This window comes from Balaenoptera ricei, chromosome 4 (assembly GCF_028023285.1).
Source record: "Balaenoptera ricei isolate mBalRic1 chromosome 4, mBalRic1.hap2, whole genome shotgun sequence".
NCBI classification, from domain to species: domain Eukaryota; kingdom Metazoa; phylum Chordata; class Mammalia; order Artiodactyla; family Balaenopteridae; genus Balaenoptera; species Balaenoptera ricei.
The window spans coordinates 84,896,845-85,041,023 of NC_082642.1; positions in this window are offsets into that span (position 1 = coordinate 84,896,845).

A 144,179-nucleotide genomic window follows, 5' to 3' on the forward strand; every position below is an offset into this window, starting at 1 on the left:
GGTATGAAACTGTCCCCTAGGAAAGGGCACAAGTCTTTCAACTGCAATTTGAATGTTATCCACAGTTGAGCCAAAATTATATGGTGAAAATAATTACACATTTGCCTGACTAATACCATTCAGTATTTTAAAAATAATCTCTTTTACCAGCTGATGCTGAGCTCTGTGTTAAATCAGAGGCCCTATACTAAAAAAATGTGCTGTAGTGTGGGAAATATAGGGCTCCTCCAAAACGTCCCATTAAAAACAGTTAAGAGGCTATTAGCCTCTGCAGAAAAAAATAATGCAACTATTAATCTTCATGCTTAACTACTGACAGCTGAGAAAAATAAACGACTAAACCACAAGGATAGCTGTATAAAAAAAGGAAGGAAACCCTTTCTTCTGCAGTTTCGTACACAGATTGTACAGAATAATTTTAAGCATTTTGCTTACTTTTCTCCAAGTATTTTAGAATCATTGAAGATGAGAAGTAAAACGTAGAACTTTAACTCACTTTAGAACCCACTTACCTTAGAATCATTAATTTCAAACTGCCTATTTTACAAATGAGGTAACTGATATTCAGAAACGAGAGGTACTTCTTAAGGTCACGTAGCAAGCCGGTTGGTATGTCAGGATAAGAATCAGAATCAGCTCTGGTGTTATTCATAGGCTTATTTTCTCTGATTTCTCCTTGTTTCCTTAGAAAGTCTGTATTTTCTTCAGAAAGCTGATATCAGAATGTCATAGTTATATTTCAGTGAAGAAAGAGATGGTTATAAATCTTCCAAGGAAACAAATACTATCAAAAATACAGCTATTAGTTACTCCCTAGATGATAAATTTTATCTCATGAGATATCAAGAACATCAAGATCTTTCTTGAAAACCGATGAAGAGACACATGACACCTGACCCCTTTGTGAACTACATCCTCATTAGGGAGGTAATTGGAAGCCCCTCCGGCCCACCATTGTGCTACTACTTCTAATGGTCTAGGCCTGCATATGGCTGTTGCTTTATAATGGTTGTATAGAATTATGAGACGTCTCCTTGTGCCTGAGCTTGAAAAGAAAACTTCCTTTTTAAAAATATTTTCAAAGAAATAAGCTTTGGGTCAAAAATTAACTGGCATGTTAACCATATTAACAGTCACTGAAGAGAAACATGATGAAAAGAGCAGAAATGCAAATAAACAGTATTATCATTTTACAATTGCCTTTGTGCATCATGAATTAGAAAGAAAGATGATGAGTCAAATTTTATTTACAATAGGTGCTTTTCTCTTTCTCCTAGTTTTTTTTTTTAATAGAAAAGATTTATAGACAGACAGAAAAAAATGTTAATCTACAGCCACTAGTAGTTTATAGTATCTCCTATAAGACAACAGTTCATCAAATTTAGACAGTGTTTCCTAAGTGTACAAGATTCCTTTAGGTAATCATTTTATTTGATCCTTTCAACAAACCTATGAGGCAGATAAAGCAGAGATTTACTATTCCCATTATACAGGTGAGGTGACTAGTACAGAGAACAATAAATTGATTTGCTGTAAATAAATGGAGAAGCTGTGACTTTTGGCTGGACCTTCTTCCCCTGCTCATTTTACCATATCATATCGCCCCCTTCTCTTGGAGTTCCCTAGGATTTTAGATTTTAAACCTAAGGCTGTCAGAATCCCAGTGTGTTAGATCTCTGTTCCCAGTGCAGAGGACTTTCCTCGACAAAGCAGCAAGGTACAGATGAAATAGTGTTAGATGAGGAAATCCTGGTTTCAGTTCAAGTTTAACTGGAGAAAATCACCAAACCCTAGCGGTCACTGATCCTCTAAATGAATAACATCCATCAGGAGATTTCTGGCAAGTGTCACTAAGAGAGCTGGGTCACTTCTCACAGATTTTAATTATTGAGAGAAGACTAACAGACTCTTTTTTTAAAAAAAATTAATTTATTTTTATTATTTATTTTTGGCTGTGTTGGGTCTTCGTTTCTGTGCGAGGGCTTTCTCTAGTTGCGGCAAGCGGGGGCCACTCTTCATCGCGGTGCGCGGGCCTCTCACTATCGCGGCCTCTCTTGTTGCGGAGCACAGGCTCCAGACGCGCAGGCTCAGTAGTTGTGGCTCACGAGCCCAGTTGCTCCGCGGCATGTGGGATCTTCCCAGACCAGAGCTCGTACCCGTGTCCCCTGCATTGGCAGGCAGATTCTCAACCACTGCGCCACCAGGGAAGCCCCAGACTCTTAACAAGGTAGAGCGCAATAAGAGAGCTTAGCCAAATCCCCAATGAGGCTGGTGGATGCTACTCACTTTTCTGAAGGGAATATTCTAGGCCTTATGAGAGAGAGTGAAGACGATTTTTACCATGGGGACTGGAACCAGCAGAGCTGAGTGGACCTTTGTAATGTCGACAAAAGAAGGAGGCTGGAAAAGAAGGAGGCTGCAGGAGGCTGGAAATAAAATAGTTTATTTGGGGTCTTAGGAATTGCAATTTGAGAGACACAGCTTCAGGTAAAAATGAAAGAGTGTTCTGGGGAAGAGAAAGTCAGGAGCTTATAAAGGCAAAATTAGCCACAAGGTTGTTCATTGTTGCCTGATGAGAATTGTGATTGACTCTAATGCGAGTCAGGACATATTTGTCCTTAAGGAATCACAAGTTATTGGGGTATTGGGTAGGGGGTCTAATAAGTAGATACACTATCATAAGTTATTTTAGGGTAAAGGTCTAAGAAGTATCTTGAGTTTCTGGCAGACGTTCTGGATGACTTCATTAGGAGACTAAGTGGCCAAAAGCTCAGATTCTGTCCAGGCTGAGATGTGCATAAGCCACACTTTCTTCATGGCCTCCCAGCTCCATTTTAGAGAGCTCTCTGAGCAATACCAACTTCATTTTGATTTTTCTTTCATAATATCCAGGAGGATTTTCTATCTGAGGTATTTACAAGAGGAAGAATACAATATTTCCTTGTTCCATCAAAGGTTTACCATTGATTATGTTGCCATCATTGAAAAACGCTTATTTGATGATGTCTTTTGTGAAAATGTCCATCTTTTCCTCTGCCTGAGAAGGTAATAAATGGAATACTGTATCACTGAAGACTGAACTTGAGCAGATCAAAGTTTTAAGGGGTATATAAATACCTACATCTATACACACAGACACATTGAGCATGTACTATTAACTACCAGAGATTGCACATTTGTTAGGAGAAAAGATAGTATGTATCAGTAATGTGTAATTGTTAACATTCTAGTGTGCAATTCCTTGTTTTGTTTTATAACATAGACATTCTGTTCTAATTGTATGCATCTATGTGCTCTGGTAAGGCATAATGTATTTATTCTACTGGTTTAAGGCTAAATGTTTTGGTTTTTGAAAGCTGTGTGTGCTAAGAAAGCCCATTTAAGACAATAGTATCAAGTAAAATGAGCAAATCATTAAATTGAGAAGAAATAAATATTAATGTTCTATAGTCTTTAATGGCAGATAAGCAGTGGTCAAAGTGTTGACCATATTGATGATTCATTAAGTTCTAGAAAACTGAGTGCTAATCCAGTAGACATTGTCTATGAAATCTAATATGAAGGCTACTTTTTACATCTTATAGTTGAGGTACCAAAGAAGAAAATCTTCTATCTCGCTGAATAAGTAATTAGAAATTTAGACTTTATTTTCCCCTACCCCACCCTGCCAAATTGTAAGGGCCAAACAAGATGTGATTCAGAGGGAAACAAGCATAATTCCCATTTGGTTTCCTGGACAGCCATCCAAGCAAGCCCTCCTTGCTGCAGCTTTGAAGTATGACAAAGAAATAGCTGCCCCAGGTGGTATAGCAGCAAGATGCCTTCACACTGCAGGAGCATCTCATCAAGGAAAATCAGCTTGGTGAAAAATATTACTGAAGTGATTTGGAGTGATGGTATTTCAGAAGGGAATTGCTAAATAGAATTCAAAAGATTACCTAGGTTGACAGCTGTGACGAAGAGAGATTCTTTCCTCTGATAATATCCCCTCATCCTTCTCTTAGCCCTTCACTCCCATGTTTGTGAGTTAGAATACCAGTGTAGCTAATTTAATATATTATGTGGTAGTTAAACAAAATAGGATGCAACATTAATTTATATTTTCCCTTTTACCTGCAAACTTTGTGAATTAAAGATAATTTTTTTTTTGGTCTTGATGCTTTGGTTATCAAAAAGGAAATAATAATTTTAAATTTAGACTTCTATTAGTGAGAATAATTGTGAAACTTAAGTATATTTTTGTACATTTTCAAAGGAAAGAACATACTGCATGTAAACACAAAGTATTTTATTTGCATGTAAGAAGATTCTTATAATCACCCTAATCAAACTTATCATACTTACATGAACAGAATTTTCATATTCTTAAAGACCTAAAAAGGAGCAGTGTTAATGAATTTTTATTCAAGATATTTTGTTAGTAGTAAAATAAATATAATTAGTGACAATGTTTCTATAGCAGTTTTATTACATTGTAGAGTAGAATGTCATTGACATAAGAACTATTCAGAATGGATGACAGTTAAAACAATGTAAAATGAGAATTTGCAGTAATCTGTAGAGAGTATACTTCTGACTTCATAGGAACATGATTCAATAAGTGGAGGATTATATAATAATGAGAAAGTCCAGCCTCATTTCAATCAGGCATGCCTAATACCATTCTTTCTGTGATTGAAAGCTGGGCTTGTTTTATCTCCTATAACTTAACATTCTATATCTAAAGGTGGAAACCCCCAGACTGTAATTTACTAAAAGAAATGCTAATGATTTTTGATATGATTATTCAGAAATTTATGTATCTTACTCAATTGAAGCTGCTTACGGATGGGAATTATCAATCCATGTCCTCTCCTTGAATTGGAGGGATGACTGGTACATGGCCTGCGCCCAAATTTTTACTTTTCTTCCAAAATTCATTCAAGAAACTTTTTTAAACATCTATATCATGCCCCAATTCTTAAAACTCTATGATGAGGGATTCTATTATTTTGAGTTAAGCATCTCTTTACTCTCTGGAATTATTGAGTGGATGTGCTCTAGTTATTGACTGAGATTGATTTAAAGTATACACATAGATTTCAGCCCTATTCTTTTTTCAATATACACGTTCTTGGGAGTGTAATCCATTAGTTTTGCCCAGTGGCATTTTGAAATCCATGGTGATTTTAAAGGGATACGTATTTGTGAGTTAGAGTTGTTACTGCATTGGGAGCTGCATTGTCCATCTGATGTCTAAGTTAGTTGTGGTTAGAGGTGGTGTAACTAAAGGGATGATATGTAGAGAAAGTCTGCCTTGCCCTCTCGGATATGATTTTTTGGTGAGGTCATCATGGCCCAGAGTTTTATCTTTAATTTTGCAAATGCAGACGGTTGGTTTATAGGCTCCCTCAAAGGTTATCAACTTTTGGAGATTTATTCACACTAATCAAAATTATTTGAAACTGAGAAATCAAATATATGTGGTGAAATTAACTTTTTAGTGACTGGAAGATTCTTTTTCGGTTTTCAATGTACATGGGAAATAAAAAGACTCATTATAATATTAGTTTTTTGAGTGTTTGTTAGAGTGTTTGATTATGGATGACTTGAAGATAGTCCTAGTTTCAATAGATTGAATAGAATCAAACTTGTTCCAATATGGATACTTTTCTTATGTGTACACATTTTATTACTTGCACTTCTATATATTATTTCTTGTTTTGTTTTTGTTAAAAATGATTTGACATGACTTCTTACATGCAATGTGAAATGAGGTGAAATTTTAAGTGTTTCGTTCTAGTGCCTAAAGTTATTATAACTGCTTGAGAAGTATAAATAAATAAAACCTTTTTCCAACATGCATATGTGTATATGCAAATTTATGTGGAGATACACACACACACACACAAAGAGGTATTTGTCAAAACCACTGTGAAATACTCCAGTCCAATTAATCGGGGAGACATGCTATTCACCTTGCTTGCTTGTATGACTCTAGCTCATGGTATGTGTTCAGGGGCTAGACTGAAGTTCAGCTTCCAAGAGAACCTGATTCCCTTTCCCTGAATAATTCAGTGCCAGGTTGAATTATTTGTTTTTCTAAATGGTTAGGGATTGAGCTGTTACACCTGATATGGGATATATGGAAAAAAAACTCTACAACCTAAAAGGATGAGATGCATATAATACTAAAGAGAGATAGAACAAGAACATTTATTTGTAGATTTATATTACAAAACAAATAAATTTAACAATGCTTCTGGTTTTTGCTCTCAATATAATTCAATAAAACATAGAATCTATGAAACAAGTTCAAAGATGAGATAAAACAACAATATGAGACAACAGACTGAGTTGAAAAGGCAGCTGGCTGAGAGGCAGAAATAAAGAGAAAACTGCATGAGATAAGAAACACTGTGAAGAAACTGAAATTGCTGTTACAAAGGGGCTTAGTATCCCTGGTTTAAAATGTCCTCTAGCTAGGAGAAGCTAATAGAGTTTGCTCAACATTTTTTTCTGAAAATATTCATAAAGAAAAGCCTTTCACAGTATTGAAAACAAAGATTGATAGAAAACTAATCAAGGGAAAATTAACTAAGGGATTCTTCTACTGGAATTAAAAAAAAAAAAATTGCCACATAGGTTTTGCTCCAACCTGCTTTAGGACTTTTGCATTTTCTTTTTCTTCTTTTTGGAATAGTCTTCTTCTCACCCCATTTACTTTTAACAACCCAATGGGTTGACTCCTACTGATACTTCATATCTCTGTACAAATGTCACATGCTCAGAGAAACCTTTGCTGAAGACTAGATCAGATCTCTCTCATTTTATATTTCCTCTTGACAGTGGGCTAGCCCACTAAAATAAAAGATACTTAATGGGAACAGGACGTTCATCTTTCTTCACTGATCTATCCACAGAATCTGGAATAGTGGTTGGCACTTAAGAAGGCACTCAATGAATATTTGTTGACTAAATGAATTAATGATTAGATGGCAATCATCAGGGTCTATTATTGTTTTTGCATGTCTGGTTATTTGATAGTCTGTTTCCTTACTTGATCAATAAGCTCCACAGGACTAGGGACATATGCCTTGTATCTATCTTGATCACTGTTATATGTTGGCACTAAGCAAGAACACTTGGCACATGGCAGACAATTAAATATTTGTGGGATATTTACTGAGTATTGGACAAGCTTGTAGGCAGAGGCAGAAACATGAAAAGCACTGGTAGCACTGACCACTAGGAAGTACAGCTGCTCAAGAGTATAAGATAAACATGCTGTGAAGAAAAAGGAAGATAATACTACCAAAGAGCAGACCTATCCTGGCTGGAAGACCAGTGGGAACTTGGAGGCATACATTTTAATCTGTTCTCCGCTTGGGGGCTGTAAATGGCATTTAACAGCCACATCAACAAATAGAGAGTGAGATCAAAGCAGTCTACCATCCTCTTTTTAAAAATACCAAGTTTTTTTTTTTTTTATACAGATTCCATGTTGCCTGAGGATATGTAAAGGTTGTTTTGGAGGAGCCTATTGAAAATTGTTATGGAACAAGTGAAAGGAATATTCAGAATATTCCTCTGAAAATAGTTTAACAATATGGAGGTTTCTTAAAAAACTAAAAATAGAATTACCATATGATCCATCAATCCCACTACTGGGCATATACCCAGAGAAAACCATAATTCAAAAAGACACATGCACCCCAACGTTCATTGCAGCACTATTTACAATAGCCAGGTCATGGAAGCAACCTAAATGCCCATCGACTGACGAATAGATAAAGAAGATGTGGTACATATACACAATGGAATATTACTCAGCCATAAAAAAGGAACGAAATTGGGTCATTTGTTGAGACGTGGATGGATCTAGAGACTGTCATACAGAGTGAAGTAAGTCAGAAAGAGAAAAACAAATATTGTATATTAACGCATATATGTGGAGCCTAGAAAAATGGTACAGATGAACCAGTTTGCAGGGCAGAAATTGAGACACGGATGTAGAGAACAAACATATGGACACCAAGCAGGGAAATCGGCGGGGTGGTGGGGGTGGGGGTGTGATGAATTGGGCGATTGGAATTGACATGTATACACTGATGTGTATAAAATTGATGACTAATAAGAACCTGCTGTATAAAAAAATAAATAAAATAAAATCCAAAAATTAAAAAAAATTTTAAAAAGTAATTAAAAAAGAAGAGAGCAACCAAACCAATAAACAAATCCACCGATGTTATCAAGCGCTAAAAACTATACTAAGATAAACATAAAAATCACAAACAAGTTAGTCGCATACAGTAAACCCCAAGTCTACAGTTGCTCCCAAAGTCCACTGCCTCAATTTTGGGATGATTCGTTGTCTTTTCAGGTATTCCACAGATGCAGGGTACATCAAGTTGACTGTGGAGATTTAATCCGTTGCTCCTGAGACTGCTGGGAGAAATTTCCCTTTCTCTTCTTTGTTCGCACAGCTCCTGGGGTTCAGCTTTGGATTTGGCCCCACCTCTGCATGTAGGTCGCCTGAGGGCATCTGTTCCCCGCCCAGACAGGAGGGGGTTGGAGTAGTGGCTGATTAGGGGGCTCTGGCTCACTCAGGCCAGGGGGAGAGAGGCATACAGAATGCAGGGTGAGCCTGTAGCAGTAGAGGCTGGCGTGACATTGCAACAGGCTGGGGCATGACGTGTGTTCTCCCGGGGAAGTTTTCCCTGGATTACAGGACCCTGGCAGTGGCGGGCTGCACAGGTTCCCACAGTGGGGGAGGTGTGGATAGTGACTTGTGCTTGCACACAAGATTCTTGGTGGCTGCAGCAGCAGCCTTAGCGTTTCATGCCCTTCTCTGGTGTCTGTGTTTATAACCGCCATTCTCGCCTGTCTCTGAAGGTCGTTTAAGTGGCTCTCTGAATCCCCTCTCCTTGTGCACCCCAAAGTAATGGTCTCTTGCCTCTTAGGCAGTTCCAAACTTTTCCCTGGACTCCCTCCCAGCTAGCTGTGGTGCACTAGTCCCCTTCAGGCCGTGTTCACGCAGCCAACCCCAGTCCTCTCCTTGGGACCTTACCTCCGAAGCCTGAGCCTCAGCCCCCACCCACCCTGGCAGGTGAGCACACAAGCCTCTCAGGCTGGTGAGTGCTGTCAGCACCGATTCTCTGTGCAGGAATCTCTCCGCTTTGCCCTCTGCACCCCTGTTGCTGCTCTTTCCTCTGTGGCTACAAAGCTTCCCCCTCACCCACACCCCATCTCCGCCAGTGAAGGGTCTTCCTAGTGTGTGGAAACTTTTCCTCCTTCACAGCTCCCTCCCAGAGATGAAGATCCCATCCCTATTATTTTGTCTCTGTTTTTTCTTTTTTCTTTTGCCCTACCCATGTACGTGGGGATTTTCTTGCCTTTTGGGAAGTCTGAGGTCTTCTACCAGCGTTCAGTAGGTGTTCTGTAGGAGTTGTTCCATATGTAGATGTATTTTGATGTATCTGTGGGAGGAAGGTGATCTCCACCTCTTACTCCTCTGCCATATTGAAGCACCCCTCAGGAACATTCTTAATGAGAAGATTACTATTCTAGGCCAGTACTGTCCAAAATGGTAGACACTAGAGACATGTGACTACTGAGCACTTGGAAAGTGTCTATTCCATTTGAGATGTGCTGTAAGTAGAAAGTACACATTGGATTTCAAAGATTTAGTACAAAAGATAATGAAAAAAATCTTATTAATATTGGTATATTCATTAAATATTAAAATCCAACTGGGGTTAAATTCAATATTTTTTTAAAATTAATTTCAACTGTTTTTTTTTTCCTTTTGCTTTTTATAATATAGCTAATAAAGAATTTACATATGGGGCTTGAATTATATTTCTACCGGACAATATTTATTTAAAATGTAGAGTTATAGAAAATAACCAGACTGATGTATGTAGAGAGAAAAGAATAGAGAACCTAAAAGAGTGTAAGATACATATAGGACATGAAATAATTGTCAAAATGAATGCAATTGGAAATCCCAGAAGGGTAAGTAAGAGAGAGAAAAAAATGATGCAGAAACAATACTTGAATAGATAATGACCGAGTGTTTTCTAAAATTATTGAATGAAATTTATAGAATCAAGAGTTATGGTAAACCACTAGAGAGAAATAAATTACTTAGGCACATCATAGTAAGACTATTGATGACTAAAAATAAAGAGAAAAATCTTAAAAGCAGGTAGAAATAAAATACTTTAAAATGAGCCACAATAGACTGATGGCTCACTTCTCAACAGAAATAATGGAAGCTAGAAAACAATAGAAACACATCTTCAAAAATTGCTGTAACTGCCAACCAGAATTTTACATCAAGCAAAAATGTTCTTTAAAAAGGAGGGCTAAATAAAGACATTTCTAGCAAATGACTGCAAGCAAAATTGCATTAAAATGAATACTATAGAGAACATTTCAAGCAACAAAATATCACAGAAATGTAGAAAGTAATAAAGAACAACATAAATGCAAAAAATATGGACAAAACTAAATATTGACAGTTGAAAAAAACAATTACAGTAATATCTTATGTGATTTAAAGTAAATGCAAAATTAAAATGCATGACTATAGTAATATGAAAAAATGAAAGATGGTAAATAGAATTGAAAAGTGTGAAAAGTGCTAGCATTGTTTGCAAAGTGTATTGTAAACTAATACTAAATTTTGTCAGACCTTGATAAGTCAAGGATGAGATTGTTATCTCTTGGATAATTGCTAAAAGTACAGCAAACTAATGTATAATTAACCATCTAATCAAGCTAAAATGGGATAATAAAACATACATGATTAGTCCAACAGATGGCAAAAAGGAAAACACACAGAGGAACATGTAGGGTAAAAGAAAAAATAATAAGATGTTAGATATAAACTAACATAGATAAGTAAATGCATTAAATGTAAATGGAATACATACCTTAATTAAAAGACAAAGATTGTCAGATTAATTTTAAAAGTAGCCTCTGTATTTTTTCTTCTAAGAAGAAACAAAAAAGTTGAAATTGAAAAGACAGAAAAGATATACTTTAGGAACACCAAGCTCAAGGAATCTGGTGTAGCTATACTAACATACTACAATGCAGCCTTTAGCAAAAAAGCAACACCAGGAATAAACAGAATGTTTCCTAATGATAGAAAATTAAATATGCAAGGAAGATGTAAATTTTTTTAATTTTATGTACTTAAAGAGATAGCTTCTTAAAATGAACAAAAATAAAAGTTGAAATAGACATATCAACCATCACTGGAAGATTTTAAGACACCTAATTTCAGACAAAATATAAATCCTAAAGAAGGTACTGTATCATCATGCTATTTTCAGGTTTCAATCTGAAGAAACTGTTGAGTTTGACCACTTATTAAAGCTCTGGCAGGAATTTTACATGCAAAATCAAACCAATTATCTCCAGTTCAAAAAAAATTCTGCTTACTAAACTCCACTTCAGCTTTTCCAAAGTTTTCTTGAAAATTTACATATAGGTACAAGAAATGAAGAAACTAACATAATTTCCACAAATCAGATGCATGATGGCAGCTTCTTGGCAAAATTAACACAAAATATTTATGTAGTCAGAGCCTGAAAATTCTTACCAGTGCTTTAATAATATTTGGGTAGTGACTACCTTTAGATATATTTTTACTTTTTAGAAATAAATTGTGGTTTAGATTTTCTTCCTATTATTATATGGTTACTTCTATTATTTCATTTGCTGTGAATGCTTACATTGTATTGGCTGAGTTGAAATTAATGTTCTTCTCTTCCAAAATTCTTCCTCCTGCCTATTGTTCTACAAAGACTCTGAGTTTCCTTAGACAGGTATTGTATCTGAATCATCTCTGTTTCTTTATTGCTTAGCACAGTGCCTGAAAATGGCAGATATTCAGGAGCTGTTAGAAGAATAAATAAATTATATCTTGTGATGATTAACTGTGACATGATTCATTGCTTTGATATTATAGATGGTATCTTAGTAAATTACTTTGCAATAAATAGAAATTAAGAACGTAGACAAGGATATATCTATAGCAACATTAATGCCACATAACTTTTTCAAAGGCTTTGATCCACTGGCATTAGTGTTACAAAAGAATTTTGGTCAGTCTGTGGATTGTTGATGGTAAGATTAGATCTCAAATAATTATTTCTTATTGATAGTCTTTATTTTTCATTTATAGGCCTTTTAAGAAAGCACATTGATATCAAGAGGGAGAAAAATCCACAAATTCTAAAACTTTGGTCAAAACCAGAGAAATTGGCTGCTTTGACATAAATATTTTGAAGGCAATTATCTTAGTAGTAGCCTATTGTCATATACTAGACTCTTTTCAAGGAAAACATCATTTAATTTATTGTGGAATCCAAGAGGATCTTTGCAGATACCAACAGATGTTTAAGTGCTAACAGAAGAAACGTTTGGAATGTTTTTAGATGTAATTAACACAGGACATGTTATAACTAATTGTACCTTTAAAAATTGCTTGCAGCAGTTTTCTTTTTTATAAACAATTTGACCTTGAATAACACAATCTTTTCTATGTGTACTCTGTTGACGTTTAGCAAAATATAAAGCAAAAGAAGACAGTATGTCCTCTACAGCATTGTCCTTTATACTATAAAAATCAAGCAAACAAAGAAATGAAACAAAGCAAATAAAATAAATACTGTACTACCTGGTCAAATTAACTTGGGAAATACCCACTTCACCAAAGTTCATTGAATATGCAGGTTTATGATTATTCCATTACATTATATTTTAGGCTTTTAAAATTATATTGTAAATCCATAAGATATGATACTATGTTTATCATAATTTTTCTTTTATTCATTCAAGGTTCATTTAAGGATATTAACATATTCTTGTTTCATGTTTCCTGAACTCCTTAATTTTTAATTGTGTGTATGTGGGGTGGGAGGGAATGATGTGACTGTATAAAACATGATGGGGAAAATACACTGCAATGAAAAGAAATTTGGATTAAGTAGTAGGAGACCAGGAATTTGACCCTATTTCCTAGATTGTTGCTTTGTGAGCTTTGACACATTGTAGATTTTAATAATTCTATGTGCAAAAGGGAATGTTGGATAAAATTACAAAAACTTCTGTTTCAATTCTAATGGTCTCGGATTTATAATCCAAGAAGAATTTACCTCAGAGCCTTGACTTCTGTCCTGAGACATGGAAATAGCCTACCTCACCCATTAAATAAATTTGTCCAATAGTTTATTTAAATTCTAAGGTGGAGAATATTAATCTGAAGCTCCCTAGGATCTGCTTTTATGTTTTGCTTCTTGTAAGATTTAAATCCTAGTGCCCCTTTTCTAGTTCACACCCCACCCACTCACCAAAATACAGGTGAATTTAAGTGCTTTTAAAACAATCTAGATACATAATCTTCATAAGGGAAGCTAGAGTATCTATTTGTAGTAATTTCCCCACTCACTCATTATGTACAGTTAATTCAGAGAGAGTTGAAATAGAAAAGGTTCACAAAATATTCTTAAGTAGGTTCTGTTTCAATATTAGAAGACTGCATAATTTTAAATAAATAAACACTTGTTAAATGCTTAGAAGTGGCTCAGAGAATATGAGAAAGTAGGCCCTTTGCATTTTAGTATAAGTAGAAAGGACATGGCATATTTGGGGCCAGCAGAAATGGGCTCATGGCAGAGCTTCTTTCCTTAACTAGCTGTGTGATGTGATCTTGGATGAGTTTGTTTTCCTCTTTCCTCAATTCAAATTCTCTCATCTATATAAACTGAGAATAATAATGTCTTTCCTCCAAAGATTGTTGCAGGTATTAATTAAATAGCAAATGGGAAAGCCTTAGTAGTGCCTGGGACATAACAGTGGGTGTGGAATCCAAATCCCTCTCTCCTTATATAAGATGGGGACAAAACCCTTTTCCAATATAGTACTGTTCCAATTTTGGCTTTACAATAACAAATCTGTGCATTCTCAGTCCCCAGTTGGACTAAGTAACCCTAATGCAAACTGGAGGGTTATCTCTGTATCCACAGTAGCTTTAACAAACTCCCAAAACGTAAAAAAAAAAAAAATTCTGTAACATAATTTGAATCACTGTTCTGACTACCTTGTAAGAGTGGCAGATTAGACTGTGAGTGTAAAAACACTGTATAAATTCTACAATACAAGAGAGGGAAGGTCTAGTAATCATGATGAGGACCCAGTCCCTGCTCTCAAGATTACACCCTTAATGGGTGGGTGAAAGGAAGTGTAAGATAAATTAATCAGAGAAAACATATAGTAGTTAAGTTCTAAATTGATTCATATTCTTTATGGGAGAGCAGAAGAAATGCTTTCTTAAGATTAGGGAATAACTCCTAAAAGTGGACTTTGTAGGAACATTAGGAGAGAAATCTGAGATGAAGCTTTATCAAGCCACAAGGGAAATATATTCTTTTCTGGTCATTCCTCTTGTTTCCTTTAACCATTTTCCTCTGCCCTTCCCTTAAACATTTGTCTCCTTATAATCCTGAGACTCCTTTTCTCTTACCACTTTATGCTTTGGAGTGGTTCATACTCAGCTATTGCTATGGTTTCAGCCATTTAAATTCCAAATTAGTACCTTCAAGATGAATTTCTCTTTTGAATACCTGTCCTCTATATCCAAATACCTATGAGAGAGTTTCACAACAAAGTCTCATAAATACTTTAAACAACTCAAATTCAGTAAGTCACAAAGTGACCTAATTATCTCTCCCCCCACCCAAATCCGTATCTCTCTAATAGTCTATATTTCAGTGAATGGCATCACCATCCACCCAGTTTTGCAAGCTGGGAATACGGGCATCATTCTAGTATTCCCTATCAATTATTTCTCACCACCCAAATCCAGTTAGTCACTAAATCTGAATCCCCGCTCTCTCTCAATCGCTCTCCTCACATTCCATTGCCATTTACTGCACTTCTTCTTTTCATCATCTCTCACAAAGATCATGCAACAGCCTCCCAACTAGTTTCTCTAGTTCTATTTCTGCTGTTTCCAATGCGTTCTTCACTTTCTAGGTGACTTTTTATAAACTTCAAAACCAATTGTGATGAGATAAATATTAACAATTCATTCATGGCCCTAGTCTTTTAACAACCCAATAAAGAGTATTCAAGCTTAAACACCCAGAGAGTTTCCTTCTTCCATCCTCTATATTTAGAAATAAATGTTATCGATTTTTAAATTATCAATTATATTTTTAAATTATGAAGACATTCCAACAATAAAAGCCAACAATGCAAAGATGCCCCAAATTTTAGTATCATATCAAACGCCTAGGCAAAATAAAAGCCTAAAGGTTCAAAGTCTCTGGAAATTAAAGACATCAAAGTTTAAAATAATTAAAGTCCTGAAATACAATTATTTTGCCCTACTGAATTAAATGTCCAAAGAGATTTCAGTGCTCTTGAATACTTTATTCGACTCAGTCTCATCTAGAAGTGTTCTTGATGCCTTTTCCAAAAAAAGGTGAATTTTTTCCATTGGCGGCTACATTCAAGATGCCTCTCACTAGCTTCAGGGTCTCAAGGTTTGTGCTGGTTCAGTGCTTAGTCTCTGATGTGCCTAATTTTCCAGAAGTCCTGAGAATTAATGGGACACCCAATACTATCAGGGCATTAATTCAATGACTATTCCATTCAGGCAGTAAGGTCATTGGCAGCGCCATGGCTGGTTTATCAGGGAAAATTTGGTTCCTAGTGTTACCGACCAGGGTTCTTGGCCTCCTTAATCAATAGAAATTGATCAGAGGCCAGACAAGAAATTCAGGCAAGGCTTTACTGGGGCCCCTGCTGCAGCAGGGGGGAGTGAGAACAAGTAGCAGGTTCCCTGGCTTACTTGCTTGCTGAGGGGAGGGGCGAGCTGGTTCCTTATGTGGGTTGAGGGTAGGGGTGTGTCCAGGGGTTGGGCTGGAGGGGTGGCTTAGGAGGTTTTCCCACCCCTCTGGTGGTGTTCTGTTCAGGGAGCATGCTCAGTACACTGCTTTTGCTCCTGACCCCCCTGCTTTTACTCCCGGCTCTTCAGAAGTGGCAGTTGGGGTTTTTTGGTCTTTTTATATCTTGTCCATAATTTGCCCCCACTGTGCATGCATGCAGTTATTTTTAGTGTCTTGTAATTTCTTTGTATTTTGTTGCTTGAAGAGATGTTTGTCCAGGTGCAAGCACTGCAGCAAAGGATCCCAGGTCCCAGGTCCCAGCCTATCTCACTAGAACCCACTACCTGAGGAAGGAGAGTAGATGAAGAAATTTTGTTTTTAGCTCTATGGATGCTAGTTGACTTCAGTGGTCCAGCAAATGGAACCTGAAAACATAAATTCACCCAGGAGAAATTCACCTAGAGTGTTGATTTGGGAAGGCCATCCTGTAATACCACTACTTGGCCTTGCTCCTGGAAAAGATTCCTCCAGGTAATTATATTTAACAGTATACCAAACAAAAACAAAAACAAAAACAAACATGATTCTCAACAAAATAAAATTTTATTTTTGTCTTGTCTCTGGATAAGAATTCCAGCAAAGTCATGAGTTTTTTGCCAAGTGCTTGATAATAGACAATCCTACTGTCACCTTGAGACATAGACATCCTCACTTGTGTTAAGTATTCTCCCTTTTTCAGTTTAGGGCACTGCAGACTGCGGTGGGAAATCAGAGCACAGTAGGCTTCTCCCTTTTTTCTCTGTGCTCACCTCCTTCCCTACTCACTCCCTGCTCTTTAGCTTTCCCATCAAGATTAAAGTGGGGCAATGTTCATTGCAGCTCTGTTTACAATAGCCAGGACATGGAAGCAACTTAAGTGTCCATCAATAGATGAATGGACAAAGAAGATGTGGCACATATATACAATGGAATATTACTCAGCCACAAAAAGAAATGAAATTGAGTTATTTGTAGTGAGGTGGATGGACTTAGAGTCTGTCATACACAGTGAAGTAAGTCAGAAAGAGAAAAACAAATACCGCATGCTAACACATATATATGGAATCTAAAAAAAAAAAAAAAAGTCATTCTGAAGAACCTAGGGGCAGGATGTGAATAAAGACGCAGAAATAGAGAATGGACTTGAGGACACAGCGAGTGGGAAGGGTAAGCTGGGATGAAGTGGGAGAGTGGCATGGACATATATACACTACCAAATGTAAAATAGATAGCTAGTGGGAAGCAGCCGCATAGCACAGGGAGATCAGCTCGGTGCTTTGTGACCACCTAGAGGGGTGGGATGGGGAGGGTGGGAGGGAGGGAGATGCAAGAGGGAAGAGATATGGGAACATATTGTATATGTATAACTGATTCACTTTGTTATAAAGCAGAAGCTAACACACCATTGTAAGGCAATTATACTTCAATAAAGATGTTTAAAAAAATGATTAAAGTGGGGAAAAGGTGGAGGAGAGAGTTCTTACTTGAACTTGTGCTTTTATATTGCCAGCTCTGAGTTCTCTGGGTGTGCCAGATGTTTCAAGATGATTCTTTCTCTCCTGGAGCCTTTTAATGGCTTTCCACAGGTTTCCTGCTGGGCTCTTTTGCCTTCAATTCCTTGATGCTTCTTTCTTCACAGTAGTAGTTGCAGTAGTTCCATCTGAAACTGAGTACATCTGGGGGAATAATTTCAGTCACTTTCTTTTTAGATTTCCTAGACTCTCCAGCCAACTCATTGGACAGGACTCTAGGTAGCCTCCAAATCTGCATTTCTCACCCAACAACCTTAGGGTGTGAAGATCAATCCCTACACAGTCACACTCTCCTGTTCTGCCACCAAAGCATGCAGTTAGCCTTTCTCTTGCCCTCAAGATTTCCCAAAAGTATGTTACAGCCCACTCCATATTCTGTTTTAGCTTTCTCTGACTTAACTTAGGCACAAATCACCTGTCTCTATTAAGAGTTTAGGGACTCAAACTCCCTTCCTTCTGACAAGTGTCCACGCAGATTGTCAAATGGAAGATTGTCCTTAGGTACCAGGTTTCTGTGGAGAAAACCCACATCCAATAACTGTTCTGAGTTCCTTCTACCCCTGGTCCTCTTGTTACCAAGTCCATTCTCATACTGCTTGCCAAACGATAGGCCAATATAAATCGAGAGACAAGTTGTTGAGGCAAGGAATAACGACTTTATTTGGAAAGCCAGCAGACCAAGAAGATGGTGGACTACTGTCCTCAAAAAAATCTTACCCAAGTTAGAATTCAGGTTCCCTTTATACTAAAAGAGGAAGGGGTGTGGTTGGTAGTTGCAAACTTCTTGATGTCGGAATCCTTTGTTCTTGCAGCTGTTCATGTAGGTCAGGTCATGGTATTCCTGTAAACCTCCAACAAGACAAATGTTACTCTCTGTTCTGCAAATTTTTATCTCTGTATGAATGGCGGAGTGTTATACCTTTAAAGGTCAGAGCCTTGAGAATGGGCTATCCTGTATATTTCAGGCTATTGGCAACATTCTTAACTTGTAGCAAATGCAATAGAATACAAAGGTTAAAGTAAAAGAAACAGATCTAATATGGACTGATTTATTCTTTCCTGTTGCACACTTCACCTAGGCCATCTTCTAATTTACACTTGTCAGTAAGAGGCACACTTCACTTCTCTCTTCTTTCCTCTAGTTCCAGGCTTATCTGGAACATTCCTTTTAGGAGAAAAAAATATATATATCCTATGAGCAAGATTCTTCACTGTTACTTAGATGTTTATAGCTGAGGTGAGGGGTTGGTTCTTTGAAGTTTTATTTTTACTTTCCAGTGACTTAAAGAATAGAGAAAGCTCTTCAGGGAATAAGAGAGAAAGAAAAGAAGGGAATGTGCAGAGAAAAACTAGATTTATATTTTGAGTTATAACATTGTTACATATTCTTCCCTTCTAAACTTTGCATCTTTCCAAAGAAAGTTACTTTCTATCTAAGGGGCTTTTCCTTCCCAAGAATGCAGGAGTCAGGGTTTGCTGAATTATGTTTTAACAGGATAGTAATTTCTAAGTGACTCCTTGCAAGCCAATGTGCCACGTGGTTGACATACTGTCTCCTGGTTTCCCAGACAAATACAGAAACCATGATGCTTTTTTTTTTTATTAAAAAAATTTTTTCTGAAATATAGTTGATTTACAATGTTGTGTTAGTTTCAGGTGTACAGCAAAGTGACACATATATTCTTTTTTAGATTCTTTTCCATTATAGGTTATTACAAGATATTAAGTATAGTTCCCTGTGCTATACAGTAGAGCCTTGTTGATTATCTATTTTATATATAATAGTGTATATATTTTAATCCCAAACTCCTAATTTATCCCTCCCCTCCTTTCCCCTTTGATGTTCATAAGTTTGTTTTCTATGTCTGTGAGTCTATTTCTATTTTGTAAATAAGCTCATTTGTATCATTTTTTTAAGATTCCACATATAACCGAGATCATATGATATTTGTCTTTCTCTGTCTTACCTCACTTAGTATGATAATTTCTAGGTCCACCCATGTTGCTGCAAATAGCATTATTTCATTCTTTTTTATGGCTGCTTATGTTTAAACCTGGCTTCTCATGAAGGGGCACGGTTACCTCTTTTACCAGATGGAGTCCCATCCAAAAGAATTGGGATCATTCAACTCTCTGACTCCCACTTCACCTCTACTTCTTACACGTTATTTGTAACTTCCAAAACTTCATTTCATCTTCTTTTTCTTTTAATGGAAAATTCCAAACATACAAAATTTCATTGATTCTAAGGTACACATAATTTTTCAGCTCTTAGTATCTCTAAGGTTGGAATATATCTCAGTTGATGATGAGCTATAGTTTAATTCTTTTCTCTTCTTAAGTGGTGCATTGCCTAGCATCTAAGGTTTGATAACACACATTGCATAAAAGTGGAGAGAATAGACTAACATTCAATACTGATCCTCCAGGATCAAGAGGATCATTATTGTATATCTTCATCTTTTAATGGTATAGATTTTCTTTTATTTAGTCATTATTTTATACCTATGAAGTTTTTTTAAAATTTATTTTATTTATTTATTTATTTATGACTGCGTTGGGTCTTCGTTGCTGTGTGCGGGCTTTCTCTAGTTGCGGTGAGTGGGGGCTACTCTTTGTTACGGTGCGCAGGCTTCTCATTGTGGTGGCTTCTCTTGTTGCAGAGCACAGGCTCTAGGGCGCGTGGGCTTCAGTGGTTGTGGCTCGCAGCTTCTACATCGCAGGCTCAGTAGTTGTGGTGCATGGGTTTAGTTGCTCCACGGCAGGTGGGATCTTCCCTGACCAGGGATCGAAACTGTGTCCCCTGCATTGGCAGGCGGATTCTTAACCATGAGCCACCAGGGAAGTCCCTATCTTTATCTTTTAAACTATTTTTTTTTATTACTGTGAAATCTCTCTTTTTAATAATTATCTTAGTAATTTCACTGCATGTTAACCCTAAATACTATAGTTTCATCTTTAAAAATCTGAGTACATTTTCTTATGTAACAACAATATTATCATGCCATCAAAACTTAAAAATATACATTAACATATTCTAATACCAAATCCATTTTCAATTTTTCCCAGTTGCCTTTCTTTTTTTCTGTCATTGACATTTGAGGAAGCCACATCATTTGTCAGAAGGCCCAAATTCAATATTTGTCTGATTGCCTCCTTATGTTATAATTTAAATTATTTTTCTGTCCACTCTCTTTCCTATGAATTAGAAATTAGAGATAAAAACTTGATGATATTCAGGTCCAATCTTTTTGGCAAGTATACTTCAGAACTGGTACTGTATACTTTGTATTGTATCACATCAGGGGAACACCATGCCTGGTAGTACCACATTTACAGACCATCAATTTTAGAATTGATGCCTTTCCTTAGCAGTCCATTTTCTTTTTCAGTGAATGAAAATGACTCTCAAATCTTTCCAAATATGAGAGGCATGTTAATGTTCATCTCTTTCTTTGTTTGAGTCCTTCTCTTTCAAACTATTTGTTTTTCACAAGTCGTGGACATCCATCCACATAATTTATGAGTGACTATGTCTACAGAATGATAGCTCAGTATCAATGGACTTCCTCCTTAAATAGAAAGACTGATAAGGATTCCTTTGTAAGTGTGTGGGTTATGGTGTTGCATAGGATTCCGTTTTAGGTCCACATAAGTAAGCTAGAATATGCTAATATCAAAATGAGGCTGGGAGTGGAACACTTTAAAATATTTCCTCTAAGCTAGAGATGTTCTTTATTTTTCCCCTATACGAGGAGGAAGGAAGAAATGACTCTGATCTGAAAAATCTAGATAAATTAGCTCAATGCGTATAACCAGAAATTACATGGAAAGAAATTTATTTAATCTCTTCTGAAATTAAATAGGAAGTTGTTTGATTTCTGGAATTTACTGGGATTATAAGAACTTTTTAACTCCACATTTCTTTTCTTTTTTTTTTTTTAATTTTATTTATTTATTTATTTATGGCTGTGTTGGGTCTTCGTTTCTGTGCGAGGGCTTTCTCTAGTTGCGGCAAGTGGGGGCCACTCTTCTTCGCGGTGCGCGGGCCTCTCACCATTGCGGTCTCTCCTGTTGCGGAGCACAGGCTCCAGACGCGCAGGCTCAGCAACTGTTGCTCACAGGCCCAGTCGCTCCGCGACATGTGGGATCCTCCCAGACCAGGGCTCGAACCCGTGTCCCCTGCATTGGCAGGCAGACTCTCAACCACTGCGCCACCAGGGAAGCCCAACTCCACATTTCTATATTGATAATTAGAGAAAATATATTTCCAATCTTTAAAAACTAAGTGCCAATTTTTTTCTTTCATAGAAATATCTAATTCTGATTGCTTACTTGTTCTTGTATATATTTTAGTTGTTTGAGTTAGACAGGCACCCAGAAGAATTAAGCATCAAAATTCCATATACATGGTCCCCAAAGCTTTATAAACAGCAGCAAAAAAATAAAGTTTCTGAAGAACATAATGTTTTCCAAGGTAGGGGGAAGTAATAATGAAATTAGGCATGAAGATGCAAAATAGAGCAGTCAGGAGCTCTCTGAGGAACCCTTGTTTAAAATTTATTATCATTTTATTTTTTATTTTTTAAATTTTTTTAACATCTTTATTGGAGTATAATTGCTTTACAATGTTGTGTTAGTTTCTGCTGTATAACAAAGTGAATCAGCTATATGTATACGTATATCCCCATATCCCCTCCCTCTTGAGTATCTCTCCCACCCTCCCTATCCCACCCTGCTAGGTGGTCACAAAGCACTGAGCTGATCTCCCTGTGCAATGCAGCTGCTTCCTACTAGCTATCTATTTTACTTTTGGTAGTGTATATATGTCAATGCTACTCTCTCACTTCGTCCCAGCTTACCCTTCCCCTCCCCGTGTCCTCAGGTCCATTCTCTACGTCTGAGTCTTTATTCCTGTCCTGCCCCTAGGTTAATCAGAACCAGTTTTTTTTTAGATTCCATATATATATGTTAGCATATGGTATTTGTTTTTCTCTTTCTGACTTACTTCAGTCTGTATGACAGAATTTAGGTCCATCCAACTCACTACAAATAACTCAATTTCATTTTTTTTATGGCTGAGTAATATTCCATTGTATATATGTGCCACATCTTCTTTATCCATTCATCTGTCAATTGCTGGGTCATATGGTAGCTCTATTTTTAGTTTTTTAAGGAACCTCCATACTGTTCTCCATAGTGGCTGCATCAATTTACATTCCCACCAACAATGCGAGAGAGTTCCCTTTTCTCCACACCCTCTCCAGCATTTATTTGTAGACTTTTTGATGATGGCAATTCTGACTGGTGTGAGATGATACCTCATTGTAGTTTTGATTTGCATTTCTCTAATGATTAGTGATGTTGAGCATCCTTTCATGTGTTTGTTGGCCATCTGTATATCTTCTTTGGGGAAATGTCTATTTAGGTCTTCTGCCCGTTCTTGGTTTGGGTTGATTGTTTTTTTGATATTGAGCTGCATGAGCTGCTTGTATATTTTGGAGATTAATCCTTTGTCAGTTGCTTTCGTTGCAAATATTTTCTCTGATTCTGAGGGTTGTCTTTTCGTCTTATTTATGGTTTCCTTTGCTGTGCAAAAACCTTTAAATTTCATTAAGTCCTGTTTGTTTATTTTTGTTTTTAATTGCCATTTCTCTAGGAGGTGGGTCAAAAAGTAACTTGCTGTGATTTATGTCATACAGGGTTCTGCCTATGTTTTTCTCTAAGAGTTTTATAGTGTCTTGCCTTACATTTAGGTCTTTTATCCATTTTGAGTTTATTTTTGTGTATGGTGTTTAGGGAGCATTCTAATTTCATTATTTTACATGTAGCTGTCCTGTTTTTCCTACATCACTTATTGAAGAGGCTGTCTTTTCTCCATTGTATATTCTTGCCTCCTTTATCAAAGATAAGGTGATCATCTGTGCATGGGTTTATTTCTGGGCTTTCTATCCTGTTCCATTGATCTATATTTCTGTTCTTGTGCCATCCATACCATACTGTCTTGATTACTGTAGCTTTTTACTATAGTCTGAAGTCAGGGAGCCTGATTCCTCCAGCTCCGTTTTTCTTTCTCAAGATTGCTTTGGCTATTAGGGGTCTTTTGTGTTTCCATACAAATTGTGAAATTTTTTGTTCTAGTTCTGTGAAAAATGCCACTGGTAGTTTGATAAGGATTGCATTGAATCTGTAGATTGCTTTGGGTAGTATAGTCATTTTCACGATGTTGATTCTTCCAATCCAAGAACATGGTATATCTCTCCATCTGTTTGTATCATCTTTAATGTCTTTCTTCAGTGTCTTATAGTTTTCTGTATACAGGTCTTTTGTCTCCTTAGGTAGGTTTATTTCTAGGTATTTTATTGTTTTTTTTTGCAATGGTAAATGGTAGTGTTTCCTTAATTTCTCTTTCAGATTTTTCATCATTAGTGTATAGGAATGCAAGAGATTTGTGTGCATTAATTTTGTATCCTGTTACTTTACCAAATTCATTGATGAGCTCTAGTAGTTTTCTTGTAGCACCTTTAGGATTCTCCATGTATAGTATCATGTCATCTGCAAACAGTGACAGCTTTACTTCTTGTTTTCCGATTTGGATTCCTTTTATTTCTTTTTCTTCTCTGATTGCTGTGGCTAAAACTTCCTAATCTGTATTGAATAATAGCAGTGAGAGTGGGCAACCTTGTCTTGTTCCTGATCTTAGAGGAAATGGTTTCAGTTTTTCACTCTTGAGAGCTATTTTGGCTGTCAGTTTGTCATATATGGCCTTTATTATGTTGAGGTAAGTTCCTTCTATGCCTACTTTCTGGAGAGGTTTTTTTTTTTGTTTTTTTTTTAACTCTGGAGAGTTTTTGTCATAGATAGGTGTTGAGTTTTGTATGTTATTTGTGGCTTTTCTCTTGCTGTTTTTAATATTTTTTCTTTGTATTTAATTTTTGATAGTTTCATTAATGTGTTTCTTCTTGAATTTATCCTGTATGGTACTCTCTGTGCTTCCTGGACTTGGGTGGCTATTTCCTTTCCCATGTTAGGGAAGTTTTCAACTATAATCTTTTCAAATATTTTCTCAGACCCTTTCTCTTTCTCTTTTTCTTCTGGTACCCCCGTAATTTGAATGTTGGTGCATTTAATGTTGTCCCAGAAGTCTCTGAGACTGTCCTCGATTCTTTTCATTCTTTTTTTTTATTCTCTTCTGCAGTATTTATTTCCACTATTTTATCTTCCAGGTCACTTATCCATTCTGCCTCAGTTATTCTGCTATTGATTCTGTCTAGAGAATTTTTAATTTCATTTATTGTGTTGTTCATCATTGTTTGTTTGCATTTTAGTTCTTCTAGGGCCTTGTAAAACGTTTCTTGTATTTTCTCCATTCTATTTCCAACATTTTGGATCATCTTTACTATCATTACTCTGAATTCTTTTTCAGGTAGAGTACCTATTTCCTCTTCATTTGTTTGGTCTGGTGGGTTTTTACCTTGCTCCTTCATCTGCTGTGTATTTCTCTGTCTTCTCATTTTGCTTAACTTCCTGTGTTTGGGGTTGGCTTTTCGCGGGCTGCAGGTTCACAGTTCCCTTTGTTTTTGGTGTCTGCCCACAGTGAGTGAGGTTGGTTCAGTGCCTTGTGTAGGTTACCTGGCGGAGGGGACTGGTGCCTTTGTTCTGGTGGATGAGGCTGGATCTTTCCTTTCTGGTGGGCAAGACTGCATCTGGTGATGTGTTTTGGGGTGTCTGTGAACTTATGATTTTAGGCAGCCTCTCTCTTAATGGGTGGGGTTGTGTTCCTGTCCTGCTAGGTGTTTGGCATGGGGTATCCAGCACCGGAGCTTGCTGGTCGTTGAGTGGAGCTGGATCTTGGTGTTGAGATGGAGAACTCTGGGAGACCTCTCGCTGATTGATATTATGTGGGGCTGGGAGGTTTCTGGTGGACCAATGTCCTGAGCTCAGCTCTCCCACCTCAGAGGCTCAGGGCTGACACCTGGCCAGAGCACTAAGACCCTGTCAGCCACATGGCTCAGAAGTAAAGGGAGAAAAAAATCGAAAGAAAGAAAAAAAAAAAATTGAAATAAAGTTATTAAAATAAAAATATTATTAAAATTAAAAAAGTAATTAGAAAAAATAAAGCAAGAGAGCAACTACACCAATAAACAAATCCACCAGTGATAACAAGCTCTAAATACTAAACCAAGATAAACATAAAACCAGAAACAAATTAGACACAGAAAGCAAACCCCAAGTCTACAGTGGCTTCCAAAGTCCACCACCTCACTTTTGGGATGTTTCATTGTCTATTCAGGTATTCCACAGTTGCACCAAGTTGCATCAAGTTGCATCAAGTTGATTGTGGGGATTTAATCCGCTGCTTCTGAGGCTGCATGGAGAAATTTACCTTTCTCTTCTTTGTTCACACAACTCCTGGGGTTCAGCTTTGGATTTGGTCCCACCTCTGCATGTAGGTTGCCCTCTGGCATCTGTTCTTCACCCAGACAGGAGGGAGTTAAAGGAGCAGCTAATTAGGGGGCTCTGGCTCACTCAGGTCAGGGGATGAGAGGGGTATGGAATGCAGTGTGAGCCTGCGGCGGCAGAGGTTTATGTAACATTGCAACAGCCTGAGGCTCATCGTATGTTCTCCTGGGGAAGTTGTCCCTGGATCATGGGACCCTGGCAGTGGTGTGCTGCACAGGCTGAGGGGAGGTGTGGATAGTTACCTGTGCTTGCACACAGGCTTCTTGGTGGCTGCAGCAGCAGCCTTAGGGATTCACGCCCATCTCTGGTGTCCGCATTGATAGGCGCAGCTCACATCTGTCTCTGGAGCTCGTTTAGGTGGTGCTCTGCCTTCTGTGGGCAGACAGGGAAGGAATCCCCTCTCTTTGCACACCCTGAAACAATGGTCTCTTGCCAATTAGGCAGGTCCAGACTTTTTCCTGGACTCCCTCCCCACTAGCTGTGGCACACTAGCCTCCTTCAGGCTGTGTTCACACAGCCAACCCCAGTCCTCTCCTTGGGATTCGACTTTCAAAGCCTGAGCCTCAGCTCCCAGTTCCCACCCACCATGGAGGGTGAACAGACAAGCCTCTCAGGCTGGTGAGTGCTGGTCAGCACCGAACCTCTGTGTGGGAATCTCTCCGCTTTGCCTTCTGCACCCCTGTTGCTGCTCTCTCCTCCATGGCTCTGAAGCTTCCCCCCTGCCCACCCCCTGTCTCCACCAGTGAAGGGGCTTCCTAGTGTGTGGAAACTTTTCCTCCTTCACAGCTCCGTCCCAGAGGTGCAGGTCCTGTTCCTATTCTTTTGTCTCTGTTTTTCCTTTTTTTCTTTTTCCCTACCCAGGTATGTGGGGAGTTTCTTGCCTTTTGGGAAGTTTGAGGTCTTCCCTGCATTCAGTAGGCGTTCTGTAGGAGCTGTCCCACATGTAGATGTATTTTTGATGTATTTGTGGGGAGGAAGGTGATCTCCACATCTTACTTCTCCACTATCTTGAAGGTCCTCCTCATAATTTCCTTTTCATTACTGCTCTTTGTGTTCTATTGAGCACACTTTAGTGATTGCTACTAAATAATGCAATCAGTGAATTTAATATAATCTAAAAAACCTACACTCAAGTAATATATCTTTATTAAGATAATGTGAAAATTAAAGAAAGCAAAGAAAAAAATATATATTTACTTGAGCTAAATATAACCAATATTAATAGTTTGTTATATTTTCTAGTATGTTTCTAAACCCATAGCAGTTTTAAATACATGGTTATAATTACATTTTATGTTAAATATTGTAACATGCCCCTCACACTTAGAAACACTATAAGTAGTTTTCCACATGAAGCAGTATTTTTTTAATGCTTCGTAATATTCCAGCAGGTTTATTTGGCCATTCCCTATTGTTTAACTTAGCTTTATAAAAATCCCTCTGTTTCATATTTTTATAAATTCTGCTGAGACAATTTTGTTTACATTTTAAATTAAGTATGTTTGTTAAACATTTTAAATTAAGTATTAATTTCCATAAGATATTTTCTGAGAGGTATACTTTCTAGGTCAAAGTATATAAACATATTTAGGACTAAGAAGAACACAGTAAAATAACAATGTATGTAAATCCTCTTCCACAGGACCCTAATATATTTTTCATTGGTGTTTTGAAAAATAAAGTGCTAACATAATAAGTAATCAGGGTTGTTATATTGTTTCTATTTGCATTTTTGTGGTCACCAGTACGTATGCACATTTTCAGATTTGTTTAATTAGTATAATCTCTCTTGTGTTAATTAACTTTTAATGACTTAAGTGTTGTGGTCATAGTATTATTCTCAGTAATTTGTGTGAGGTTTTATAAGATTAACATGATAACCTTAATCATTTATAAATACAAGTAATTTTCCCATGTTTTTATTGCTGAATCATATTTTTAAATTATTAGAGTGACACATATTCAACTAAAAAACATACCTAACTAGTGTGATCTTTTGCTTGTGTTATTTCCTCTTAATTGGTCTTATTTCTTCTTTCCTCACTTCCTGTCTCACTTGGCATGGGTCTCTATTAATCTGCCAAGGGAATAATTTTAAAACATAAATCACATCATATCATTCCCTGATCAAAACCATCCAAAGACTTCCCACCCCAGAGGAAAATCCAAAGTCCTTTATATAATTCCTAAGTCCCTGTATGATGTCAGACATCTCCTATAACTCTTCTTTTCACTCAATCACTCAACCCCCACTGGCCTTCTTACCTTCCCTGGAACCTCCATGCATACTTCCACCTTGGGGCTTTGTATTAATATCTTTTAAAGTAATCAACCTGCCCAAATATTCATATGGCTCAATCTCTTTCTTTATTCAGATCTCCTCTTAAATGACAAATCCTCAGTTTTATCTATGATTGTATCTTCAAATCATTCTTCATCCCCTTTTTTTCTTAATAGTCATAGTACCTGTCAGTATTTCAAGACACACAAACACACACACACACACACACACACACACACACACACACACACACCACACACCTTTGTCTCCCTTACTAGAATAGAAGCTTCAGAAGGTGGGGCTTTTTTTCTTCCTCCCTCCCTCTCTCTCTCTTTCTCTCTCTCTTTCTCTATCTTTCTTTCTTTCTTTCTTTCTTTCTTTCTTTCTTTCTTTCTTTCTTTCTTTCTTTCTTTCTTTCATTTCTCTCTTTCTTTTTAATGCTGAAAACGTTGGACCTAGAATAATATCTATATCAAAGAACTAGAAGAAACTTAAAAATATAAGAAAGTAATGCAATCACAATCACTGTTAACATATGGGCATTATTTTGTCTTTAGAATTTATTATAGATATTTTAGAATTTATTATAGATATTTTAGAATTTATGATAAATTTTTGAATTTTACATTCAGAGTAAGTATATGGAAATATTTTATTCAAGTTTTTACTTGACTCTATTCTGTAAGCATTTTTTATGTCATTATGTAGTCTTCATAAGCATTTTAAAGGACTGAAGATTATTTCTCAATTATAACTTAATATCACACCAGGGTCACACTATTTTCATTAAATCTTAGCTTAAATATTTTATTAATCAATAGGGTCATCTTCTTTAAATTCATTAGTAAACTTTTGTCATTTTAAAGTAAATTTATGTTTTCTTTTTCTTTGAAAATTTACATTTTTGAAAGCCATTTATTTTTTTTTAATTATTAAAATTAAACTGTTTCTATAGTTCACTAAGTTTGCTCAAGTCCAATATATTGCTACAGTTCCTTTCTTTTTATTCCAAAAGCTCATTTCTACATTTCTCTTAACTGAGTTTTCCAGATATTTTCTAATATTACTTACATTAAAACAATACAACCTCTATATTTTTAAATGCTGCTGTTTTTCAGCTTAGTTTATTTAGTTTACTTTTTTCTTTGCCATTTGATTTATTCAGCTCAGCTAATTTATTTCCTCTCTTTTTTTCAAATAATGAGAGCATTTAGGTTTATAAACCTATCTTTGTTCAAATTCAATTAATTTTTGCCTGTTTGTCTTTATTTTTAAATATTGACTTAACAGTATATTAAAATTCCACCTTGATCCAATATTTATATAAGAGGATGCTTTTGAATATTCAAACAGGTGAAAATTTTTGAACTATTTAAATTTATTTATTGTCAAGTTCTATTCAATTTTAATTAGAAAATGTACTCTGAATAAATTCTCTTTTACTATTTTTTATGTAGTCATGGAGCTAAATCTGATCATTTTTTATAAGTTTCCTTTGGTATATTTATCTTTATTCTAGTACTTTTTTATTGTTTTTATTAATGCTAGTATGGTTATTTTTAATTTGTCTATTTCTTTACCATAAAATGAAGCTTTATATCTTTTTTGTTTTCCTCTTTAAATCATATATACAGATCTATTGCTTGTTTGTGTCTCCCTGACATATTCATTTTGGTTTTTGTTTTAACCTTACTATGTCATGTCATGTTGTTTTAAACCACATAGACAAATTATGGATTTTTTTAAAATACAAAATTTAAAAAAATGACTTTTCACAGAAAGGCATAATTAATGTCATATATTTTCTTGACTACTATGATTATTTTATATATATATATATACAGTTTTTTTCAGCATATAATTCAACTAAAGCTAATTTTCAAACCAGAAAAATAAGTGTGGTACCCATTTATCAAATATGAGGGAGAATATTTGTTTTACTAATCAGTTTTCTTGGGTGAAAATCTAAGGTTGTAATATCCAGAGTTAATATATATATGATTAAAATATGTATAATCTCATTGTTCCATCTATTGTGATCACAATTTCAATAGTTATTTAGACATATCCCTACACATTCAACTATTTCATTGGTCACAAATACCAGTTCCTTTCCATCTTATTTTTTCACACTTTTTGGTTTATTTATTTGGAGTCATATCTTGGTTATGGCTTATGTATTCAAATAATTTTTCAGTAATAATACACATTAGTGATATGCTTTTATAGACCCTGACTATATAAAAAATTATTCCTTTTAACTCTCTTTTAGCAACAACTTAGTTCAGAAGAGAATTCTGAGTTACAACCTCTTCCCCTTAAAACATTTCAGATATTACACTAGTAGTCTCTAATATTTAGGTTGTGGAAAAGAAGTCTAAGATTTGTTTTTCAAAATTTAATATGTTATTTTCCAGATTGCTCTATTTTTAAATACTTCTATTCGTATATCATTTAATTAAAAAATTGTATCCTCTTATTCTTTTCCTTTGAGTTTTGGATTATTTTCAGGATTACCATCTAATTACTTTTTTCTCTGCTGTGACATCATCTATTTCTTGCCTGCAATATGAATTTATATCAAACAATTCCATTTTGTTTTCCACAAGGTCTTTTATCACATAAATTTGACTGTTACCACAATCAAGATAAATATCAATTTTGAATATGATAACCAATACTTAATCTGTAATAATGAGCTATGTCTTTATATGAGTTATCAAACAACCTTCAGAAGCATTCCTTAATGTAGTTTCTCTTACCTCCTTTACAGATGAGGATAGAAAGAAAAATTCATTCATTCATTCTTTCAAAGTCATAATTAGTAATAATTGAATCAGGCATTCGATTTCTGATTTATTGTACTAAGTTCTTCACAACTGGGCTCTTCTAAAAGGTTCTTATGTATTTTGTAGGGAATTCAGTTCAGAGGAAGAATTTTCCTTTGATGTCTGTCATCCTCTACTACAGAAACTTTTAGAGGTCTAAAATATGTTTTCTTCTGTTTAGTCATTTGGCTATAAAGAAAACTCTTATCAGGTCTGGAAATAGAGAACAGCAAAATTGTCTGAATGTCACTTAGCTGCTTCATACTCCATTTTATGTCTGACAGAATAGCAATCTTATCTTTTAAGTTGAAGAGAAAGATGATGCAACGTTCTTAATACTTCCCATGTAATCAGGTCATGTTAGTTCCACTTTGTGAGATAAAGAATATTCTCATCATCTAGGCTGATGGTTCCCAAACCCAGAGTAGTGAAACGCACTAAGATGACCCATGATGATCCAAGGCCTCGTGTAATTCTTTCCCCTTGACTGTGGGTAGGATTCATGATTTGCTTCTAACTTGTTTTATATAATACATGGTAAGGTGATGGGAGGGATGCCACTCCTAAGATTATGTTTTGTTGTATTAAGATGCCATCTGAGCAAACTGGAAAAGAAATTCTTCTACTGGCCTTAATGGAATAGGTAACAATGTTATGAAATACCTGTGAAGAGAGCCACACATTGGGTAGTTTGTGAGCAACCACTAGGGACCTAAAGTGGCCTCCAGCTTCCACCCAGCAAAATGTTGGGTATCTCAGTAGGCAGCTGCATAGATATGGATTCTACCAACTATCTGAATGTACTTAGAAACAGATTCTTTCCTACTTGAGCCTTCAGATGAGAATACAGCACAGCCAGAAACTTGAGTACAGCCTTGTGAGACCCTGAGCAGAGAATCCAGCTAACCTGTGGCTGGACTCCTGACCCATATAAACTGTGAGATATTCCTGTGTTTATATGAGCTACTAAATTTATGGTAATTGGTTATACAGCAACAGAGAACTAATACACATGTTTATTTACATAATTAACCTGGAGGAGATGGTTAAAACCATATATTCTTGTACATTTTTTATTATTTTTAAACTTAATCATGATCCTGAGGTAGGAACACGCTTTAAAAACTCTTTTTTTCATGAAGCATGCTTGAGAACTATTCTCAGAATAGTATTTGAAAATCAGCGCTCTAGATACTACAAAGAAGAAAGTATCTTTTAGTGAAACACAAGTTGGAGTGCAGGGTCTGGGAAAATCTCAGGTATATTCATGTGAATGGCTTAAATCTGAACCTCTATCTATAGGGCAAATGCATCTAAAGGGATATCCTTTTCATTCAGTTCAGCTCTCTTGAGAAGCAGAAGCCAAGACAGGACTGGAAGTCTGAGAAATTTATTGAAGGAAATGCTTGCAAATCATAAAGGGAGCAGGAGCTGACAGTGAGAGGCTTCAGATAGTGATGCAGGTCTGACATTAGGGAGACAAAAAGGAGAAGAAAGCTGGGGCTCATCCTATACTCTCAGACCCCAGCCCAGTACTAATGATGTCTCAGCCTATGAGAATCCTCAAGTAAAAGTTGCTTATTCAGGTAGGAGGGGTCCAGCTACAAAGGCCAACATGTTATTATCTGGGAGTAACCTGAGTATGGCTTCCACGTTCCTGTCTAGGTAGATCCAGTCGTATAGCAGTGGGACTGTCAGTCAACTCTGATCCTTGGAGCAGTTTATCTTAAAAGAGTATCTGAGAGACACACCTCCAGGGCCACATTTTAAATTAAGTTCTGTCACCCCCTCCTTAGATGTGTATAGCCCAATTTACTTAAATTAGTTTTTCCTTTCGCTACAATCTGGCTGAGAAACATGCATCTTCTTTCCAGTGAAAGAATAAAATGAATGTTCTGTTCAAGGGCAATCACCCGAATATTCCAAACAGGCAGATGGCTTTATCAGCTTAGATCTTGGATGACTATACCATTCAGTAAGATTAGAACATTTGCATAAAAGAATTGACACACACTCATATTGATAAATCTGTGAAAATATTGTCCATCATTCAAGTTAGTTCACATCTATTAAAACAGGTTCCATCACCTCCTTCTTGCAGTTTTTTTTTTTTTTTTAATAAATTTATTTATTTTTGGCTGCGTTGAATCTTCGTTGCTGTGTGAGGGCTTTCTCTAGTTCTGATGAGTAGGGGCTACTCTTTGTTGTGGTACACGGGCTTCTCATTGCCGTGGCTTCTCTTGTTGTGGAGCACAGGCTGTAGCGAGCTGGGAAGAGTATTGCTTTCACCATTAAAGCAATACAAAATTCAGGGAAATCAAGTAAATAACTTTACTTGTACTTATCAGAAAATTGAGGTTGCAGTGTAATCAACTAGCCTAAAATCTAAGGAAAGAAAGGATTTTCAAAGAAGAGATGTGTCAAGGAAAACATTGCACTGGTCAAAGTTAAACAGGCAAGAAAGACTTTAATCAAGGCTATTGCAATAGGAGAGAGAGACCAGAGCTCAACTCCATAGAAGCAAAGGGCAAGAGGGTTTTTAAGTGCTGGGGTGAGCTAGTGGAAAAGTACAGAGTGTGGTGGGGGAAGTCATGGGCTATCTGTGTTTGCTAATTGACTTTATCTAAAGGAAGAATAAACTTCACATAGCTCCATGACAGGAAGTAGTTTTGCAACTTGGAGCAAAACATCCACTGAAGGTAGACTTGCTCCTACTCTCCCACAGAGACTGCGGGACAGGGGCACCATCTTTCTTGATGAATACATTGCAAAAGGAGCACTCCAGTTTCCTTGAGAAAGACAATCCTGAATTGTAAAACTGGCAAGAGGTTTTTAAAAAGATTTATATCTCCAAGGGGCAGAAGCAGTTTATAGTTACAAGTTTTCTAAAGTAAATGGTATAAGAAATGGGAGGTCAGGGACCTAGAGTAAGCAGGAAGCCTGTCTGAAGTTTAGTCACGCTGGTCGGATGGGATATAAGCACTGGTTTACCTGGGGCAGACACAGAGTGCTATAAAAACTAGGAAGAATTCAGATAAAATTTTCTGTAAATTGATGAAAGCCACGTAGAGTATGGTCTAGAATAAGACCATAGAGCCACGGATATAGCGGAAATTATCCCCCATTAGCAGGCTCTTCTTCACGGATCTCAACAGATGTTCATGAGAAAGACTGAGGGGAGGGCAGGAGACCACGGAGACCCTCCCTGTGGCCCAGGCCTGAGGCAGAGCAGCCACAGTGCTGTGGACAAGGCAGGAAACTGCCAGGATCCTCTGCCCTTTCTTCCCAGTGGAACAAAAACTTTAAGCCATTGGGGAAGGCAGAAAAACCTGTTTCTCTCAAGCTCAGAAGAAGACCCAGTGTAGCTGTAGGAAAAGATCAGGAAAATAACTGTCTACTTCTGGGGGAGGGGCAAACTACCATCCTGGCCCTGTATCATTGGAGATCCCCTCCTGCCAGGAAAGGGTCAGGGTCATTGAGATGGCCCCACCTCTGAGAGCTATTAAGTCAAACTTTATATTGTCTCTTCTGACCGTCTGTCAGAATGTCTGTCATATTTTAAGGATTTATTTATGTATGATTTTCATTTTCTTCCAAAAAACGGTCTAATATATGTGAAGAATCTGTACACAAGGGACACAATGTATCTTACTGGTATATTTGGGGGAAAAAAATAGCAAATGTTGTAGATAGGAGAGGTTTGCAAGTTAGTTCTCTTTCTTTTTCTGACCCTACTTCTGAGTAAGGGATGTGAAAAACAATGGCATAGAATCCTATTATGCCATTTTTGTTGAAATTTCTTAGTCCATGAAGCCACCCCTGCAGCATGGCCCCAGGATCATCATTGTGCTCTTGGCAATGATTGATATTGTTCAGCAGATGTTATTGCCCCATCACATAGCTTTGGTTTAATTTATTCTTACACAATTGCATTGCTCTTTATGTTTCTATGCTGTATATTATTACAACATAAAAAGGGGCTTTGTTAGTATGAGTGTACCATAGAGATCCAGCAAGAGTCTTCTAATCATTTTGGTTTAGAGATGTTCAAAAAGAATAAGTTGTGCCCTTGGGGCCTGGTAATTTAAAGACACCATTGTAAGCACTTTAGGGAGAATAATAATAATAATAACAACAACAACAATAATAACTAGAATAGCTAAAATGTTAATCCCCACCATATTTGCATTAGTTACAATGATATTCATTTTACAGATGAGATTTCTGAGACAGTACGTTTTAATAACTTATTCAAGATCACCCAATAACATGTTGGAATTGTTAAAATTCACATCCAGACTGATGTAAAAAGACCATGACCTTAAGCTTTTTTTTTTTTTTCAAAGCGTTGTTGGTCATATGACTAAAGAAGAATAATATAATTTTTTTGATTTGCTATTATGTTTCAGAATTCTGTGGAGTAATTTATTAAAAGGTGCATATTTCTAGGTCTCATACTTCCTCTCCCCTAGACCTTTGAAACCAGACTTTCTCAGGGTATACCTCTGGAGTGTGCATTTTTTTTAATTTAATTTTTTTTTAATTTTTTGGCCACGCTGTGTGGCATGTGGGATCTTAGTTCCCCTACCAGGGATGGAACCCGCACCCCCTAGAGTGGCAGCTTGGAGTCTTAACCACTGGACCGCCAGAGAAGTCCTTCATTTTTAACAAGTAATCCTAGATAATTCTTATGCACAGTAAATTTGAGAGCCCTACCACCTCCAGCTAACCTTCCAGCACTTCATTAATAAGCTTCTTGGACAGTAGATTTGGGGTAGCTTCTTAGGTGTTTTGCTGGTCCTTTGAGTATGGCAGCCAATTTTTGGAGCAGCATTTTACGTTTTCCCCATCTCCATGCTAAAATCAATTAAGTAGATAGTACAGGGAACTTCTCCAGCTGACTTGTTGCAAGCTTAGCCACAACTCATCAGTGTTGTGGCATCTGCCATCCTTGTCTGGCCTTGAATCATCTCACCTATTAGGAAGGTTTCCTACAGCAGGAAATCTTTAAGCAAATGTAAAACTAAAGCCCTGTACAGCCTAAGGGCAAACAAGGATTAAGATGGATGAAGGAAGAAGTGAAAAATAGAGAATTACTTTGATTTCCTAGAGAAAAATTTGATAGTTAAAAAAAAAGAAATAAAATATAATGCATATATTTACTTATTGATGACTGTGGTGGTCAATGTTTTAAGTATTGATTATAGAGTTTGCTCTTTGCTGGATGATATAGTTATAGAAGCTGCTAAATAAGAACTTGCACTAATAATTTTAATAATTCATGTTTGAATAGAATTTCATACTTTTATAAATATTTTAGCTTAGGTCATTTCATTTGACTCTCAAAAAATTCTTGGTAGGTAGGCTAATAGTATTTTTCACCATCTTAGCACACAGTTGGTGTTTATTGAATAAACTTTGAATACATTCAGAAATAACTAAACGTAATTAGGGATTAAATATTCTTACCCCATAGTCACACAGCCTTTAAATCATACAAGTACTATATCCATATCATTAGGTTTTTTATACTCTTCAAACTTGTCTACACTTCTTCCAATTCTTCCAAATATTACTCCATTAGACTCTTTCCTGACAATCCTATTTATCTCTGTACCCTTAGCTCTAACATAGTGCCAATTAATGAAAGAATACAACATATTATTCTTGTGCTTAGGAGTTTCCTATGTTTTATTGGAATCGTGTCTTCATAAAAAAATACATCAGAATACAGGGCAATGTATAAGTAAGCCACATAAGTAAATTCATCAATCATTTAAATATATTAAAAATTAAAGAGACAATTGAATAGTTGTAGTAGGCAGGATTTCTAAAATGAGACCCCAAATATGTCCCACTATAATCTCCAAAACCTATGAATATGGTGAGATATCACTCCCATGATTACGTTATGTTATGTGACCCTAAGACAGGGAGATTATCCAGGTGGGTCTGATTTAATCACATGAGGCATTAAAAGCAGAGCACCTTCTCCAGCTGATGACAGAAGGGGAAGCGAGAGAGAGTTGAAGCATGAGAAGGAGTTGATGTACCATTGATGGCCTGAAGTGGGCCACATGAAAAGTACAAGGAGTCTTAGTTGCTGAGAGGGCCCCAAGTTAGCCAGCAAAGAAATGCACACCCAGCCTGCTATTGCAAGGAAGTGTATCTGCTGAGAGGCTGAAATGAGCCTGGAAGCAGATTGTTTCTCAGAATTTCCAGATAAGGACCCAGGCTGGCCAACCCTGATTTTGGCCATGTGAGATCCTGACCATAGAACCCAGCGGAGCCTGCCCATACATCTGACCTACAAAACTGTGCCATAATAAATGGGTGCTGTTTTAAACCATCATATTTGTAGTAAATTACGGGAGTAGAAAACTATTCGATTTAATAGAAGTGGCTGAGGTTTTCAATAAAGGTTTATGGAACTTGTTTTTCTGAGAATGAAATAAGTGTTAATTTTAATAGTTTCCTATTCCTTCTGTAACAAACGACCACAAACTTTAAAGCAAAAAACAACACAAATTTATTACCTTAACAGTTCTGAAGTCAGAAGTCAAAAATCAGTCTCACCGAGCTAAAATCAGGCAGAGCTATTTCCTTTCCAAAAGCTCTAGAGGAGAATTCACTTCTTTGCCTTTTCTACTACTGAAAGAGGCTGCTGCATTCTTTGCCCTGTGGAACCTTCCTCCATCTTCAAAGCCAGCAATGGCCTTTTAAGTCTTTTTCACATTGTATCATTCTGACTGACATTTCTGTCTCCTGCTCGCACATTTAAGATCCCATGTGATACTACTGGGCCCACCTAGATAACAGAATAACCTCTCCATCTCAAGTCAGCGGATTAACAAAATTAATTCCATCTGCTAATTTAATTATTCTTTTCCATGTAACCTAACATATTCATAGGTTACAGGGATTAGAATGTGGACATATTTAGGAGGCCATTATTTTACCTACCAATAATATTTAGAAGAAAAAATGATATGCTGGTCTGGCAATGAATTGTGCAAAAACTACCCTTGGTAAATTATTAACTGTGCTTATTTTCACTTATGGGTGAGATGTTTATTTATAAGTAGATTTTTTTTTTTTTTGGAAAAAGAGATGTTTGAAAAGATAATGAGCCTTAGCAGTCCATGAAATATTTGAATGCTTACATGTACAAAGTTCTATCATGCTGTGAAATGTCCTCTTTATTGAGAATGGAGGTGGGGAAACTTATAATAATTTCTTAAACAGTATAAATCTTTAATGTTTGGAAAATACTTTTCCAGACATTATTCCATTTATTTATAAGGACATCTGTGAAACTTTTGCTGACTTTTCTGGTCTGCATTTCTCTCCTTTCTCAGAAGCAATTTAAAAATAGTCCTGTCATAACCTTCATAAGAGTATATTTTGATAACTCTTTTAATATTTGTCATTAAGTGCAGGGGCATCTCTATATCACCAATGCTTGGGTAGTACCTGGCACCTACCTGTGCTGGTATATGTTTACTGATAATGAATGCATCATGAAAAAATCATTATTCCATAGAGAAGGAATAAATAGGCTAGTAATGGTTGAGGTCAGCATTACAGAACATTTTCCTCTGATTCTGATCCTAATATCTAAACTGAATACATTTAATGATCAAGATTTAGCTAAAGTTTAAAAGCAAAATTTATCAAGTAATATGATCTCTTCTGTGATAACATTTGTATAAAAATCTAAATTTGTTCAACCATGATAATGCTTAGCTATATGATATATGTGTTATATGTTATGGCTTTGTATCTTATGTTAATTAATATTGTGCACAAATAAGTATCTATGCACGTGTGGATGAATAAATGTATGTCTTGATATGTTTAGTTTGTAAGGGCCGCATGTAAGTCCGTTTTAGCAAATACCACCAGAACTTCTAAGGTATAGACTTAAGAAATTCATTTTTTGCAGCAGCACAAAGGGAATGTTTTTAACATGAATTTTTCTGTTACATATTCATTAAGAATCTCTCCACATAATGACATGGAAGTCTCCTTTGCTTAAGTGTGTCTTTTCTCATTTTAATCAAACATCTTTATTATTACCTATGTGTCCCATATTCCTTCTTTCTGCTCCTACAAGCTCCTGGCAGTTCAGATTTCCATAGGTTTAGCTGTTTCATTCTTTTCACAATATCCAGGCACCAGAGTATGCTTCTGAATGCTCTTTTATCTCTTTTACATATATTTTTTTGCTCAGTAGGCACTTTAATGCCTTATGGTGACAAAAAATTAACGCCTTTCTATGATCTCATATACAAGTAATTTCTTAGCTTCTCTATCTTTTTAAAATTAACATGGAAACAGTGGTGTAAATGAACCAGAAGAAGGACCAGAAGAAAGAAGGTTTAGATCCTAGATGAATTTTTCTATTCACTAGTTATGTGACCTTGGGAAAACTCCATACCTCTCCAATTCTAAATTTTCATCTTTAATTTACATAGACTAGCTCCTACCTATGTTAGAGATATGTCAAAAATAAACAGGTATAGAGGATAATATAATAGGTACTAATTTACTTACTTAAAATATAAGAACTTAACAAATATTGGAGATTCTATACAATCTTCCCCAAACACATTCTCTCCCATTTATCCTCAGGGATAATCTTTAAAACTTATTTTGTGCAGATCATTCCGATATGTGCGTTTTTAATTTTTACTACATGTGTTTGAATACATTGTTTGTTCTGAACGTTGTTTTATTTATCTTAAATTTGTTATTACAATATGGAAGTAAGCATTTTTGTACATCTTATCTCCCTGTGAATATGTGCAAAAATTTTGACAGGGAATATCATTAGAAGTGAAATTCATGGGTTGTAGGGTATGCATGACTAGCTTTAGTCACATTTGCCAGATTGCTCTCCACATTTTTTGTGACAATTTATATTCCCACTACAATTTATGAGAACTCCCATTGTTCCACATGCTCACCAATACTTGGTTTGGAGTGTAAAATGATACCTCAATATTGTGTTTCACATTTTTAACATATTTACTGATGTATAATGACATATAATAAACTGCATATATTTAAAGGGTACAATCTGATAAGTTTTGACAAATATATATATTCCTTGCTCTAGGATTTCCTTATGCCTCTTTGTGAGCCCTTCCTCCTCATTTCCCTGCCCCCCACCACTGTCCCCAGGCACCCACTGATCTGTGTTATGCCACTTAAATTAGTTAGAATTTTCTAAAATTTTAAATAAATGGAATAACAGTGCATGCATTTGGAGGTGGGAGCGGTCTAGCTTCTTTCACTCAGTTTGATTATTTGGAGATTCACCCATGTTGTAATCTGAATAGTTCACTTTTTTAATTGTTGAAAGATAGCCCATTGCATGGGTGGACCACTGTTTGTTTGTGCATTCAACTATTGATGGACATTTGAATTGTTTCGAGGTTTTGGTCATTATAAATAAATTTGCGATAAACATTCATGTACACATCTTTGTTTGGATGCATACTTTCAGTTCACTTTATTTCTCTAGTTCATTTCTTAGGAGTTAAATGGCTGAATAATATGGTAGGTCTGTGTTTACTTTTGTTTTCTGAAGGGGTTTTACAATTTTACAACCTGAATGAGAGTTTTGAAGTTTCTGTATATATTCTGAACACAAGTTCTTTATCAATTATATGATTTGCAGATTATTTTCTCCCAGTCTTTCACTTGCTTTATCTTTCACTTAATAGTGACTTTCAGAGAGCAGCAGTTTTTACTTTTGATGAAATCAAATTCTTTAGTTTGCACTTTTATGGATCTTGCTCTTCATTTCACAGGTTAAATTTTTTTTTTTCCTAACAGAAAGTCACCAAGTTTTCCCAGATAATTTCTTTTAGTTATCTTACAATTTTAGAGTTTACATTTAGGTCTATGAATCGTTTTAGATTCATTTTGTGTATGATTTGGGAAATGGATCAAGGTTTTTTTTTTTGAATATAGACATTTAGTAGTTGTAGCAGTATCATTGAACAGACTCTTTTTTCTCCATTGAATTACCTTTGCACCTTTATGAAAATTAAGGTTCTATATATGTGAGTCTATCTATGGGCTTTCATTTTGGTTTAGTAGTCCTATTTGTCTATTTTTATACCAATAGCCAACTTTCTTTATTACTGTAACTTAATAATAAGCATTAAAATAAGGAAGTCACAGTGAAACTTCGTTCTTTTTCAAGGTTTTTTTGGGGGGGGGGGGCTATACTTAGGTCCATTGCATTTCTTCATCAATTTTAAAAAGAGCTTGTCAATTTATATATATAGTTTTAGAAAAGACTGCTAGTATTTTAATAGGGAATACATTGAATCTATAAATAAATTTTGGGAGAATTGATATTTAACAGTAGTAAATCTTTCAACTTATGACTGTGATTCATTTCTTCATTTATTTAGGTCTTTAATTTCTCTTAGCACTATTTTGTAGTTTTCCATGTACAGGTCTTTTACATATTTTACCAGATTCATTTTTTTAGTGTTTCATAATTTTTGTTATTGTAAATTGAATTTTTAAAATTTTGATTTTCAATTGTTGTAGTACTTAGAAAACAATTGATTCATATATACAGGATCTTACAGAACTCACTTATTAGTTTTAATAACTTTTTTATAAATTATATTGAATTCTACACAGACAACCATGCCTGTGAATAAAGGTTTTACTTCTTTTACAACCTAATTGTTTTTTAATTATTTTTCTCTGCCTTGTTATACTAGCCAGAATTTCCTTTACACTGTTGACTAGAAGAGTCTTGTATCTGATCTTAACGACAAAGTGTTCAGTGTTTCACCGTTTGGTCTGGTGTTAGCTGTAAGGTTTTTATAGATTCTTTTTTATCAAGTTGTGTTACTTACCTTCTGTGTCAGGGGTCCTAAAGACTACTCCCAGGACTGGTGATTGATTGGGTAGTCATTATACTGACTATTACAAATTATCACAATATAGGGTTACACAGAAAAATCAGCAAAGAGAAAAGGCACATATGGAAAAGTCTGAAGGAAACCAGACATGAGCTTCCAAGAGTCCTCTACCAGGAGACTTGCGAAGGACACATTTAGTACATTCAGCAACCAGTTGTGACAACACATACAAAGTGTTGCGTAATAAGGAAGTTTGCCTGAGCCTAGGTGCCCAGAGATTTTATTGGGGATCTGCCATATAGGCACATAATGTCCACGTGACAGACTGTAGTTATCGAAACTCCAGACCCTTAGAAGGAAAGTAAGTGTTCACATAAATCACACTGTTTGCACAAACTATCTAGACTAGCTAGTATAGTACGTTTCAAAGCTGTAAGCATTCAAAACACTCTTATCAGTTAGAACATTCCAAGAGCTCGATTCCCAGGAATTGGTCAAGGGCCATTCATGAAAATTGGGAAATGCAAGGCTTGAGCAACTCAGGCATGTTGAGTTAACTCTTTCCTACATACTTCTATTCCAAGTTTGCATAACGTTTTCCTCAGGAATGATGTTGGATTTTGTTAAACACTTTTTAAACACTTTTTTTCCATCTTTTGAGCGTATCATAAGTTTTTTCTTATTTAAGCTATGAATATGATTAAAAACATAGATCGGTTTTCAAATATTAAACAAACTTTGCCTTCTTGGCATAAAATCACTTGGTAGTTAGGTATTTTAGCTTATATGTGTTCTTGGATTCGATTTGCTAAAATTTTGTTTCAAATTTTTGGTCAAGTTGTTTGAAGAATTTTTTCCAATTTTCTGTATGGTTATTTATTTTCTGTCTATTTTTTCTATGAGTTATTGAGAGGGGTATTGAAATCTTCAACTATAATTGTGGATTTGTCTATTTCTCCTTGTTCTGTCAGTTGCTTCATTCATTTGGAAGCTCTGTTATAGATGTTCAGACTTATTCTCTTATCTTGATGAATTTGCTTATTTATTATTATTGAATAATTTTCTGTATTCCTGGTAATATAATTTTATATATAATCTAATTTTATATTAATATAGCCATCCCAGCTTTCTCTTGATTAGTGCTGGCATATCTTTTTCTAAATTTTTACTTCTTTATGTCTTTACACATGAAGTGTATTTCTTATAGGCAGCTTATAGTTGGGTTCTGCTTTTTCTTCCAATCTGACAATGTTTACTTTTTAGTTGGGATATTTAGTCCATTTGCATATAATGTGTTCATTCATATAGTTACGTTTAAATTGATAAACTGATACTTGTTTTCTCTTTCTGCCATATTTTTTTTTCCCATTTTTCTCATTTTCTGCCTTCTTTTCAATTATTTCTTTATAATTCTATTTTCCTTCCACTTTCTTATATATTCTGTGTCTTTTACATTAATGATTGTTTTGGGATTTATAGTTTACATCTTTAACTTATCACCCTCTAAGTTCAAGTGATATTATACCACTTCTGAGCAGTGCTCATTTTCGTGCTGTTAATTCCCCATTATTGAAGTAAGACCCACCTGTATACTTTACCTAATGTCTCATGTTTCATGTATTTTCTATTCTAGCTGGTGAGAGACAGCACTATTCACAGCTGTGTTGAATGTTGGGTATCATTTTCTCTAATCCTGTGGCTATTTCTTTCCTCAGCCTCAGATATTTCCCTTATATGCATGCACAGATCAGTTCTCAACTGAATGTATAAGGGGACTCTCTGCAGATATCTGGAAATCTCTGTGTGTGCAGCTTTCTCCTATTTAGGAAGTTCAGCCACACTGGTTTTCCTAGACTCTCAGGAAGTCTGCCAGACTCCTGGTATATTAGTTTCCTATTGCTACTGTAGCAAATCACCACAAAATGGTGGCTTAAACCAACAGAAATTTATGATCTTATAGTTCTTTAGATTAAAGGTCCAGCAAGAGTGTTACTGTGCTAAAACCAAGGATTCAGCAAGGCTGAGTTCCTTTCAGGATGCCCCAGGGGAGGATCCATCTCCTTGACTTCCAGATTCCTTGGATTACATCCCATTCTTCCATCTTTAAAGCCAACAAAATTGCATCTCTATCTCTCTAACCATTTTTTCTATAGTTATGTCTCCCTCTAACTCAGAACTGAACTGGGAAAGTTTCTTTGATTTTAAAGACTCATGTGATTAGATTTGGCTCATCCAGATAATCCAGGATTATCTCCCCATATTAAAGTTCTTAATGTCTACAAAGACCCTTTGCATGTAAGGTAACATATTCACAGATTCAGTGGATTAGGAAATGGACATCTTTGTAGGACCACTATTCTACTACTACACCTAGGTTTCTCCTCATTACAACAAGAGCTAGAAACTTTCTCAAGTCAGTAAACTGGACAGTTTGAGGAAGTAGCTCCTTTGGCTCCCATCTCTAAATATTCAATGTCCTTCATTGGCTTATGTTCGCAGTCTTTTACACTGTGATCTCATATATTTTGTCTGTTTTTTCACTTGTTGTATGAGAAGGTAAACCCAACCTTTGTTACTCCTTCTGGGCTAGAAGCAGAAGTCCTTCATACCTCACTGTTTTAAACTGAATTTTCTTGATTTCTCATAAACTTGGGCATCTTTTAGTTCTCTTTTTATTTTGTTTATTTGCTTGGCTAACTCAGATTTCCTTGTTTTTTAATTGCTTTTTTATTTACTCTTTTGATTTTTCTATTGAGAAGTTTTTCTTTTATCTTATTGTTTTATAGAAATTATCGATATGTTTTGAAGAATAAATTTTTATCAGTGTGTGCAATATACTTATTTTCTTCCGGTATGTGATTTATTGTAGTCTCACTTGTTTATGGAGAATTTTTATTCAGAGAAAGGTTTAATATTATTATAAACATATTTATCATGTTTTGAAGATTTGTGCTTGAGACATCTTTCCCTGTCATGCAGTTGCAGAGAAATTCTACCCCATACTTTTCCTAAAAAATTAAAGTTTTTTTTTTCTTTTGCATTAGGTCTTTAATCATCTGAAATTTATTTCTGTGTATGGTATGAAGTAGAGATTCCCATTATTTTTATATGAATAGCAAACTATACCATTTACTGACTAATCCATTCTTTTCATAATGATTTATGAATCTTGTTGCCATTCCCTTTAGTGTAGTCTTTTGGTGATGAATTCTTGCTTGTCTGAAAAATATCTTTGATATCACCTTCCTTTTTTGAAGGATTTTCCATCAAGTAAATAATTATAGTTTGGCAGGTATTTTCTTTTAGCCATTAAATTTATCATTCCACTGTCTTCCGATTTTCATTGTTATTGCTTAAAAACATTTGTAAAGTTCTGCAGTTCTTTTGATATCAACTTTCTTGTCTCTGGCTGCTTTAAGATTTTATTTTTGTGTTTAGTTTTCAGAAGTTTTACTGTGATATACCTAAGTGTGATTTTCACTGTATTTATCCTGCTAAGGTTCTACTAGTTGCATCTTAAGCTTAATATATTTTTTTTAATCAATTTTGAAAAATTCATGCCTTCTGGCCTAGTCTCTCTTTTTTTCTCTCTTAATCTTCAATTATATGAACCTCTTCCCCATATCTGATTTATCTTTGGATTTGTTTTGTATTTTGTATCATTTCTTTGTCTCTCCATGCTTCAGTTCAGATATTTCTACTGTATTATCTTCCACTTCCCAAATTATTTTATCAACTGGGCCTAATACATTAGTATGTCCCTGCTTGGAGCATTAAATCATTCTTTAAGTAATGCATTCATCAGAATTTCTGAATAATTCATTTTTTATACTTTTCACTCAACTCTCATGATTCACTCTCTTATTTATTAAATGTTAATTGTATATGAGTAATTTTAAAGTATAATTCTGATTTTTTTAAATTCTAAATTTCTTGTGCATTTCTTCTCATTGTTATTTTCTCTTGATTTTCAGTCAGTTCTTGTCTATGTACCTGATTAGTTTTGATAGAGTGCCAGAACATGTGGGTAAAAATTTTTAAATTAATGAGGCTCTGAATCATGTTATCTTCCTCCATGTGTAATTTACTTTTCTTTCTGGAAGACTATTTAAGCCATTCAGGAGTTGAATTGACTAATAGCTGGGCTTCAATTCCAGTTATCCATTATACAAAAGATAGTAAAATGTGCCCCACAAAAGTCAGAGTTGAAAGGCAATAAGTATTTGCAGGAAAGATATACCTATTTTGGGCCAAAGAATCAAGAGGTGGGCTCTGAAGAGGATCTGTATGAGTGGTTGGGAGTTTGACATATATAGCTTAGAGCCATAGATTGAGTAAGGGGAGAAGAGATAAGCGGTCAGAAAAGTGACTTTAAAAAAGCACTTTTGAGGTTAATCTAATGTATTCAAATTCATACAGAAACATAAGTTTTTTATTGTCATCCTCCTTTTTTCTGTAGATAAGCTGAAATCATCCTTGGAAACAGACACAGCTTGTCTTAATTAAGTGAGAAATAAGATGCAGTGGTTTTCTGATTGTTGTCTTTCTATACCGAATACTTTATATGTGTATAGTACTGCCATTCTTAATGTGAAGACCATTGCTACTATTCTGTGAGGCATTATCTCACAGAGTGAAAAATTTCTTTCCTTTCGACAGTGTACATGTGAATTTAAACATTAACTATTTTAATCATACCAAAGCTTCATCTCAAAAGCTGATATAATTTGGGTTTTTTGTTGTTGTTGTTGTTTAAAAGCAACCTAAATCCTCAGAACACATTAAAAAAAAAACAACATGAGGTAACTTTTCCTTCACAGCTTAGAATCTCATTTGTAAAACGGGAATTTAGTGATTCATGTATTTATTAATTCAACAAATATTAACAGAGTACTTTTATGCACCAGATATTTTTCTTGTAACATGATAGTACTTTCATCATAGGGATGTTCTGAGAAAAAAAAAAAAAAAAAAAAAAATATATATATATATATATATATATATATATATATATATATAGGACTTACCTCAAATGACTGGCATTAAAGGCTTAATAAATGTCCACAGTTATTTTATTGATAGCTGTTTTTGTATGTAGGGATTTGATGATTTATTTCTTAAAGTACAGTACATGGAAGATCAGTAAAGAGAAGTAATGATGTTTTCTGTGTTGATCTTGAAGAATTTAGGAATATTAATGTATCAAATCACAATACTTCTGTACCAAATGTTTACCACACATATGTGCACACACACACATTTTTTTCCTCACTCTGCTTCCCCCTCTCTTTTTTTTTTTTCTGAATGCCTAAGATGGCAAATATATCATGCACTTTGCCATAATAAATGATGCTTTTCAGGAAATATCTCTCACGTTCTGCTTAAATATGGAGAAGTATTTTATCAAAAGATATAATTATAGAGGTTTTATTTACTTAGATCTCTTGTTCTTTAGATGATACTCCCCATCTCAATTCCATGTTATCTACACTGTCTTATTATCCCAGATTAACTCCTGAGATATAAAGTTAATTAATGTCATGTCTAGAAGTTTATACTTAAGATATTTTGTCTACTTCATCCCCCCTTCTAAATTTCTCATTCTTATTTGCCCAAAATTATTACTTTTATTTCATTTATTGCTTTTCTTTCATTTCAGAGACATCTCTTTTATTTTTCCATACCAAGAACAGCTGGAATTTTTTCATACTGGCAAAAAATTTCAGACACTGCCGAGAAAAAGGCCTGGTGACACACTGGGAAGCCCTTCTAATCTTTTTCCCCTGGAAAACTAGGGTATCCTTAACACTAGGAAAGGCCTATTGTACTTTTTCTGCAATGGTCTCCTGACTATAACAGAAAATAAAAGTGTAAAATTTCATTAAAAATTCTCAATCCTTGACATAATTTATCTTATATCGCTCTACTTTTTATTCTAGAAGGTGCTGCATTTTTCAGTTTTACATTTGGATATCTGTGGCTCTGAGGTAATCAAGAACTTATGTAGATTTCAAGTAAAATATTTATTGATTTTCTACTACGTGGGAAATACTATGATATGTTCTGCAGGAGACATAGGGATATCCAGAGATGTTCTAGTCCTGTGGGAACTCAGAATCTCGTGAAAATGTGTTGGCTTATGATACTTTGTCTCTCACTATCAACCCTACCCTTCTATGCTTTCTTTGTGATGCTTGCACTAGGTTATGCAAGCCACATTTCTGTTTTGCCTGATGCCTCCCTGATAGTTCTGCTAACAACGAGTGCTAGAGAAAAATGAGAAGCTGTGTTCTCTAGCGTGCTATTTTCTGTTCTTGTCCCCATATGCCAGTATCATCTCTTTATTTTGGCAGTGGAGTTGATACCACTTTCCAGTTTTCTCTCTTCACTCCAGAACTGGTCTCATTGTGCTCCCTGAGAAATAACAGCAGTAGTCAGACTGTGCCCCTCTTCATGGGTCTGAGTGCCAGCTTCACGTTTTCTCCTCTGAGATGTTGAGATTCCAGCACAACTGGGCAACAACTTCTCGAAAGAGGGCTAGATCCCACCTCTAAAAGAGCCTCCTCCAAGTTATAGAGTGTCAAAAACACTTAACCTCTTCTCCTTCTTTAACCTCATTTGCCAGAATGGTAGCTTCTTCCAGAAAGAAATAGCTCTTTGTTATCTCAATGTTTCTGGTTTTGCCTTTTTAATCTTCTAATATTTGTGTAACCAACTATTTATATAGTCTTTTCTGTTAAAACAGTTGGCATATTTTACATTTTCTTGACTGGACCCTGAATGATAGAGAGCCATAGATACTCATATAAATGATTCTAATATAAGTAATCAATAGTAGGTGTTATATGATATGGATTATAACATATAATGTAAATAAAAGGAAGAAAGATGATTTCATGGCTACTTAATGATCCATGGAAGGCTTACAAGAAGACTAGCTTTTAATTGGGCTTGATGCATAGACAAGAAATTAATTAAGCAGGTATGAAGCTTGTAGCATCCATATAGAGGGACTTTCAGAACAAAACATATGATTCTTTAAAATTAGTATTTATTTACAACAACTATTTAAAACTGGTATTAAGTGCCCTAGTATGACTGGACTGTGAAGGTATAAGAGAATGTGAGAACTTACTAGATGAAAAGATTTTTAAAAGGTATTTTGGATAGCCTCCCATCAAGCCTCTTAGATAGCCTCTACCACCAGAGGGCAGACAGCAAAGGCAAGAAAAACTACAATCCTGCAGCCTGTGGAACAAAAACCACATTCACAGAAAGACAGACAAGATGAAAAGGCAGAGGGCTATAAACCAGATGAAGGAACAATATAAAACCCCAGAAAAACAACTAAATGAAGTGGAGGTACGCAACCTTCCAGAAAAAGAATTTAGAATAATTATAGTGAAGATGATCCAGGACCTCGGAATAATAATGGAGGCAAAGATTGAGAAGATGCAAGAAATGTTTAACAAAGACCTAGAAGAATTAAAGAACAAACAGAGATGAACAATACAATAACTGAAATGAAAACTACACTAGAAGGAACCAATAGCAGAATAACTGAGGCAGAAGAACGGATAAGTGACCTGGAAGACAGAATGGTGGAATTCACTGCTGTGCAACAGAATAAAGAAAAAAGAATGAAAAGAAATGAAGACAGCCTAAGAGACCTCTGGGACAACATTAAAGGCAACAACATTCACATTATAGGGGTCCCAGAAGGAGAAGAGAGAGAGAAAGTACCAGAGAAAATATTTGAAGAGATTATAGTCGAAAACTTCCCTAACATGGGAAAGGAAATAGCCACCCAAGTCCAGGAAGCACAGAGAGTCCCATACAGGATAAACCCAAGGAGAAACACGCCGAGACACATAGTAATCAAATTAGCAAAAATTAAAGACAAAGAAGAATTATTGAAAGCAGCAAGGGAAAAATGACAAATAATATACAAGGGAACTCCCATAAGGTTAACAGCTGATTTCTCAGCAGAAACTCTACAAGCCAGAAGGGAGTGGCATGATATACTTAAAGTGATGAAAGGGAAGAACCTACAACCAAGATTACTCTACCCAGCAAGGATCTCATTTAGATTTGATGGAGAAATCAAAAGCTTTACAGACAAGCAAAAGCTAAGAGAATTCAGCACCACCAAACCAGCTCTACAACAAATGCTAAAGGAACTTCTCTAAGTGGGAAACACAAGAGAAGAAAAGGACCTACAAAAACAAACCCAAAACAATTAAGAAAATGGTCATAGGAACATACATATCAATAATTACCTTAAACGTGAATGGATTAAATGCTCCAACCAAAAGACACAGGCTTGCTGAATGGATACAAAAACAATACCCATATATATGCTGTCTACAAGAGACCCACTTTAGACCTAGGGACACATACAGACTGAAAGTGAGGGGATGGAAAAAGATATTCCATACAAATGGAAATCAAAAGAAAGCTGGAGTAGCTATACTCATATCAGATAAAATAGACTTTAAAATAAAGAATGTTACAAGAGACAAAGAAGGACACTACATAATGATCAAGGGATCAATCCAAGAAGAAAATATAACAATTAGAAATATATATGCACCCAATATAGGAACACCTCAATACACATGGCAACTGCTAACAGCTATAAAACAGGAAATCGACAGTGACACAATAATAGTGGGGGACTTTAACACCTCACTTACACCAATGGACAGATCATCCAAAATGAAAATAAATAAGGAAACAGAAGCTTTAAATGACACAATAGACCAGATAGAGTTAATTGATATTTATAGGACATTCCATCCAAAAACAGCAGATTACACTTTCTTTTCAAGTGCGCATGGAACATTCCCCAGGATAGATCACATCTTGGGTCACAAATCAAGCCTCAGTAAATTTAAGAAAATTGAAATCATATCAAGCATCTTTTTTGACCACAACGCTATGAGATTAGAAATGAATTACAGGGAAAAAACCGTAAAAAACACAAACACGTGGAGGCTAAACAATACATTACTAAATAACCAAGAGATCACTGAAGAAATCAAAGAGGAAATAAAAAAATACCTAGAGACAAATGACAATGAAAACACGATGATCCAAAACCTATGGATGCAGCAAAGGTAGTTCTAAGAGGGAAGTTTCTAGCTATACAAGCCTACCTCAAGAAACAAGAAAAATCTCAAGTGAACAATCTAACCTTACACCTAAAGGGACTAGAGAAAGAAGAACAAACAAAACCCAAAGTTAGCAGAAGGGAAGAAATCATAAAGATCAGAGCAGAAATAAATGAAATAGAAACAAAGAAAACAATAGCAAAGATCAATAAAACTAAAAGCTGGTTCTTTGAGAAGATAAACAAAATTGATAAGCCATTAGCCAGACTCCTCAAGAAAAAGAGGGAGAGGACTCAAATCAATAAAATTAGAAATGAAAAAGGAGAAGTTACAACAGACACCGCGGAAATACAAAGCATCCTAAGAGACTACTACAAGCAACTCTATGCCAATAAAATGGACAACCTGGAAGAAATGGACAAATTCTTAGAAAGGTATAACCTTCCAAGACTGAACCAGGAAGAAACAGACAATATGAACAGACCAATCACAAGTAATGAAATTGAAACTGTGATTAACAATCTTCCAACAAACAAAAGTCCAGGACCAGATGGCTTCACAGGTGAATTCTATCAAACATTTAGAGAAGAGCTAACACCCATCCTTATCAAACTCTTCCAAAAAATTGCAGAGGAAGGAACACTCCCAAACTCATTCTATGAGGCCACCATCACCCTGATACCAAAACCAGACAAAGATACTACAAAAAAAAAAATTACAGACCAATATCACTGATGAATATCGATGCAAAAATCCTCAACAAAATACTTGCAAACAGAATCCAACAAGACATTAAAAGGATCATATACCACGATCAAGTGGGATTTATCCCAGGGAAACAAGGATTCTTCTATATATGCAAATCAATCAATGTGATACACCGTATTAACAAATTGAAGAATAAAAACCATATGATCATCTCAATAGATGCAGAAAAAGCTTTTGACAAAATTCAACACCCATTTATTATAAAAACTCTACAGAAAGTGGGCATAGAGGGAGCCTACCTCAACATAATAAAGGCCATATACGACAAACCCACAGCAAACATCATTCTCAATGGTGAAAAACTGAAAGCATTTCCTCTAAGATCAGGAACAAGACAAGGATGTCCACTCTCACCACTATTACTCAACATAGTTTTGGAAGTCCTAGGCATGGCAATCAGAGAAGAGAAAGAAATAAAAGGAATACAAATTGGAAAAAAAGTAAAACTGTCACTGTTTGCAGATGACATGATACTATACATAGAGAATCCTCAAGATGCCACCAGAAAACTACTAGAGCTAATCAATGAATTTGGTAAAGTTGCAGGATACAAAATTAATGCACAGAAATTTCTTGCATTCCTGTACACTATCAACGAAAGATCAGACAGGGAAATTAAGGAAATAATCCTATTCACCATTGCAACAAAAAGAATAAAATACCTAGGAATAAACCTACCTAAGGAGGTAAAACACCTGTATGCAGAAAAGTATAAGACACTGATGAAAGAAATTAAAGATGATACCAACAGATGGAGAGATATACCATGTTCTTGGATTGGAAGAATCAATATTGTGAAAATGACTCTACTACCCAAAGCAATCTACAGATTCAATGCAATCCCTATCAAATTACCAATGGCATTTTTTACGGAACTAGAACAAATCATCTTAAAATTTGTATGGGGACACAAAAGACCCCGCATAGCCAAAGTAGTCTTGAGGGAAAAAAACTGAGCTGAGGAATCAGACTCCCTGACTTCAGACTATACTACAAAGCTACAGTAATCAAGACAATATGGTACTGGCACAAAAACAGAAATATAGATCAATGGAACAAGATAGAAAGCTCAGAGATAAACCCACACACCTATGGTCAATTAATCTATGACAAAGGAGGCAAAGATATACAATGGAGAAAAGACAGTCTCTTCAATAAGTGGTGCTGGGAAAACTGGACAGCTACATGTGAAAGAATGAAATTAGAACACTCTCTAACACCATACACAAAAATAAACTCAAAATGGATTCAAGACCTAAATTTAAGACTGGACACTATAAAACTCTTAGAGGAAAACATAGGAAGAACACTCTTTGACATCAATCACAGCAAGATCTTTTTTGATCCACCTCCTAGAGTAATGGAAATAAAAACAAAAAAAAAAGAACAAATGGGACCTAATGAAACTTCAAAGCTTTTGCACAGCAAAGGAAACCATAAACAAGATGAAAAAACAACCCTCAGAATGGGAGAAAATATTTGCAAACGAATCAACAGACAAAGGATTAATCTCCAAAATATATAAACAGCTCATTCAGCTCAACATTAAAGAAACAAACAACCCAATCCAAAAATGGGCAGAAGACCTAAATAGACATTTCTCCAAAGAAGCCATACAGATGGCCAAGAAGCACATGAAAAGCTGCTCAACATCACTAATTATTAGAGAAATGCAAATCAAAACTACAATGAGGTATCACCTCACACCAGTTAGAATGGGCATCATCAGAAAATCTACAAACAACAAATGCTGGAGAGGGTGTGGAGAAAAGGGAACACTCTTGCACTGTTGGTGGGAATGTAAATTGATACAGCCACTATGGAGAACAATATGGAGGTTCCTTAAAAAACTAAAAATAGAATTACCATATGATTCAGCAATCCCACTACTGGGCATATACCCTGAGAAAACCATAATTCAAAAAGAGTCATGTACCACAATGTTCATTGCAGCTCTATTTACAATAGCCAGGACATGGAAGCAACCTAAGTGTTCATTGACAGTTGAATGGCTAAAGAAGATGTGGCACATATATACAATGGAATATTACTCAGCCATAAAAGGAAACAAAACTGAGTTATTTGGAGTGAGGTGGATGGACCTAGGGTCTGTCATACAGAGTGAAGTAAGTCAGAAAGAGAAAAACAAATACCATATGCTAACACATATATATGGAATCTAAAAAAAAAAAAAAAAAAAAAAAAAAATTTGTTCTGATGAACCTAGGGGCAGGACAGGAATAAAGATGCAGATGTAGAGAATGGACTTGAGGACACGGGGAGGGGGAAGGGTAAGCTGGGACGAAGTGAGAGAGTAGCATTGACATATATACACTACCAAATGTAAAATAGCTAGCTAGGTGGAAGCAGCTGCATCCCACTGGGAGATCAGCTCAGTGCTTTGTGACCACCTAGAGGGGTGGGATAGGGAGGGTGGGCGGGAGATGCAAGAGGGAGGGGATATGGGGATATATGTATGCATATAGCTGATTCACTTTGTTATACAGCAGAAACTAACACAACATTGTAAAGCAATTATACTCCAATAAAGATGTTAAAAAAAATTTTTTTAATAAAAAAAAAGTTATTTTGGTACCAACTTGTTGATCTTAATGTTAGGCTAAGGAATTTGGGCTAATTTTGTATTTAGTAGAAGGGCATCTGTGATTCTTGGAAAGAGTCACATATCCCAGGCTATAATTTAGAATGTTTCTCCAGGCAACGTTCATGGATTGAATACTGAAGAGTTAGACTTGTTTCTTTAAGAGAGTGTGACAGTAGTCCAGGGGATAGATGATGTCTTAAACTAGGTTAGTAGCAACAGAAGTTGTAACCTCAGTGTAAGCAGATCTGGTAGCATAAAAATAACAATACTAAACAAACCCACTGAACTTTTGAAATAAATGTGAATTAAAAACTTTTTGAAAAAGCATTTTATTACTGTAGAATAACAAAAGCAAAGATGGCATCTTTAATCAATATGTTTTATGAGACAGACTTTTTTTTTTGTTGGGAAATTCCAATTTCTGTTTTCTTTAACAGTTTTCTTTCCCTGGACAGTGAAAGTTGTCTTCATTTTTGTTTGTTTTCTTTAGTTTGAAGCTTCAGGCTAGTAATTTTGAACTCATAGTGGAATGTTTAAAGTAACACTAATCAAGATAAAAGTCACATTTTTAAGAGACAGCTGCTATAAGGACTCAGAATAGCAAAACAGAGTCTAAGGTGAGGTATTTTCTGCTTCCTCCACTGACTTGGTGTCTTGCCTTAAGCAAATAGTTTCATGCTTTATGCCCTGTGTATAAAGTTGCTATATTAATAACTATACTCTCGCCTTCATTTTTAGAACTAAGTAATGTCTGTAGGAATATCTCTACTCTCTAAAGGAAATATCTTTTTTTCTCCTTACTAAGTAAGGATTAAGCAGTAGATTTATAGTGTCTAATGTCGTTAAAGTAGGTTGATTTATGTTGGATCATCTTTGCACAAACTTCTCAAAAAGTGGAAAGAAAAATAAAACAAAACAAAATGCTTCTTTCACAAAAAATAAATATGACCCAGCACATTTACATTATTTTTAAGGCCTGCATGAATTTTGTCTTTGTTATATTTCTGTCATGAAGTGACAATTTTAAGATTTGAAAGAACCTAAAAGCATCTATAACTATCGATACCTTAGCATCTATCTTCCCTCGCTGCTGCATTCCTTCCAACTGGTCAACTAGATTTTGCTTGCAATCTTTTGCTTAAGAGGAGTGCAAGTTTTCTCCCAAGGCTTCTCTTTAACTTTGAAACACAAACAGAAGGTTGTTTGTAAAACAACTTATTCAACTCCTCTAAGTTTCCACTTTTTCTTGGTGGCTCTATCCTTTGCAGTCAAAAGAGCAAATGTAATTCGTCTCCTATATAAGGGCTTTCAAGTCTTTAAAAACACAATTTGCATGCTCCCTTCCATTTCACTCACCAGTAATTCACTATACACCTGGTATTGTTTCTTAACTCTTTGATAACTCTCTCTTTCACCAAAGGCTGTGTGATGGTCTCCATGAATCTCTTATTGTTAGTTATAAGATACAGGCATATTATAGAGAGGTCGTATCATTTATTTTGGCATGGAACATATCTTGAAAGCACTCTTGGCACAGAGTCATACAAGTTTATTGCATAGTAAAGAATACGCTAAATGGTAATTCACTTACCCAAATATGACCTTGATAAAACTCTTTGTTCTTTGCCATCAAGTTCCCAACTCTCATTGCCCTTCACTTCCTTTGTAATGGTGAAAATTTGAGATCTCCCTTTTTAGATCTCATTGCCTTTGCAGCATACATACACTGCATAGCTCCCATACCGATCGTCCCTCCAATTTTATGAAGCCTCATGTAGGTGTACTGCTTCCAGTTCTTTAGAGGTCTGTGCCCTCTTGTGGCCCTGGAGGTTATTCAGGATACTTGTGTACTCCTCTGTTATTGTGAAATATCACAAAATCTTACCACAAGAAGAAAAATTTAGGTTTCATAAAATATGAGAGAAAATCCTAGTACCTTTCTCTTACTGCAATCTTTTCTTCTCCCTGGTACCAACATTGGACTCACCCTTGTCCCTCCACCTGTACACACCCTCTACCCAAAAACAGATTATTGCTATTGAGAAAAACTGTACTTCTTGCCTATCCTGGAGGCAATTCATTTGAACATGACCCTGAGGCAAAGACAGTCTCATTGGTCCAAATCTTCAACCCCACTCCTTCCACAGTGGTTGGCCATTTGGCCACTGGTAATACTACATGTCCCAGCTTGCCTTGTAATTAGGTTGTGCTCTTGCAACTAACTCAGTGCTCTCTAATCAAATGAAGGTAGACATTATATGTACCACTTCCTGGCCTCAAGCATAACATCTCCCTCGAGTGTTTCTCCCTGCTCTTTCCCCCTCTCTTCAGCTAGATTGACAATAATGATGACTTGAGAAGGCTTAGAAGTCACATATTGAAGACAGCAAAACTTCAGTCAATTTGGGTCCTGAATGACTATGTAAAACGGCGTTTTCTTCTCCCTGACCCTGAACAGCCACTATGAACTATTACAAAAGAAGGGGGAGGCAGTTGTATTGTTTTGAAATCGTTATACTTCTCCTAAAGCATGTTTACTTCTAACAGCAATTCCAAATGGCATCCTGAGTGGTAGTTGTTCTGGGTCATACTTATTTCAATGCACATCACCCTAGGAAAACTACCAGAAATGTGAAGCTATAACATTTCATGGTTATCTAATTTGATCCTCATAACATGCTCAAGAAATAATTGTAGATTGTTGATCTGGAAGGAACCATCAAGTTTAGTGGGTTTTAAAAGTTTTAAGCTGCAGAATCCTTTCTTCAAATGGCAGTATGTTGAGTCCTATATAGAGAATGGATAAAGGTGAAACATTAATGGTTGAGACATTATAAGGGTGAGGAGTATAGTGGTCTCAAATGAATCAGCAAGGTTATTTCTTTTAATAATCGCCTCCCTCCCCCAGTTTCCTCTGAGGCCTTTCATAGACCTTCTAGGCCTGCAAAGAATACTGTTTATAACTCACTTACGGATGAGCTAACTGAAGCTGTTAGGTTCAGCTTTATGAGACAAACAATTGATTTTGTATCACACTTGAATTATTCTGCCTTTGTGATATTACCTATCCTTTACCTTCTACCTGGATGCCATTCTCTTAATCTCTTCTTTTTTGTAATCCTAACCATATATCAAAGTCCATATCTATAAAGCCTGTATTGGTTTTCTGTGATGCCATAACAAGTTACCACAAATTCAAAGGCTTAAAGCAATGCAAAATTTTAATCTCACAGTACTATAGGTCAGAAGTCTTGGATGGCTCAACTGAGTCCTCTGTTCCAAGTTTCACAAGGCCAAAATCAAGGTTTTGGCAGGGCTGTGTTCATCACTGGAGTCTCTGGGGAGGAATTCACTTCCAAGTTCATTCAGGTTGTTGGTAGAATTTATTTTCTTGAGGTGCTGATATTTGCTCCCAGAAGACACCCAGATTCATGATTTTCATGTACCCACTCCCAGCAATGGTGGGTTGAGTCCCTCACACTTTGAATCTCTTTGCCTTCCCTTCTGCTGCATCTCTCTAACTTCCTCTCCTGCCTTCACCTTGCAGAAATCTCTACTTTTAAGAGCACATGTGTTTACAATGGGCCCACCTGAATTACCCAAAATAATCTCCCCAATTTAATGTCAATTGATTTTTGCAACCTTAATTACATCTACAAAGTTCCTTATGTTCATATAATGTGACGTATTCACATATTCACAGGGCATGACTCAAGGGTTGGGGGAAAGAAGGCCATATGGCCAAAATTCTGCCTGCCACAAAGCCTTTCCTGAAAAACCATTCAGAGTGAGCTCATCTGCATTAGAAACTGCATATCTCTTCTTAGTACCTCTAGTAATGCACTTACCTTAATCCATGTATATTAAAGTTATTTATGTAATTGCCTTAATTTTCTTATTCAATCTTAAGACCCTTCTAATGGTGGTTAGTCATAATTTTATCCCTTTAGTGTCTAATATAGCTGGGGCCCTATGACAATTGGATGAACTGAATTGAATAACCCAAGTCACACAGTAAAAGCAGAAATGGGGCAGAACCAGAGCTAGAAGAGGACTCTCAGCCCAGTATTTTCTCTTTAATAATAAGCTGTCTCTCAAACTTCAGTGTGCCTTGCTCCTTTATTTCAAGCTTGTCTACATAAACACAATGTTTTGTCTGCATACACAAATGCTAAGCCCAGCACCATGGAGTTTCCTTTGATAGATAAGGAGTGACAGAATAGGAAACATGGCTATGTTAACCCCAACTCTCATCCCCTACTCAAGAATTGGGCATCATTTAAGACATGGATTTTTTTATTGCATTTTAGGGAAACATCATTTTTTTTTTTTCAGTAAAAGAAGATATAGGCTTCTGTAATGGCCTTTTAAAATCTTGGTTTATCTGTAATCAGGGCTGAGCAATCTGTTACTCTCTTCCATTAAATGCTTCAGTGAGCAGTCATGCTCAAGTCCCAACACACTCCACTGTGTTTCTTAGATACCACCTTAATTTACCAACCTGCCTGTAGCCTGAAGGCTTTTTCTCCTTTCCTTTTCAGCTGCTATCCTGCTGAGGTCCTATTTGTACATCCTAGAGGAGAATTTCTCATTTTGGTGGAGTGATTCTGCTCATATGTGTGGCTGACACTGTAAACTTTTCAAAATGTAACGAGTTGGCCTTCTGGGACTGAACAAAAGCAGTAGAGGGGCTGACAGACATAAAAACCATGGCTTTGCCATCTTTCTATGGTAGAAAGAGCCTATCGACTACCTTTCCATAGTAGCAACAGCAGCAGTGCGCTATCATAAGTCTTGAACTAGAATCAGAAGGTGGGAATTCAAGTACTGGCTCTGCAGTCCTCCTCCTTATTTACCTTTGGTAAATTACATACTTTCTCAGCCTCTGGTACTTTGTCACAGAGGGAAACATACATGCCTTACTTGTTTAGGTTTATTTTGAAAATGAAATGGATGTATTTTATGAGTTATAAAGAATGATGCAAATTACTACCAAGAGTAATAACCCAAACTATTTTAATGTACATGAATATATAAGCAGCAGCAGCATCCCTCTTTTTCCAGAGAAAACTGAAGAACAGGTAGACTCCAAGCAGCAGGTTAACCAAAGACTGAAGGTGAGAATTCAATAGGCCAAGATTCCCATTAGATTCATTAATTCCCCGTTGCTGCTGGAGCCAGACTGTTTCCCTGCAAAATTACTGCCAATAGAACACGATGTACATCTTAACTGTAATTTATCTGCATTTTCTCAGAATTAAGTGGGGAGCTTTTTTACTCACTTTTCCAAGAATATCTTAATTTTTAAAATGCCCTCATCTTGATCACATCTTAATATTTTAGCTCTCATCAGCCTTCACGTCTCCTGATTAGTCTGTTGATGAAATTCGCCTCTGCGTTTGTTCTGAGAATTTCTAGCATCTGCCACATCTTTATTTACTTATTCACTGATGGGAAAAAGACATTTTTGACAATATTGCCTTAATCTGTGACAGGTGTTAAACTAGAGCAGGACCACTGTAAAACTATTTTAAGAAACACATTTTTAAAAAATCTATAATGATCAGACTTATTTATATAGTAGTCTTATTTAAAGATAACTTATATTTTACAAACAAACAAACAGACAAGCAAAAACTACTTGAAAGGATTTCCTTCAAAATAATTCACTTGGCCAAGTGAGAAGCCTTTGAGAATACGACAAATAGAAAATGAGCTGGAGGTGAAACAAGATTGCTCAGGAATTGATAACTGATGAAGCTGGGTTTTCTGTCTACTTTTGTACATTTGAAATTTTCCATAATGGATGCTAAAGAAATCTATTTTATAATAAAAGTTAAAGGTACCCACACACAAAAAAAATTGATATTATTAGACGGTATAAATACTTGGTCTTAAGAATGCCTGTGCCTGTTTATCAACATGGAAATACTTTTAACAGTTTTAAATTGCATCCAGATGGAAGAACCACTTAATTTTTATAGAGTTAATAAATGATAAATATCTTGTATACAAGTAAAAACTTAAAGATTGGCAACTAGTCCTACATCGAGATCTTTCAGCTCAGAAATCATCTTGGTCTATGACTTACCTTTGTCCTGGTATCTGGATGTGAATATAATTTTCCTCTTCTACAATCCACTTTCATGAGCTTATTAGGTACTATTTGGAGACTTTGATGCTCAAAAAGTATCATATAATTTAAGCTACTAATGGATCAAGATGCCTTGGGATTGGTTTCTGGGCTTAGAATTTAATAACTTCTTATCTTTATTTTAAGACTACATTTCTTTTTGCATGTGTGGCAAAAAGAGTTCTAAAAATATATATATATATATTTTTTAACATCTTTATTGGAGTATAATTGCTTTACAATGGTGTGTTAGTTTCTGCTGTATAACAAATTGAATCAGCTACACATATACATATATCCCCATATCTCCTCCCTCTTGCGTCTCCTTCCCACCCTCCCTATCCCACCCCTCTAGGTGGTCACAAAGCACCGAGCTGATCTCCCTGTGCTATGCGGCTGCTTCCCACTAGCTATCTGTTTTACATTTGGTAGTGTATATAAGTCCATGCCACTCTCTCACTTCGTCCCAGCTTATTTAACCAGCTGCAATTTCTTTATTAAAGAAGATGCTGAGAATTTTGACCGGGGTTATTTTCATAGTCTCTCTTTCAGAGTCACATTGATCCATCTTTTTCTGTGTCCTTCCCTCTAACTTTCACATCAACACTTTTGCAAGGTGTTTGATGACAATCAACTGCTCTACATGAGCTGCAATAAATTCTCAAAAGAATAAGCAGAATTGGAAATATCACTCTTCAGGGTAAATATGAAATGTCAGTGCTTAACAGTCTTGACAGAGTACATAAAATGTCTTGGGAGACAGTGTCCACAGAAGGAAATCTCAATTTGATTATCATGTAATGTACTATACAAGGTTACAGCAAGATATTTTATATAACCATATCAGTGAAATACTGACCACCGCAAAGAGACACAGATTAAACTTTATCTAATTGGTATCAATATCAACTCTTTTACCTGAAGTTTTATTCAGAAAGAAAACATGTAAAAAAAGTCTAAAAGTTAATAATAAGAGATTTTATTTTATGTGAGAAATCTCACATATTTATTCTCTTCCTTTTCACACAAAAAACATAATGACCCTACTATATTATGGCAGGCAGATGATGGTCTGTTTTGTGTTAAGTTTTAAAATTTAATAAGAATAAAAATTATTCAGACTACTTGAGGCTGAGTCATCACATAATTCAAATGGTTTTTATACATTATAAATTCATGATTTGCACCACAAAGATCAAACACAACATTTAACACCTCAAAGAATGTGTACCTACAGGGAGCAGATCACTCAGTGACTTAACCCACCTACAGAAGCTGATTCTGGGACTGAAGTCAGGGTGTGCCTGGTGTCCAAGGAATATAAGTCTTCATCAAAATTCTGAGAACATTCAGCTCAAAAGGCTTCCCAGCAAGTGGTTTTCCATTACAGGTTCTCTGGCCACTGGGGACTCTTATTACTCAGAATAGGTCAGCGATCTTTAAAGGAAAGATACATACATGAGTTGCCAAGCTACCATATTTGAGGTAAAAAGGCAAAGTATCCTGGGACAGAAATGAAGAGAAGAAAAGTGAAGGAACTCTTGCTATGAAGCCAATGTTCTGGACCTTCATGGGACATTTATTTATTGATTCATTCATCCATTTAACAATTCAGAATGTAAACTAAAAGGAGAGGCAAAATTTCTGATTCTGATTGCATTTGGGTCAAACATAAAGGAAAAGAGCAGAGCTATAACTCAGAAAAGAATGAAGAAAAAAGAGGAGGAGGCAGGGAGAGAGAGTGGGAGAGAGAAAGAAAGATTTAAAAAACAGTAAATCTTTAGTGTCGTAAAGAAAGTATACTGAAAGTTAAAGAAAAATTACCCTTCTTTAACATAGGCAGTTGTACCCAGATTTTGTTATTTATCTCCTCAATGGAAATATAGCAGTTGCATCATCCACGAATTTAATTTATGAACTGCCTTTAGAGCTTACAGAAGATGCAACCACACCATGCTACAGGCTACAAAGATGTTTTCAAGCTATGTTTCCAGTTTTTTTTAAACTTTTAATAGGTTATCATAGTTAATTCATAATGTAGTAACTATTTTAAATAAATTGCACTAATCTACATTAATTACAGCCTTTCAGTTCCTGCAAATCTATTATTTGGATAGAAAATTATAAATTGTCTTGTGTGGCCTTAGGGGACAGAATGAGCTACAGTAGAATTCGGTTTAAAATGTGAATAGCCTTCTAAGACTTCAGTTATCTGACACAGTAATGAGCTACCTTGGAAGCTGTGAGATGGCTGCCGTCTGAGTTATTTATATAGACTGAAAAATTGCTTTGTAGACTATGCCATAGGCTTTCTGCAATATGTACAAGAGGTACCTTTCCTCTAACATCTTATCAATAATTTCATAGTTGTATAACATTCAGAAAAATATCACAACTCAACCACAATTATGATGTAAAATTTAACATTCCCCTCCCCCCCGTGCCCATGCCTTACCAGTTTATTACACAGCATAATGCTGTGAATGCAAAAAGTAGCCTTAGTCCCTTTAATCTTAAGCTTCCACCAGTACAACCCGATTTTGTGCTGATTTTGAAGATTTAAGGTCCTCAAAGGGGACTAAAGATATTTGATATTAATTGGAAGGCTGGTCATAGTCTAAGAATTTTTAATGCCTAAATAAATGTTAAAAAATCCAACTCATTCTGATTCACCTTCTCAGAAGCTATTTGGTACATGAGAATTTATATTTAAAATGACATATGACAAACCAATCTCCAAACTAGGTGCACTGATAACAAAATCTAAATCCACTGGCGAGTGTCCAAGAAGACATGTAAAATTATATACTGTGTCTTTAAACCAGGACCCAAGGCTCAGAATTGTCCTTGACTTCAAAACTATCTGAGTGAAAGGGATCAATATTCAATTTCACAAAGATAATGCAATACCTTGGAAGAAAAAAAAAACAAACAGGTTTATCAGAAACTTTGCAAAGTATAAGATATTGGGATATGGAATCAAACCTTGAAAAGTTAAGCAGCTAGAAAGATTTTTTGGAGACGGCTGCTGGATTGAAGACAACTTCACTGAGAAAACTGATCACCCTGAGCGCTGCCAGGTCATTTTGGGTTCCCTAGTCTCTCCCACAATACAGGAAGCACTGAATATCCAGCTGCAGAATGCTGACAGCCAGCCCACAAATGAATTGCCTCTTGAAATCACATAGGGCCATTCTTTATTATAGGAAGCCAAGTTCTTCCTTCTGTTATTCCAAACATAAAACTAAAGACAGGACAATGATTTGGCTGACATTTTAAAATAACTCTAAAACATTTCAAATAAAATGGGACATCTTTATTGTAATGTTAAATAAATGGTACGAGGTAGGGGATAATGCGTTTAAATAATTGTCAGATTTAAAGGGATGGGAAGATGTTTGCAGCAATCATCTTTGGTCAAGATTTACAGCAAGGAACCACAGCTTAAAAATCGGTCCCAGAATCTAGAATTTCAGGCTTAGAAAAGACTTAAGAGATTGGTTGGTGCAATGTTCCATCTAGTGCCACCTTCACCACACAAACCTGATGACAAATTCCAACCTGCAATGATGTAGAGCTTTATAAGCTCCAACGCAATAGTTTGACCTTTATACATCTTTTATTTTTATGCAGCTTTCATCAAATCTATCTTTCTGGAATATTTACCCACTGTTTACAACTTCAGAATTAAAAGCCCCATGTATTAAATCCAATACTTCTTCTACATGCTAGCCTTTCTAGTTTTTTTCTCCCAGTGCTAAGAATCCTGTGTATTCAGCTCTTCATCATGTATGTTGTACTTTTGTTTGCCTCTCGTCACCCTGGTAGATTTCCTCAGGGCCCTTTCTGGGCTGTTAGCAACCATCTGAAGGCTAGCCACAACTTAACAAAACTCTGACCAGTTCAGAGTAGAGTATGTTTTAGTCCCAGTATTCTAGATCTCAGAGTCCTATGGAAGTGGCCATACTCCACTTGACCATAAATTGGTGCAAGCAAATCCTTTTACCTTTTCTCCCCTTGCCACATAGCTAAGCTGCATTTCTCAGACTCCTCTGCAGTTAGGTAGGCATCTATGACTGAGATCTGGCCAATGGAGTGTATATAGAGGTCATATATTAACTTCTAGGTTTGGCCTATAACTACTAAAACTATTCTCATGGGATTCTCTGTGAATCCTCTCTCTCTCTTCTGTCCCTTGTTTCTTGGTTTAAGGGAAAGCACCCAGCAGAGCCCTCAGAGGCCCACTGGGATGGCAAAGATATAAAATGGAATGACTCTAAATCCCTGAATAAAGTTATGCAGAAGAGACTCCCCAGCTCACTTCCTACCCTCATTAGACTATTAAAGGAGTGAGAAATACACTTTTATTATGTTAAGCCACTGAGAATTTGAATATACTTGTGAAATTTGAACTCAGATGCTTCAATACAGAACCCAGATGTTAGTGCATCAACCAGGGAACAATTATGACAGTGCTTCAAGTGATGCACTAATTGACAAACTTTTTTTCTTCACCTCTCCTTGTTGAAGCTCTCAAGAGATGAGTAAATTACGCCTTAATCCCAAATGTTAAAAGAGTGGTGTCATCAACATTTTGGGTGTCATGACACACTTTCTAATACTAGAATTTGTGGCAGCACCCACCTGAAGATGCTAAAGACCCAAGTCAGCACCAAACAAGTCAACAGTTACTATGATACAATCACTATAAAAAAATAACAATGTCTCTCAGTGTCTACAAAAGCTCTTCCAGGAACCACACAATTCACTCATCTGCTCTTCCATATTGTGCCTCTGTTTAAATAAAACTCCGTATTACTCTCAGGCTCCCCTTTAAAATGTTCACATCTTTCACTAAAGTGATCTTTCTTTACTGTCAGAGTGCCAGCCTCCACTTGCGTTCCTTACTCATCAGTTGTAAGACACCTTGTGTGATAAAGCCTGCTAAGATCGATATTCTGTATGACAGATATTGTCAGTTATATTAAGCTGAAAAAATAAATTTTGCACATTGATCTAAATTTTATAGAACACTTGCGAAGGGCTTGCTGTACAATAATGTGCCACGGCATACCTGCTAAGAACTGAACTGTTGGGTATCTTTTTCTGGGTAATTTTTTCTAAGAATGAAAAAAAAATTATATTTTTTGTCTCTTTGTTGAATAGATTCTTTTTGCACTATGTTTGTAGTCATTTGAAGCATACCCTCTCTACATATAACCAATATGATGAATTTTGGCAATTACATATATGTATGTTTGTGTATATTTTATGTGTGTATGCACATGCACATTGCTCAGAGGAGACCAGTAGAATGGTTAGAATGCTGTAATTACTTTGTAAAAAATTATTTCAACTAACTTCAATGTTATTTGGATAAACTTATGGTCTGCCACACTCTTCCAGGAATGAAACAGTTAATTTCAGCCGGGCAAACAGCTCAGCCAGGCGCTGTGTCCCGTCCACCCCATTAGTAATGTCTCACAAGATTCCAGCAAGCTCAAGAATCACTCCAACTGTCTCGCATCCTGGAAATGTGTTCGACCTATTCAGGCAGTTGTCTGGCTTTGATGGATTGATACTAAAATTAAGGTCCTCAAAGATCTCCAATATTATATCACTTTACACTTGGCCACATCTCATCATGCATCTCTTTCCACCACTTAAATACCCATGCCCAAACCACATCAAACTACTCACTCTTCTCTTTAGGCTGTCTCTTTTCACCTCCATGCCTTGACATCTGCTGATGTCTGCTTATAATGCCTTCACCCACACTGCTTTATACAATTCTGTTGATTTTCCAGTGCCAGTAGAAATGCCTTCTCTTTTTTGAATTATTTCTTCCTCCATTAGAAATTTTTTTTTTTGCCCTCAGATTTCTTTATTGTATAGCTCTTTTTTTATTCCTTTTTAAACTTTTTATTTTATATTGGAGTACAGTTGATTAACAATGTTGTGTTAGTTTCAGATGTACAGCAAACTGATTCAGTTATACATATACATGTATCTATTCTTTTTTAAATTCTTTTCCTATTTAGGTTGTTACATAGTATTGAGCAGAGTTCCCTGTGCTATAAGTAGGTCCTTTTAAATATAGCAGTGTGTACATGTCAATCCTAAACTCCCTAACTATCCATAGCTCTTATAGCAGGACTTTTACAGTAGTTTTTCAAGTGCTGGGTTATCATTCCTACTGGATGGTAATCTACACAGGAGCACGAATCACATTTCGGTCTTCTTATATGGCCCAAAGGAGTTGTATATAAATGTGCTCTATATATGGACAATGAAGCAAGTGAATGTCTAGACAGTTGTGAGTGGGTCAAAATGTGTGTTTGGAGGAATTTTCAAATTGCATTTTAGGATTATTTTTAAATTTCAAGAAGAAAAATAATAATAATAACAAGCCTAAACTGACTTTTAAAAATGATTTGGATGACTTAGAAGGACTGAAAAAATTTGAATTTATTTTTTGACAGCAAGCTTCTTCCTTTAAAAATAAAGATGCACATGCATCTGTGTCAATAATCAATAAGATCTCAATCTTGAATTCCAAAATTATTAGAAAAATGTTTAAACTGAAATTATAGAAACTGTAAAATAATCTAACTATAACACTCTCTCTGGACGTTCATATGGATTATTTTTTTCACATCTGGTTTCTAATCAAACTTCACCTATATAAAATGGTAACTTCTCCCCTGCACACTTCCTAAACCCCATATTCTACTTTCTTTATCTCCATTGCATTGATTGTCACCACATGACATACATATTTACTTATATATTTGATTATTATTTATTTATTAGAATGGAAATTCTCTTGAGGAAAAGGAATACTCATTTTATTCATTTCTATATCCACATTATCTTGAAAACTGCCTGAAACATAGTAGCAGTCAGTATATTTATGTTGAATAACTTGTTGGATAAATTTAATCCCAGTTCTGGATCACTCTTTAGTTAATGTTTACATTATTCTCAAAAACAGAAATCCATCTAAATAATCATTGAAAGCATACAAAAGGCCCATCAGGCAACATTAAGCAGAAATATATTGTCTAGCATAAGCGTTTATAAATGTTGTGCCTTTAGACATATTACTTAGCTTTTGAAGTTTTAAGTTCCCCATCTACAATGAACATCAAAAGCCCTACCTTTAAGTTTCAGTATTGGAATGAAATGATGTAATACATGTAAAGCGCATAGCTCGGTGCCTGCTACATTGTAGGAGCTTCATAAAATTAGTTCACACCTCAACTTTCCCAACTGGAGATTGAGTCAAGTACATTGGGACAAATACAAACTGGAAACTCAGTACAAACACGTATCACTAAGTACCAACCATATATATGGTGGCTTTTTTTTTTTTTTTTTTTTTTTTTGCTGGAAAGAAAGAAATTAAGAGAGAGAGAGAAAATATAAAATGAAAAAGATATGTTATATTAATCCAAGAACCTTATAATGTAGTAGGGAAATGGACACATGATTTACACTAACTTCAACCATCCTAAAAATATAGCATAGTATGGGAGAAAGTACTGGCTTTGGAGTCATAAGACATTACTTTGAATCCCAGTTTCATTAATTACCTGTTGGATCATTCTGAGTAATATTTTTTACTTCTCTGAATTTATTTTATCAACTGTAAAATTTAATTGTTAATAATATTGCAGCTGACAAAGTTGGGAATATTAAATGAAGATGAGTTGTTGGAGAGTTTTTAGTAAATTGCAAAACTCTCATAAATAAGGTGCAGTATATTTACAAGAAACATTGGGCATCCTTTTCACGGTACTCTCATTGCATTTCCTGCACTGTATATAAGCACTTATCTCACATGATCACACATTTGTATAAGTCTCATCAGTGAAGCGAGAGTTCCTTGAGGGCAGAAATTGTTTTATTCATTTCAGTTTTATGATGCCTATTTAATAAATAAATGTTGAAGGAAGGAAGAAAATGTAAGAAAAATGAATAAATGATTGTAATAAAGGTATAAGCATAATGGAGGGGATAATAAATGTCAACTTGCATGGAGGAATAGAAATAGAGAAGACTTCTCAGGAGTGGCATATTGAATTGAGTTTTGAAACTTGAATTGGATTTTGACAGGCAGAGGATAAAAGAACATTACCGGTGGGGTAAAGTTTCTTCATCTGGGTTTAAATGATAGGATTCTAGGGACTCATAAACTAATTATATAATTTTATGTGTTTATGCATTTGTTCCCAAGGTTATGGACCATAGTTTTCTTCATACTCTCAAAGGTGTCAGTGTCACAATAAAAATTTAAGAATGACTGAGTTTGAGATAAGAAGATGAGTAAAAACAAAAAGTGGGATAACCAGAGCATAATTAGGGAGTAAAAATTTGTTTGTTATAATCCGATTTTGCTTACTCTATACTTTAAAATCTAAAAACTCTGGAGTTTAATTTTTCTTCTGAAAAATAAGTAATAGAATTTTCTTATACTTCCAAACTCAATACAAACTAGCTTTATAAATGCCAATGCCTGATCTGTTATTAAATACAGCTTAAGTACAGTCCAGAGGGAAGGAGGATAAAAACCCAGTCACTCATTCAAAACTGTCCATGTATTGATTCACAGCAACTCTTTGAAGTTTTCTTTATTCTCTGATTCTCACTTCTTCTTCCTTTTTTTTTTTTTTTAATACAGCAAGTTCTTATTAGCTCACTTATTCTTAAACAGCAGGATTTCAGTCTTCGATTGTTTCCAACTGAGTCCTGGCCTCCTTCCCTATATTGGAGAACAGCTGGTTGCCTACAGTAATCCCAGCAGTAAATGCCAAGCTAAAGATGAGCTACAGAACACCATGTTTGCAGAAAAAGCTAGATCCTCATTTTAACAGAGTCAAAATTTTTCCTGCTGCTGAAGATGGCAGTGATTACTATGCTAATTGCAATTTAGAATGGCTTTGCTTTATATTCTTTGTTTTGTTTTCCTTACAGTCAAACACCATTTAGATTTCTCCTTTATGAAATCTATTAAATCACTCAGAAATTATATAATCTACCACAAATCTTATAAAGAGGACATGCTGTCTAGTGGGAAAAGCCTCTTTCACATAAGGGTCTCTCCAAGGAGTGGTCTGCTGAGTCATCTGGTAGACCCATTTTACTCCTTATATAAACAACTTGGGCTAAGTATCAGTAGTATCAGGGCTTGCATTTTTAGTTATAGTTTCATAAATTGGAAAGTCCAATTTACTTGATTAGCTAATTAAGTGGAACACTTCACTTTTAGCCTCATATACACTCCACCCATAAAAACATGTCTTATTAACTTCTTTCTGCTGAGTTAAGTATAGGGATAGACAAAAGGGAAGAAATAATAAATGTGGTATTGATAACCCTGCACATTTGTATAGCAGTTTGCAGTTTACAAAGTACTTTCACAGAATGTGACATACTAGAAAGTGGATAGAATGTGGATTCAGAGAAAGTTATATTTTATTAGTGGATCTAGAATTTACTAGTAAAGTTGCAAAATCACTTATTCGTAAGCTTCAGTGTTATTGGCTTTTTAAAGAGGATCCATCTGCCTCTTCCATCTATCAGCCTTGTAGGGAGAATTGACTGGAATTAAATAAGACATGGAAAGTGAAAGCATTGATAAACTCTGAGTACTCTATTGAGGTTAAGCATCAACATCAACACCATCATCATCATCATATTTCTTTGAAGCTATATAAGAGACTATAATTTCTCATTAAATAAAGATGGAAGTTAAAATCACTGCATATTTATTTTATGATAAGTAGATATTAAATATGCAACTAAATTTTTTATGCATTTTATTTTAAAGAGGCAATATTAAGAGAAAGTAAGAAAAAGAATCATCAGTAAGATTAGTGCCTTGAAAAAATAAATTAGCTCAATGTGGGAAAAATAAAAACTTACCTTAAGAGTGCAAATATTGTACAAGAGTCAAGACTTGAGTTGCAGGAGAAGTAAGACAGGAGAAGTAAGACAGAGAACTAGAAAGAGAGCAGAGAAATAATTTTTACTGCACAAATATCTCTTGATGAGATCAGAGAAAAAGGTTTGGAAAAAGCCCTATCTCTACCTGTCAAAATTTGTAAGGGATAAAATTAATAACCTTTATTATTTAGAGATTCTTATAGTCTAAGCTTGAATTAAATACTTCAAAATGATAGAGATTGGGAACAAATAAAGAGTAGAAAATGGTTGATTTATAAGACTATGAAAGAATTTTATATTGTTGAAAAAAATATCCAAAATTTGGAAATAAGGCAAAATATGATTGCATGTCTTTTCATTGTGATACTAGAGCATTGTCTAACAGGCCTTCATAGGAATTTTTTTTTAACTATCCTAAGGGCTTTTCCCTTTGATTAGAGCCCAGATTCTAAAAAGTAACCTACTAATTTTTATTTATTTTTTAATCGGTAGAGATACAAATGAGTTCTGCTCTGTAGAAAAGATAATTCCATATATTTTATTGCCCCATAGGACTCTAACTTAGCAAAATTATTCCAGTATGAATTTCCCAAGAGACTATATAAATCTCTGTTCCTCAAATGTTCTTTGAACCTTGCTATTAATTCTTCTATTCATGCATTAAACAATTGGTGACATGCATTACTCTAAATTTCTACATAACATTTTAAAGTTTAAAAAAATGACACTTTCACGTTTTGTTTTACTTTTGTACTTAACATTATCTGCATACCTTTCACAAACTTCAAGAACATGACAACAAATTTGGTAAGTCTATATGATTTTATTAGAACTTGACCTGTACTTTGCATTTATATAGCATTATTTTACCAATTTTTCAACCTAATCTCATTGACTTGATTGTTGATAAGTGGTAGAATTATTCTCACATTTAGCTGAATGAAGTGATGCAGAAAAGTTTTTGAATTTGGATGATATTAAATTTTAAACATCACAAAAGATGTTTAAACATCAGAAGAGAAATAAGAATTTTTGACAATATGGTGACCTTATGAAATCTACAGGCTCCTTTCTTAAACCAAACTCAGGACGTATTAACGGTTTAAAAGCAGTTGAGTATAAATTAATCTAATAAACTAATTTTTAAAATCAGTAGAGATACCCTTGAATTAAAAGAAAGTTGGTTCTAACAAACAAAAGTCCAGGACCAGATGGCTTCACAGGCGAATTCTAGCAAACATTTAGAGAAGAGCTAACACCTATCCTTCTCAAACTCTTCCAAAAAACTGCAGAGGAAGGAACACTCCCAAACTCATTCTATGAGGCCACCATCACGCTGATACCAAAATAAGACAAAGATATCACAAAAAAAGAAAATGACAGACCAATATCACTGATGAATATGGATGCAAATGTCCTCAACAAAATAGTAGCACACAGAATCCAACAACACATTAAAAGGATCATTCACCATGATCAAGTGGGATTTATCCCAGGGATGCAAGGATTCTTTCACTATGCAAATCAATCAATGTGATACACCATATTAACAAATTGAAGAATAAAAACAATATGATCATCTCAATAGATGCAGAAAAAGCTTTTGACAAAATTCAACACCCATTTATGATAAAAACTCTACAGAAAGTGAGCATAGAGGGAGGCTACCTCAACATAATACAGGCCGTATACGACAAATCCACAGCAAACATCATTCTCAATGGTGAAAAACTGAAAGCATTTCCTCTAAGATCAGGAATAAGACAAGGATGTCCACTTCCACCACTATTATCCAACATAGTTTTGGAAGTCCTAGCCATGGCAATCAGAGAAGAAAAAGAAATAAAAGGAATACAAACTGGAAAAGAAGTAAAACCGTCACTGTTTGCAGATGACATGATACTATACATAGAGAATCCTAAAGATGCCACCAGAAAACTAATAGAGCTAATCAATGAATTTGGTAAAGTTGCAGGATACAAAATTAATTCACAGAAATCTCTTGAATTCCTATACACTAACAACAAAAGATCAGACAGGGAAATTAAGGAAATAATTCCATTCACCATTGCAACAAAAAGAATAAAATACCTAGGAATAGACCTACCTAAAGAGGTAAAAGACCTGTACTCAGAAAACTATAAGACACTGATGAAAGAATCAAAGATGACACAAACTGATGGAGAGATATACCATGTTCTTGGATTGGAAGAATCAATATTGTGAAAATGAATATGCTACCCAAAGCAATCTACAGATTCAATGCAATCCCTATCAAATTACCAATGGCATTTTTTACAGAACTAGAACAAAAAATTAAAATTTGTATGGAGACACAAAAAATCCCGAATAGCCAAATCAATCTTGAGGGGAAAAATGGAACTGGAGGAATCGTACTCCCTGACTTCAGAGTATACTACAAAGCTACAGTAATCAAGACAGTATGGCACTGGCACTACAACAGAAATATAGATCAATGGAACAGGGTAGAAAGCCCAAAGATAAACCACGCACCTACGGTAACCTAATCTATGCCAAAGGAGACAAGGATATACAATGGAGAAAAGACAGCCTCTTCAATAAGTGGTGCTGGAAAAACTGGACAGCTACATGTAAAAGAATGAAATTAGAACACTCCCTAAAACCATACAAAAAAATAAACTCAAAGTGAATTAAAGACCTAAATGTAAGACCAGATACTATAAAATTCTTAGAGGAAAACATAGGAAGGATACTCTTTGACATACACCACAGCAAGATCTTCTTTGACCCAACTCCTAGAGTAATGGAAATAAAAACAAAAATAAACAAATGGGACCTAATGAAACTTCAAAGCTTTTGTACAGCAAAGGAAACTATAAACAAGACAAAAAGACAGCCCTCAGAATGGGGGAAAATGTTTGCAAACGAGTCAACAGACAAAGGATTAATCTCCAAAATATACAAAAAGCTCATGCAGCTCAATATTAAAAAAACAAACAACCCAATCCAAAAATGGGCAGAAGACCTAAATAGACATTTCTCCAAAGAAGACATACAGATGGCCAAGAGGCACATGAAAAGCTGCTCAACATCACTAATTATTAGAGAAATGCAAATCAAAACTACAGTGAGGTATCACCTCACACCAATTAGAATGGGCATCATCAGAAAATTTACAAACAACCAATGTTGGGAAGGGTGTGCAGAAAAGGGAACCCTCTTGCACTGTTGGTTGGAATGTAACTTGATACAGCCACTATGGAGAACAGCATGGAGGTTCCTTAAAAAACTAAAAATCTGACTAGCATATGACCCAGCAATCCCACTACTGGGCATATACCCAGAGGAAGCCATAATTCAAGAAGACACATGCACCCCAGTGTTCATTGCAGCACCATTTACAATAGCCAGGACATGGAAACAACCTAAATGCCCCTTGACAGACGAATGGATAAAGAAGATGTGGTACATATACACAATGGAATATTAGCCATAAAAGGGAAGGAAATTGGTTCATTTGTAGAGATGTGGATGGAAATAGACACTGTCATACAGAGTGAAGTAAGTCAGAAAGAGAAAAACAAACATCGTATATTAACACATAGATGTGGAATCTAGAAAAATGGTACAGATGAACTGGTTTGCAGGGCAGAAATAGAGACACAGATGTAGAGAACAAACATATGAACACCTAGGGGGGAAAGTGGGGGGGGGGTGGTGGGATGAATTGGGAGATTGGGATTGACATGTATACACTAATATGTATAAAACAGATAACTAATAAGAACCTGCTGTATTAAAAAAATAAGTAAAATAAAATTCAAAAACAAAAAGTTGGTTCTAAGTCAGTGCTGGAGGTATGCTTGGTAGAAGTCTGATGTGGTTATAAAGGTGTCAGGCGGGAAGGATCAAAGAAAAGTGAAAGCAAGCTAGGGTACTTGTTTTCTGGAGACAGTGGAGAGGTGGAAATAGATATTGATAAATGTTTTAATTAAGGTTCTCCTGAGATATAGAACTAATTCTCTAGTATTTCAATGTCAGTCTCTCTCTGTCACCACTAAGAGAGAGTGGTGAGAGAGAGGTGGGAGGAATGAGAAATTGTTTAGAAAGTAAAGTTAGAGGTAAAAGTATAAACCTAATAAAAGAAAATATAGGCAAATATCCTCATTACCTTAATATGAGAGAGAAAACATCTTAAAATCCCAAAAGTATAAACCATAAGACAAAAAAGGAGAGAATATGATATCAAAATTAAGAGTGTTTGTCATTATAGGACACCATTGATGGTGGAAATTTAAAAAGGCACAACCACTTCGGAAGACAGTTTGGCAGTTTCTTACAAGCCAAGAATAGTTTCAACCTATGATCCAGCAACCACCCTCCAAGGTATTTACTCAAATGAGGTGACAACTTATGTCCACACAAAAACCTGCACGAGTCTTTACTCGTAATTTTCAAAAACTAGAAGCAACTAAGATGTTCTTCAAAACGTGAATGGATAAACAAACTGGTACATCCATACAATAGAATATTATTCCACGATTTAAAAAAAAATGATTTGTCAAGCTAAGAAAAGATATGGAGGGACTTTAAGTGCATATTGAGTCCATCTCCAAGCTAAAATTTTATGTGTTATCTTTCAGTCTTGACCATAAGCAATTACAAAGCCTTTATCTGGCAGGCCTCATAAGAGAAAGCTGCCCTCCTCATATCGGACTTAATACACAGTCTGAAGGGAGTTGTAGTCAAGTACTCAGTGCCTTCCCACCTCCACCCTAGCTGGTCTGCTGTATGCATATATGCATTCCTAGCCTAAATGCCTTAACTTGGAGACCTTCTTATACAGAGCCCTCTCCTGTGGCCTTTCTCAGATGCCTCTGACATGATCATCTTCTTGGAGGGCCGTGGGGCATTTGTCAGCATTCTGACTTCGTATTCAGTACTTTTCCATTCCTAGCCTTTGCCTTCTCCTCTCCTCCCCATTAAATCTAAAAAACAGCAGGAGCATTTTGTTCAGGGCTCCCTTGGTGGATTCTCCCATCTGCACTAATGTATCTGACTTTCCTCTGGCACAATTCCATGGGAAAAATTTAACATTGAAGGAATTGGTGCTTTATCCTGGTTAGCCTCTTACTTATCCATTGTAATAAATTATTAAAGGCATGATTAAATGATTAAAGTAACAGTACTTTCATTTTGGCTCTTTGCCTTAACTGACCACCTTAACACCTGGCAGCTCAACTTTCTCCAGCTCAGCTCAACTCAGCTCTTGACACATATTGCCTAGTAAAATGATATGTACATACTGTACTATACTGAAAAGGCTATGTACATTCTGTACAATTCCAATTATATGACATTCTGGAAAAGACAAAACTATAGAGACAGTAATATATCAGTGGTTTTCATGTGATAAGGTGAATAGGTAGAGCTCAGGGGATTTTTAGGGCAGTGAAACTCTTCTATATAATACTGTAATGATGGATACATAACATTATGTATTTGGCAAAACCACAGAAGTGTATAACACAGAATGGACCTTAATGTAAACTATGGACTTTAGTTAATAATAATGTATCAATATTGGTTCATCAATTGAAACAAATGTACCACACAAATGCAAGATGTTCATAAGAGGGTAAACTGTGAGGGGGGTTGGTGGGTAGGGGAAGAATAGTTATATGGGAACTCTCTTTACTATCTCTTCAATTTTCTATTAAACCTAAAACTGCTCTAAAAATGTTTATTAATTTAAAAAATTATGCCCACTTGGAGAATTTTCCATTAGAGCTGTCATTGAGGGACATCCTGGTGAGACTATATAGTGCTAGATATGCTGCCAGGCCTAGATTTCTTCTTCTTGAGTCATTGGTCACAAGGGATCCCCCTTGAGACCATCAATGCTGGTTCAGAGAGAAGGGATATGGGGCATGAGCTTGGGCCATTATCATCTCTGACATGTTTTTTCACAAAACTTACTTATGCTTTTAGAACTTTCTCAAGCCTGTCTCCATTTGATGATGGAATGCTACTTTGCACACTAAACTTTATGACTCAGTAGGTCAGAAAATACTGAATTTGTAATGAGCATCCCAGGTCACATGGTAACATGTGGGCCTATGTTCAAGCATTCTGTCTCTAGTAAGCACTATAGTAAGCCAAAAGCTGTTTTTCAAAAGGAGAATAGTTATCTGTAGAGGACTATATAGCTTTTCTCCAAAATTCTGAGGTCTGTACGATGATGCATTTATAAATGCCGTGAAATAATCCATACCTCATTCATATTTGCCACAGACAGCCCAAGACCATCAGATTTGAAGGGTCACATGGCCCAAGTGTCAGAGCAACTTGCATGGCAGCCTGGACCTAGTGCAGATATTTCTCTGGTTCCAAACCCTACTCAAAACTGGCAGCTTTTTGGATTAATTATTTTATCAAAGTATAAGCAACATGCCCAAATGAGATATATTCTAACCCCAAATTCAAAAAAGGTCATTAGATGTTGTACCTTTTTTCTTAGTTGCCAGATGCAGGAACTTATCTTTTACCTGGGAAGGGACATCTCAACCTGTCTTAGATCACTAATTTTCTACAAATTTCATCAACAAGGAACGCTGCTAAATTTTTTTGGAATTTATTTCCAAGTGGCCAATTGATCTCCTAGAGGATTTATATCATATTAGAGGCTCAATATTGGTCTCTATCATTAACAATTTGACTGTTCAGAAGCAGATGTAGCTAGATGTGCCTTGAAAGTAGGAGTCCGTGCTGTTGGACCCATGTGTAGCTTCTGTTCTGCCACTGTGACCAGTCCATTTATTTGACCATCAATCATTGCCAGTTCTGGGGTGGCTAATGACAAATGTTGGATAACATCAACTGGGCAAGTCACTTTATCCACTTGATTGTTCAGTGACTCTTATGATGGCTGTTAGGAGGTGGTATGAAAATTTAACTCTTTATGCTTACTCTCTTGAGTCCATCCACATGCCTCTACCCCTGACTTCCTTGTCACTGATTATCCAGTCCTTTTCCTTCCAGCTCTTTAACAGATGACTAGGCCCTTGACCACTGCCATGAACCTATGTATATTCTCACTTCAAGCTGCTTTTCCTCCTGTACAAAGTAGAAGGTGCACCACTTGCAGCTCTGCCCCTTGGGAGCCACCATCCATTTCTGGCTTGCGCCCAGGTCCTGAGCTAAGCCATCTTGAAACTGTGTTTGAGTGCTTTCCTCCTCCTTTAGCTGCTCCTACCACATAGCTACTGATTTTGTGCAAGTCCTGCTGCTATTTATGGTTTGGTCATAACTATTTTCATTCAAGGTTTCCGTGGGATATTCTGACTCCTAGATTGTTAATGATGATGTCATGGATTTTTTTACTCTTAGTATAGTATCTGTACTTCTTGACTTTCAAGAGAAATTTAGCAAGTGTAAATACTACAGAGATAGTATAATCGCATTTTTACTTTGCCAGAATCCATAAAAAAATAAGGAGGTGAAAACGATTGGTGCTCAATTGGTTTATAGTTATATTGAAAGCAACTGTAGTATAAGTGATGGTTTTATAAGGCTAGAATAATTTTAGAAATGCTTATATCTCCTATGAATATTATGGAACTTTAGTGTCTATTTTTCTATTGAAAATGTGTAACATGTAGACAGTACCTAATACTTCTTCCTAACCACTTAAGTGATCAAATACTAATGACTATCAAATGAAAATTTTTCATTTAGTACTTTAGATAAGAGGGAAATTTATTGCTGAAATTTTCAGCTTACCAATTTTATAGTATAGGCACTTTGAGAAAGCTTACATTTATCTAATATCATTTTATAAAACAATGGCATGTTAAATGAAATTCAGAAAGCAAATAGAAAGATGTTACTTTCCAAATGTCAATATTTCACTTAGCTCTGTCACTGACTTTTTTAAATCAAAAAAAGATATGCAGGTTCATTTGAAATTTCATAAGAACTCTTTATCGTGTTTTTATAAGATGAATATTACAGATATTTCACCAGGAGTCATTTATTTTTGAATCATGTCGCTTAGAACAAGTTTCATGGAAATCCTTCTATTCATTCATATACTCATTCATACATTCATTCAGTATAATTTATACAAGTGAAAAGGTAATGTGACAGCAGAAGCAAGGAGAGTATAGTTTCCTTTTTCAAGGAGTTCAGTTTAGGAGTGAAGTCATATAAGCAATAAACAATCGAAAGCAATGTGTTAACTACTCTGCTGCAAGTACTCCATTGAGAAATACTATATTAACTAATTCTCTTAATTTACCTCCTACTCCTTTTCCACTAACTCATTAGTTCTGACATACTAACCTCCAAGCTAGCCCTTGAACAAATTAAGCATGCTCTCACCTCAGGGACTTTGCACAAGCATTTGGACATAAACACTTGAAAGTTAGAAAGAAGTATGGGCTGATGATAGAGATTTGGCAGAAAGGGAAGATATTGAATAAGTAAGGTGTTATGTAGAGAAATTAGTGTATACTATATAGAATTAAAGTAAGGCTATGGCAAAACTATACTTAAGGATCCTAAGAATAAAATCAAAAGGAGTCAGTGAAGAAAACTAAGAAAAAGATATCTAAGAATCTGAAGGCTGACTAGGAGAATGTGTTGGAAGTAAAGGAAAAAGAACTGATGGTCAAATACAAAATGTAAATGCTAGAAAGCCAGTAATGAAAAGTATCAAGTTTATTTGGCAAGAAGGAAATTATAAATGACTTTCAGGCAAAATTACAATGGAGCAGCAGAGGTGGAGACCATTTTGCAGTGAGTGACGAATGAATAGTATAGGAGGAAATGAAAACAGAGCATCAGATTTTCCTTTTAGAGGCCTGGCTCTGAACAGAGAGAGAAAAACAAGGCAGTAGCAAATGCTGATTTTCCATGATAGTAATGAGTTTAAGCTTCAGGGACTATCATTTGCTTGGGTCCCATGAGTTCAGGGCATTGCTGAGAGGTATGGAATATTCTGTGCCAGTAGCAAAATGGAACATTTCCATGTACACACTTCTGGTAAATTCCCCAAAATATCTCAGAATAAAAGGCCTGAGTATTCTAGTCCTTGTTCATTTGTAGAAATTTATGTTTTCCATAATAAACATATACTTGCACCTAATCCAGTATTTATAATTTTCTGGGTTTTTTTTTCCTTAAAGAAGCACAAACTGTAATAAGTTTCCAAACTCACAAAATCTAGGTCCATCTAGCACTGGTAAATAACAGGAAAGAGTTTTCCTGGGGGGAATGTTTTTTTAGCATGGTAGAAATGTGACCATATTTGCTGAATTAAAAAGAACTAGATGCACCCCAGTGTTCATAGCAGCATTATTTACAATTGCCAAGACATGGAAACAACATGTGTCCATCAACAGATGAATGGGTAAAGGAGCTGTGGTATATGTATGCAATGGAATACTACTCAGCCATAAAAAAGAATAAAATTTTGCCATTTGCAGCAACATGGATGGATGTGGAGGGCATTATGCTAAGTGAAACACATCAGACAGAGAAATATAAATACTATATGATATTGCTTATATACGGAATCTAAAAAAATGCAACAAACTAGTGAATATAACAAAAAAGAAGCAGACTCACAGATATAGAGAACAAACTAGTGGTTATGGGGGGTGGAGGGCATAGAGCAATATAGGGATGGTGAGTAGAAGGTACAAACTATTGGGTGTAAGATAGGCTCAAGGATGTATTGTACAACACAGGGAATATAACCAATATTTTATAATAACTGTAAATGGAAAGTAACCTTTAACAATTTTATAAAAATAAAAAAAAATAAAAAAACTATTTCCAAATGTCACCATTATAAGATTACATATTCAATATGAGTTTTTAAAAAAGAACTAGAAAGTTGGAAATTGTTGGAGACTCAAAAGAAGAGGAAGTGGCAGGGTTTGGATATTTAAGAAGCAAGAAATGGAACATAGAAAAAAAATAATGATTCATGTTTGACAACAGGAAAGATACCATTTCCTCTAGACAAAGATTCTTTGCTTCACTAAACTTTAGTTAAGCTCCTTAACCCTCTCCTAAACCCATCTGTGCAATTACTTGAAAAATACAGTTTTAGCAAGAACCCTGCTAGGTAAGTTTAACCAGAACCTTCCATCTTCAATATCTGATCACACATTATATCTGATGGGGTTTCTTATTCTCTACCATATCCCAGTGATGTCTAGTCACCCTGGCCTGTCTTTAGCAAAGAATCCTATCAGATAAGTTTAGATAGAATCTTGCTTCCCCTGATGTTTCCTCTTGGTAATTTTCCAACCACTGACTCCCAACCTGCTCCTTGGTTACAAATTGCCCCTTGCCCATGTTGTATTTGGAGTTGAGTCCAATCTCTCTCCCCCTTGGTAAAGTCCCATTGCAGTGGTCCCTATACCTATCATGAGGGGCCTGAATGAAGTCTGTCTTACCATCTTTAATAAGTGTCATTGACTATTTCTTTAATATTCTAAATCTCATTAGAAGGAGACAAGGAATTTTTAGGGAAAGGTAAGATAGTAATGAAGTGAGAGTAAGTAGGGAGAAGAGAGTTAAAAAAGAATGTAAACTGAGGAAATTAGAGCTAAAATATGTCTTAAAGATCATTCAATCGTCTTTTCATATTTTTAGAAAATGAAACTTAAACTCAGAACTAGACCTAGTAAACCAAGACCACTGTTAACAACACATGCCCTAGAGTTACCATCTAACAATAAAAAAAAGAAATTATATTTGTAGACATAGACATAATAGAATTCAGGGTGTATTATCATTAAGAGCTAAGACCCAGAAAGGCATTACTGGAAAATATCTTTGTTAGGATTAAGATTAGGATTAGGATTACTGTGGCACTCACTTCATTTTTTCCCCAAGTGCTTATAGCTTTTTAATTAATCAGACATCATTTCAACAATAGTTTGAAGATGATTTCTGTTATTCAGAGATGTACAGAAGAACTGTCCCTATACAGGCTGATGAAACTCTCTGCACTCATGGTGTAGTGGAGGGAACAATGGATTTAAAGGCAGGTATCCACCTTGGAGTCCTGGATCAGCTACATACCTCTGTGTGCAGTGAATGTTAAGTCTTTTTCTAAATATTTCCACATTTTAGATGTTAAATATTTATACCCACCAAACGACTATATTTACCTCAAACAATATTAACCAATCATTTATTACTTACACTGTGTGAAAAATTAGTGACAGCTTTTAAATAAAAATTTAAAACATCCAGAAAAAAAGAAACAAGCCACTTAAAAACACATCAAAAAATCCTATGGCAGGGATGTGTGCAGACATTACCGGTAGTAAGAGTCAAAAGACCTAAACTCTATATCTAACACCTCATGCCAAGTGAGCTTTGCCAAATCAAGAAAACATTTTGAGCTTTTATTTCCTCATTTTAAGTGTTTAATAATAACTGCCTGGCTTAACCCATAATAACCAAAAATGAAATTAAACAAGTATGCGTAGTTGCATTAGAAATTTGATTGTTGGGACTTCCCTGATGGCCCAGTGGTTAAGAATCCGCCTGCCAATGCAGGGGACACTGGTTCAAGCCCTGGTCTGGGAAGATCCCACATGCCACGGAGCAACTAAGCCTGTGCACCACAACTACTGAGACTGTACTCTAGAGCCCACAAGCCACAACTACTGAGCCTGTGTGCCACAACTCCTAAGCCCATGTGCCTAGAGCCTGTGCTCTGCAACAAGAGAAGCCACCGCAATGAGAAGCCCACACACCGCAATGACCTCAGACTTCCCCAAAGCCGTGTAGCTGACAGGGTCTAGGTACTCCAGAAGGGTGTCACGCTTGAGCCTCTGAAGTGGGACATTCGAGTTCAGGACACTGGACCACCAGAGACCTCCCGGCACCACATAATATCAATTGGCGAGAGCTCTCCCAGAGATCTCCGTCTCAATGCTAAGACCCAACTCCACTCAATGACAAGCAAGCTCCAGTGCTGGACATCCCATGCCAAACAACTAGCAAGACAGGAACACAACCCCACCCATTAGCAGACAGGCTGCTTAAAATCATAATAAGTTCACAGACACCCCAAAAAAATAACACCAGACATGGTCCTGCTCACCAGAAAGACAAGATCCAGCCTCATCCACCAGAACACAGCATCAGTCCCCTCCACCAGGAAGCCTAAACAACCCAATGAACCAATCTTACCCACTGGGGGCAGACACCAAAAACAACGGGAATTAGGAACCTGCAGCCTGTGAAAAGGAGACCCTAAACACAGTAAGTTAAGAAAATGTGAAGACAGAGAAATATGCAGCAGATGAAAAAGCAACATAAAAACCCACCAGACACTGAGACACATATTAATCAAACTATCAAAAATTAAATACAAAGAAAAAATATTAAAAGCAACAAGGGAAAACAACAAATAACATACAAGGGAATCCCCATAAGGTTAACAGCTGATCTTTCAGCAGAAACTCTGCAAGCCAGAAGGCAGTGGCAAGACATATTAAAGTGATGAGAGGGAAAAAACTACAACCAAGATTACTCTACCCAGCAAGGATCTCATTCAGGTTCGACGGAGATATTAAAACCTTTACAGGCAAGCAAAAGCTAAGAGAATTCAGCACCACTAAACCAGTTTTACTACAAATGGTAAAGGAACATCCCTAGGTAGGAAACACAAGAGAAGGAAAAGACCTACAATAACGAACCCAAAACAATTAAGGAAATGGTAATAGGAACATACATATCAATAATTACCTTAAATGTAAATGGATTAAATGCTGCAACCAAAAGACATAGACAGGCTGAATGGATACAAAAACAAGACCTGTATACATGCTGCCTACAAGAGACCCAATTGAGACCTAGGGACACATACAGACTGAAAGTGAGGGGATGGAAAAAGATATTCCAAGCAAATGGAAATCAAAAGAAAGCTGGAGTAGCAATTCTCATATCAGACAAAATAGACTTTAAAATAAAGACTATCACAAGACACAAAGAAGGACACTACATAATGATCAAGGGATCAATCCAAGAAGAAGATATAACGAGTGTAAATATTTATGCAACCAACACAGGAGCACCTCAATACATAAGGAAAATGCTAACAGACATAAAAGGGGAAATCAAAAGTAACACAATCATAGCAGGGGACTTTAACACCTCACTTTCACCAAAGGACAGATCATCCAAAATAAAAATAAATATGGAAACACAAGCTTTAAATGACACATTAAACAAGATGGACTTAATAATATTTATAGGACATTCCGTCCAAAAACAACAGAATACACTTTCCTCTCAAGTGCCCATGGAACAGTCTCCGGGATAGATTATATCTTGGGTCACAAATCAAGCCTTGGCAAATTTAAGAAAATTGAAATTGTATCAAGTATCTTTTCTGACTGCAATGCTATGAGACTAGATATCAATTACAGGGAAAAAAACTGGAAAAAATACAAACACATGAAGGATAAACAATATCCTACTAAATAATTAAGAGATCATGGAATAAATCAAAAAGGAAATTTAAAAAACCTAGAAACAAATGGCAATGAAAGCATGATGACCCAAAACCAATGGAATGCAGCAAAAGCAGTTCTAAGAGGGAAGTTTATAGCAATACAAACCTACCTCAAGAAACAAGAAGCATCTCAAATAAACAGCCTAACCTTACACCTAAAGCAATTAGAGAAAGAAGAACAAAAAAATACGCCAGGGTTAGCAGAAGGAAAGAAATAGTAAATATCAGATCAGAAAAAAATGAAAAAGAAATGAAGGAAACAGTAGCAAAGATCAATAAAAGTAAAAGCTGGTTCTCTGAGAAGATAAACAAAATTGATAAACCATTAGCCAGACTCATCAAGAAAAAAAGGGAGCACACTCAAATCAACAGAATTAGAAATGAAAAAGGAGAAGTAACAACTGACACTGCAGATATACAAAGGATCATGAGAGATTACTACAAGCAACTATACGCCAATAAAATGGGCAACCTGGAAGAAATGGAAAAATTCTTTAAAAAGCACAACCTTCAGGGACTGAACCAGGAAGAAATAGAAAATATAAACAGACCAATCTCAAGCACTGAAATTGAACCTGATTAAAAATATTCCAACAAACAAAAGCCCAGGACCAGATGGCTTCACAGGTGAATTCTATCAAACATTTAGAGAAGAGCTAACACATATCTTTCTCAAACTCTTCCAAAATATAGCAGAGGAAGGAACACTCCCAACTCATTCTCCAAGGCCACCATCACCCTGATACCAAAACTAGACAAAGATGTCACAAAAAGAGAAAACTACAGACCAATATCACTGATGAACATAGATGGAAAAATCCACAACAAAATACTAGCAAACAGAATCTAACAGCACATTAAAATGGTCATACACCATGATCAAGTGGGGTTTATCCCAGAAAGGCAAGGATTCTTCAATATACGCAAATCAATCAATGTGATACACCATAGTAACAAATTGAAGGAGAAAAACCATATGATCATCTCAATAGATGCAGAAAAATCCTTCGACAAATTCAACACCCACTTATGGTAAAAACTCTCCAGAAAGTAGGCATAGAGGGAATTTACCTCAACATAATAAAGGCCATATATGACAAACTCACAGCCAACATCATTCTCAATAGTGAAAAGCTGAAATCATTTCCACTAAGATCAGGAACAAGACAAGGTTGCCCACTCTCACCACTATTATTCAACATAGTTTTGGAAGTTTTAGACACAGCAATCAAAGAAGAAAAAGAAATAAAAGGAACCCAAACTGGAAAAAGAAGAAAAACTCTCACTGTTTGCAGATGACACGGTACTATAGATAGAGATTCTTAAAGGTGCTACAAGAAAACTACTAGAGCTAATCAATGAATTTGGTAAAGTAGCAGAATACAAAATTAATGCCAGAAATCTCTTGCATTCCTACACACTAATGATGAAAACTCTGAAAGAGAAATTAAGGAAACACTCCCATTTACCACTGCAACAAAAAGAATAAAATACCGAGGAATAAACCTACCTAGGGAGACAAAAGACCTGTACACAGAAAACTATAAGACACTGATGAAAGAAATTAAAGACGATACAAACAGATGGAGAGATATAGCATGTTCTTGGATTGGAAGAATCAACATTGTGAAAATGACTATACTACCCAAAGCAATCTACAGATTCAATGCAATCCCTATCAAATTACCAATGGCATTTTTCACAGAACTAGAACAAAAAAATTCACAATTTATGTGGAAACATGGAAGACCCCGAATAGCTAAAGCAATCTTGAGAAAGAAAAACGGAGCTGGAGGAATGAGGCGCTCTGATTTCAGACTATACTACAAAGCTGCAGTAATCCAGACAGTATGGTACTGGCACAAAAACAGAAATATAGATCAATGGAACAGGACAGAAAGCCCAGAGGTAAACCCATGCACATATGGTCACCTTATCTTTGGTAAAGGAGGCAAAATATACAGTGGAGAAGACAGCCTCTTCAATAAATGGTGCAGGGAAAACTGGACAGCTACATGTAAAAGAATGAAATTAGAACTCTCTCTAACACCATACACAAAAATAAACTCAAAATGGATTAAAGACCTAAATGTGAGGCCAGACACTATAAAACTCTTAGAGGAAAACATAGGCAGAACACTCTATGACATAAATCACAGCAAGATCCTTTTTGGCCCACCTCCTAGAGAAATGGAAATAAAAACAAAAATAAATAAAAGGGACCTAATGAAACTTAAAAGCTTTTGCACAGCAAAGGAAACCATAAACAAGACGAAAAGACAACCCTCAAAATGGGAGAAAATATTTGCAAATGAAGCAACTGACAAAGGATTAATCTCCAAAATTTACAAGCAGCTCATGCAGCTCAATATCAAAAAAACAAACGACCCAATTCAAAAATGGCCAGAAGACCTAAATAGATATTTCTCCAAAGAAAATATACAGATTGCCAACAAACACATGAAAGGATGCTCAACATAACTAATCATTAGAGAACTGCAAATCAAAACTACAATGAGGTATCACCTCACACCAGTCAGAATGGCCATCATCAAAATATCTACAAACAATTAAATGCTGTAGAGGGTGTGGAGAAAAGGGAACCCTCCTACACTGTTGGTGGTAATGTAAATTGATACAACCACTATGGAGAACAGTATGGAGGTTCCTTAAAAAACTAAAAATAGAACTACCATATGACCCAGCAATCTCACTTCTGGGCATATAGCCTGAGAAAACCATAATTCAAAAAGAGTCATGTACCACAATGTTCATTGCAGCTCTATTTACAATAGCCAGGATATGGATGCAACCTAAGTGTCCATCGACAGATGAATGGATAAAGAAGATGTGGCACATATATACAATGGAATATTACTCAGCCATAAAAAGAAACGAAATTGAGTTATTTGTAGTGAGGTGGATGGACCTAGAGACTGTCATACATAGTGAAGTAAGTCAGAAAGAGGAAAATAAATACCATATGCTAACAAATATATATGGAATCTAAAAAATTAAAAATGGTTCTGAAGAACCTAGGGGCTGGACAGGAATACAGACACAGATGTAGAGAGTGGACTTATGGACACGGAGAGGGGGAAGGGTAACCTGGGACGAAGTGAGAGAGTGACATTGACATATATACACTACCAAATATAAAATAGATAGCTAGTGGGAAGCAGCCACGAAGCACAGGGAGATCAGCTTGGTGTTTTGTGACCACCCAGAGGGGTGGGATAGGAGGGTGGGAGGGAAACGCAAGCGGGAGGGGATATGGGGATGTAAGTATACGTATAGCTGATTCACTTTGTTATACAGCAGAAACTAACACAACAATATAAATCAATTATACTCCAATAAGAATGTTAAAAAAAAGAAGACATCAGCCAAACAGATAATATTAAAAAAAAACAATAGAAAATTCCATTTTAATTTGAGTTTGAATCATGGTATTGCCCCCAAGAAGTTGTTAGTATCTTTAAAAATCAGGTATTCTAAAGTTTACATCTTTCAGCTATGCACATGGGCTTAATTTATCCCCTTTAAAATAGCCTAAATAATTTTAAAAATTATTAGAGTAGGAAAATTCTTACTACAAACTAAAATTGCTAAATTTTGTTTATAACAGCACTGTTTGTAATAGACTGAAGTGGAAACAATTCAAATGTTCTTCAGTATTAGGATACCATACAAGAATGAAAAAAAAATGAAGTTCTTCTACAAGTAACAGCACAGATTAATGTCATCATTGTATTGAGTAAAGAAAGGCAGATACATGAGTACAAATGGTATGATTCTATTTATATACTTCTCAATAGCAGGTAGAAATAATGTTAATTTGAAAATACGGTTTAAAAAATTGAATAGGAAATATGACTTTTTTGTCGTATAAACTAAAATATTCTTTAACTTATCTATTCAATGCATGTTCAGAGTACTTTTTATGAAGTGTTATGAGAGAAGAAAAGATTAATTTTATAGAAATCATTTTTAAAGGAAATATTTTATTGGAGCTTAACATAAATGCAGAAAAATACATAAATTATTTGATGGGTTTTTATGAGCTTTACAGACCCATGTGACCACCAACCAGATCAAGAAGCAGAATATTGCTTGGATCCCAGTAGCCACCTTATGCTCCCTCCTGGTTACATCCTCCTCAAAGAGGAACTGACTTCTCATTTCTGTCTCCATAGAATCTCTGTATCTCTAGTTATCTAAAACTCATTTTTTTTAACATGATGGTTTTAGATCTTATCACAAGTTTTTTCCTCATCTGTTAAGATGATCATATGATTTTCTGTCTTTTGAAAGGAAATATAATGATTCATACTGAAAATTTAGCATTCTTTGGAATATTTTGTAGTAAAGTACTACTTTTATATACACTGCTGAATACTATTTTATATTATTTTGCAAATAATTTGTTTTTGTATTTATGTTCAAGAGAAATTAGCCTAAGTTTTTCTTGTTTGTTTGTTTGTTTTTCTCCCCTGCAAAGCCCTTGTCAGGTTTTAGTACCAAGGTTATGCTGACCTCTTAAAATAAAATGGGAAGTGTGATCAGTCTTTTTCTATTGTTTAGATGTAATTTTTTTATTATTTATGTATTTCTTCCTTAAATATTTAGAAAAATTTGTCAATGAATCCATATGTGGTTGAGATTTTCTTTTTGGAAAAAATTTAAAATATATAATAAATTCAATGACTAGCCAGATTTTCTATCTTTACTTATTTCAGTTATGGTATAGTAATTGCTTCATTAAGATTAATCTATTTATTTACTTATATAATTATTTTTACTTTGATTTATAATGAAATATTCAGTTACAATTTAACAATCTTCCTTTGGCAATTTCATTTTTTCTGGTTATATGCTCTTTATTTCTTAGTAAGTTGTCATGCTCTCTTTCCTTCTTATTTCCTTATGGTGTCTTTGTATTGATGCTGTACCAGATTTTCCTCCTCAAGAATGGGTTATATTTTTTGGATCAGGTGTTTGCATGAGGTTTCCATAAGTAGTAACAGGGCCAGGACAGTCATTTGACAAATATGGCTCCTATGTATTTTAATTTTGTACAGATCTACCTTGTCTGCTTCTGTGACATATACATAATCAATCAACAGAATCTAATTGCCATATACAGGACACTCCACCAGTAGCTGCAGAATATGTGTTCTTTTCAAATGTGCATTGACCATTCACAAAGACGGACCATATAGACAAATCTTAACAAATGTACAAGAATAGAAGTCATTCAAAGTGTGTTCTTGGACCAAAAAGGAATTAAACCAGAAATCAATAACATAAAGATACTTGGGAAACCCTCAAATATTTGGATTAAATAGCACACTTATAAATACTCCATCAATCAAAGGAGAAGCTTAAGAGAAAATAGTTTGTACCAAATGAAAATAACAATACAACAAATCAAAATTCCTTGAATACAGCTAAAGCAGTGCTTGAAGGAAAAAACATAGCATTCAATGTTTATATTATTAAAGAAGAAATACCTAAAAAGAGAAATCTAAGATTCAATCTTAAGAAACTAGAAAAAGAGGAACAAATTAAACCTGACGCAAGCATAAGGAAGAAAAATATAAATATTACAGCAGATATCAATGAAATTAAAAAGAAAAACCAGTAAGTAAGATCAATGAAACCAAAAGCTAGTTCTTTGAAACAATTAATAAAACTGTAGTTAGGTTGACCAAGAAAAAAATAGATACAAATAATCAGTTTCACAATGAATGAGTAGATATCACTACTGATCTCACAGATATTAAAAGGAAAATATGGGGCTTCCCTGGTGGCGCAGTGGTTGAGAATCTGCCTGCCGATGCAGGGGACACAGATTCGAGCCCTGGTCTGGAAAGATCCTACATGCCATGGAGCAACTAGGCCTGTGAGCCACAACTACTGAGCCTGCGCGTCTGGAGCCTGTGCTCCGCAACAAGAGAGGCCGCGATAGTGAGAGGCCCATGCACCGCGATGAAGAGTGGCCCCTGCTTGCCGCAACTGGAGAAAGCCCTCGCACAAAAACGAAGACCCAACACAGCCAAAAATAAATAAATAAATAAATAAATAAATAAATAAATAATTTTTTAAAAAAAGGAAAATATGGAAATGATATAAACAACTTTTACTCATAAATTCTAAAATATATGAATTTAACCAATTCCTTGAAATTCACAAACTACCAATATTCATGCAAAAAAATTCTGGATTATCCTATATTTATTTTAAAAATTGAACATATAGTTTGAAATATTCTATAAAAGAAAGTACCAAGCCAAGATGGTTTCAATGGCAAAATAACACCAAATAATTAATGAAGCAATAATACTAATTCTACATAATCATTTCAAGAAAATAGAAGGATTTTTATTTATTTTTTTGTTTTTGGCTGTGTTGGGTCTTCATTGACATGCCCGGGCTGTCTCTAGTTGCGGCGAGTGGGGCCTACTGTTTGTTTCGTTGCATAGGCTTCTCACTGTGGTGGCTTCTCTTGTTGCAGAGCACAGGCTCTAGGTGCACGTGCTTCAGTAGTTGTGGCCCACGGGCTCTAGAGTGCAGGCTCAGTAGTTTTGGTGCACGGGCTTAGTTGCTCCGCGGCACGTGGGATCTTTCCAGACCAAGGCTTCAACCTGTGTCCCCTGCATTGGCAGCCGGATTCTTACCCACTGTGCCACCAGGGAGGCCCAGAAGGATTTTTAAATGATTGATGTGTCATTAAGAAAAAGGAAAGACAGATAAAATGGCAAAAATTTCAACAGAGAGTTGGAATTTATGAAAAGCAACCAATGCACATTTTAGAAGAGAAAAATATAAAATCTAAAAATTGATAATTCAATGAATATATGAATGATTTGTTTTCTAGAACAAAACCTCACATATTTTAGAGGTAGGTAACTTAGATCTTCTAACACATATTATGCACTAAGTCCAGATTAACTTTAAAAATTGATCGATATTTTAAAAAGTAGACTGAAAGAATTCACATGGCTTGAAATAGAACATGGTAGAATTATTAAACTTGATGACAGGTAAATGAAAGCTCAAAGTAAAAATGAAAAAATAAGCATGCAAAACTTATATATGACACTTCAAAATGTGCACATATATATAACTGGAATCTCAGAAGGAGACAAAAAAGAGAAGGAATAGGACAGGAATATTTGATGAAATAATAGTCAAGAATTCTCAAAATCTGATGAAATTCCTTAGGCCACAGATTCAAGAAGATCAGAAACCCCACACAGTATAAAGTCAAATAAAACCACACCTAGGTACGTCAGAAAATTAGAAACAATGTAAAATGTTAATATATCAGGAGAAAAATAAGAAAAAAAGATTAAAAGTTATGACTGATTATTCAACAGAAACCAGAAGAAAATTAACTTTTTAAAAGTACCAAAAATATGTCAACCTAGAATTTTATATTTAGCAAGACATTTTCAATATTAAAAGTGAAATAAAAGTGCCTTTACACACATATACACACACCCACACACACACAGTTCGGTCACCAAAGGATCTACACTATGAGAAATATTAAAAGGAGCCTGAAGAAAAATAATCCCAGATTGAACCATGGAGCTGAGGAAAAGATTGAAGGTTAGAAATGTTAAAATAGTGATACGTGGAATTCTGAACAAACATACAAGCAAAATATATGAACACAAGAACACAAAGTTCACAAAGGTGATAAAAGTATGAAAATACAGTATTCTTATTATGGTGAGGAAATGATAAAGTACAGATTTAAAGCAGACAGTAATAATGAAGAATGCATATAGTAATTTCTAGAGTAACCCCTAAAGGAACAAGAAAATACAGTATAATTTAAAAGCAAATTCAGAATGAAAAATGGAAGAGTAAAAATGGTTTATAAATTCAAAATATGAGAAAGAAGGAATGACGGAATAGAGAACAGATCACTTTGCTGTACAGTGGAAACTAACACAACATTGTAAAGAAACTATACCCCAATAAAAATTAAAATAAATAAATAAATATAAATTTTTTTAAAGAAAAGAACAGATAGCTCAATCATGAGCTTAAATCCAATTACATTGGTGATTACATTAATTGGAAATTATTTATACACTTCAAACAAAAAACAAAGAATATAAAATTCTACAGATGTTTAAAAGAGAACTATATGCTGTTTTTAAGAGACATACTTCAAATGTAAGAACAGAGAAAAGTTGTTAGTAATGGAAAAAGATATACCAACTGAGAGAAAGCTGGTAAAGCTATATTAAAATCAGAGAAAATTTAAATAAATAAATAGTTTAAGGAAATAAAACATAAAGAGGGATATTTCATGAAGATAAAGGGTAAATTCAAAAGGAAGATATAATAATTCTAAATTTGTATGTATTGAATAACATCTTCAAAATATTTTGAACAGAACTAAGACCAAATTTTGACAGAACTGCAAGGAGGGATGGACAAATCAACGACCTAGTTAGAAATTTTTCACATACATCTCAGAACAGTTGGAGATTTTAACGAAACTGCATAATTTACAGGTCAAGGGGCAAAATTCAATGAAGATATAGAAATACAAATCAACTAATTTGACCTGTTTGACATGTATGGTAAAATTCATCCACGAACTACTGAATACAATTGTTTGCAAATATATATAAGCCATTTGTCAAAACAAGCCATATTCTGGACCTTAGACTAAGTCTAAAAGAAAGTAAGAAGAGTATCTTTATGACCTTGGGATGAACAAAATTTTTTTCTAAATAAGATACAAAAAGAAATAAACATTTAAGAAAAGATCAATAAGTTGAATTTTATTAACTTTGCATTAAGTGAGTAAAAGACAACACAGAGATGGGAAGAATATATTTTTAATACATATATCCAACAAAAGACTCATTCAGAATGTACAAAGAATTCCAACTAATCAGTAAAGAAAGGATAAACAACCCAATAAAAATAGGCAAAAACAAAACAAAAAAATAAATAAATGGGGCAATTTTTTTTTAATGAGGCACTTTACAAAATAGAATACCTAAATAGGTCAACTCTAAAGTCTTCAGGAAAATGAAAATTAAAACTACAGGAAGGTACCGTGAGAATGGCTCTGATGAAAAAGACAGAAAATATAAAAAGTGCTAACACAAACAGGATTGTGTTAGATTGCTGGCTTGAATGTAAATTTGTAAAACTACTCAAAAAAAAGCTGTTTGGCAGTATTTACTAAAATTAATAATATGTATACCTTGGAACACATCAAACTGAAGAGGAATAAGTGCTTATGTCCACCAAAAGACATGTGCATGCATAGCAAAATATTATTCACAGCAGCCCCAAATTAGATAGACACAAACATGCATCACTGGTAGAATAGATAAATACACAATGGTATATTCATACAATGAAATCTACAGAGCAATGGAAAATAATGAACTACTCTTATATGCAATAGCATGAATACATCTCCTAGACGTAACCTTGAGCAAAAGAAGCCAGACACAAAATATTAAGATGATAATATATATGAGCTCATTTCTATAAAATTTGAAAACAGGCAAAATTAACCGATGACCTAACAATGGAGGTCACCATAGTGATTATCTTTGGATATCAACTGGAATTAAGCATGAGGTACATTCAGGGGTGTTGGTTATTTATCATGATTTGCACATAAATAATTTATTGAGCTTAATATATTTGCATTTTACTAAATATGTCATATAACATAACAAATATATATTAGAGAAAAGGCAATCACAAATGTGTAATATCTTGCGAACAAAACTCAATTGTTATGTTTTATATTGAGTAGTCCTTTGTATTTCACAATCCTTTCCCAAACATTACCTAAATTAAATCCCCTCGGTAAACCTGTGAGTTTAACAAACTGTATTTCTCAATCTTTTTTTTTTTTTTTTTTTTTTTTTAAGGGTGAAGCTAGGCAGGGCTAAATGGAGGGGAGTAGGGTGAAACTTTACATTTGGGAGGAAAAAAAACAGCATCGTTTCTGAGTGATGGAATGGTCTTACACATCAGTAACCAGAACAAGAACTGAAGTCATATCTTTTGACCCTAAAGCCTAAATATTTGTCTCTATGCCAAGGTGTTTCCCAAATCTTAATCATAGAACAGAAAATCCTGGGTCCTGTGTTAGCCTGCAAATTCTCATAAAACTTTTCCAATGTTTTTCAAGTCCTTATCATTTGCTTGATAACTCTGAACCAGTCATTTTCTTTCTCTGGTTCATCATCAATAAAACAAAAGTAAAGGTAATTTCTTGTTGATCTCAGATGAAAGTTAATATTATAATAGTGTGAATACATTCTGCATAATATTTAAATCCAAGGACTCTCCCAATATGAATTTTCAAAAAGATTATTTTTTAGATCTTTGTACAAAAATCAACCTATTCCTCCAATCTATGTTAATAAGATTATGTTTAAAATTAAATAGCACAAATATGTAACTTTCTTATTCATTCCTGAAATAGACTTTTAAACTTTTTTTTCAACTAATTGAATTCTTGGTTGCTTAAAACTTGCGGTAGCAATATGTTTGGAGGTTTCATTTTGTTTGCCTTAATTGCTTTGAGATTAAGATTACCACTGTGATAGAGTGTGAGACGAACCTCAACTTCTCTAACAGAAGTGTAAGTGGAGCAGGAGAGAATGTATCTAAAGTTTGATCTTTCTACTTACTGCCAACTTCTGATGAACGTAAGGAAATCCTTTTATCAGTATATTTAATTTCTTCTTCTTAATAGGACCATATCAGGCAAAGCGATATGTAGGTATCATGAGGCTCAACTTGATTTTTACCCTGTCAGAAATGTTTATCCATACATATTCATGTTTCTCTCTCATCTAGACCTTCTAATGTCTGGTGTCATATTTAAAAAGTGGATGACTTGACTCACCATCATCATCTAGTATTTCTTAAGAGAATTTCCTAAGAGAATTTTTCATCACTGATTATTCATTAAGTTTTTCTGTGTCCTCATTTTAGTCTGCTAAGTATTCAGATGTTCTTATTCTTTGTATGCCAAGGACCTTCTGGTAGGCAGAATAATGAATGACTCAACTCCACTAAAAAGATGTTCATATCCTAAAATCCTGAACCTGTGAACATGTTAATTTAGGTGGCAAAAGAGACTTTGCAAATGTGGTTACATTAAGGACTTTAAAATAGTGAGATGATCCTGGTTTAGCTGAGTGAACCCAATCTAATCACATAGATCCTTAAAATCAGAGAATCTTTTCTGGCTGAGATCAGAGTTAGAAGGAGATGTGATTATGAAAGAATGGTCAGAAAGATACAACACTGATGGCTTTGAAGATGGATTAAGGGGGCCATGAGCCAAGGAATATGGGTGTCTTCTAGAAGCTGGAGGGACAAGGGAAAGGAGTCTCCTCTAGAATCACCAGAAAAGAATGAAGCCCTGCCAATATTTTGGTTTTGGCCCAGTGAGGACACTGTCAAACTTCTGACCTATACAACTGTAAAGTAATAAATTTGTGTTGTTTTTTAGTCCCTAAATTTGTGATAATTTGTTGCAATAGCTATAGCAAACTAAAAGAGACCTTTTTGACAGTGTGGTGAAGCTTTTCAATACCTTCTTATAATATTTTAAAATATGTAACATAAAATAAAAAGATGTACAAAGGAAACCAACTATATGGAAAACCAGCTACCAATATTTTGAAAAGCACATTTGTGATAAAGTGATACATACACACATGTATATAGTATATATACATATATAGTATACATATATGTATATCCAAATATACATAATCATGTATATATCCATATATGTATCTATATGTATATACATATATACTATACATATATACATATATTTAGGTTTTTAATAAGATCTAGTAGTGAGTTTAATAACTATCATTATTTTGAAGTGCTAATAAGCACAAATGATATTTTCAGTATCCAAAGCACTAGTAATGCAGTATGAAACTATATGTGATTTCTATTAGTCATGTTATAGATATGTTAATTTTACCATGATGAGTTAACTATATTCCCGATTGAGGAAAATTCTATATTTCAATTAGAAGTTAATGAAAATAAAGATTTTTTTTTTTATCACACCCAAGTTTTTTGGCCCTCTGACTTTTATTCCTGGATCCCTTGCTAAGAACACCTGTTTTGTTGCTAGGGATCAAGAAATAAATCTTAAGTTTAAACTTTAGCAGTTTAGAAAACAGAAATATGACCTTGATGAAATGTGATAAGGGCTATATAAGATAGTTTGTTTAAAGAATTCCAGGAACACAAATGAGAGTGACAGTCATTCTTACCAAGAGCTCTGAGCAGGTTCTTGAAGGATAGGTATGTTGGCTACTGCTTTGCTCAAGTCCTTCCTCCTAGAGTCACTGAAATCCTCAACCCTACTCAATTCTTTAGTCAAAAATTTGAGAGAACAGAAGGAGTCTCAGAAGCCTTAGTTTTATTAGGCTACAAGGCATTATATCTGATCATCTCCATCCAATCAAGATTGTTCTGAGTATGGAATAGGTTGTAATTTTAAGACTCAGTCCAACTCTCATTCAAGCCTATTCCTTACAGATAGATCTTGCTGGACTTTTGACCCAGAAAATGGAAGTTCTCTTCTCCTAATTCCTGAAAGAGTGCAGGAGCTTTACAGTCATTACATTCAGAAATTTTGAGTTTACTTCTTTGCTCCCTTACCCCACGTAGCTTAAGGTTTGTCAAATCTCTTGAGGGAAATTTCAGTCTAGGATTTATCCTTCCTCTAACGATCTTTGTCTCTAAGTAACGAAAGCTACAGAAGGACTGTTTAGAAATTCTTCTCTCCCCATTCTCCTGCATGCAGCCCCAAAACTCAGTAAATGTCTCATGGCCAGAACTTGCCGCATATTCGGAGCTCCCCCAGTTTCCAGTGCGTCACAGCATCCCAACATGACCTGTAAAAGCTTGACTGTTTTCTCCTTCACCCAGTCAAGTTCTTCTGCCGGGACCAAACCCTATCCTTATCCTTTAGCTGGAATCAGAATATGAGCACAGAGAAGAAAACACCTGAGGTTTATCCATCTCAGAAGGGCTCTTTTTGTGTGTGAAATTTTAGTACATCTAGCCCTTGCTCCTAAAATTTTCCAGTCCTCTAAAACTATAATCCTTGTGATTATTCACCAGTTTCTGGTTTCACAGTGAGAGTGTTGGTCTGCCATGACCTATGACATCCTAGGCAAAAGGGAAGGTCTCCCTGCTATGTACTCTCTTTAAGTGTGTCTTTGTTTTCATGCTCGACTTTGCCTACTTATACATCTAAAGCCTTTGGAAGCATTTTTTTAAAGTAAGCTTTACATAATACTAGGCGACAGCTCCCTAATGAACACAGTGCTGAATTAGGTGACCCTGGTAGCTCCTGAAAGCAAGTCCTATCCTCAAGTAGGTTATCATTGCAGATGCCTATGAGGATATTTTTATGTTTATATGAGGCCGTCAGTGGGACTCCTTTTCTAGAACATTTTTGGCCACATCTGGCACATTATTTATGTAGATTGCATATAGTCTGTTCTTGGACAATGTATATCTACTAATTTGATATTTATTCATTAATATCTTTTCCAATTTAGAGACCATTCATTTGTCAGCTGCTTTAATGCACTAAAAAACTTCAGTCGTTTTATTTATTTGATTTATTTCGTTCTTATCAACTTTATTTCTGGCTATGGTTTAGTTACTTTCTCAGCTTAAGTGTATTTATATGACTCTTCTCATCTCAAAGTAAAATTTAATAAAGCTGTTGGAGTCAAGTTATTGAATTCTCTGAAGTCTATCTGCTCTACTGTTTTATATGATAGTATCCTGTTTTGATAAGAGTTTCTATTAGATGCTCAGTGTTTTTATTTGAATTATTCTATAAAAGGGATAATTCTCTACATTAGAGATCCCTTTAAATGATAAGTAGTCAGCACTTGATAATGCCTATTTTTTAGCATTTGAAGTCATTGGAGTGACAGAAAAAATATTTAATTTTAATACACTTGGATTCTGTCACATTATCAAGGGATACAATTTTGTCTTTGCCTACAAAGGGTTTTGGTGGGTAGAATTGGAACTTAGTAATAAAGGTTGGTTAACATGCATGCTAATTAATTTTCAGATCATTTGAGGCAAGATCAATTGAAGTTCGTATAGGGGCTATACAGAGAACCTAAATTAATGACAAGACCAGATAAAATGTCAGAAAGGTAGCAATGATTGTTGGGGACCTTGGAAAACTGTTGCATTTATGATCTCTTTTATTGAAACTAGACTTTCAGTAAATTGTGTCTGTCTAGAAATATAGATCCAATATTAAAGATCTTCAGGTTTTTCTAAAGAAGTCATATTTTTGTGTGATATCTCCTGATTATTTTTAAGAAATGGGGTCAATTAACACACACACACACACACACACACACAAACACACATAAACACATACAACCCATGGTACTCTTCTGGTTTAAAACAGTTACCTGTATTAAATTTGACTTTACTTAATCAAAACAAGCAGATCTGGTATAATTGAAAATTTGTTCTGCTATGTGTACATTTATAATTAAGCAGAATTTTGCTTTCCAAAGACCCAAAATATTACAATTCTGAGTGAGTTTTTTGTTTTAATCACAAATTTTTGTCATATTATAACTGATTTAACTTCCTAAGACCCTCATATTTTCAATCCAATCCTACTCATTCATCCTGTCCATATTTATTGAATAAACTCTATGTGAAAGCACTGGTTTACACCACAAGGATACATTATAAACATAGAAGACATGCCCTACCATTAATATTATTTACATGTGAGTTTTATCATTAAAATACACTCTACATATGCTACATAATTAAAGTAGCTTTTTTCCCTTGAAACATTTTTTCAACAAGAAAAGGCCACACTTTACTCTCCCATAAACTCTACAATGTAAGGAAAATTTAGAGAATTAGCTTTGGGATGCAATGACTGGGGAGGACTTCTTAAAATTTCAAAGTAACATACCATAAAATAAAAATGTAATAAAATTGTTTACATAATAAATAATGATTTCTAGTTCAACTAAGGACACCAGAGAGAAAATTAGTATAGAGATGACAGAATGAGAGAAAATATTTTTGATGTCCAAATGTGACTAAGAAGTCCTGCAAATATGCAAGAAAAGCAATACAACTTCTGTGGGGGAAATCTCAAAGGATAAAAATCAGCAGCTTATAGGTAAGGAAACACAAAAACTAAAAAGCATGAGAAAAGATGTTCAAAATCAATAGTAACCAGAAAACATGCAGATTAAAACTACAATGAAAAAGCAGTTTTCCCTATTAGACTGATGAAAACTAGAACACTGGGTAATATCAATGTTCGATATTATAATACAAAAATACTTTTCACGGCTTTATCTGTGATGGTGCTGCAGGGAATGGAGACCTAAGGCAATCTTTGTATCTATCATTCAGGGACCAGAGAGGTAAAACATGGTGGATATCCTCCATGAGGCATTACACAGCAGCTAAGAGCAAAAGTTAGATATATACATAGCATAGCAAATAATTATTAGAAACAAAAAGCTTGAAAAAAGTTTAATAACAGGATTATATATAACACCACTTAACATATTCTTTTTGAGAACAAAAACAAAGAAAAATTATTTAAATTGGACATAATTGCCTATAGAATAGAGTGCATCATGTTATAGAGATAAAGAGAATAAATGGATAAAGTACTGTAAAGGCCAATGATGAAAAGTTATCATAAACTGAATAGTACAATTGACTCAACCCCCTTAGTTGCAATCTCCTCAAAAAGAAAAGAAATCTAGTCTGTTCTATCCTTCCTAAGTCACAAGAAAAATTCTAAATCTTCCACATAATTGTCTTAACAGTTTTTGCTCTTCTCTTCTGGTTATACAACTATGATTGCTTCAACTCCCATTGCTACTCCCATGGCATAGTTTCTAGACTCTTTAATCTTCTGGAAAATCTTTCCTCTGCTCACACAATTTTTTAACATCTCACTTGTGCTTTGGCATCCAGAACTGTATATAATTTCTAAATGTGGTTTGACCAGTTGCAATCTTCTCATCTTGACATTTTACATTTATTGAAGCAAGAGTCCTTAATTTTTTTCTTACTGTTTACTTAACCCTTTTATGTTTTTTTCTTTTATTATTACTTATTTTATATATTCTAACTTCTTCAGTGCAAATAATTTCTTTCCTTCTATTTGTTTTTCCACACTTCCCTTCTTTTGTTCCTGTGACAAAGCCTGTGCTAAGTTCTGGAGCTTTAGAAATATCCAAGTTGCAGTCTCAGCCCTGAATGTACTGCAGAGGGTGTTTCCCTGCAGGAATATAAGAATCAGGCTCATTTGGCCTTAATTGCCTAATCTAGTTTCTTATGTTTACTAAGGAGTTAGAGCAGTATCATTTCTCACCCCCACTGCTATTTTCAGTTAGCCATTATTCTTTTTCAAATCTCTCTGTAATCAATAGACCTCTCTGAAGGGCCATTCTTCTTGATATAAAAACAAATGCTTCTCTACTCCTCTTGAAAATGCTAAGATTTATCTCTAGAAAGTCATCTGCCAATATTATTTTAATGTGTTAGAGAGGTCTTTTAAATCAGAAACTATTGGATTTCTTATTCCACGTATTTTATTTGTTAAGGAAAGCAATTCCATAAAGAGGTGAAAAAAAAGCAGAAGATACGTTACAATTTTGTGCATTGCTTAATTCAGGTCCAAAATCATAGATGCAGTGGCAGGAAAGTACTTCACATCGTTCACAGGTAGTATTAATGGATATGATGGATAAAACCATTCTTTTTTTATGTGATCAACCATAGTTTGCACATATTTTTCCCCAAAAGCCAATTTTGTGTACATGTACAGGCAGGCATAAACAAAAGCTTCTCTCACGTGTAAATTTATCTGGACATGAATAGACATATTTGGACTGCTTTGGTTTCCCATCCAACTTTCCTAAACTTATCTACACTGGAATTCAGCTTTATCTCTTTCACTCCATTCTCCAAGAAAACAGTACTATCTTTTTATTTAAGATAAATTTTAAACAATTTCCTGAATGCCAACCTCTCTTGATACTGCAGGGTTCCTGTTCCAGATAGTCTCTCCTTCATCTCTTTACCTCCAAGCCCTTTCTCTCCTTTGGCTGTTTTCCTCTGACCATACCAATCCTAAAATTTTCCCTTCCTCAGCCAAAAAATAAAAATAACCTTTTTTGAACCTGCATCCTCCTCCCCATGTAGTCATCTTCTTTGTTCTCTTTCTCTTGCCAGCCATGCCTACACTTTGAATTTCTAGTAATTCCCCCCCCTGCCCCCGGGCCCAACAGTCCACAGCCTACTTGGTGCTTTACCAAAACTACTCCATTGAAACAAATAGCTTTCATTATGTCAACAGAGTTATCAGAGTCATCCCAGGTGCTAAATCCAATGAACACTCTATAATCCTTGTCCATATTGGCTGTACTGGACTCGATTGACCAATTTTTCCCTCCTAAAACTTATTGTTCCATTGGGTTCAATAACATCCTTTCTTTCTCAATTTCCTTCTTAACTATTCCCTCTAAGCCTCTGCCATCAAGTTTCCTTACTCTGCATATCCCTGGTATCCTTCAGAGTTACTTTCCATCTTCTATGCTTTTCTCACTTCTCCTCCACTTCATAGTTTTAATTAGGATCTATGTGTAAATGACTTTTAAATCTGTAAGTTTAGCCCTGACATTCCTCCAAGCTCTATACATATGTACTTTAACTGCCTACGGGATACTCCTTTCTCAATACCCCAAAGACGTATCCATTTCAGAATGTTCAAATTATCAATATACTTCCTGTCCTTATTCTAAAGCTCATTTCCCACCATAATTCCCATGTGAAATATCGGTACCGCCTAGTACTCCAAACTCAAAACCTGGAAATTATTATTTACTATTTACTCTTTTAACCCCTTACCTCCATATTAAAACACTTAGTCATTCTTGTCAATTGTATTTCCCCAATTTTTAAAAATGTATTTCTTCTCACCATTTTTACTGCCACTTCCTTAGTTCACAATATCTTATTGCTCTAGAAATGTGTCTATATCTCCAATTCCGCTTGTTTTAACATATTGCAATTTTGTGTTTAAGTGCCTTTAATGCTTTACCTTGGCCCTTTTGAACTATCTTAAAAGATGAGTTTCTCAAGTCCCTGGAGAACTTCCTCCCAGGTCTTGTGTAACATCCCAAATATTGCTAAGGTCTTGTGCTTATTGCCAGAATATTCTCCTTTTTATGATACAAATAACAAATCATAATTTGAAGTACATGTCGAGTTGCATGTTACACAAAGACCTATAGGATATAAATATTATATGTAATTACAAGATTTTTAAAATCTTATTTCCAGACCTGCTAAATTCACAATTCTAATTACCACTGCATTAATATTTGGGTAATTTGTTTATATTCAGCTTGTGCTGTTCTTTTTTAGGTATAATTAAAGAATGGTTTGGCATCTTAATTGCTTTCTACTTAAGAAGCAGGTCTCCCTGACCATGTCTCTGGGTACATTTTGACATTGCTTTCACAAAGCGTGTAGCAATAGAGTGATAGGGGAGCTGCCACACTTTATAGAAGATGAAACTTCTCCTGGCTTCTGAGCTGTATATTCTTGGAAATCTACAGATAGCTAACCATGGTGATGAGCATAACGTAACATGTGGGGAATAAATAGACATCATGAATAATAATAAAAAAAAAAACCCAGAGATTGGTTTTTCTGGGGTCTGGGAGTGGTGCTAGTCTGTGCTCCTGGCTGTTGTTCTGACACAGACAATCCCATATTATCATTTATTCAGAAAAATACCATCCATGGCAGGAAGAAACTTAAAAGAACTAATTACAGTTGTAAGGCCACATTCTATAGACAAATTAGCACATCACGTGGCTGTATATTTTACATCAAATACCAGATGGGGTAATGTGAAAAGCCTTTCAGTTTGAGGAAATGGCAGAAGTCTTAAGAGTTAGAAACTGTCACTTTAAGTGGCCTTTCTTTAAAAGAAATCTTAATAGCAACAACAACAAAAAAGGAGGAAACATGAATATAAGCAAGCAAAATCTCATGAGATCTCTGGGTAGAAAATCTTAACATGCAGTGAAAAAAGAAAGATGAGAAGACCCCTGGTTTATTCCAACATAGTTATATAGCACAATGAGGTTTCAACTATAAAAGTAATAATAATATGAATTGGCAATTATATATGTTATATAAAACACTTTTATTTTTTCTCATCATCCTCATAGCAAACCTGTAGATAATGCCGATATTAGTTATACATGGACTCGAAGGGAGAAACAGAGCCTCAGAGAGATAGAGTACCTTGGTCAAAGTCGAACAGCTTGTGAGTTAAAGAACTACAACTTGATTTCAGACCTTCTGACTCCAAATTCCATGCCCTTGTTCTTTCTTTTGAGTGACAGAGCCTGAGTAACAGTTCTCCTCTAGGCTTTGCACTCTAAGAGAAAATTTAGCCTCATAAATATTTCTCACTCCAAGGAATAGCAAAGGTCAGCTTATTCAGTGTGTTCTCTTGATCTGACCTGTCAGCATATTGCCTGAGTGCTTCCAAATCTCAGGAAGCCTGACCATAAATAAATAACATTCTAAACAAGGCTTACCCAAGGATGCCTTCTCTGGAACTCTAATGATGCTGATGCACCAGTTATGGAAGACACTCCTGCTGCATTGAAATGGTGTCCTTCTTTATGATTATTAAGATAGATCTACATAACTGATGTCTCATGGCACCGGTGATGAACAGATTAGATGCTGCTCTAAAAAATTCACAGCAACTATTTCTTTTTCTTTTTTTTTTTAGATAAGCTGCTTATTTAATGTCTCTTTAATTTTTGGTTGGATGACATTATGGATGAACCATATTGAATTTGATCCTTCTTTCAGGTGTTCTTTATTTTATCGGACTTCAGACGCTGTAAAATTAGTCAGTGGCAAATATTACTCTGTTTTTACCAGGGTGTATGGCCCTGGAGGGCAAGAAAAGAAACTCCCAAATCAAGATGGGCCTTCTAGAGTGTTGAATTTATTATACTAAATAGTTACAACCTATTGGTTATTTTTGTTCCAATTTCTCTGATTCCTTTCCCCCATTTCAAGTGCTACCCTGCAGGTAGAATTCACTGGCATTGCTGCCTTCCTCATGAACACTCCCATATTGTCCCTGCTATGTGTTATCATTCTTTGCTCTACCCAGCCACCCCACCAAAATACACACTATGCAAATTCTCTGTACAAGAGAATATGATTATTATTACTTGAGTCTGTCTTTTCCTCTACTACATTGACTGACTTATTTATACCTTCTCTGGTAACCAGTCCAGTATCATGCAGATTGTTGATCCTCAAAAAGTGTCTACCCTGTGTGTGAATATGAGAAATGATGTCATACTTCTAGGATTTATGACTATTGCTTGAATCTCAACTAGCCTGATTGATATCTCTGTTTTTAGTGATGAGATTTATGAGGGGTTAATTAGTCCTTTCTTGAGGTAGCAGGATTGTTTTCCACTCGGTTCTTATCCCGGGCACATCCATTAGAGGGGCAAGAAAAGAAAGACAAGAAAGAGGCAAAAAGGATACAAATGAACTTATTTACAAAACAGAATAGACTCAAAGACACAGAAAGCAAATTTATGGTTACCAAGGGGGAAAGGGGGGGGAGGGATAAATTAAGAGTTTGGAATTAACAGATACACACTACTATATATAAAATAGACAAACAGCAAGGACCTACTGTATAGCACAGGGAACTATATGCAATATCTTGTAATAACCTATAATGGAAAAGAATCTGAGAAGATTCTTTTGTATATAACTGAATCACTTTGCTGTACAGCTGAAACTAACATTGTAAATCAACTATACTTCAGTAAAACTTTTTAAAAAAGAATAAGAGGCACAAGTATTTGACCAGTGATGGAAACACAAATTCATATTCTGCAACCATATTGTCTGCCACCTACCGTGTCAGCTTGCAAGTCTGTGATTTGTACATGCCATTAACTCTTGGAAGAAAGGTTTTTTCCCTTTTCTATCCAGTAATTTTTTTATTTTAAGACAGCTCATATGTTATGTCCTATGCAAAGTCCTCCCTAATTCCCAAGAATTGGAGAGTTATACTATTTTTAGTGCTGTCAGAGCACTCTGGCGGTATGTTTATTATAAAATTGTTTTATACTTTTTGGTTTGCATGCATGCCTGTGTGTCCCCCTTAGACTATGAGTTCCTCTGGGTCTTATATTCTTTCTGTCTATAATGCCAGTCTCTTCCATTGGACTTAACACATAGTTAATACTCAGTAACTACTTAATGAATTGGTTATTTTTAATAACAGAAATTATCACCTTTATACACAAAGCACCTTACTAGGCACTAATAGAAAATTAAAAATGACTCAAACAACACCAAATTCTGTAAAAAGCTTTCATTAGGGGTACAAGGGATACAAGGATGGAAAGAATAATTGGAACAGGAACCTGAGCTGTGCCTCAAAATATGACAATTTCCATGAACAGAGAGGAAGTGAGGAGAGGGGTGGCAGAGACAAGACCATTCCAGAATGAGCAAAAAGCAGGTTACCATAGGAAGCTTTCCTGAAGTGAATTAAAGGTAAACTCTATTAGATGTAAATAAAACTGCACGATGTTAAAAGAAACAATGCACAAAGGATTAAAGCAGATTAAAACTAGCGACTACCCTCTGAGAGCCCAAATGTGTTTAGTGCAGTTTGAAATTAACTTAATGTACAAAAATTTAAATAAGTTGTCAAGGAAAAGAGAATAGCGTTGGGCTGGCATGCTTTAGCCTCTCTCATTTAAAACAGCAAGTAGCTGGGCATAAAATCACCCTTTAGCATGAATTTATGTTATTAATTGTACCCATGATTCAAAGTCATGATTAGAGCTTAAACTGAATGTCTGCAGTGGAAATTATGATGCACACTTGACTTCATGCTTTAAACACTGTGTAGGGTAGGCACCTCTGTGAAGGACAGGGTGAAACCTCCCTCTTCCTTTACTATTTAAACTAAATTTAAGTTCTTCAAAATGGGATGATAAACACTTTTCTGGTTTTCTGGAGAAGTATAAGTTCTTGCCATGGCCAGGAAGCATCAGAGGATGTAGGTGACTGACACATGGAAGTACCAAAAAATGATTGGCACCCTGTTTAGCAGTGACCTAGTGGAGAAACTGCAGAGAAGGTCCTGGAATATACAGAAAGGCACAGTAGAAATTTAAAACATTCTGCATATGGAGACTATGTGAGGTAGAAAAGCAGGAGTCAGAGAGTGACTGCAGTGAGTGGTGGACCTAGAAAAGATTGAGACATTGGATGAAAACAGCAGCAAAGGCAAGTGGAGGAGGGGCAACTAGAAACTGTTCTACTGTGGCGGGGGGGGCCTTTCGAGAAGCCAGTCTCAACTGCTGTGTTCAAGTACACTTGGGGTGTGCCAAAATTTGTTACCAATACAATACCAAACTTATTAAGTTTGTTTTGTAAATAAAGTAGATATATGCTTATTCATAAAATAACATCACACTCAAAAATTTGCCTTCTAGTAGGGTTTCTAGGATGGAGGAAAGGCTGCAGAGTTATATCTGGAATACTGCTTTTATCTGTATCTGTTGTTCTCAGCATGAGGTATCCAGACCAGCAGCATCATTTGTTACCAACCAGGGTCCTTGGACTTCTTAATCAATAGAAATTGATAAGAGGCCAGACAAAGAATTCAGGCAAGGCTTTACTGGGACTCATTCTGTAGCACAAGGGAGAAACAGGTGTCCTTGCTCCCTCCCTGAGGCGAGGTGAGCTGGTCCCTTAAATGCAGTGAGGGTAGGGGCAGACCGTGGGCTGGGCAGGCGGGTGGCTTAGGTGGTCTGCCCACCCGCTTGGACGTGCTGTGTGCAGGGATCATGTGCAGTACCCTGCTTTTGCTCCCAGCACCCCAGAAGTAGCAGCTGGGTTTTGGCCTTTTCATATCTTGTTCATAATTTGCCCCAACTGTGCCTGCATGCAGTTATTTTTAGTTCCTTATAGTTTCTTTGTATTCTGTCCTCTAGGAGACGTTTGTCCAAGTATAAGCAGGGCAGTAAAGGGTCCCAGGTCCCAGCCTGTCTCACCATCACCTGGGAATTTGTTAAAAATGCAAAGTCTCAGGCAGGTGTTATGAATCAGAAATTTTAGGAGTGGGGAATCAACAATCTAGGCTCTAATAAACCCTCCTGGTGATCCGGATGCACTAAAATGTTTGAGAACTGCTGATTTATGTCTGTAGTGGTTGCCTGTTGCAGATGTACTTTTAACATTGACATACCTACAAAGCAAAGTGTGTTTCTGAATTCGTGTGCCAAATTTAAACATGTAACACTATTAGTTTTATTTCTCTGAAAAACTGACTAATGCTTCTTAAAACTCTGGATAAATCCATGTAGATACCATCTTCTTTTCGTGTGTATAATTGAAATTCACTGTTGTTTTCCTTGATGAAGTGAACCACTGGAGAACAAGAGGAGAGACATAGCAATCATGATTTTCCTGTACAACTATCACACTGAACACAAGAAGAACGATTTGCCTTTAATAAACCTAATGGAATTAGAGGCCCAGATTTTATGAGTGGGCACCTTAGCTAGTTCCAGAGATCCAGCACTTAGATGTGCAGAGAAAGACATGACTAAGAAAAGGGGGTTATGCTTTTTTAATGAGAAACTTCCAATGAAAAGTTTTTTTTTGTTTGTTTGTTTGTTTGTTTTTTACAAGAGATAAATAGACTGACACCAAGCATTGTACATGGATGACCACAACAAAAGCAACAATGATTGCAATTACCAAACATGAAACACACTCATACTATGTCATAATATTGACATTCAGTCCAGTAATCCTCCACTGCAACAGCTCCTTTACTTTGCAGTGGAAATTGATTTGTATATCCTTTGCCTCTGAGTCCTTGTGGGATTTTTTTTTTTTAATTCAGACAGAAAGTCACAAAAATTATACTCATCCTCATCAGTTCACTCAGTCCCATGTAATTAATTTTTTTTTCATCTTGATCTTTTGTTAGCACTTTTATGAGTTCATCAGTTTTTCATTAGAGTTCTGAAAATGCTTATTCATTCAGTTCAGCAGTACAGTCAGTTACCAGAAACCTGTACTTGTCAGAGTCTTTTCCATGAATTTCTTGAAGATGAAACCCTTTTATAGGAACATATTTGCAAAAGCATCAGAGTACACCCAGAACTGTCTGTAAATGACAAAAGACTTAAAAATGACCACGGTTAAAGATTTGATGAAAGTTCATAATAATGCAGTTGACAAGAAAATTAGTTATTTCTGAGATATACATTTTAAAGTAATAACTAGGATTATTACATATAACATTATACCAGAACATATAAGATTTTTAGAAATTTCATGTAATGTCTGAAACATTTATATTAACGTATTTCCATACATATTTCCATACACATACAAATAAAAGATTTTTAGAAATTTCATGTAATGTCTGAAACATTTATAAGTTTTTTAAAAACCTTCTGATTAAAAAAAAAAAGTCTCCAGTAAACCTGAGACTAACTTCAATTATAAAACCAACTTTTTCCTTTATCCAAGCAACCACATAAAGCCAAAGTCTGTTGAAAAACCGAAAAATATTATGGCTTAAAAAATTGAGCATGCAAGCATTGCTCTGTTTGTGTAAGCTGTAACACAGGATAGCAAACACACTTAAAATGCCATAAAGGTTTCCTGTGGGTGCACTGTGCTAATTGCAGTCAAAGCCTAAATGAATCTAGTCCCCAAGAGTTCCATATAACTGGAAAACCTGCAGTGTATCACTGCAATTAGAAAATGGTTATTTTAAACTTTGCCTATTGAAACCCTCCTGAACTTGTGCATGTAAATCCCATTAAAGTTCATAGATGCTGCGCATACAATCAGTGAGAGACACGCAGCCCCCTAATGCTTTCTCTAATGAACTCAGACTCAGCAGATAGGAGCTAATAATTACACAGCACAGAATCTGTATTAGATTGCTTGCTCAGTTTATGACTGTCTGGTAACAGTGTGACACAGTGTACACCTTCTGTTGGAGATGAGAGCAGGAATATTTCTGCAGATTGAAATTTAAACATGGAGCTAAATTCCTAGTCTATTTGTAGTCAAAGGATATGAATAGATAATTCTTCCAAAGGAAAAACATAAGGTAAGTCAGTAAAGTAAAATGAAATAAAATGTTAAAAATGTAATAGATGCCTTTTAATTATAGAAAAAAGTGTGATAAAATCAAATATAGTTAAGGCTACAGGAATACCACGGTATTTTTTCTTTTCCTATGTAAATTTGATAGAAATTTGGCTTTCTTTATGAGGAAAGTTCTGACAATATTACATTAAAAACTGCAAAGTATTTTATATCTTTCATCTAGAAATTCACTATCAGTAAATTATCCTAAATAAATAATTCAAAAAAATTTAAAAATAAATGGATAAATGTATGCATTGTGCTGACATTTTGGCTATATCTTCTTAATGCAGCTAGATCACTTTCTATTCTATACTTTTATCGAGGTGTAATAGAGAAAAGTGGAAAGATAAGGAGTATAAAAAGCAATTAATTTTTCATAAACTGAACACACATATTTAATCAGCACCCATAGTAAGACACACAACATTACAAGCACCTGAGAAGCTCCCCTCATTGCACAAGATTAACAACGGTCTTGACCTCCAACACACATAGATTTCCAGTTATTCATAACCTGACAAAAATTTTGTATTATTTCCTTTTTAAAACTAATTCATTTTGGCAGTTATGTAGTGGTATCGCATTTTGGCTTTAATTTGCGTTTCTTTTATGGCCAAATATTGACCATCTTTTCATTTGGCTATCTTCTTTTGTAAAATGCCTTTCAAGTTTTTGCTTATCATTTTCCTATTGGCTTGCCTATCATTTTACCATTGTTTTGTTTTATATATTCTAGACACAAGGCCTTTGTGAGAGATATATGTTTTGCAAATATTTCTCACTCTATTTATTCTTTTTTCATTATCTTAAAGTTGTCTTTTAATGAATATATGCCCTTAATTTGTCTAATTAATCTTTTTTTGTCTACCAATTTTTGTGTTCCTATTTATGAAAACATATCTCAATTCATTAATAAATTCACCTGTGTTTTCTTCTAAAAATCTTTATTTTTATATTTTTATGTTATATTTATACCTGTAATTTATCTCTGATAAGTTAGTATTTGTATATGGCTTGGAGTACCCCATTGTCCCAGAACTGGTTACTGAAAAGAATCACCTTTCCCCACTACACTGTACTTGAAGTGTATTTGAACACTACACTACACTGTAGTGTTACCTTTGTCATAACTTGGATGACCATATATGTATGTTCAGGACTCTATTTTTTGCCTATTTATCTATCCTTGTACCAGTACATTACTACTAGTATAGCTTTGTAATAATTATTGATATCCATTAATGTAAATATTCCAAATTTGTTTGTCTTTAAAATTGCTGTTTGTGTTTCCACATAAATTTAGAATCAGCTTTTAATCATCCTCCACTAAAACTAACTTTTGGGAGTTCGGGTTTCTGATTGACACTGAATTTTTAATCTATACATCAATTTATTTTAAATTGACAGTTTTATATACATTGTGTCTTTCAATCCATGAACATGGTATTTCATTACATTTCTTTAGGTTTTCTTTTATTTTTGCTGATAACATTTTGTAGTTTTCTGGTAAAAGTCTTGCATATCCTTTGTTAAGTATATTCCTGAGTATTTTTATCTATTGAAAATAGTATTCATTAAAAAAAATTTTTTTAATGTTGCCACTGTATTTCAACAGAATTAACTTTTAATTTATTTTTATTTATTTATTTTTGGCTGTATAGGGTCTTCGTTTCTGTGTGAGGGCTTTCTCTAGTTGTGGCAAGCGGGGGCCACTCTTCATCGCGGTGTGTGGGCCTCTCACTATCGTGGCCTCTCTTGTTGCGGAGCACAGGCTCCAGACGTGCAGGCTCAGTAGTTGTGGCTTATGGGCCCAGTTGCTCCGTGGCATGTGGGATCTTCCCAGACCAGGGTTTGAACCAATATCCCCTGCATTAGCAGGCAGATTCTCAACCACTGCGCCACCAGGGAAGCCCCCTCAACAGAATTAACTTTAATGGACTTTGTGTCCACCAATTTTACTACATTTGTTTATCAATTCTTAGTTTGTAGAGTGTTTAGAATTTCTTACGTACAAAATAATATTTTTTTATGTCATCCATAAATAACAGCAGTTTTTTTCTCATTTTCCATGTATATGCCTTTTGTTTCCTTTTCTAATTGTAGTCACTAGGATCTCCAGTAAACTGTTGAAAAGTAGTGCTTATAGCTGGCATTATTGCCTTATGGGAAGTTTTCAATAATTCATCATTGATATGATGCCTGCTGTATGATATTTTTAAGATTCCCTTTATCAGATCAATGTAATTACCTTTTAGTTTTAATTTCTATTTTTTTTTTTGTTTTAATTTCTTAAAATTATTTGTCATGATTACATAAAGTTGACTTTGACTAATACATATAGAAGTTTAGAGAATGCAATGTGTAGTGTAAACTCTCCTTTGAATTATAGGTTTCCAGGTGTATAGAAAATAAAAGAAAAACTAAAGTGAACAAAATGTATGAATTTATGACATTATAAACATAAGACATTTTCTTACACTCCATTATCAATATCTTAGCAATCTAGCAAATAAATGTTCTTATTTATTTCTGTAGAGATCATTTTAATAACTGTACTTGTGCCAAAGTGTTATTTATTAATAATTTTTCTAATTTTTATTACTGAAAGAGTTTAGGTATTTTTTTCCAATGTGTTTTAGTTTTATCAGCATTTAAATGAGGGTCCTCATTGACTATGTTTTTCCATAGAGTAAAATGGCAAAATTTATTTTTCCTATAAGTGTAGTAAATCTATTTAAAGAAGGTAAGGGAAGATCGATCCATGCAAGACATTCAGTCAGATTTTTGGAGTCATGGAAGCAAACTTTTGCATTATAGACTTTTTTTAAAGTTGATTTAAATAAGCAGACAATATTTGTATCACAGATGTAATCTATATTAATTATTGCCATGAGATTTAAGATTTTTCTCTAAAGTAATTCAAAACTTAGAGTTCATCAGCACATAAGCTTGCTGTATTCATTCCTTTTTGTGTACATTATAATCCATAATCCAAAGTAAATGACTTGAATTTCAATGAAATTCCTGATGATTTTCAAATACCCTGATGATTTTCAAAATTACCTTGGACTCATGCCAGCCTGAAAATGATTATTAAGTAACAGACTTTCCTGCTCAGTATCACTAAGAGTAAAAAGGATCATTTGTTGATAGATTTTTCGTAAAGAAAAAGCTAGATCTTTATCTTGTTTAGAATCCTTTATATTTTCTAATTTTATAGATGAAGTAACAGGTACCAGAGGGACCAACTGACCTCTGCAAGGTCACAAAATTGTAACATCTTCATTTAATTTATCAAAGTGATAGCACTGAGATTTGTTTCCAAACTATGAGAATCCTGGTGTTTCAAGATATATAACAGTGTGAATGTTTGTTACAATCCCAGACTCAGGACTTGAACTGTAGTTATTGCTACTACTGAAGCAATGCATACATATACATGTATACACACAGATATGTATTCAATTAAAATCATGTGGGAGATGGGACAAAGAGAAGAAGGATATGTGGAGAGAAATGATGGATATTAAACATATTGAAATAAATTGTAGTATCTAAACATCTAAGCCTCATTTCTATTCTAATTCAAAGACAAAATTACAAAAGTATCTTCCTAGTTTATAGTCTTCTCTTAATTAGCTTTTACAAGATTCCTGTACACCTCTGTGCTAACAGAAGAATATTCACTCTGTAACAGCCTGAATTTTACTTATGTAGATTTCAAAGATGTACTGTCTTAATTGGAAAAAACAAAAAAAAATCTTGAAATCTTAATTATTCAGGATCAAAGTGAAATGTTTTGTGGAGAAGAATGAGATTTGATGGGATATAAGATAATCAACAGATCAAAGATTAATAAGTATTTGAATATTTTATTGCATATTACAATGGAATACTTCAATGGGAATCTTTCAGCTATTCTTCCACTTTGAGGACCAGTTAGCTGAAAACTCAAAGCACATTGTCCTACTGAAGTAGTTCCAACATTATGAAACAGGAGTTTGCATTATATAACATTGATTACAAACTACAGAAACATTCCAAAACAAGTCTCACACAACCAAATTATTCATACGAGTTTCCTCCATTCTGCCCTTGCTTTTTTTTAAAAAAAAAAAGTGAATATTACATATGAGAATTAAATATCAATAAAAAACAAATAATTAAAAGTAGATGATAAGGTGAATTGATAAACATCCCAAATACTTAGAATTAGAGCTAAACCAGTCTATATGTTCTAAAAAGTATGAAAATATCTCAATAAAATTCCCATGTAAACAATAAATCTAATCCAGGAAGTGCCGCTGCTAAAGCAGAAATGGTAAGCAAAGCTTACAATTCAGAATTCCCATTACATGTTTCTTTTTAATAGGAAGTAAATCTATAATTCTCCTTTAGGTTGGCAGGAATTCTCAATGAACTGAAATAAAATTGGCCCTAAGAATAGACTCTATTGATCTCTTATAATTGGCAAAAAATAATAGGGCATTTAGTTTTTCACTGACACCGACTAAGAAGTAAATGTTTATTCTAATTTTCAAACTCACTCAAACTGAAAACATTCAGCTAAGTAGTAAGAACAAATCAGATTATGTTCTATTAAATTTAAAAAGCTCTCAGATGGAGTCAACCAAGATGACAACATAAGAGTCTCCTGAATTTTTCTCCTCCCAAGGATATACTGATTGTATAGCCACACATAAAAAATTTCCTCTGAAAGAAAACAAGAAATTAGCTGAGAAAATCCTACATATAACAAGAATGAGACAGTAACCACATCAAAACATGTAGGCAAGATCGAATCATGGAGAAATAGAAAATCTGAATAGACCAATTACTAGTAAGGAGATTGAATCAGTAATCAAAAACCTCCCAATAAACACAAATCTAGGACCAGATGGCTTCACTGGTGAATTCTACCAAGCATTCATAGAAGAATTAATATGACTCCTTCTTAAATGCTTCCAAAAAATGGAAGAGAAGGTAATACTTTCAAGCTCATTTTATGAGGCCAGCATTACCTTGATCCCAAAGCCAGGTAAGGACACTACAAGCAAAGAAAATTACAGGTCAGTATTCCTGATGAGCATAGATGCAAAAATCCTTAAGAAAATATTAACAAACTGAATTCAACAACACATTAAAAGGATCAGACACCATGATTTAGATATTCATGATTTATGCCAGGGATGCAATGATGGTTCAACATCCACAAATCAATCAATGTGATATATCACATTGAGAAAAAGAAGAATAAACATCATATGATCATCTCAATAGATGCAGAAAAAGTATTTGACAAAATTCAACATCCACTCATGATTTAAAAAAAAAAAAAAAAACTTCTTAACAAACCAGGTATAGAGAAAACGTATCTCACATAATAAAGGCCATATATGACAAGCCAATACCTAACATAATACTCAATGGTAAAAAGCTAGAAGCTTTCTCTCTAAGATCAGAAATAAGGCAAGGATGCCCACTCTTGCCACTTTTATTTCACATAGTACTGGACATCTTAAAGAAATTAGACAAGAAAAAGAAATTAAAAACATCTAAATCAGAAGAAAAGAAGTAGAATTGTCTCTGTTTGCAGATGACATAATATTGTATATAGAAAATCTTGAAAACTCCACCAAAAAACTGTTAGGATAAACAAATTCAATAAAGTTTCAGGATACAAAATCTATATACAAAAATTAGTTGCATTCCTATACATAAATAGTGAATTGTCAGGAGGAGAAATTAGTAAAACAAACCCACCTACTGTTTACAATTGAATTAAAAAGAATAAAATACTTAGGAATAAATTTAATCAAGGAGATGAAAGATCTGTACACTACTATAAAACACTGATGAAAAGAAAATGAAAAAGACACAAATATGTGAAAAGATGTTCCATGCTCATGGATTGGGTACGTGCAATCAAGCACACATCTTGGTTGAAAGTTGCTGCTAGTCACGAGGAACAGATATTTTAGTTAATGGTTTTGTGCTTTTCTAAATATGGGAAAGATACAAGAATCTGGGTTCACAAAAAATCTCCTGAAAATATCTAACTCCCTGAGAGCCTGTTCTGTCCATTTTCCCAGAGTACAGAGCACTTCCTTCCCGATCTCTGCCCCGATTTTTCTCCAGGTTGTACGGTAGGTCAGCGACTGCGGTGGCTGATAACTCAATTCTGGTAGAACCGGGTGGTGAGTGACACTCCTTAGTTGGCATTGGTCAAAGGACAAACTTTCAGTCATAAGATGAATAAAATCTGAGGATCTAACCTATATCATGCTGACTCTAGTTGATAACAGTGTATTGTATAATTGAAATTTGCTAAGAGAGTAGAACCTAAATGTTCTCACACACACGCACAAAAGGTAAATATGTGAGGTGATGGATGTGTTAATTAACTTGGGGAAAATCCTTTCACAATACATATGTATATGTACCATCACATTGTACACTTTAAATATCTTACAATTTTATTGGTCATTTATACTTCAATAAAGCTGGGGCAAACAAAGAATAGCCAAAAAAATTTTAAGGCTTTCTACGAAGTCGTATTTATAGTAAATGCTGATGGGTTTTGCAGCAGTTTAATTTTTGTAATGCACTAAATTAGCTGTGGTGTGATGGCCCCATACCAATTTATTCAGGATTTTCCCATACACTCACGGGGTTGTAAGAGGCTAATGATACCTTGAGACACCAGCCTGCAGCACTCTGTCTTGGTACGAGATGTAGAAACCCCCCTTGACAAAAGTGTTCATATTCTGACATTGTGGAAAACTTGAAATATTCCTTATAGAAAGAGCTGTTACTTACCAATACTTTTAAAACTTTGGCACCTAAACTTCTTTTCTGGAGTACAAATCTGATCATTGCAGAATAAATGTAGAACAGATCAAATCCAGAGATGATTATCAGCTGTATTGTTTTTCAGTTTCTACCTCTTGTGTAGCTACACTAAGAACCCTGGGCCCCTTAGCAAACCAGGCTCCCTCTCTTCTGATGGGTTTCTCTTCCTCCTTGGTACCCAGCCAGGCTTGAAGCTAACTGCCTTGCCTGAAAAGCCCAGGAGCAGGCTTTATTGGCCAATTCAGTGCTAAGCCATGGGCACAGGGTTCCCATTAAGCCCTCTATATAGTTCACTACTTCTGTTTCCCGAGTGAAAGCAGGGATGGTTTCTAGTCTCATTGAGGGGATAAATTTTAAAATTCTGGTTTGAACTTAAGGGGAAGAAAACTGTTTCAATCTCTATGTCAGATAAAGAAACCATGCTGTGTGATAAAGGAGAGTTTAATAGACTGCTGCAGTGTGAGATCAAAGGCCTAGCTAATAAGAAAGCCTGTATTTACTGTCTTTGTTTCCTTTGTGTATTTCTTTTCTTCAGGGACCTTAAGAGGAAAAAGGAGTCTTTCTGGATTAGGGCAGATCTAACATTCCTAGAACTTCTCTAATAGATTTAAATACTTGTGATCATCATAATAGTATATCCTGACTTCACTCAGCATCTAGTACACATCTTTTATAAGTGCTGTGTTGGAATGTTCTTCCTCCCCTTTATTCAACCGGAAACTTCTCTTCCTTCTTCAAGCATGTACCTTTCTCTAGGAAGTCTCCCAGAAAAAAAATAGTTTCTCAGCAGCCTATAAAGACTTACATCTTAGCTTTTGTTAAATTGTATTTTAGCTATGTGTTTACATATTTGTGCATCTTGCTTAACTGTAAGATTCCTTAAAGAAAAGAACCATCTTCTATACATCTTTAAATTCTCATCCCCTAACCTAATGCATTTCACAAAATGCTTATCAAATGACACATAGTAAATAGTTTTGAATATGAAATGAAAATTTAAAGAAAGAACAGATGAGTTGATTGAATAATTAATTGAGATTTCTTGAGCCCAATTTCCAAAGCATAGCATGGAAATTGGAGATAGGGAGAGATGCAAGAGATGACTTGATAAAAGCCAAACTCTTCCATCTGCTTGTTACGATCTCTCTTCTGTTTTATTTTAAAGCCTATCTTCTATTACTCCTTTATACACAAGCCATATGAACATATTTGTTTTCTCAATACATGCCCAAAGTTTTGTTTCTGTGATTTTGCTCATGCTTTCTCTAAACATGTTTTCGCAAAATCTGATGCACTTTTAGGGCATCTCAAAAGTCTTCCCCGCCCCATGATTTCCTTGTTCTCTTCACATCCATGCCCAGCAAATGAATATCATTTGTGTTTCATCCAAAGAAAACAGTGTAACTTTTTTGTAACAAAAATATCACTTGTATATGTCTTAACTTGCCTACTGGAGAATATGTTCTAGAGTAAACAATGTTTTCTTGATATTTGCATCCTTTAGTCGTCCGGAAACATAGAAAGTATTAAGTATTATTTTGTGAAATTTAATTCATGCAGAAGCCTCTGATATGAGTCCCAAATAAAATACGAATTGACTATGTGATCTTGGGTGAGTCATTTTTTCCTTTTTAGGCTTTTATTATTCTCATTTGTAAATTAATATTATTGAGTTAAAATATCTTTAATGCCTCTTCAGCCTCTAATCTTTTAAGTTTTACATATTTTCTTTCAATAAAAAACTTTGTACCTCTTTACTTTTTTATTCCAAGATTGGAGTACAGAAAGTTTACCATCTCCATGTAATCTGAAAAAATCATTTTTTTCTACGAATGGTTTTGCCTTATAAATGTAAATTATTACTTTTAGCATTTATCTATGAGTGTTATGAAAATTTGTGCACTAGGAATAAATCAGAGCATAGAAGCAAAACTAAAACAAGCACAATCATTACTTTTATGAATAGCAATAATGCTACAGCAAAAAAAAAAAAGTGCACCCTTTCTAATGCAGCTTCTATTCATTAGCATGATTAATTAATAAATCTTTTGGCATTAATATTTTAAATAATCTTCATTTTTCACTAAAGGACAAAGATGACAAATTTTGCTCAGCAATGAGTCTAAGAATGATAGAAAGTCACAAATCAATTATCTTAGTCCCATCTCTCTTGCTGAGTTGGTCTGTGACCTTGAGAACAGTATTTCAATGACCTGATTTATCCATTTGTACGTTGGATTAGTATTTGTTTCTTTTACAGTCCCTGAATATTAGATTTAGTTATGTTATGCAAAGAAGATTAAATGGAACATATTTTCTAAAGACACTCTGAATTCAGAGGGGAGTTGGGCCCTATGTAAACTTGGGCTCTGTTTTTGTTTTTCTGAGCAACATTAATAACAAGATGTGAATCGATTCCTATCACTGCCATTTCCATACTATTCATTCTGCATTTATTCCCTCCCTTTCAAAAATGATTGTGCTCAACCGTTCACCCTCTGTCACGCCCCAGATGTACCTCAAGAAATGAATAATTTCCTCTTGGCTTTGTACTTCAATAGTTTATGGTAGTCAATGTCTGCTACTTTAGGGAATGCACTAATAAATATAAATATTAGTAGTGTCCTTTTCTTAACCTTCCCTGTTTTTCCAAGAACATTTAGCTGAGAATCTTAGAGTGAGAACTCAATTTTTATTTGCTGAATTGAATCACATTTAGATTGATGGATTTAAATACTGAAAATTTATAATTAATATGGAGGCAGATTCTTTCTCTTAAATTTCCTCAGTTAGCTGATGAGGCAAACAAGTTTATTTGATATTCAGCTGAAGTACAAAATCCTCTCAGATTTATTGATGTCTGTGAATAGAAGATGGAGCACATAGAACAGGGTTAGGAGAGCCATTTACCTTCAAAATTGAAAGCCATGAAAATAAAGAGAAAGGAATCCTGGGGTCTCCTAAAACAGAAACCAGCTATCATATTTATTAGTGATCCACTTTTTGGATTTCTTATATCAGTATTTCTCAAGGTGTGGTACCTGGTCCATCAGCATAAGCCCCAACCCAATCCTATTGAATCAGACACTGGGAGGAAAGCTTAGCAATTTGTGTCTTAAGCCTGTCAGATGACTCTGATGTATAATAAAGTTTGAGAACCCTTGTCCTAAACCATAGAGGTAACTAGTTAGGAGAGTTAGGACTTGAACCTAGACATCCAAGGCCAGGAAATTTAAATAAATGGAGCAAAAAATATACTGTGTAATGTTATGAGCCACCTAAGCTTATGCTCTTTAAGTAATACCTCTCCTTAAGGCATTCCTAGAGACATGCATTTTTAAAAGACCATTTAGAAAAATATATTACTCTAATCACTATACTCCCTGTGCTATTGGGAGAGTGACTTTTTCATTTTCCCAGAATAAATTATTGGCCCCATTTCTCATGCCTGCATGCATCCACGTCCATGCCATAGCCTCGCTGTGCCCCTTGACTGTTGCCTTGGCCACATGTCTTGCTTTGGCCAAGAGAGTATGGATAGATGCAAAAACATGCTATTTATGAGCATAGGCCTTAAGAGACATGTTTGGTTTTGCTTGACCTTTCCTGCTTCTGCCCTTGTTGTGAGAACATGTCCAGTTAGCCTATTGGTCAAATTAGACGCAGGAAGCTGAGTTGCTCTGCTGACCTACTGGCAATGGATAAGCAGATCCAGGATACCTGACACAGTGTTAAGCAGAACTGGCTCAGCCAAGCTTCAACCAACTCAGAGATCAGTGTTATATCCTACTGGGATTTCATGACTATTATTCAGAAAAGGCTATCCAATGATCCCAGTTAGAGAAATTAGAGGAATAGACAAGATAATAGTTTTCAAAATACCTCTCAACTCTAACTTTCATTACCTGTGAAATGGTCTTTAAATGGTGAATTTAGATATTCTAGTAGAAGATAAATAAAATGACCATCCTGTAAGAAAGGTATTTAAGGGCACATCAAACTCCATAGTTACTGTCAAAACATGTTATAAAGTTGGCTATGTTTCCAAGAATAAAAATGAAGTCTAACTTTAAATACTATTAATATGGATTCTTCTTTCTAATTCAGGTACATCAGCATATCTGAAAGTGCATACTGGAATCTTTTAAGATGAAAAATATGTATACACTAAGGACAGTAATAGCAAATGTTAGCATTGACATTTACAACCATTTAATTCTTCATTATAATAACAGATCTAGAATTTCATGGTATATGTTCAAGGTAATCACTAGATTATTGTATCAGGGGAAAAGATTGTTACACTAGCAAGTTCTCTGGTTCAGCTCCTGTATAGTTTCCCTGAACATGGTAACTGTTATTTGCTGCTTGTATTTAAATCAAATAAATTTCTTGAACTTTCATAGAGAAGGATGGGTAAGAATAGTTTTTCTGGCTCTGTGGCTCTCAGGCTCTTAGTTGATCATGAAAATATAAAAAAATAAGGTAAGGCCTTCTATTTTCTGAGATTTGACTACTTTGCTTCTCTTCCTTATTTTTGTCTTCATTTATTGAGGTTATTATACAATTATTCTTCTTTGCTCAGTTACTATGTTGAATTGCATTGTTTGATTATCTAGTGTTATATCAATGTTACATTTCTGGCATAAATTACATATGGTCACAATGTTTTATGCTTTTAAATTATTTACTGGATTCAAATTTCCAATATTTTATTGAGGATTTTAATGTTTACATTCCTTAGTGATATTGACGTGAAATTTGCTTTTCTTGGAATATCTGACTCACATCAGATTACATTAAAACACTGAAATTTTTTAGTTTGTTTTTAACCTTCGCATAACTTAGTCTCAATAATATAGTATTTAATATAGAGAAAAGGTATACTGGCATATTTTTACATTCAATAGCATTTTTGTGAATAAAACAATGTTATTATTTGAAAATAATAATTTTCAAAAATGACCTCTGGAGATAACATCTTTACCCACTTATCAGCTTTGCAGTTGAATCATTAGTTTGCAATGTTATGCAGAGGTTCCATGATATCCTATTTTTTTTCAAATTATTGACTTACCACTTTTTGTTTTATTCTCAGTAGGTTGAGTTTGTTTGTTGGCTGGTTGATTTGGTGGTTGGTTGTCATTCCTTGACAGAAAAAAAATATTATTTTCAAGCTGTATAGTCAAGCTCTATAGAAAGACAAATCCCAGAAAGAAATCATTTTATTTATGAGAAGAAATCACTGTATCAAGAAATGACAGTAGTCAAAATCCTTCTGATCAACGGAATTTCTGAGTGTAGACATACCAGGGGCATATTCTATTCAGAATTTATGTTAATGAGCAGGGAATCAGAACAACATCAGCTTGGTACACTGAACTTGGACTATCTCATTATTGGTTTATTCTCGCAAGGGATTAGAAATATTTGAAAGTTTTGGCATCAACTCTGTTAGCCACAGCTGTGTATGTACCTCCCCAGAAAAAAATACAGCTTCACCCTCAAGAGCAGAAGTGTGTTTAGTCCAATGACCAAAGTTTCCTAGTCTCTGAACAGTATTTGGATAGAAATTGGTTACGTTTGCTTCAAAGACTGATTTTTCTAGATTCTGTGACTAAGAAAGACTCCTTCTGAATCACACTTTTTATTTAGATATACTTAATATATTAAAGAAGATTATATACATTCTGCTGATCTGAGAAAAATCTTGTCTCTTCCAGATGGCTTTATATTTTCATGGACCTACAGTCAGATTCATTAGATAGTATAGTTTCTGTTTGATTCTCAGAGACCAAACTTACTTCCATGTCTTCAAGTTTGCTGGAGTACAACATCATAACACCAAATTCTAAGGATAGTTATCAGTAGTCTATTCCTGTAAAATATTTTATAATATAAGAAAAATTATTGTGGCATAAATGAGAAGTATTTAATAAGTAGTGCTGAGAAAAATGTTTAGTTACTTGAAAAATATGAATCAGAACCTCAATTCACAGCATTCACTAAAGACATACCAAGTGAATTAAAAAGATAAACAGAAACAAAACATAGATAAACAAACAAACAAAACATACGGATAGGTTTATTTTGTTGCAAGTAATTCAATCAACTCTGGGTAACATAAAAATATTTTTCAGATATTGCCAAATTTGGGGGAAAATAGAATACCAAGGTCTTGGGTAGGGCTGAAACCTGGAGAGTACAAATATCTCAGTCAAGAACTCTTGAATGATCTCACTGCAAGACTGCAGCAAAATCAATCAACTTCTCTCTCCTTTTGCTCCTGTTTGTTCTTCAAGGTCATATTCCACGAGAAATAACTGAGCATTGGCTTTGTTCTGGATATTCTTTTTGAGGAGCCAGTATGTTAACGGAACAGATGCATTCTCTGCTCTTCCATGTTCTAAGTTTAGCAATATTAGACTTAGAGAAAATGCAAGTTCTCCAATGGGAAAGATTAGAGGGTTATGAGTATGTACAATTCTGGGGAGTGTTTTTCACAGATTTAATGTCACATTTTCCAGTCTATTTTTTATCAGTAGTAAATCTAGTCATTTCATTTACGTCTGCTTAATTGCTTTGCCTTCTTGCTCAGTTGATTCTGAACTCAGGATGGAAAGAGGAATATCATTTAATAGCTTCCTAAAACGCAAGCTAAAACAAAAATCTGTGCAAGTGTTAGGAATGTGGGAAATGGGACCAGCTCTTGTGAACCAACCAGCAGTGCTTAAGAATCCCAGTATGACCTCAGTGCATGTATTGACCCTTAAGACTTAGTAAGATGACCCATGTACTTATATTTGACAACTTAGGTGATTGGTAGTGTCTACAACTTACTGATGCTCTTTACAATTTAGTGGTTGCCTTTTAACAGTTGAATGTCACATGAAGACACAACAAAAATTTACTGTTGACTTGTATGTGAACTTTCCCATCTTACTTGATACAGACTAGACTAGCTTTTACCTCAGCAGACTTGGCTTAAGTTGACTAAAACTAATTTTTTGTAAGGCTTACCTCAAAATAGTCATGATATATACAAACTTCAAGACTCTGATGACTGAGATAATTTGGATGGTTTTATTTTGATTCTCAGGCACACCCAAAAGTTGCAGCTTTAAACTTCAGACACAGCAATGTTCTCTGCCTCTACAGAGCACAGGTATGTTAATTGGGTAGAACTGAGCATCAATAGGTAGTACTTGATCAATTGCCCCAAATTTATTTCTCTCTATGATGGTTTTATTTGCATTCATGTTCAAGGACTAAGAAAGAAGCAGTGGATGGAATAGTCATTTAGGCACAATAATTATACGCCTCTTCAAATATGGCTTCGAGTTGGTTCTGGCTTTTTTAGTTACACAAGATTTATCTAAGTGAAGTTGGCTTTATATTTGGAGACCAGTATGTAGCATCTCCATTCAGAAGGGACAAGATCTAAATGAGGAAAACTACAAAAATCTGATGAATGAAATCAAAGAAGAACAAGATAAATGAAGAGATATTCCATGTTCATGGACAGGAAGACACAATATTGTCGTGATGTCAGTTTTTTCCAACTTGATCTATAGATTCAATGTAATCCCAATCAAAATCACAGCAAGGTATTCTGTGGATATCAAAAAACATTATGAAGTTTATACTGAGAGGCAAAAAACCTAGAGTAGCTAATACAATATTGAAGGAGAAAAACAAAGTTGGAAGACTGAGGCAACCTGACTTTAAGACTTACTATAAATCTACAGTAATCAAGAGAGTGTGGGATTTGTGAAAGAACTGGCAAATATATCCATGGAACAGAATAGAGAACTCAGAAATAGACCCATGTAAATATGGTCAACTGATATTTAACAAAGGACTAAAGACAGTATACAGGAGCAAAGATAGTCTCTTCAATAAATGGTGTTGGAACAACTGAACATACACATGCAAAAACAATGAATCTAGACACAGACCTTACATCCTTTACAAAGATTAACTCAAAATGGATCACAGGCTTACATGTAAATCATAAAGCTATAAAACTCCTAGAAGATAACACAGGAGAAAATCTATATGATCTTGTATGATGATAAATTTTTAGACACAATACCAAAGGCAAAGTGCATAAAAGAAAAAATTTATAAGCTGGACTTTATTACACTCAAAAACTTCTGTTTTACAAAAGACAAATGTCAAGAAAATGGGAAGACAAGCCATAGACTTGAGAGAATATTTGAGAGAGAATATTTGCAAAAGACACTCTTGATAAAGAACTGACATTCAAAATATAAAAAGAATTCTTAAAACTCAACAACAAGGGACTTCCCTGGTGGCGCAGTGGTTAAGAATCCTCCTGCCAATGCAGGGACACGTGTTCAAGCCCTGGTCCGGGAAGATCCCACATGCCATGGAGCAACTAAGCCCGTGTGCCACAACTATTGAGCATGCACTCTAGAACCCACGAGCCACAACTACTGAGTCCGTGTGCTACAACTACTGAAGCCCGTGCAGCTAGAGCCTGTGCTCCACAACCAGAGAAGCCACCGCAATGAGAAGCCCACGCACCGCAATGAAGAGTAGCCCCCACTTGCCACAACTAGAGAAATCCTGTGCGCAGCAATGAAGACCCAATGCAGCTAAAAATAAATAAATTAAATAAATAAAAAATTTTTAAAGAAAGATTAAAAAAAAAAAACCAAGTCAACAACAAGAAAACAAACAACTGGATTAAAAAATGGGCTGAAGACCTTAACAGACACCCCACCAAAAAAGATATGCAGTTGGCAAATAAGCATATGTAAAAAATGCTCCATATCATATATCATCTGGGAGACGCAAATTAAAACAACGAGATACTGTTGCACACCTATTAGAATAGCTAAAATTTGGAACACTGACGACACCAAATGCTGGCAAGGATTCGTGCTAACAGGAACTCTCATTCATTGCTATTGGGAATGTAAAATAGTACAGCCACTGTGGAAGAGAGTTTGGTAGGTTCTTCTTATAAAACAAAACATACTTTTACCATAATTCAGCAATTGTGTTCCTTGGTATTTACCTAAAGGAGTTTAAAACTTATGTCCACACAGAAACCTGCACATGAATGTTTTTATCAGCTTTGTTCATAACTGCTAAATCTTGAAAGCATTCAAGATGTCCTTTAGTAGGTGGATAGGTAAATAAACTGTGGTGCATCCAGACAAGGAAATGTTATTCAGTGCTAAAAAGAAATGAGCTATTAAGCCATGAAAAGACATGGAGGAAGCTTAACTGCATATTACTAAGTTAAAGAAGCCAATATGAGAAGGCTACATACTATATTATTTCAATTATTTGACATTCTGGGAAAAGCAAAACTATGGGGACAATAAAAAGATCAGTGGTGGCCAAGGACTGATGAGTTGGTGAAAGGATGAATAGGCAGAACACAGAGAATTTTGGGGGCAATGAAAATACTCTGTATGATAACATAATGATGGATACATATTATTATCCATTTGTCCAAATACCTAAAATATACAGCACCAAGAATGAACTATAAATATACATTGTGGACTTTGGGTAATTATGAAATGTCAGTGTAGGTTCAACAGTTGTAACAAATGTACCACTCTGATGGGGAAGTTGATAATGAGGGACACTATGCATGTGTAGGGTGGAAAATCTCTGTACCATCCCCTCAATTTGCTGTAAACTTATAACTGCTCTACAAATTATCCTTAATGAAAAAATTCAGTCTTTTCACACAAAAAGCAAGAATAATAAATCCATATTCTGAAATGTTTCTTTCCACTCACAATGCTCTATTCTCACTTTTTCTCTGTGCTGTTAGTTTTCTGTCAAAAAATGACCTATTCTGGCATTTTTCCTGTATTAGATAAAAGGGTCATTGAAGCTGGAGAATCTCTCTGTTATTCAGCTGAGACGTGAGGGACACACTTAAGTCCCCAGCACTTGAAAAGTCGCCCAACTCAAGCTATTGTTTTTGAACTAAGACCTCAACTTCATTATTGTTGTAGGCTGAAATGAGAAGGTCTTTAAGAGTACTCCATCCTTAAGAATAAAAACTGCCCCAGCAAAAGCTCAGGAAACAGTATTACTATTTTACAAAGATCTTTATAATTATTTATGGAGAATAAAGAAATTTATATAAGTGAAAATATGATGAGATCCTTGGGAAATTTTCTAAAATTTTGTAATTTTTCCATTCACCTAAGTGCATGGAGAAATTATGCAAACACCTATTAAGGGTCTACAATAAACCAATCATGACAATGCATACAAAGGTGAATTCAGCCTAGTCCATACCACTAGTGAGTTTTCAGTTAGTGGGGTTGGGTGAGGCAAACTATATTTACATAATTAACTTGAGCCATACTCTTATAAGAACTGTACGAAAAGGAAGAATTAAATATATGGTGTAATTGGTTATAGGAATCATGATCTGCTATTAATGAGAAAACTCTTCTGAGTCCTTTATCTACAACTAGCACGTAACCTAACTTGGCTCTTAAATGACCAAGCATATGTCCACTGGAATTGGAGATGGTCCTGGAATTCCTCATCTAAGGCCATTCCACATTTGACTTTTCTAAGGCAGCACCAAACCTAGTATAAGCTGGGTTTAGTACACCATACATAAATGAGTTGTAATAATAATTATAACACAATTTTAATAAGAGTAATAATGGGTAATATTTATTCATCTCTAAGAAAGTTACAGGCACTGTGCTAAGCATTTTACATTTCTTATCTCATTTAACTCTCACAATGGCCCTTTGAGATAGCTATTAATATTATCACCTCAATAAAAGATAAAATGAGGGTTAGGGAGGTTAAATCAGTTGCCAAAAATCACACAAGAGCAAGAGGTGTGGCAAGAATGCACCCCAACAGTCAGCTTCCAGAATCCCCATTCTTCCCCAAGACCAGTCCTGTCCATTATGTACGCCAGGGGAGAGCTCTCACACTCAGGCTGGATACCTTCTTCTGAATTTTGACCATTTCCCACACTGCTCCCTTTATCCCATCCAGGCATTCTATGGTACTGGTAACAGCATAGACTTAGAAGACAGATACAGTTAGGTCCAAATATTTTGCTGTCTTACCCAGGGCATGCCATTTTACCAATTTTAGAGTGATGGAGACAAATAATCACTTTGCATGTTGTTGTGAGGCTTAAATGATATAATATATAACAATGGAATTTTAATCAAAAGGACCACCTTAGCTCTGTTTCCTGAATACACTTGAACTTCTCCAGTTTTAGGTCTTTTCTTACTCATGTTCTTCTACCTGGAAGATCTTTCAAATTAAGTCATTTCTCAAAATATTCTCTATATGGAAAACATTTTAAGCTATCAAAATCCTAACCATCCTTCAAGTTCCAACTTATATTTCACTCCCTCTGTAACTCCATGACCCATCTCTTCCCTGAGGATTAAGCCTCCCTCCTGAATCCACTGGTTTTATTCTTAACACTTACCATAGTCTGCCTTGTATGAAATGGATGGGTTCATGGAGGGCTAGACCATAGCTTTTGTCACTTTGGCATCCTTGTTCTCTCCACCAGAGCCTTGCATAGTAACTAGTGTAGAATAGACACTCCATAGAGGTTTATTGAAGTGAGTTGTTTAGACTTAAACCATCGGAAACTTGATACTTAGGCAGATACATACAAATTAGGATGTTCTTATCCCCTGTAGAAATTATAGCTGACAGAATCAATTGCTGGTTGATAGCTCTTTACTCTGTTGTCTCTCTTACTTTGTGGACTTGAATAGTACAGAGGAACATTGTCTACATTATGGTATTAATATATCTTTACTGCTGTTTGTAGTGTGTGTAGACAGAAAAGGGCAAATCAACAACAAGGCCTTTTAGGCAAAATAAGGCCTAAGCTTGTCATGACCTACTCAGTCATTATTCTGAGTATTCAATAGACTCATCCTGCCCATCACAAAATTAGTTATACAGTCTATTGTCTTCATAATATCATTTTCATTTGCAATATTTTCTAAACAATGCTACTAACTAAATGTGTGTGTGTGTGTGTGCCTAGAGGATATTAATGTAATAATTTCTTAATGTTTGTGTATAAGACCCATAACATTTAGTAGCACTTTAAGTCTGCTTAATATTGTAAAGTTTATATGACTGGAAATCAAATAGCAACCTGCTTAAAATTCTGCAGAGAAAATAGCCCAACATCTAAGAGATAGCCACTATTAAGTAGTCTTTGAGACAGAGTGACGGATAAGGTCTTCCACACTCTGATCTTTATGTTTTCAGCCCCATTTCTCAGTATTTCCTCAGATGACTCCCATAGTCCAAGTAAACCGCTATCTTGACTGCCAGTTCTCCTGCCTCCAAGCCCTTGAGCATACTGCCCAGAGCCACCATCAGCATCTGTCAAAAATTTAAAACTCTATGGCTCAGTTCAATTGCTGCCTCTTGAATCCCTCAACATTTAATAATAATTTTGGTCCTCTGCCTGTGTCACTTTAAGTGACTCTTATTTTCTCTCTCATAATAATAATAGGAAAGGGCTAAGCATGTTAAAAAGATTTTCTCATTTAATACTTGCATAGACCCTAAGAAGAAAGTACTAACATTCTGTTTATTTACAGTAAGAAAAGTGAAGATCAGAAAGGTCACATAACTAGCCCAATAGCACCCAGCTTGAAATTGGCAGGGATGGGATCCAAGCCTGGACCATCTGTCTCTAGAGACCAAATTGTTAACACTTTTTTCTGCTAACATCCTTAAAGTGAGTACTATTGTGATCCGTGTATTTTACCCCTGCTACTATACCCTGTGTTGCTTTGCAGCAAAACCTGTGTTCTATTTACATATAAGTGATTCTTTACATATAAGTAATTTGTATTCTTAATTTATATATAAATACCGTGTGCTCTCCATATCAAATTATAATCCTATTAGAATTCCCTCTTGCCTCTCAAAGGCTGCAAGGGGAAATAGGGACAAACAAAAGGAAATGTTCATTAATTAAACCATTGGATCATAGACAGAGCGCCCAGTCTCCCACAGCTGTTAAAGGAAAGCCTAACTATTGCTATTCATTTCTTACATTAAATGTGTATTAGCATAGTTAGAAATTTCATTTTCTGAAAAAGATTGAAAAGAGCAGAAAATAACTCTAAAAACAGATTCAGAACATGCTAGCTCAACGTTATTGAAACAAAATTTTACTCAAACGGGCACAGATATTAAACATTAAAATATGTATGTTTACTATAGTTGACAAATATTCAAACAACATGATAATATTATGTACAGCATTTTAATTTGAAGAAATATGGAAAATAAGCATTTTCAAAATTGGGAAATCAGAGTTATAATAATACTAGAGGTATATCACTATAGGTTAAAGTTGATTTTTTACCCCATACATATTAGCATAAATAATTTGCCAATTATTTGTTCTTGAGAAGTTTTATTCAAGAATATAAGCAATAAAAATATGAAAAGGGACGTAGAAAATAAGAGCCAATGCTAAAAGAAAGAAATTGATATCCTAATTTACAAAGCATCATCTGAATATCCTGGTATTCTATGCAAAAAATAAGAACACAGCAAACTAGATAGATTTGTATCACAAAAGAGGTAACTTATCATGTCTTCAAGAAAGATAAAGATTTTATTAAAACTAAATTCTGAAATATATTTTATTTGATATGTAATATAATCTATTTCTGAGAGTAGAAATTCTCAACCACAAATTTACAACAAATATAAAATCTATTTATTTAAATTTTTTAATGGTTTCTATGAGACTGAAGAATACAGTTAAAGTATCTCAGTGGAGGCTTCTACAAGAAATATGAGCTGAGAGGAAAAACCAATATTTTTCAAGTATGTAAACATATATCATATAATTTGAATCAAATTAAAACTTAGAATATGTAGAAAGAGAAGATCCCTTAGATAATTACCTCTAAATAAAATGATCTGTAAACTCAGGGGCATGGGATATATTTTGTTCACTTTAAAAGAGTATTTAAGTGCGGGGGGAGGTGAGAGGAAAACATAATTGAGAAATCCAAAGGCTTATACAAGACAGACTTTTAGAAGCAAGCAGCAACTTTTGTCTCCCCAGATTCTTGCCCCGTAAACACTGCAAGTGAGGCAAAACGAAAGAAATGAAATGAGGGGGTGCATGGAGAAATGAGTTCCTTGAAAATGAAAATGTTGCTTGAAAATGTTTAGTTTATCTGTTTAGTTATTCCCTTTGCTTTGCTGTTACCATTAGAAGCATCTCTCCTCTAAGTCAGTCTCTGAAATAACCATTTTATTCATGGGTTGTTATCCTCCTTTTCACGGATTTGCATTTATACAAGTTGGGACAAAGTTCTAGTGCATTTAGAATAATCGGTTTTACCTCTCTTCTTCTCCATGTGGTGTCTTGATTAGGGATTGTTGGTTAACTGCTTTGAGTGTGTCAAAGCACTTTTTATTTTATTTTTTCAATTTAATTTAATTTAATTTTATATTGGAGTATAGTTGATTTGCAATGTTGTGTTAGTTTCAGGTGTACAGCAAAGTGATTCAGTTATACATATACATATATCCATTTTTTTCAGATTCTTTTCCCATATAGGTTATTACAGAATATTGAGTAGAGTTCCCTGTCAAAGCTATTCATGAAATGAGTGCTATTCATACACAGCGGATGCTCCATTACAGTTTCAATATATGGGGAGCTTAAGGGAGAAGACTCACATGTATTGTTTCCTAAGATTATTCTGAAGGTCATATCTAAGAAACTACTATTTAGAGAGTCCCTTAAATAAAATGGTTGGATCTAACATTTTAAGATTTACATTTTAAGATTAATTTTGGAAATAGAAGTTAATAATAAGATGAATTATAATGTTATCCTTTCTTTTACAAGCATTGCAAATAATTGGTTAAAATTTTACAGAGAAATTTGGAAATTTCTTATTTTTCCTTTAATTATATGTAAAGTATAAATATCATAGCTAATAAACTGCTAACAATTTACACAACATGTCAACATACTGCCAGATTCCAGGTGAACATAAAATGTGTGTATGTGTGCATATTGTTATAACTGTTTGTAAATGTATTTCATATAATAGTGCTTATATGTATATAATAATGTAAACAAATAGGGATTACAGATAAAGAAGCCAAAAAAGAAAATGATGCCCACAATAGAGAAACCAGTTAGTATAGACCTTTTTTTTTTTTTAATTTACACTTTTTATAGAGCTCTAGACTGTTATGGTGGTAGAGACTTTTGGGTCTCTCTCCGGGCATTTAATAGTCAAAACAGATGTGAGATCCCAAATGACAAAGGCTGAATGTCACTCACTTTCAGTTCCAGCTCTAATAAAATCATTGCTTTATAGAGTACATAAATCTTGCCACCATCTACATTCCAAAATGCTTCTCTCCATACAAATAATTCATTATGCTTTTATTTTATTTATCTGTAAAACTTCTTTTATTTATTCCCCCAAACAGATTTTTTAAATAGCTATAGTTACCAACACATAGGAAATGGCAGTATTACTTTCTGCAGATTTTTTTCACCAATTTTATAAAGTATTCAAAGCATATTCTAAGCCATCTAACTTATACAATTTAAAGGTATGATTTTTGCATGTGTTCTAATCATCAGATGCTTATGAATATAATCAAGGGTAATAAAAGCTCCTTTAGTCTTAATCTGATTGTGAAAATGCTTAAAGATAGTCACCATTTCTTTGCCATTTCCGAATGTGATCCAAAAACACATGATAGACTAAACTTTCCTCTTTTCCACACCCTTACTCTTATTTCTGTATCCTATCAAACGTCAGAGAGATTGTGAAAGCAAGTGTTTTGTCTGTTACCTTGAAGTCAAGCTGGTAACAGTTCTGTGTGCGTCTTCCTTCAGCGGTGAGCTATCCTAAGGCAGTCTGAAAAACAGAAGTAACAAACAGGGAGGAGAGTTAGGTCCCACAGTAAGAATTTTCACATATGTTTCAGTCCTACAGTGACAATGCTCTGAAAAGCAAGACAGTTCCAAAAGTAGCAGCAGGCTGCAGAATATTCATTTGCTTCCCCAAAATATATTGACTAAAATTTTACGGGAACTTGTTTGATATTTGGAGGAAAGCTTTCCAGTCAATAACGAATGTCTATAACCGAGGATCAAATCTGGAGCTTGAGGATCCACACAAAATGTTTTACTACAAATAAAAAAATCCTGTTGCTTGAATGAATAAGCCGTATTTATTTATACCTTGCCCGTGAACATTTTGAAAGCTACAGATTCAGCAGTGACATATGGTGCATCCAAAAGGCCTAAAAAATCTTTTTTTTTTTTTGGACAGAGACGTTCCTTGGCTTTTTCTCACTATTCATGTTACTAGAGGCTGCTGTGATAAGACTATTTTTTATAGACTCTCAAAATAAAAGTCTGATAAAATACTACACTGTTTAGAAGTTTCTATAATACTATAATCTGTCTACGACTTTTAAACATGTAATTCAAATGAAAAGGTACATGGTGTAATATATACTTGCATCCCTCAATTTTAAATAAATTTAAATTCCAGACTTCTTTGTTAGAGTATGAAACTTCTACTCACTGCCCTAGTTCCTCTCTGTAAATACATCTTAGGAAAAGTAATTTTGAGATAGGTATTCCATTGAGATCTCAGATTATTAGAGGGTCAAGTCTAAACTGCTATTACCGCTATTAATCTTCCCCTCTCGGTGACAGCATTCCTTGTGGCAGTCTCTGAATCTTACAGATGCATTGCAGTTCAATCACCCAAAGGGAGTTTCAACTTTAAAAATATATCCTTTGTGCAGTGGAAGAATGTACTGTAATTTAGGGTGAAGGAAGGCAAGCCATTTTCTATAAGGTCATTTCAAATGGAAATCACAGTAAGTGTGAAACCCTTATTATTTATGGCTACAGTATCACAACATTACCAATCCTTTTTTATCCATTTGACAAGTTTTACTATAATTATGAAAATCAGCAAGTCATCCTGGAATTTTAGAAAACACACTACATTGGATAAGGACACAAGTTTTCCTCAATGTGGCTCCTGTTCTCTCTCCCCTGTTTTTTGCTGTTCAGTTGCTCATCTTATTTCAAATTGACTTTCATTTTATTTCAAATTGACTTTCATGGAATTATAGCATGCTGAACTGGAAAGGAATATTAAGAACATCATGCTGGGGGTTTCCCTGGTGGCGCAGTGGTTTAGAATCTGCCTGCTAATGCAGGGGACAGGGGTTCGAGCCCTGGTCTGGGAAGATCCCACATGCCGCGGAGCAACTAGGCCCGTGAGCCACAACTACTGAGCCTGCGCGTCTGGAGCCTGTGCTCCGCAACAAGAGAGGCCGCGATGGTGAGAGGCCCGCGCACCGCGATGAAGAGTGGCCCCCACTCGCCACAACTAGAGAAAGCCCTCGCACAGAAACGAAGACACAACACAGCCAAAAATAAATAAATTAATTAATTAATTAAAAAAAAAAAAAGAACATCATGCTGCTCATGAGGAAACCAAAACATAGAGGCTGGGAGTGATTTAGCTAAAGGCAGACAGAGAAGTGGTGGAAGCACCTGATTTTCTTCTGGGTTTTGCTACTTTTTATCATTAAATGATATAACGTATATGCCTGTGATCAAAATAACTTCTAGACTTTAAACAACAATAAAACTGCTATCATGTGACTAACAAAGGTACCCAAACATCCTCTAGCCATTTGATTTCCTCAGTGTTATGCACTTTTCCTAAATTATATACTTAATCCTATATCCTTGATAGTTTTTAAACATCTCAGCCTTTATGCTCTCTGTGACTCCTGAAATTCAAAAAGCTGGTAATTTTTGGATTTTGGCATCATGAACAAATGAATCAATGTTTTTCTTTTTCTCTCTCTTATTAAGGAAAGAACAGAGAGATTTAGTGATAGATACTATGTTAGGAATTATGCAGTGTTTCAATCCTAGTTCACCCACTTTCAAACAGTTTCCAAAGAGGGCATAGAGCACTCTAAGAAACAATGACTTGGGAGGAATTCTATTATTGTTGCTGTTGTTGTTGTTATATTAATTAATTAATTAGTTAATTAATTTTATATTGGAGTATAGTTGCAGCAAGGTAAATCAGCCATATGTATATATACATTCCCTCTTTTTTGGATTTCCTTCCCATTTAGGTCACCACAGAGCACCGAGTAGAGTTCCCTGTGCTATATATTAGGTTCTCATTAGTAATCTATTTTATACATAGTAGTGTATATATGTCAATCCCAATCTCCCAGTTCATCCCACCCTCCCTTTCCCCCTTGGTATCCATATGTTTGTTCTCTACGTCTGTGTCTCTATTTCTGCTTTGCAAATAGGTTCATCTGTACCATATTTCTAGATTCCATATGTATGTATTAATAATGATATTTGTTTTTCTCTTTCTGAGTTATTTCCCTCTGTATGACAGTCTCTAGGTCCATTCACGTCTCTGCAAATGACACAGCTTAGTTCCTTTTTAAGGCTGAGTAATATTCCATTGTATATATGTGACACATCTTCTTTATCCATTCCTCTGTTGATGGACATTTAGGTTGCTTCCATGTCCTGGCTATTGTAAATAGTGCTGCAATGAACATTGGGATGCATGTGTCTTTTTGAATTATGGTTTTCTTTGGGTATATGCCCAGGAATGGGATGGTTGGGTCATATGGTAGTTCTATTTTTAGTTTCTAAGGAACCTCCATACTGTTCTCCATAGTGGCTGTATCAATTTACATTCCCACCAACAGTGCAAGAGGCTTCCCTTTTCTCCACACCCTCTCTAGCATTTATTGTTTGTAGATTTTTTGATGATGGCCATTCTGACCAGTGTGGGTGATACCTCATTGTAGCTTTGATTTGCATTTCTCTAATAATTAGTGAGGTTGAGGATCTCTTCTTGTACCTCTTAGCCATCTGTATGTCTTCTTTAGAGAAATGTCTATTTAGGTCTTCCACCCACTTTTTGATTGGGTTTTTTGTTTTTTTTGATATTGAGTTGCATGAGCTGTTTGTGTACTTTTGGAGATTAATCCCTTGTCAGTTGCTTCATTTGCAAATATTTTCTCCCATTCTGAGGGTTGTCTTTTTGTCTTGTTTATGGTTTCCATTGCTGTGCAAAGCTTTTAAGTTTAATTAGGTCCCATTTGTTTATTTTTGTTTTTATTTTCATTACTCTAAGAGGTGGGTCAAAAAAGATCTTTTTGGGATTTATGTCATAGAGTGTTCTTCCTGTTTTCCTCTAAGAGTTTTATAGTGTCCGGTCTTAATTTAGTTCTTGAATCCATTTTGATTTTATTTTTGTGTATGGTGTTAGGGAGTGTTCTAATTTCATTCTTTTGCATGTAGCTGTCCAGTTTTCCCAGCACCACTTCTTGAAGAGACCGTCTTTTCTCCATTGTATATCCTTGCCTCCTTTGTCATAGATTAGTTGACCACATGTGTGTGGGTTTATCTCTGGGCTTTCTATCCTGTTCCATTGATGTATATTTCTCTTTTTGTGCCAGTGCCATATTTTCTTGATTACTGTAGCTTTGTAGTATAGTCTGAAGTCAGGAAGTCTGATTCCTCCAGCTCCGTTTTTTTCCCCTCAAGACTGCTTTGGGTATTCGGGGTCTTTTGTGTCTCCATACAAATTTTAAGATTTTTTGTTCCAGTTCTGTAAAAAATGTCATTGGTAATTTGATAGGGATTGCATTGAATCTGTAGATTGCTTTGGGTAGTATAGTCATTTTCACAATATTGATTCTTCCAATCCAAGAACATGGTATATCTCTCCATCTCTTGGTATCATCTTTAATTTCTTTCAACAGTGTCTTATAGTTTTCTGCATACAGGTGTTTTACCTCCTTAGGTAGGTTTATTCCTAGGTATTTTATTCTTTTTGTTGCAATGGTAAATGGGAGTGTTTCCTTAATTTCTCTTTCAGATATTTCATCATTAGTGTATAGGAGTGCAAGAGATTTCTGTGCATTAATTTTGTATCCTGCAACTTTACCACATTCATTGATTAGCTCTAGTAGTTTTCTGGTGGCATCTTTAGGATTTCCTATGTATAGTACCATGTCATCTGCAAACAGTGACAATCTTACTTCTTTGCCAATTTGTATTCCTTTTATTTATTTTTATTCTCTGATAGCAGTGGCTAGGACTTACAAAAACTATGTTGATTAATAGTGGAGAGAGTGGACACCCTTGTCTCGTTCCTGATCTTAGAGGAAGTTTTTCACCATTGAGAATAACGTTTGCTGTGAGTTTGTCATATATAGCCTTTATTATGTTGAGGTAGGTTCCCTCTATGCCCACTTTCTGAAGAGTTTTTATCATAAATTGGTGTTGAATTTTTTCAAAAGCTTTTTCTGCATCTATTGAGATGATCATATGGTTTTTATTCTTCAGTTTGTTAATACGGTGTATCACATTGATTGATTTGTGTATATTGAACAATCCTTGCATCCCTGGGGTAAATCCCACCTGATCATGGTGTATGAACCTCTGTAAGTGTTGTTGGAGTCTCTCTGCTAGTATTTTGTTGAGGATTTTTACGTCTATGTTTATCAGTGATATTGGCCTGTAATTTTCTTTTTTTGTGATATTTTTGTCTGTTTTCGGTATCAGGGTGATGGTGGCCTTGTGGAATGAGCTTGGGAGTGTTCCTCCCTCTGCAATTTTTTTGAAAGAGTTTAAGAAATATGGGATAATGCTCTTCTCTAAATGTTTGATAGAATTAGCCTGTGAAGCCATTGGTCCTGGACTTTTGTTTGCTGGAAGATTTCTAATCACAGTTTCAATTTCATTACTTCTGATTGGTCTGTTCATATTTTCTATTTCTTCCTGGTTCAGACTTGGAAGGTTGTACCTTTCTAAGAATTTGTCCATTTCTTCCAGGTTGTCCATTTTATTGGCATAGAGTTGCTTGTAGTAGTCTCTTATGATTCTTTGTATTTCTGCAGTGTCAGTTGTAACTCTCCTTTTTCATTTTTAATTTTATTGATTTGAGTCCTCTCCCGTTTTTCTTTGATGAGTCTTGCTAAAGTTTTATCAATTTTGATTATCTTCTCAAAGAACCAGCTTTTAGTTTCATTGATCTTTGCTATTGTTTTCTTCATTTCTATTTCATTTATTTCTCCTCTGATCTTTATGACTTCTTTCCTTCTACTAACTTTGGGTTTTGTTTGTTCTTCTTTCTCTAGTTCCTTTAGGTGTAAGGTTAGATTGTTTATTTGAGATTTTTCTTATTTCTTGAGGTAGGATTGTATAGCTATAAACTTCCCTCTTAGAACTGCTTTTGCTGCATCCCAAAGGGTTTGGGTCATCGTGTTTTCATTGTCAATTTTTTCTAGGTATTTTGTGATTTTCTCTTTGATTTCTTCAGTGATCTCTTCGTTATTTAGTAGCATATTGTTTGGCCTCCATGTGTTTGTTTTTTTACAGTTTTTTTTTTTCCTGTACTTGATTTCTAATCTCATAGTGCTGTGGTCAGAAAAGATGCTTGATATTATTTCAATTCTCTTAAATTTACCAAGGCTTGATTTGTGACCCAAGATGTGGTCTATCTTGGATACTGTTCCTTGTGCACTTGAGAGGAAGGTGTATTCTGCTGCTTTTGGATGGAATGTCCTATAAGTATCAATTAAGTCTATCTCATCTAATGTGTCATTTAAGCCTTGTGTTTCCTTTTTAATTTTCTGCCTGGATGATCTATCCACTGGTGTGAATAGAGTGTTTAAGTCCCCCCACTATTACTGTGTTACTGTCGATTTCCCCTTTTATGGCTGTTAGCATTTGCCCTATATATTGTTCCTATGTTGGGTGCATAAACATTTACTATTGTTATATCTTCTTCTTAGAATGATCCCTTGATCATTATGTAGTGTCCTCCTTATCTCTTGTAATATTCTTTATTTTAAAGTCTATTTTGTCTGATATGAGTATTGCTACTCCAACTTTCTTTTGATTTCCATTTGCATGGAATATCTTTTTCCACCCCCTCCCTTTCAGTCTGTATGTGTCCCTAGGTCTGAAGTAGGTCTCTTGTAAACAGCATATATACAGGTCTTGTTTTTGTATCCATTCAGCCAGTCTGTGTCTTCTGGTTGGAGCATTTAATCCATTTACATTTAAGGTAATTACTGATATGTATGTTCCTATTACCATTTTCTTAATTGTTTTGGGTTTGTTTTTGTAGGTCTTTTCCATCTTTTGTGTTTCCTGCCTAGAGATGTTCCTTTAGCATTTGTTGTAAAGTTGGTTTTGTGGTGCTGAATTCTCTTAACTTTTGCTTGTCTGTAAAGCTTTTGATTTCTCCTTTGAATCTGAATGAGATCCTTTCTGGGTAGAGTAATCTTGGTTGTGGGTTTTTCCCTTTCATCTTTAAATATGTCCTCCCTCTCTCTTCAGGCCTGCAGAGTTTCTGCTGAAAAATCAGCTGATAACCTTATGTGGATTCCCTTGTATGTTATTTGTTGCTTTTCCCTTGATGCTTTTAATATTTTTTCTTTGTATTTAATTTTTATTGGTTTGATTAATATGTGTCTCAGTGTGTTTCTTCTTGGATTTATCCTGTATGGGACTCTCTGTGCCTCCTGGACTTGGGTGAATATTTCCTTTCCCATGTTAGGAAAGTTTTTGACTATAATCTCTTCAAGTATTTTCTCAGACCCTTTCTCTTTCTCTTCTTCTTCTGGGACCCCTGTAATGTTGTCCCAGAGGTCTCTGAGACTTTCCTAATTTCTTTTCATTCTTTTATCTTTATTCTGCTCCACGGCAGTTATTTCTACCATTCTATCTTCTAGCTCATTTATGCGTTCTTCTGCTGCAGTTATTCTGCTATTGATTCCTTCTAGTGTATTTTTCATTTCAGTTATTGTGTTGTTTATCACTGACTATTTGTTCTTTAGTTCCCGTAAGTTCTTCTTAAACATTTCTTGTGTCTTTTCAATCCATGTCTCTGTTCTATTTCCGAGATCTTGGATCATCTATACTATCATTACTCTCAATTCTTTTTCAGGTAGATTGCCTATTTCTGCTTCATTTATTTGACCTTGTTCGTTTTTACCTTGCTCCTTCATCTGCAATATATTTCTCTGTCATCTCATTTTGTCTAACTTACTGTGTTTGGGGTCTCCTTCCTGCAGGCTGCAGGGTTGTAGTTCTTCTTGCTTCTGTTGCCTATCCCCTGGTAGGTGAGGTTGTTTCCAGGGGCTTGTGTAGGATTCCTGGTGGAAGGGACTGGTGCCTGCACTCTGGTGGGTGGAGCTGAGTCTTTTCTTTCTGATGGGCAGGGCCACATCAGGTGTTGTGTTTTGGTGTGTCTGTGAACTTAGTATGACTGTAGGCAGCCTGTCTGCTGATGGGTGGTGTTGTGTTCCTGTCTTGCTGGTGGTTTGGAGTGAAGTGTCCAGCACTGGAGTCTGCAGGCAGTTGGGTAGAGCCAGGTCTTTGTATCAAGATGGCTACTCGCTCAGGCTGGGGAGGGGTACAGCAGCTACAACTGAGGTGTGTGTGAAGTGCCTGCATCAGCAGAGAACTTACATTATTATTATTAATTATTCTAATTCTTGATCAGTAATTAAATGTGTGGAACCAACATTGTCCCTCATTGACATTATTTTTAAAATAGGAATAATGATACCCACTTTGTTTAATAAAATCTTTGATGATTAGAGGAGTTCTTAAATTGTAATACCCCTAGAAACTGCAAATACATCTGCATTCCTAAAGCCTATATTCTGAAGTATGAAATAACAATGCTACATAATTTATCAACTTTTTCTATTATTTTCTTTTTAAGAGACTTTTTTTGATACTTATTTCATATGTCAGGCACAGTACTAATGAGTTACAGGATACAAAATTGAATATAATATGGTTTCTACTCTCAAAAATGGTTCAATCTATACTTCTAAATAAGAGACATTTAAACAAATAAAAGTAAAGTGGTAAATCAAGGATGATACAAATGCAGAATGCTACAAAAAGAATGTGCTATAGTAATGTGAATAAAACAACGTGACTGTAGTGTGGGCTACATAGAGAACGTTTCATAGACGAAACACTCCAATAATATTTATAATATTGATAGCTTACATTTTCTCAGCACTTTCTGTATGCCACATACAGTGCTAAGCATTTAGCAAATAATATTTCCTTACAGCAATAATAATTCCTATTTTGCAAAAGGGGAGACTAAAGACTAACTATACAATTAGGCTCACACCAAGAGGTTATATAACTTATCCAAAAACGTACAACATGTATATGGGAGAGGTAAGATTGAAATGAGCATAGCCTTATTCAAAAGTCCACATATACAACTGTGTTTAGTGAAAAAGACTGATTGGAGCTAGTTTGTAGATGTTCATTGAATCTTATATTAGAAAATTTGAAATTTATTCTGTAGTCAAAGGAATACAACATACAATACCATTTACTCATTGTGTCATCAAGTTAAAGTTCAAATTCTGGAGCTCCAAGATTGCCTTATAAAATACTCTGTATCCCAGCTCAGAATTTTAAAGCCAGAATTTTATTCCTTTAAATAAAATAAGGTGGCATAACTCCAATATTTAGTTTTTATTCAAATTTTAATCAAAATTAACTAGGATAATTTTAATAATCAAGTATTACAAGAAGACTAATAGAAAGGCAATGATTCACTGCCCTACCATGTATTTTCACCAGTCTTGCTCCTCTGAGGTAACCAATAAGCCTAAATGACAATTTTATTCTACTCTGTCTTGATTTATGAATTTAGGCCTTGTCTCTTAATTTTACACTAAGAGGTAAGAATTTACCTTACTTGTACTATCACCCCATCTTTTTAAATCCAGTAGTTATGTCACTATTCTAAATTTCTTGTTATTTCAACATTTAGATAACATACCTACACCCTAATTTTTTCATTTCATCATCCATAGACTCCCCATGTGCCTCCCTATCCATAGACACGCAAATAGCTCTCCATTTAGGAAGCAACGCCAATGACACTTCCAAGGCCTATCTCTTATACATTTCTTTTACATTTTTAGAGTGATTAACTTTTATATTCTATTTGGAAACCATAGCTATCTTTCAAGAATCGACTATAGACTGATTCTAAAAATTGGCAACCAAATCACATCTATGGTAAAGTAAATATTCTCTACTAAAAAGTGAAGATTTGTGCTAGAATTATCTTTCTTCTCTCTGGATCCAAAGTCATATTTCCTATACTTCTCTGTTCTTACCACTAAATTTCATAGGATTCTTATGATTTATGCTAGCTGCCCAGAATTCATTTGTGTTTCCCCAAGCTAGCTCTAGGGTATTCTAAGTGATTATGAGGAGAGAAAGAAAATAACTTACTTTTCAAAGACTTTCAATTAGACCACTTGTTTTATTACCACATGTTACCATCATTATTTGGCCCATTGGTCTTCTCTGAGTCCAGAGCCTCACTGATGTTCAGTGGACCAGACTGATTGTCTCAGCCTTCAGTTCACCCTGGGCATAGTACATCTTTCACCTTTCTGTGCTATGTATCAATCAACATTCTTCCATCTTCATTCTGTCTACTAATATGTCTACTGAAATCTTTGGTTTATCATTTCTCTCCTATAAATATCTGTGTGAAGGTTTGCAAATTTGTACTTTTTCTTTGACATAAATCAGTAACATATGAACATTTATTTATGATGAAAAATGCATCCAGACTCTGAAAATATAAACCAATAATGCTGAAATATATTTGTTTGAAAAGCACAGTCTTGGAATGTCCTACATATGCAAATATACGTATTTGCAACCTCTAGATATTCTCATGACCTCCTTCAGTTATGAACTGAAATTTTGACAATTCTTTCAAGGAATAGCTGGCATGAATTCAAAGTAGTATGTATAAACCCCATTGGTACCACAGGAAAATCATCAAAGTAGTTGTCTGTTAAATAGGCCAGACTCATCCAACTTGGACAATAGGTTTAAATTGTTAATTTATAGATTAGAGTAATAGTGTAGAAAAACTCAAGGCTAGGTTATATTTTTTTCAAGGTCTCCCTAAGTAGACTTTGTTAGCTATTCAGCCATTTGATCAATGTTTCAGCTACAGACTGACAATTCCATTTCACCTTTTCATCTATCATCTTTGGTCAATTTCCTCTGGGTTTTAAGACTCTCACATACAATCACTTAACAAAGTGGGGCATTGCAATTCCCCAGTTGTGTGTTTGAAAAAAATGATTCACTTTTATCATGTTGCCATTGTGTATATAGAATTTGTATAACTTTTTGTATTTGCTTCTATAGGATAGACTTAGAAGATAATTGAGTCTAAAATCTAGCATTTGTCTAGTATCCTTAAATTCTTCGAAATAATGGCACAGTGTTCTCCCCTTATCCTATGGGGATGTTTGTAACTCTAATTGGTTACATCAGTCCACCTCACTTCCAATAGGTCTCCAAGTGTAATTTGGTTTTGGAAACAACTTTTAAGATCCCTTCCAGCTTTTATATCAAAGACTCACAACAACTATCCACTGCTTTCCAATGAGAGGCACCACTGTATTTTACCACTATAGCTTTTTAGGATACAGCCAAATATTTCTCTTTACATTGACTGAAAATATTTGTAAAATAACAGAATTAATAATCCCTATATCTCCTTCAAACATGGTATACTTAGATCCATAATCTTGTATATAATCCTGCTTCTGTGTTGACCAATAATTACCAAATGTTACTCAGAGCTCTATCCATAACATCTACCTTCTTTTCTTGTCTGAGCTAAAAGAGTTGTTTTGATATTATGAAACCAAAAAGACAAAGGTAATCTGAGTCCTCAGTTTATTTTGATTACACTTAGTTTCTCACAAAATATTATTCATTCAGGCTGGGGGAACTTGTTATTACAGAGGTTCCTTTCAGCTCAAGAACAAACTATTTATGTTCCAATTGAGACAGTGAGTTTCTGTACCAAATCAAACAATGCTTCCCTGAATGGAATTCTACTAGTCCTTAGTACTTTTGAGAAAGTCTTCTAAATCTCTCATAGATGAGTGCATATAATTCTATAATACCAGTAGATTGAAGTGTTCATATCTGCTCAAGAAAATATGAAAAGTCCCCCAAACAAGATACTTCTACCCAGGAATGATGAAGGACTTAAATTGATTAGTCTTGTAAGGCTGAATGACACATTTATTACAAGCTGTTAAACAGGATTTTTTAGGATGAATGTGTCGGATGTCTTTTTGCTCTAGTCTTATCATCGTCCTATTCTATAATAAAGGTTATTCCTCCTTTAAGACTATTTGGTGTGAAACACACTAGTATTTGGGAGTGACTATCATCTAAAGAGGCAATTCTTAACTTCAGTGCTTTGATATCACTCTTGTCTTCTCCGGTTTTGAAGTGCATTGAAAATAATGTTACTAATGATAAAGTACATATTTAAAAATAATTTTAAAAGGTTCAAGTTATCCCAGTAACAATTTTATTCTACTTGCATTTTATTCTGCTCTACTTGAATGAGAGACAAAGAGGTGAAGTATTAATAACTTCACACAACCTATGGAATTGGTTGGAATTGAGTACATCTTATGTTATAGACAGTAGTGGGTAACTGTTAATTCATGTACTTTATTTGTACTTTATTTTTCTTTAGAATCTTGTTTGTTTCATCAAACTGAGGGTATACTCATGGGAATGTTCTTCCCACATGCATAACAATTGTTATATTTTCTCTTTGCCTTCTTTGATTCAGAATATCGCTTTCTTGATAAACTCACTGTATTACCTCTTTACCCTCTCAACTGGATCCTTCTCATCAGTATTGAAACATGGTCGGGGCTCTCCTATTAAAAGAGAAATTTAAGTCCCAGGAAAAACAACAAAAGAATCTTCCTTTGAATCCATATCTTCTCTCTTCCTCCTCTTCCTAT